This window comes from Zingiber officinale, chromosome 4A (assembly GCF_018446385.1).
Source record: "Zingiber officinale cultivar Zhangliang chromosome 4A, Zo_v1.1, whole genome shotgun sequence".
Classification (NCBI taxonomy): Eukaryota; Viridiplantae; Streptophyta; class Magnoliopsida; order Zingiberales; family Zingiberaceae; genus Zingiber; species Zingiber officinale.
The window spans coordinates 30,507,777-30,651,955 of NC_055992.1; the positions used below are offsets into that span (position 1 = coordinate 30,507,777).

The 144,179-nt window shown below is 37.4% G+C and overlaps 2 protein-coding genes across 4 annotated transcripts; one reads left to right on the top strand and one right to left on the bottom strand.

Moving 5' to 3' along the window:
• Positions 1-8,704: 8,704 nt before the first annotated feature.
• LOC121969770 (dol-P-Man:Man(7)GlcNAc(2)-PP-Dol alpha-1,6-mannosyltransferase-like) lies at positions 8,705-95,527 on the top strand. 3 transcript variants are annotated; one of them, XM_042520012.1, is made up of 23 exons: positions 8,705-9,207; positions 9,289-9,400; positions 9,676-9,734; positions 15,495-15,603; positions 16,564-16,649; positions 34,029-34,070; positions 34,173-34,218; positions 35,315-35,401; positions 42,782-42,837; positions 43,807-43,924; positions 44,600-44,658; positions 45,404-45,475; positions 46,199-46,262; positions 46,373-46,476; positions 48,498-48,569; positions 50,033-50,119; positions 50,189-50,256; positions 69,988-70,056; positions 70,172-70,254; positions 86,810-86,906; positions 94,130-94,195; positions 94,935-95,028; positions 95,152-95,527. In XM_042520012.1, the coding sequence occupies exons 4-23, from the start codon at positions 15,543-15,545 to the stop codon at positions 95,230-95,232; spliced, it is 1,512 nt and encodes a 503-aa protein (XP_042375946.1). In that variant the 5' UTR covers positions 8,705-9,207; positions 9,289-9,400; positions 9,676-9,734; positions 15,495-15,542; the 3' UTR covers positions 95,233-95,527. The 3 variants fall into 3 exon arrangements, with proteins under 3 accessions (XP_042375946.1, XP_042375947.1, XP_042375948.1); XM_042520013.1 differs by lacking the exon at positions 9,676-9,734; XM_042520014.1 differs by lacking the exons at positions 8,705-9,207; positions 9,289-9,400; positions 9,676-9,734; positions 15,495-15,603 and adding an exon at positions 12,216-12,226.
• Positions 95,528-101,840: 6,313 nt separating this feature from the next.
• Positions 101,841-102,344, bottom strand: LOC121972331. Its single transcript, XM_042524012.1, has one exon. It carries the CDS (start codon positions 102,342-102,344, stop codon positions 101,841-101,843), a length of 504 nt encoding a protein of 167 aa, XP_042379946.1.
• Between the last annotated feature and the right edge of the window lie 41,835 nt (positions 102,345-144,179).

Genomic DNA, 144,179 nt, shown 5'->3' on the forward strand with positions numbered 1-144,179 from the left:
TTCAAGGATATTGTTATGTTTTGTATCAATCAATCTTGTATGGATTGTTGCGTTTTATGCCTAATTACCATTCTTGATTGGTTGTTTATATTTCTTGTGGAATCTTGCAAAGGAATTCGCTAAATTATATGACCAAGGGGCATCGTGATAGGGCTGCCCTGCTAACGGACATTTAGGGGATCACCTTGAGGGGTGAAGCAAGAACCTATAAAGAAGTAGGACTGATTGATATGCTAAATTCTATATCTTAATGTGAATTGATTAGTGATGCGTTTCTATGTCGTATGACCAAGGGGTGTCGTGATAGGGCTACCCCACTAATGGACTTCATTGGGATCATTACTCTTTGATTACTTAAGGTTTAGATGTGAGTCCTTGACCGGTGTTTTCTGTAGGAGATAACTGGTGACTTCTTATGAATACATTACAATTGAGGGCAAGGATTGTTAGATTGTATTACATTGATAAATATCACAAAGAAAACAAAACTCCTAGAACCTTTATAAAACTGAGTTTCTGCATTTAACCCTTACTTCTAATCTTTAGTTGTATCTTAGGACAAATGATCTTTTAATCGTTTGTTTAGTTAATTCGCTTTTGAGACATCTTTAGTGATTATAACCAGACCCTATGGATTCAATATTCTTTTATTACTGACGACGTAACTGTACACTTGCGGTGACGTAACACTACTCCTATGGGAATTAATATCAAGTTAGATAGTGATCAAGAAGGAAAATTAGTAGACTCATAGTAATATAGGAGTATGATTGGTAGTTTGTTATATCTAATCACTAGTAGACCGGATATATTATTTGTGGTAGGAATATGTGCAAGGTACCAATCAAGTACCAAAGTGTCTCACTTAGTAGCTGTAAAGAGAATCTTGTGATACATCAAGTGCACTCTTAATGTAGGTCTTTGGTGCCCTCAAACTCAGAATTTTGAATTAATTGGGTACAATGATTCCGATTATGTGGATTGTAAATTAGATAGAAAGAGAACTAGTGGTGAATGCCAATTTCTTGGATCTTCCCTTGTAAGTTGGAGTAGTAGAGTGGCTTTGTCCATAATCGAGGCCGAGTATGTGGCCATGGGTGGTTGTATAGCTCAATTTCTTTGGATGATGCATACCTTAGAGGATTATGAACCATATCATTCCAAAGTCAAGGTATTATGTGACAATGTAACCACCATCAATTTGACCAAATCTAGTGCATCACACTAGAAAAAAGTACATTGAGGTAAAATATCATTTCATTAGAGATCATGTGGCAAGAGGAAACATTGAATTACATTATGTTGAATCTAAATCTTGTTGGTTGCTACTCGGATTACGTGCTAGTTCTCCTGTACAAAAATTTTATACAAGTACAGAACCTTTCCTAGCTACCCATGTGTTCTTTAAAAGTTAACTTTAGATCACAAACGGAACTTAACATTATTGATCCAAGTTCAACTTATCTGTTCTTAGAGGTTAGACTTGGATTGCAAGAGGAACTTAACACTATTAATCCAAGTTCAACCCATGTTACAAAGTAGATTAAATATTAATTTCAAGGATCGACTTCCAGGTTATACATGGCAAGGCACTAGGCCTTCTTAGGTATGGGATCATCCACCACATCCTAGACAAAGTCTTTCAAAGAAATTCAATATTCAATCTTCTTATAGTAACCTTAGGTATAACCACTAAGAACAATCGAATCACATGATAAAAAAAAAAGAACACTAAATCGAAACATAAAATCAATTTCCTAAAACGATAGTCTCTTGTGTTTGGTATTTCAAGATCTAAACAAAAAAATGAACTAGTTATGATGCGTAAACAAATAACTAGTTATACCTTTTTGTAGCTTATAGACCTCTAAATCTTCTGTTGTATTCCCCTTCTTCTCTTGGATGTCGTGTGGGCGACGATCTACCAAGATGAGAAAACCACCCAAGCCTTCTCTTCTTACTTCCAAGTTTCGGCCACCAACAACCTCCAAAGGATGATGAGTTTCGGCCACCAACCAATCTCCAAGGGATGCTAGGAAACAATGTCTACTTTCTCTACTTCTTCTCCAAGCAAAATCCGGCCACAAATAATCTCTCCAACAGTTGATACCGCCGGCTACCAAAGAAGAAGAAAAGGAGAAGTGGAAGGAAGAGGGCCAACCACATCAAGGAAGAGAGGAGAGGAATAAGAGATGTGATGTTCTACATGAAGACACCTCCTCCCTCTCTTTTATATTCCTTGGTGAATCCAAAAAAGGGAATTTTAATAACAATTAAAATTTCTCTTTTTTTAAAATTTCCTATTATGATGGCTACAAAAGGAAAGTTTTAATACAAAAAATTAAAACTCCTTTTATACCTTCACATGGTCGGCCCCTACATAAATCCAAAAAAAGGAAAGTTTTAAACATAAAATTAAAACTTCCTTATTTGTTTTCGATAAGAGAAATTAAAATCTTTCTTTTAAATCCTTTTAAGGATAGCTATAAAAGAAAAGATTAAAATAAAATTTCTCTTTTAAATCCCTTCATGGTTGAATAGCATAAAAGGAAAATTTTAAGAAATTAAAATATCTCTTTTAAAAACATGTGGATGGTTAAAAAGGAAAGTTATAAAACTTAAAATCTCTCTTTCAAAAGATTTTAAAATTTTCTAACTCTCTTTTAAAACCATGGCTTCCACAAAAGGAAATATTTTAAAAAATTAAAACCCCTTTTAATTTAATGTCGTTGGCCACCTTGCTTGGGCTCCAAGCTTGGCTGGCCACACTTGATTCCATCCAAGGCTTGCCCGGCCCAAGCTTGAGCTCCAAGCTTGGCTTGGCCGGCTACATAGATGGGTAAGAAGTTGGGTTTTAGGTGGATATAAGACTTTATAAATAAGAGGCTACAACAGGGACCAAGAGGAGGAATTGGTTTTGGTCTCCCGATGAGCTTGAGCTTCCCGTGTTCGCCCTGAACACCCAACTCAAGTTCATCAATAATAACTCATACCACTAAAGAGCTATTATTACACTACCGCACAAATCCCATATTACTATATGAGCTCCTTCTTATCATAAGTGCGCTAATTTCCCTGTATTTAAGATATCGAATGTCCATTAATTAAATGAGTTACTGACAACTCACTTAATTAATATTTAGCTTCAAGAGTAGTACGACTCAACCTTATTGTCATGTCGGACTAAGTCCACCTGCACGGTTTACATGACAATCTTTATGAGCTCCTCTTGGAGACATCATCAACCTAGATCTCTAGGACACAGTTTCCTTCTATAATCAACAACACACCATATAAATGGTATTATCTCCCAACTTATCGGGTCTATTGATTTAACGAACTAAATCTCACCCATTGATAAATTAAAAAGATAAATACTAAGTGTATGTATTTGTTATTATATTAGGATTAAGAGTATGCACTTCCATAATAACATAGGTTTGTTCTTTTATGTAGTCAATATAAAAAGAAACTATCTCAAATGGTCATACTCAATATACTCATAGTATACTAGTATAATTTTATAGTCAAGATAAACTAGTACCAAATTACACTACGATTGTTCCGATGGTTTGTCCCTATCCATCTTGGTCATGAGCTACTTTTTATAATTTATAAGGAACTGATAACATGATCTTCTGTGTGTGACACCACACACCATGTTATTTACAATATAAACTAAATGGACAACTACATTTATCATAAATGCAGACATTTAACTAATGTGATTCTTATTTTAAAATAAATGTTTACAAAAAATTAGGCGTTTAGTATACATCCTAACAAATCTAACCTTGCCATTCTCTTTACCAAGCCTTTACCCGAAGCATAGTTCACCTCTCTTAGGAGATAACTTGGTATATGCTTTGTAGAATAGTGAGTTTAGCTTTATATGATCTCATAGATTAAAATTTAAGATAATACCTCAATGTATCTCACAAAGGACCTAGGAAGCTTTGCTTATGTATTTCTTCACTTAGACATCATGTGAGATATTAAGAAGATGTGTTTGGTCCATCATGTTAGTTATGATACATTACTTTGAGCCAAAATGACATCTAGAGACATTAATCTTTTATTGGACCAATCATTGGGAAGACTTGTGCAAAATTAATATGCACATAGCTCCTTAAACATGCTTGGAAATTTAAATTAGTGGCACAAAGTTCATGCATAACAAATATGAATTATGTCACATTGCATGTGAATTGGGTTGAGATGTATAAATACCATGTAAACAAATGCAAGGAATGTATTATGGTTTAGTGTAAGTGGATATATCAAAAGGAAACCAAAACTAGGACTTGCATCCAGGTTAAATTGAATCACTGAGCTAGTGTGTGATTTTTTTTTTTTTGTCAATCTTGGGATCCAGGACATATATATTTTTAAATACTTTTTTCCCAAATAGACACTGATTAAACAAACCTCTCCACAAAATTTAAAAATGTTTTGAGGTCTATAGAGTTATTGGTACATTTTTGAAATTGGTTCAGAATGTAGAATTGGGCTGATATAGGGTACCAGTCGACTGGTACAGATACCAGTTGACTCGAAATAGTGATTTTTGTAAACAAAATACCTCTGTGTGATATTTTTACTGTAGCAATTGACTGATGTATCCATCAGTCGACTGTTAATCGTGTCTTTATAAAATCCCACATGACAGGTAGACCGATTGAAACCCTAATTTCAATCGCCGCTTGCCATCGTACGCCCTCTGTAGCCTCTCCTCAACACCTCCGACCACCTTAAACCTTTTTAACCCCTCATATCTACTTCCCATTCTCTTCTTTGCCAAGTTTTGCTACCCAAAATCATTGGCACAGGAGGCATTCTAAGTTTAGGGGCTTTGGTCAAAATCACATCACCTTCTTCTTTAACCTTCCAATTTGAGGAAAATGGAACAAAGGTAATGATTTCTTAACTCAATCTGTCATTCTCTCTATGATTTATAACTAACTTTTACTTTTGTGCATGTCTACCTTGCTATTCCTCCTGATTGGGTTCATTTTGGTACATGTGCATTGCATTTGCATGACTAGGGTTCGGCAAAAGTGTAGGGATGAAGAGGAAACTTCCCGATAGTCCACTCTAGTTCCTTCGGTGGTCCGGTTCTGTTCTGAGGCAGAATGACAACGATTTTGCGAATACCGATTTTTTTATGATGAATGCTCGGTATCTCAACAGATTGTATTTTGCCAAGATAATCCCTGACATAATGGATATCATCATGCATTTTGGGTTAGATAAGTTAATTCATTGCATGCATACAGTTATTTTAGATCTGTGCAGGGAGTTCTATAATAACTTGCATCCCAGTAGCAGTGATGGTCAGGCATGGATAACTCGTGTTGGAGGGATCGACATTGAGTTCACTCCTACAATTCTCAAGTCATTCTTAGGATGTGGAGGATCGGATAACACATTTACATGCTTTCTAATATTGTTGAGCCTTTTACTGCATCATTTTCTCATATGTCAGTCGAGCTGATACATCAACATTATTTCAATGCTCATAGGGCTCCACTAAAGTGCATCTTTGATGCTATGTGTATGTCAGCCCACAACAACATCCTCTATAAAGTTGTCATTGCATGTATCTTACCTATTGTCACTACAGGGCAAGCCAAGATAAGGCTGCCCCATCTCGTCATGATGTATGCCTTAGAGTAAAAGGTCGATATCGACATAGCTCTACAGGTCTGTGAGTTCAATTTGTATTTTCCAGCCCGATATAGAGGAAGTTATACATGTCATTTTACCATGTCTTGACCTTATTTATTTATTTTTTTTTTTGCATCTAAAGGTATATATGTCACTAGGGATCAACAACATTAGTTATCCAAATATTATGATCAGATCAGGTCCCGACAGCTATCTCTAGTAGGGATCGAGAGATGCCAGGATGTGATGGTCTAGCGCGATTAGGCTATAGTGGACTTTGACAATGAGGACGAGGTGGATGTTCCAACTCCAACACCAACTCCAGTACCAGCTCCTACACCCATGACCTTAGAGGATCAGATGACTCATCTGGAGGAGATGATCCGTTAGAGGTTTCAGGAGATTTAGGGCTTTCAACAGGATTGGGTCACCTCTCAACGACATCAACTAAAGATGTATGAGATGACGGAGCGTTGAGATTTGACATACCAGGCTCCTCCTCCTCCTAATGATGATGTTTAGGCATGGTGCCTAGCTCTTCGTTGGTGTCGAGAGATTTTTGGCTCAAACATGTTCTCTCTCCATGCATCTTGAACACCATAGATGCTCTTGTAGTATCTTGTATTTCATGGTTATGTCTCCTTATGACTTTACACAAGCCTATGCTTATGTATGACTTATATGCTTATTAGTGCTTGTGTATGACTTTTATATTTATGTCTATTTCATGGTGTGTGCAATGTCTATAAATTATAAGTTTGTGTATTTGCTTCGTGCTTTCATGTATGCTTACATCTCTAACCTACACGACACATTATTGTTGACAAACTGGTACTAATTGACTGGTATAGGTACCAGTCGACTAGTATACTATGTGTTTGATCCAGGCATTGCATTTCTCTAAATTATTACCTCTAATCTTTCTTACTGACTATAGTTTATTATGGCATGTTATTGTGCCCCCCTTGCATTTAGAGAGTATTTTGGATTAAGGGGGAACTTGGGTTCTTAACATTATTAAACTTTTTACACTTGCATTAAGGGGGAGTTTTGGATTATGTTTCCTTATTTTTGATGTATATCAAAAGGCGAGAAATGGATAGGTTAAGTTAGAACTTTCATTTTAAAAATTTGAGTTCTATGATCATGATCTTTATATGTATTCATTATGCCTATGCTTTTTGATTATTGCATATTTTAAGACCTAACTTAAATAATTTGTCAAACATCAAAAAAGAGGAGATTATTAGTATAATCTTACTCGAGACATTATTTACTTTTGATGTTTGGTTAAATGAATTTAAGTTAGGTAATGTTAGTGATCTAATATAAATGTTGAGTAAGTAAAAAAAGGAAAGCCTAGGTATGAAGACTTGGCAAGCAAAGTCCAAGAAGATAGTCTTGGCGGATGAAGTCCCGGAGCATGACTCTTGGCAGTGAAGTCCTGGAGGTACGATCTCTTGGCAAGAGAAGATTTAGCATGACAAAGTCGAAGGAAGCACTTGAAGGCAAGCATAGAAATAAGGAGCCATGGGCACGGAAGCATCCTAAGGGCACAAGGCTAATAGAAGATGCTTGAAGGCAAGCACAGGGATAAGGAGCCATGGGCACAGAAGCATCTTAAGGGCACAAGGCTAATGGAAGATGCTTGAAGGTAGAAGTCTAGGCTAAGGGAACAATTCACATATGAAAGGTTAATTGTTGTATTCTCATATTATGAAGAATCAGTCAACTGGTACTTTTATCAGTTGAATGATGTTCGATCAAAAATGAACAGAGAGTTGCGGTCAGTTACCAGTCGAGGTGTACTTACTAGTCCACTAGTAAGTGATCGTTACATGGTGGAGACCGAAAATCTCATCAAATCTTAAGTGTCATTGAAGCCTATCAGTCGATTGATGTATATACTAGTTGACTGATGTCGGGAAAAATATAAAAGCTATTCTTGGAGCTTGACGAACTGTTGGTACCCTAAGGTAGTTTTGATGTGATCAAACAAGTTAAGTTATGACATGTTGTGTTTAACCTTATGTCTAAGTGTATGGGAACTTAGGAGCACAAGGCATAGAGCAAAAGACGCAGTGAGCGAGAAGGACGACACGGAAGAGAGCCGACCGGCTCAGTGCGTCTAAGGGACGAGGTGCTGCGGAAGAGTACGCGGGCAAACAAGAAGGAGGCGCACGACATTTTCGAGGGACGAGAAGCCAGAGCGGAAGCTTGCTCGAGGAGAAGACCGGAAGTTGGATTCGAGTGAGCCCTATTCTAGATGGCTGAAATCACCCAAGCGAGCGGAGCTGGAGCAGAAGACCTGGACCGAAGCAAGCGGAGTCAAAGCTAGAGGTCCAAAGAAAAAGTCAATAAAATGTCGACTTTCCCCTTCGGGGTGTCTCGAACCATTCCGACATTCGAAATAGTCCGAGGCACCAGGAACCATTCTGGGTGCTCGGAACCTAAGTTTTATCAAAATCGATGTGGCTTTTGACTGACGCCTCAGGGATAAGGTTTTATCCCATTCCAGGCACCTGGAATTCTTCTAGACACCCTAAGCAGGACTATATAAGCAGCCTTGCTCCCAGAAGCTCAGAACAAGGAGAAATACAAAGAAACAACACTTGTGTGCTTAGTTTCTGTTTAGCCTTTTTTTCTGTGTGTTCCATTGCTGTAAAGAGGATTCTCTGTGTAAAATACCATAACCAAATAATAATAAAATAATAAAATTTAAATGGACGAATAATCTTTACGGAATTTTTAGAAAATTTTTATTTTTCAGAGTTTGTATGACGAGTTTGCGGGGATAAATTAATAGGCTTGAAAAAGTCTATTTAAAATATCTAATTAAGGTAGGAATCAATTAAGGAATTACTTAGGTTTAAATTTAATCAAAACCTCAAGGGTACGTTTGGTACGCACATTTTTTATTTTCATTTTCTGGAAAACGTGCATTTTTTGAAAAATGATGTTTGATTTACGTTTTTCGTGCCCTAAGTTTCCTTTTAATTTTTTTTTTTCCTTATCTTCCCTTTCTCTTCTTATTTCCATCCGAGCTTCCCAGCTTCCTCAGCCGACTTTCTTCCTCTTCTCCTCTGCCTTTCCTCCCCGTTGAGTATCGCGTCGACGCCGACACCTACAGACCACGACCGGTCACCGCAGCCGACCTTCGTCTCTGCCCAAGCTGTTCTCGACGCCGAGTTCTCCTTCCACGAGCTTGCGCCGACCTCCCCTGCAGCTGATCCTTCTTCTTCTCCACCATCGGCAAACCCTCTGTTTTCTCCTCTGCCATAGCGCCACTGCCGATCACCGCGGATCCACAATTGGTCATCGCCATCTTGAAGCCGGCTCTATCTTGATCGCGTGAGGCCAACTAGGCGTTGCCGCAATCGCCTCTCTGATCCATCGGTTTCACGCCTCTGCGTCGCCTGCTCCTCTCCTTGTCATCATCGACGGCCACCCAACTTTGCTCTGGCAGCCGACCATTGTTGGCCACCGTGGACCATCATCTAGTTCACCGCCGGCAGCCCCTCCCTATTCTGATCATCCACGGTGAGGTTTCACAGCTACGCCTATAATCTCTGCTGCAAGCTTTCTGTCTCCATTGAAACTGAAATGAGTCGTCCATATCAGCTTGTTGCTGGAATCTCGCTGTGAGAAGATAGTCGACCACTCCTGCTCACTATCATTGCTGTTGTGTACCACTACTAGGGATCCATCGTTGGAGAGGCAAGGGCCGAATAGGGTAAGCTTTGATTTTGGTTATCTGGATTGTATAAACCTAATTGTTGCTATAAGTGGAGTAAAGATCTGGATTAACCTTTAGATGTGGTTGACTGTTGGTAAGGGTGTTAGGTTTATATGGATGTGTATCAGATTTCTTTTAAGGTTAGAATCTATGTAGTTGGTTAATTAGTGATCATACTTCGACTAGGGGTTACACTAAATAGGGTTGGGAATCTTATTCAGCTATTTGGTATATATGTAATTAGCTAAATAAATTTATATTGACTGCTGCAGGACTTTGATTTGAGACGAGCATCTCGACGTAGGATTTCTAGATTCGATTTTCTATTGAGGCGGGTACTTCTGACTTATCTCTTGATATAGTCATTTTAGATATGCATAATAGTTTATTTCTAGTAGTAATGATTATGTTTGCATCTGTTTTGATGCCACTATCTGGTTCTTGTTATCTATCTATATTCCTATTTCCGGGCGTTCGGAACCCAAACTTTATCGCCATCGACGTGGACTTTGATCGACGCGTTGGGGATAGATTTCTATCCCACTCTAGGCACCTGGAACGCTTCCAGGCGCCTCATTCAAGGTTATAAATATAGCCTTGGTCCAGAAGCTAAAAAACAACAAGCAATTTAATATACAACACTTGTGTGTTGTTCCTATTTAGCTTAGCCTCTCATTTTCTGTACTTGAATGATGTAAGAGGTTTCTCCACTTGAAGGAGATATTTATTGCGCTTCAACTTCCTTGGATTAACAACCTCCCCAGTTGTAACCAAGTAAAATCTGTGAGCCTTGTCTTTTTAGTTTATTTCTTTATTTTATTTATGCAAGTGTTACTTTAAGTCCGAGAAGAGTATTTTTGTTTTATTTGTGTAGAAATATTCAATCTCCCTTCTAGCCGGCCACCAACGGACCCCAACATGGTCAATCTTGAGTGCTTGAACTTCTCACCTACTCACTTCCAAGTATTCGATCAACCTTGACTTAGATTCTCTCACCAACTTGGTTAACCTTGATCAACTCCCTTTAAATATATTGCTCAAACAAACATCAAAATTATGTAAGCTGATTGCACGAATAATTTTTCTCTTTTTTATGTTTGACAATAAATTTAAGTTAGACTAATTACTTAATCTAACTTTTCAGATTATGCCAAAATTAAAAGAATTTGGGTTTTTAACATAAAGTCTTATTCTTCCCCTTTAACATACATCAAAAAGAAGTTTATCTATTTTTTCGATTCCTAAGGATCTCCTTTGGTATTACACCAACAATGATAAATAATTTTTTAGTCAAAAATATATCCCTTTCTATATTCATAAAATAACATTTATGGATTATATTACAAAATATCTCTTTTCTAAAATAAGTCATTTTGAAAGAACCTTCCAAAATTTTCAAAAGTATCTATTTCTAAGGTATTTCAAAACCTTTTTTAAATTCATTTACAAAGTTATTAAAAAAAATTCCAAGATATTCAAAAATATTTTTAATTTTTTATTTAAAAACTATTTGCAAAAGTTTTATATATTTTTATTGAAAAACTATTTGCAAAATATTATTTGTTAAACATAGTTTTGAAGATGAAGGGGAGTTTGGCGCAACGATAAATTTATTGTTTTGTGACCAAAAGGTCACGGATTCAAATCTTAGAAACATGTTGCAAAAAGTAGGGTAAGGCTGCATATAATAGATCCTTCTCTGAAACCCCGTATGGCGGGAGCTTTGTGCACCATACTACCTTTTTTTTTATAGTTTTGAAGATAGTTACTAAAAATATTTCGAAACCTTTATTAAAGAAATTTTTAAAGAGATTTTTTAAAAACATCGATTTGAAAATATTCTTCCCTTTTTAAAACAAATAAAAGTTGAACATATCAAAACCTTTTGAAATATTTTGATAATAAAAATTCTAAAATCGAATTTCTAAATTTATATTAATATTTAGTTTTGAAAACCCATTTTTTTTTAAACTTAGTTGAACAAATAATGTATGCAAATTATGATGTGTGTATGATCCACTAGCGGAACTCCATTTTAATACGATTGCATATTTTTAATTGAATATTTCACTGAACTTGTATGCACTAATAATTATGCTTAAAGTAAATACCTACCTTACATTCAATCCCAAATGTTTTAGTATATTTGACTGAATGCTAACTGAGGCTGCAAGCTAACTTATTTTTTTTTTCAATTTTGAATATTTGAAAACTGATTTTTAAAATTTTTAAAATTCAAATTTAGATTTTTATCATTTTAAAATTTATTTTTAAAATTCAAATTCTGATTTTTGGAAATTGAAATTTGTTTTTCTCAATTTTTGAAAAATATATTTTAAAATTTCTAGATTTTGAAAAATATTTTTCTGAATTTTGATTTTTTTTGTTTTTTAAATTTGAATTATTAATCAGATTTAAATTAATTAATTAAAAGTTATTTTGATTAATTAAATTATTAATTAAATCTGAATTAATCCACGGTCTGAATGTGCGCTTCTAATCTCCTTGCCGTCGCTGCAGCAGCCGTCACGGATATCGTCATTGTTGCTAGTGGAAGATTCTCAAGTCAATCGGGGGAATAGGCCGAGTTTGTTCACTTCGCTCAGTTACCTCTAATTTTTCCAATTTTGTCCAACTCGGTCGATCCGTACCGGGTTTGTCCGAGTTTGCCTCCATTCGTCCTGGACGAACTTTATTGCTTTGAATTGTCGCAGTGATCTAAATCATAGAGAAGAGCAGGCGACAAATCTGGTGACCTACTGATGGCGACTAAGGATCCCTCTCCTTTTAACGTGAGGTTCTCCTGATTTCTTCAAGAATTTGGTGAGAATCCTTCCTGAATTCTTTGATCATCTTGCGTTCCATGTTTAATCCGTCTATTTCTTAGCAAACCATTAGAATCCTCTCCGGTAGGGTCTAATCCTTCTCACTTTTCGCCATCCTTCAATCTTATTTTTCCCTAGCAAATCTCTTCATTGGCGCCTCAGTCAATGAAAAACATTACATATTTGAAAAACATTTTAAAAGGAGCGGAATATGCGCTTCCAATCTCCTTGCCGTTGCTGCAGCAACCGTCGCGGATATCATCATTGCCGCTAGTGGAAGATTCTCAAGTCAATCGGGGGAATAGGCCGAGTTTGTTCACTTCGCTCAGTTACCTCTAATTTTGCCAATTTTGTCCAACTCGGCCGATCCGTACCAGGTTTGTCTGAGTTTGCCTCCATTCGTCCTGGACGAACTTTATTGCACTAGCATATCTCTTCATTGGCGCCTCAGTCAATGAAAAAACATTGCATATTTGAAAAACATTTTAAAAGGAGCGGAATGCGCGCTTCCAATCTCCTTGCCGTCGCTGTAGCAGCCGTCGCGGATATCGTCATTGCCGCTAGTGGAAGATTCTCAAGTCAATCGGGGGAATAGATCGAGTTTGTTCACTTCGCTTAGTTACCTCTAATTTTGCCAATTTTGTCCAACTCGGCCGATCTGTACCGGGTTTGTCCGAGTTTGCCTCCATTCTCCGGTAGGGTCTAATCCTTCTCACTTTTCGCCATCCTTCAGTCTTATTTTTCCCTAGCATATCTCTTCATTGGCGCCTCAGTCAATGAAAAACATTGCATATTTAAAAAACATTTTAAAAGGAGCGGAATGTGCGCTTCCTTCCAATCTCCTTGCCGTTGCTGCAGCAGCCGTCGCAGATATCGTCATTGCCGCTAGTGGAAGATTCTCAAGTCAATTGGGGGAATAGGCCGAGTTTGTTCACTTCGCTCAGTTACCTCTAATTTTGCCAATTTTGTCCAACTCGGCCGATCCGTACCGGGTTTGTCCGAGTTTGCCTCCATTCGTCTGGACGAACTTTATTGCTTTGAATTGTCGTAGTGATCTAAATCATAGAGAAGAGCAGGTGACAAATCTGGTGACCTACTGATGGCGACTAAGGATCCTGCTCCTTTTAACATGAGGTTCTCCAGATTTTTTCAAGAATTTGGTGAGAATCCTTCCTGAATTCTTTGATCATCCTGCCTTCCATGTTTAATCCGTCTATTTCTTAGCAAACCATTGGAATCCTCTCCGGTAGGGTCTAATCCTTCTCACTTTTCGCCATCCTTCAGTCTTATTTTTCCCTAGCATATCTCTTAATTGTTCTAGGCTTTACTAAACTAAATTTGTAACGACCCGGCCCTTTGGCCTCTTGGGCGGCCCTTGTGGCAGTGACGACCCATTTGGCGACCTCTCATGTCGTCGACCGACGACCCTTGGCCGTGCCGTTACTCACTAGGACTTTCCACCCCTGGCCAGTGGATTTTTGCCTCCCCCAGGATTCGAACTCTAGACCTCCAGGCTTAAGTACTAGAGTTTATGAATCCTGGTAACCAAGTGAGTTCGTTGGTTGCGAGCGTATACATAACTCGTTCGGTAATGAAATCTCGGCAAAATCTGGCAAAATCTGACCGGGCATAAAAACGCTCACATTCATTAAATCTCGTGAACATAGCCAGTTAGGAGTGAGGCCAAAGGGCCGGTCGTTACAATAAATTTTACTTTGTAACGACCCGACCCTCTTGGCCCGTTTGGCGACCCTCGGGTCGTCGGCCGTCGACCACTTATGTCGTCGGCCCGTTTAGCGACCTCTCGTCGACCCTTGGTATGTCGTTACTCACTGGACTTTCCACCTAGCGGTGGATTTTGCCTCCCCGGATTCGTAAGCTCTGTACTTAAGCACGGAGGTGCAGAGTTCGAATCACGGGGAGGCAAATCCGCCGCGGTGGAAAGTCTGGTGAACGACGGCCAAGGGTCGTCGAGAGGTCGAAACGGGCAATCGACGGCGACGACCGAGGGTCGCCAAATGGCCGCCATAATGGGCGAGGGCGGGTCGTTCTGATAAAATGCTATTATCAACGATCCGCCTTTAGCCTCTTGGGCGGCCTTGTGGCGACCTCTTGGTAACCTTATGTCGTGCCCGTTTGGCGACCTCTCGTGTCGTCGACCGCGACCCTTGGCCGTCTTGAGTTACTCACTAGGACTTTCCTCCACGGCGATTGGTTTTGCCTCCCGAGTTCGAACTCTGGTTGGTTACGGGATCGTAAACTACAGTTCACTTGGTTGCAGGATTCGTAAACTCTAGTACTTGGGGAGGTCAGGTTGAATCACGGGAGAAAAATCCGGCGGAAGAAAGTCTGATAACGACGCGGCAATCGTCGATCGACACGAGAGATCGCCAAATCGGGCCGACTGACATAAAAAGGCCGCCAGCAATCGTCTGATAAAGCGCCTTTATTAACGACCGGCCCTCTTGGCCCGTTTGGCGGACCGTTTGGCCCTCGGTTCGTCGACCGTCGGCCCTTATGTCGTCGGCCCATTTGGCGCCCTCTCATGTCGTCGACCGACGACCCTTGGCCGTGTCGTTACTCACTAGGACTTTCCACCCTTGGCAGTGGATTTTTGCCTCCCCAGGATTCGAACTCTAGACCTCCAGGCTTAAGTACTAGAGTTTATGAATCCTGGTAACCAAGTGAGAAGAGTTCGAATCCTGGGGGAGGCAAAAATCCACTGCCAGGGGTGGAAAGTCCTAGTGAGTAACGGCACGGCCAAGGGTCGTCGGTCGACGACATGAGAGGTCGCCAAATGGGCCGACGACATAAGGACCGACGGTCGACGACCCGAGGGTCGCCAAATGGGCCAAGAGGGCCGGGTCGTTACAAAATTAGTGCCAATATCATGTTCATAATTTACCTCAACCTCAAGTCCATTGGGAAAAACATTTTATAGATACTTCATATGAATATGAGTTTAGAGTTCAGCAACTTGTTTTTAATTTTTTTCTTCGAAAATTTAATGCATACAAATTATGATGTGTGTATGATCCACCAGCAGAACTCCATTTTAATACGATTGCATATTTTTAATTGAATATTTCACTAAACTTGTATGCACTAATAATTCCGCTTAAAGTAAATACCTACCTTACATTCAATCCCAAATGTTTTAGTATATTTGACTGAGTGCTAACTGAGGCTGCAAGCTAACTTATTTTTTTTTTTTTTTCAATTTTGAATATTTGAAAACTGATTTTTATTGCTTTGAATTGTTGCAGTGATCTAAATCATAGTGAAGAGCAGGCGACAAATTTGGTGACCTACTGATGGCGACTAAGGATCCTGCTCCTTTTAACGTGAGGTTCTCCAGATTTCTTCAAGAATTTGGTGAGAATCCTTCCTGAATTCTTTGATCATCCTGCCTTCCATGTTTAATCCGTCTATTTCTTAGCAAACCATTGGAATCCTCTCCGGTAGGGTCTAATCCTTCTCACTTTTCGCCATCCTTCAGTCTTATTTTTCCCTAGCATATCTCTTCATTGTTCTAGGCTTTACTAAACTAAATTAGTGCCGATATCATGTTCATAATTTACCTCAACCTCAAGTCCATTGGGAAAAACATTTTATAGAAACTTCATATGAATATGAGTTTAGAGTTCAGCAACTTGTTTTTAATTTTTTTCTTTGAAAGTTTAATGCATGCAAATTATGATGTGTGTATGATCCACCCGCGGAACTTCATTTTAATACGATTGCATATTTTTAATTGAATATTTCACTGAACTTGTATGCACTAATAATTATGCTTAAAGTAAATACCTACCTTACATTCAATCCTAAATGTTTTAGTATATTTGACTGAATGCTAACTGAGGCTGCAAGCTAACTTATTGTTGGTTTATAAATGGACTGTTTCATTAGCATTGTTTTTTTTTCATGTATTGTAATCTTATAATTCATTTGTTATACTAGTGAACATTAATGCGGGAAGATTAGTTGTCCTCATGTTCAACTTGTTTGTTAATTAAACATGTAATTTTTAAAGCTTTCATCTTTTTGTCTCTTTCTAACCAAAGTACTGAGCTTGTTTGCAAAACATTTGATTGATTCATGCCTTAGTTTTGATTTGCCTTTTCTATCTCTAAAATTGCCTAAGCATGTGACAAATGAAGGTGTTGTCATCTTCAAAGACCTCAATTTATCCTTCTAAAAAGGCCATGAGGAATTGAGGTCATCTCAAGCCTTTTTGAATTGACAGTTCCTATCCTTGGTCTTTGTTGGGATAAAAGAACCTTAACATTATGCTTGAAAATTTAAGCAATCACTAAGTATGGATGACACTTGTAGGCTGGGATTTAATTCTTGGATCCATTGCTACTCTTTACTTGATTATGGTGCCCTACACGAAGGTTGAAGAGAGCTTCAATGTCCAGGTTTGACTTCTTAACCCATCCTGCAATGGTCGAATTCATGGTTACATATGCTCCTTGTCATGACTTGCTTGAGGGAGAGAAGTAAGCTCCTATTTGGCTATTTCCTTGATCCAATAAACTCAAACTGCAGACTTCAATTCGTTTGTTACATTAGGTAGCTTCCAATGTTTCTAGTTGAATCCTATTTTCTTCTTGCAATATGATAGCAGAAGCCCATGGTATTTGCAAGGTGACCTCAGGTATTTATTGGTGCTTATAATGCTGAAATTTAGTCACAAGGCTGGTTGCTTATGTTTATCATTGTATAATCACATATGAAGAAACTGCATTTTCTAATCACCTTGTGTCTTATTAAAATAATTTTCAGAGAGGAGAGATCCTTGTTAATTATTTTACTTGTATAAAGAGTAACAAGTGGAGTAAAATTACGAGGGAAGTAGAGCATATGTACAAAGATGAATTAAACATTGACAGAACATCTCACTATTGACATAAATCAAAGATAAGAGATGACTTGGCTGGGCCATTGTGTGGACTACCACTTGCACTTCCGGATTTACCCTGGTGGCCTGTGGGTAGTGAATTCCAGGATTAATCAGATCATAAGACCTGGATACCTGGATTACCCAAAAAAAGAAAAAAAGAAATGAGATGACACATGTTTTTGTTTTCTTTATGAAATATGGTTGTTCCTTTTGAATTAAATCACAGACAACTGCCATGGTGCATCTTGGTTGAGCAATTGTTCCATTCTATTCCTAGATCAACATAAGAGAGTGCTTAGAGAGGATGTTTGACTAATCACACTTCTTACTTTGACTTGCAGTGCAAGTAGTGGATTTTTTTTATAGGGGAAGGTAGGGGCTAATCTAAAATAAATATTGAAAATGAGTTTGATGTTGCACAACAAACAAACTTCTTACCGAGGGAACTCTCACATAAAGGGTACAAGTGGAAAATTATTATTAATTGTGTCACGCCCCGGAGGAGTCTCTGTCCGAAGAAATTTCGGCAGCATCTCCCCCGTACGGCGGACAATCTGAAACTTTTCTACATTATCATATACCTCAGCCACATGCGGCTGAAATAATAACAATAATAAAACAATCACCACGCAGTTAATATCAATTTCAGCCTCTGGCTGACATAACCACGCAGTTTAGTAGTAAACAAATAGAACAGTAATACGATGACTCGAAAACAACCCTACTCAACTACACTCGTAAAGCTCAAATTCGATTTTTTTTTTCCTACTCCACTACACTCATAAAACACAAATCCGACAAACTCACCTCTTCTGCCGTTCAGGCAGTCATGGAGTAAAACATATCCAAATCATACCAAAATCCATCAACGATAAGAATCCATACAAGATCCATAAGTAAAACATTACAAGACCAAGACATAGTCTGATAGAGAAAACTAAAATAACAACTCGTGATCAGCAGAGGACTAGCACTACGTGCAATGGGGACTAGCGACTGGAATCGACCTCGACCTGAAAATATCAACGGAGGAGGTGTGAGTCCAACACTTAGCAGTCTGGTGATATGCGTAATAAAGTAAATAACAGACAACACTAATCATGCGTATAGTCTTACGAATCGAGAAGAATAAATGTTGAAAAACAACAGGAGAAACATCTAACCAGGGACGGTATAAAGGTAACAGGGTTGTCGGCCAGGGTGTCGTAATCACATGTCATCGATCATATCGTCCGTATAAATCGCATAAATCGTGAAACCTGAACAATAAATCGTCGTGCGTATGATGCGATACGACATGTCACCCGGCCGATCGACCGTCTCACAATGGTGAGTCGAGTGGGTAAATTTGTGACAACCGCACTCGACATCACGCCACGATGGTGGCCGAGTGGACGGGATGTTGTCGGAGTATCCTACACCGAAATAATAAATGGGGAGTCTGATGCTCTCATCTCGGCACGATAGCGGGAGGAATCTCTGCTACGGTGAGTCACACTACCGTGAGCGGACCAGCGGAGCCAAACAGCAACCGACTGCCACGCTGCTACACTAAACCAGCGGAGCCAGAGCGGGCGTACGGCTACCCGCCGAGTCACGGACCAGCGGAGCCAAATGACAGAATCGCCACACACTGTCGATATACCACTAACCCGTGAGTGGTGGTGTGTGCAAAACCGGCGATGTGCTCGATAATAATGGAGCGATAATCGCACAGCATGCAATGCAAGATGATCGTGACACTAAACATGACAATATCACGAATAGCATAGCGTGCTCCATACATAAATATAAAATGTAAAGACAATGTATCGAATGGAAGGTACACAAACAGGATATGGTATCAAATAAACCTAGGTCCTGAACATAATTTGTGTCACTACCTAAAGCATGTATGATCGGGTAAATAATAACATCGGTCGTAATAAGTAAACAAACAAACGGATCGTATGGTGACCAGTGAAATAAATGGATAACACAATCGTTGCTATATATTAAACACATTATTATGCATATTAAAGTCAAAAGTACACGCCTCCGATAAGAAATGGTCGATCCGATAATCGAGATACTCGTCTCGCGTCGAGGTCCTGTATATCAAGGTCTAGTTTAGCTAATTATCATACCACGATTAGCGAACTAAATTCTAATCAATTTAAGAAGTTCTAAATTGGATCCAACTAATCCATCCAACCTGATTAATGAACCCTAATCAACACATACAATCTATTTCTTAATTCGATTCAATCTACAACACGAATCTGACTCTACTTCTTACCTCGATTCTTCTTGTTAGTTACATGTGTATGGACCCAGAATGCAATGAGAATGGGATGGTGGAATTGAGAAACCCTAATCTGTGACCGGTCAGAACCAAAAGAAAACAGGATGGTGGCACCGTAGAACCTGGGGGTCAACAAGAGTGGTCAATCGTGCTTGTCACAGTTGCAACTTGCTCCAGCAAAGGTCACTGCAACAAGGCATCACCCAGATCAGAGACATTGAAATCGGCAGCCCTAGAACAACGATTAGTAAGCCAACCTACTGACGTTACCTGAACCGGTGCCCTTCTTTCCCCCTGCCGGCAACTGGTGGACGGAAAAGGTCGGCCCGATATTGAGTCTAGGGCACGGGAGGTGACACTAAGGGCACGAGCACAGAGGAGGTCGGCGATCGGCTGGCACCGCTGTGCTGGCTTCGTGCGGGAAGAAGGCTCGGCTAGGGCACGGGGTAGCAGCCGGCGCTAGGGCTGAGGAAATCTCGGCTTGGCCGACGCTGCTCGAGTGGCTGGCGATGGGAGATCGGCGCGGCGGAGAGTGAAGTCGGCTAGGGCAGAACAGAGGGATGAAGATGAAGGTGAGGCTGGCGGTGTCTCATCGGACCAGAGGAGGGCCGACATGAGGCTGAGGAGGAGCGTCACTCGGCGGTGCTAGGGCACAGGTGACGGCTGGAGTGCCGGCGAAGAGAGGGAGTCGGCGGAGATGCTAGGCTCGGCGCTGCTCGGCGTCGGGAGAAGGAGAGAAAGTATCGTCGGGCAGAAGAAATGAAGAGAAGGGAAGAAGTAGAAGGAGGAGAGGAAAGTAACCGCCGCCGGTTAGGGCACGGCGTCGGGCGCGCAAGAGCTTCGGCAGGGGAAGAGGGAAACGACGACAAAGAGAAACTGGAGGAAAAGAAAAACAAATAAAGAAAAGAAATAAAAGAAAAAGCAAACTTTTCCTCGCTTAAATGGGTAGCCTAAACATGCTTTTCCGGGACCCGTTTTTATCCCCGTCAACTCGTCCGTACGAGTTCCGAAAAATTCCCGAAAAATTTTCAAAAATTCCGAAAAATTCCCCTTGTTATTTCCTCTATTTTCCGGTATTTTACATTCTCCCCCACTAATAAAAATTTGGTCCTCAAATTTCGTTATCTATCATGAGTAAGTACTAACAACAGATAAAGAGTATGATTCCTGAACGGTAAATTAAATCATACCTCAAGTGAAAATGATGGGGATATCGAGCTCGGATAATATCCTCGAGCTCCCAAGTAACCTCCTCGTCTGAATGATACTGCCATCCGACTTTAACCAGCCGGATAGTCTTGTTCTGCAACTTACACTCTTTCCGATCCAAAATCCGTACCGAAACCTCCTCATAAGTGACGTCAGGCTGAACGGGAACTGAAATATCTGTCAGCACATGTGTTGGGTCAGGTATATACCTCCTCAGCATAAACACATGGAATACGTCATGCACGCCTGATAGGGACGGTGGTAGTGCTAGATAGTAAGCTACCACTCCAATCCTCTCCAAGATCTGGAAAGGTCCAACATATCGCAGAGCTAGCTTGCATCTGAGGTCAAATCTCTTCACCCCTTTTGTGGGTGAAACTCGCAGAAATACATGGACAGAGAACGCTAGTGGTCTGTGTCTCGATCAACGTAACTCTTTTGGCGGTCCTGCGCCTCGACATCCTCCGTCGATGAGTGCGGACCAACTCTGCGTCGTGCTGAGCTCATGTGGTCCCAATTTGGGCCTCTGACCTCGTCGGAGGGTGGGTGTCGAGACAAGGCCTACCATACAACACTTCAACGGTGACATTTGGATAGGCGAATCTGTTGTTGTTGTGGCGAACTCTACGGTGACAAATGGTCCTCCCAGCCCCAAAATCAATACAAGACCTCGTGAAGTCCTCTAGAGTCCGAATGGTTCGCTCTGTCCATCCGTATGCGGATGGAAAGTTGTACTAAAACGAAGCGTGCCCAAGGCCTGCTGCAGACTCTGAAAAACGAGGCGTGAACCGAGGGTCTCTATCCAGAAATAATAGTCGGCGGGATATCACGTGATCGATGATCTCCGACAAAACAGATCTACCAATCGATCCGAAATCGGTCTTCCGAAGAAGTTCGCGAATTTGGTTAATCGATCAACGATTACCCAAATCGCGTCACGGCCTCGTCGTGTCAGCAAACCCACCACAAAGTCTATAGTAATGTGTTCTCATTTCCACTCGGAATAGAAATCTGCTGAAGTAATCCGGCAGGTCGATGCTCAACCTTCACTTGCTGACCGACAAGACATCTAGCTACAAAATCCATGATGTTTTCCTTCATGTCGTTCCACCAATAGAAACACCTCAAATCTTGGTACACACGGTACCGCCTGGGTGGACAGAAGCGATGAGCCTCAAGTAACTCTATAAGACCGGATGAGACTGAAGTAGCACAATCCGCCTCGGAGTATATAATACCCTCCTCGTCTCGTGTAAACTCGATTACGCTGCCGGAAGCTATCGATCGCCAATAAACTGCAAATCTTGATCAGCGGCACGGCCTCTCGTATCCTCGTCACGATCGACGGTGAGCAACCATGGTAACAAGAATACCTGCATGCGTCACGCCTCCTCAGTCTAACTCGGAGAAACCACAGACCAAGTCTATAATCGAAACTACGTGGCAAGCAAAGTCGCTTTGGACTTCTTGAGCACGATCGACAACCACATTAGCTCTTCCCGGGTGATAGCTAATGGTACAATCATAATCCTTGAAATTCCATCCATCTCCTCCGGAGGTTAAGTTCCTTAAGTAAGCAGATATTTAAGACTCTTGTAATGGGTGAGAATCTCAAATGTAACTCCGTATAAATAATGCCACAAATCTTCATGGCAAAAATAATGGCGACTAGCTCTAGATCATATCGGGTAGTTCTTCTCATGCTCCTTCAAGACGAGAAGCGTAGGAGACTACTCTATCGTCTTGCATCGAACAGCTCAAACCACGAATAGATGCGTCGGTGTAGAGGACATATCCGTCCTCTCCGGAAGGTAAAACCAAAATCGGGCCGACACTAGTCTCCACTTGACTCCTGAAGGCGGTCTCGCAATCCTCGGTCAGTGAACTTCACGCCTTTCACAGTCGCGTGTAAGTAGCATGTGATCGTGAGAAACCCTCAATGTATTTCCGGAAATTTCGAGCCAAACAAAGGAAGTTGCGAGCCTCTTCTTTAGACTCCGTCTACTCCCAACGGTAACAACCTCTATCTCCTGTGGAACCACAGTATACACCTACTGGTGACCATGTGTCTCAATCATCTTACAGAAGACAATCAAAATGCACACTACTGATCTTCACATATAGATGTTCTCGTTGAAACATCTTTAGAACTATGCGAAGATGGTGTACGTGATACACCTCAGATCAGAAATAGATCACCACATCGTCAACAAGGACAATGGAAACCAATCTAAAACATCCTAGTGATACCAAAATCATCAAGTCTCTGAAAACATCTAAGGCTCTGCAAGCCCTAATGGTAAAACCAAAATACATAATATTCGTACCACAGACGTTCCTAACCATAAGATCTCCGATAATAAGTTGGAAATCTGATCACCAACAATATAAATCACCAAAGAATAAATCCTCCAGTGTGAGAGTAACGCTCCATCACAAGAAATATCACATATGTGGGAGCAACGCGCTACCACAAACAATCCGTAATATGTGGGAGCAACGCTCCACCACAAACAATCTGAAATATGTGGAAGCAACGCTCTACCACAACAATCCAAAATATGTAAGATCAACGTTCTACCACAAACCAACAATAATATGTGGGAGCTCCGCTCCACCACAAACGATCCATAAGTGTCCAAGGCACCTAACTATCCAACTAAAGGCTGCACGAGATCACTCAACCACATATCACTGTGGCAGCCAAAGGTATAACAATCCAGCAATCAAATCAAACTCATCGTCAAATCTGTCAACATCGTAGTGAGTTGCCCACTGATAAGAAAATGGGTTGACAGGGTAATCCAACAAATGACATAATACAGACACTCCACATCCTGCATTCAACATAAGTAGAATCATCATGCGGCTACCAACAATACACTTGGCACACATGCTCACACAACATATGTATGATCGACATAATCTTCCAATTTGTACACACCACACATACTCACAACATAGGTATAATTCATCGTGATACCTCCAACAATGCATACCGAACCCGTGTGCATATATCAACATAGGTATAATCAACAACACACCTCAACAACACTCACATGACATATATACACCTATGCCAAGAGTATAATCAACGTAATACTTCCAACAAATCATAATCGACACGAGTATACACTCAGAACAATCATATAATAAATAAGATACCTCCAATACTAATCGACACATGTACCCATAAATCAGATAAATCGATAAGATACATCCAATAAAACACCGAACATATATGCGCATTTCACAACATAGTTTTAATTGACAAAATACCTCCAATAAACAATCGGATACGTATGCCTAACCACTCGGGTATAATCTACTAGAAACCCACAATAATCATCATCTGGACAAATATACGACTCAAAAAATGCAATTTAGAACGTCAATCTCATTTTTATCCTCAAAAATATCAGCCCACATAATATCAGATGAATAAGTCTCTACTCCCCATGAGAGCAAGTTAGCATTCAAAACATCAAATCATTATTTATCCACATAGTCCAATATCAGAGGAAGCAAATATCAATTTTATCATCCTGTTAACTAACCACAACTAACCAGATTTATTAAAATCTCATAGGCACACTCAACCGTAAACTCTCTAGCACCCGATTTATAATCTGATCACCAACTATAATCATCAAACATGTGAATATCATACATGACACTCACTATGTCACCATCAACGACAACCCAAATAATAGATCATCAAAATATTTATCCACTAATAGATCATCAAAACAAATATTTAGTAATAGATCATCAGACAATCACATAACATTTACTCTCATAAATCATTAGAAATCAACATATCACAATATCTGATCTCACAATATCCCTCAACATAAACCATTCTCAACAATGATCAAACATGATAACTCCCCAATGACCAATTTTCATCGTATCGGGTACCCCAATATCCAAAAGATATGAGTATAAAAACTCTACTGGCTAAGTCAACAGGAATATGTAGGTATCATCCATTACCCAGCTAACAATAGCAGAGACTGGTATGTGCCTCCATCTCCTACTAGTAGTAACAGAAGCTAAAACTACTGATGGTATGATATGAAAAAAATCTCCAGAGACTATAATCCTTGATCTCTATTAAGGTCAACCATGCTCAATGGCTAACCCATCACATGTAATATGTGTTACAACAACCTGACAGGTACTAAATAAAAAAATGCTAATACCTGTCACAAACTATAAAATTAAACATCATACCTATATGCCGTATGGAGATGTTCCATCGCTGTCCGGTCCCCAACTTCTGATCTCAAAATTCCGAACATGAAAATCACTGGAAATCCATATAAATCCGAAACGGAAATCCATAACATATACATAATGGAAAATCCGTGCAATCCAAAATAACTACCCAGTTTGACTCGCAAACTTGGGCTAACCCAAATATCCAGAACACCAAAAGCAGGTGACATAACCCGCTCTGATACCAATAAATTGGTATCAGTTAAATCTCAAAAATCCGTAATACGAAAAACAACAAGTATCGCCAAACTTGGCGCTCTGATACCAAATAAATTAGTATCAGGTTATCCCAAATATCCAAAATACGAAAACAAAGGATCGTAAAACTTAAGCTCTGATACCACTAAATTGTCACGCCCGGAGGAGTCTCTGTCCGAAGAAATTTCGGCAACATCTCCCCCTTACGGCGGGCAATCTGAAACTTTTCTACATTATCATATACCTCAGCCACATGCGGCTGAAATAATAACAATAATAAAACAATCACCACGCAGTTAATATCAATTTCAGCCTCTGGCTGACACAACCACGCAGTTTAGTAGTAAACAAATAGAACAGTAATACGATGACTCGAAAACAACCCTACTCAACTACACTCGTAAAGCTCAAATTCGATTTTTTTTTTCCTACTCCACTACACTCATAAAACACAAATCCGACAAACTCACCTCTTCTACCGTTCAGGCAGGCATGGAGTAAAACATATCCAAATCATACCAAAATCCATCAACGATAAGAATCCATACAAGATCCATAAGTAAAACATTACAAGATCAAGACATAGTCTGATAGAGAAAACTAAAATAACAACTCGTGATCAGCAGAGGACTAGCACTACGTGCAATGGGGACTAGCGACTGGAACTGCCTCAACCTGAAAATATCAACGGAGGAGGTGTGAGTCCAACACTTAGCAGGTACAACTGATATGCATAATAAAGTAAATAACAGACAACACTAATCACGTGCGATAGTCTTCGAATACGAGAAGAATAAATCAGTTGAAACAACAGGAGAAAAGCTGTATAACCAGACCAAGGTATAAAGGTAACAGGGGTTGTCACAAACCGAGGGTGTCGTAATCCTGATGCATATCAATCATACGATCCATATAAACGCAGCAAGTAAACGCAAAGAACAAAACAATAAACGATCACGTATGATGCGATACGGTCACCCCCGACGCCACACCATCTCACACAATGGTGAGTCCGAGTGGGTAGAGCGACAACCGCGCACTCGACATCACCGCTCACGATGGTGAGGTGGACGGGATCTTGTCGAGTACACACATACTCGTATCCCGAAATAATAAATGGGAGTCTAATGCTCTCATCTCCACACGATAAGGAATCTCTGTCTGCTACCACGCTGAGTCACACTACCCAGCGGACCAACGGAGCCAAACAAAGTCCAATCGCCTGCCACAATGTTGCTACACTAAACCAACGGAGCAAAACAGAGCGGAACTGTGCCACGCTGAGTCACCAGACCAACGGAGCCAAACAGCAGAACTGCCACACACCTGTCTGATATACCACTAACCCATGAGTGGTGGTGTGTACAGATACATGTAACCGGCGATGTGCTCAATAATAATGGAGCAGACAATCGCACAGCATGCAATCATGCAAGATGATGCATGACACTAAACATGACAATATCACGAATAGCATAGCATGCTCCATACATAAATATAAAATGTGTACCACAAGACAATGTATCAAATGGAAGGTACACAAACAGATATGGTATCAAATAAACCCTAGGTCCTGAACATAATGTATCATATGGTTGGGTCACTACCTAAAGCATGTATGATCAGGTAAATAATAACATGCAGTGCATAATAAGTAAACAAACAAACAGATCATGTAGTGACCAACTGAAATAAATGGATAACACAATCATTGCTATATGTTAAACACATTATTATGCATATTAAAAGACATAAGTCAAAGTACCCGCCTCCAATAAGAAATGGTCCAATCCGATAATCGAGATACTCGTCTCGCGTCAAGGTCCTGTATATCAAACACAAGGTCTAGTTTAGCTAATTCTATCATACCACAATTAGCCAAACTAAATTCTAATCCAATTTAAGAAGTTCTAAATTGGATCCAACTAATCCATCCAACACAATTAATGAACCCTAATCAACACATAACAATCTATTTCTTAATTCCAATTCAATCTACAACACGAATACAACTCTCTACTTCTTACCTCAATTCTTCTTCAGCCGTTCTGTAATGGCAACAGACCCAATCAGCAATGGGATGGCTGGAATTGAGGAAACCCCAATCTGCAACCCGGTCAGAACCAAAAGAAAACAGGATGGTGGCACCGTAGAACCTGGGGGTCAACAAGAGTGGTCAATCGTGCTTGTCACAGTTGCAACTGCTCCAGCAAAGGTCACTGCAACAAGGCATCACCCAGATCAGAGACATTGAAATCGGCAGCCCTAGAACAACGATTAGTAAGCCAACCTACTGACGTTACCTGAACCGGTGCCCTTCTTTCCCCCTGCCGGCAATTGGTGAATGGAAAAGGTCGGCCCGATATTGAGTCTAGGGCACGGGAGGTGACACTAAGGGCACGAGCACAGAGGAGGTCGGCGATCGGCTGGCACCGCTGTGCTGGCTTCGTGCGGGAAGAAGGCTCGGCTAGGGCACGGGGTAGCAGCCGGCGCTAGGGCTGAGGAAATCTCGGCTTGACCGGCGCTGCTCGAGTGGCTGGCGATGGGAGATCGGCGCGGCGGAGAGTGAAGTCGGCTAGGGCAGAACAGAGGGAAGAAGATGAAGGTGAGGCCGGCGGTGTCTCATCGGACCAGAGGAGGGCCGACACGAGGCTGAGGAGGAGCGGCACCTGGCGGTGCTAGGGCACAGGTGACGGCTGGAGTGCCGGCGAAGAGAGGGAGTCGGCGGAGATGCTAGGCTGGGCGCTGCTCGACGTCGGGAGAAGGAGAGAAAGTATCGTCGGGCAGAAGAAATGAAGAGAAGGGAAGAAGTAGAAGGAGGAGAGGAAAGTAACCGCCGCCTGTTAGGGCACGGCGTCGGGCGCGCAAGAGCTTCGGCAGAGGAAGAGGGAAACGGCGACAAAGAGAAACCGGAGGAAAAGAAAAACAAATAAAGAAAAGAAATAAAAGAAAAGGCAAACTTTTCCTCGCTTAAATGGGTAGTCTAAACAGACTTTTCTGGACCCCGTTTTTATGAACCTTATAAAATTCAAATCTAATGCACATCGTAAATTGAAAGAGTTGTTCTTGTCCTCATTTGCCTTAAACACTTTTCTAAATTTCCTTCTAAAAGATTCATGTTCGCTTCTATATCCTTTCTAAATTATAAAGAAAATTGGGTATAATGTATATGTTATTATGTTGTTAGGCATCCTACTAATTTGAACATAGTTTAATTTTCCTATAGGTCATGTTTGCAAAGTGGCACACTCTCATTTGTGTCACAACCTCTTATCTAATCAAGAACATTGTACTTTATAGACTTCTAGACAATGACATCTCTAGACGAAAGCACTCATAGGTGCTTAATCGCTTAGTTTGTTGGGAAGGAAGGACTTTATATATTTGAAGATGCTTGAGGATCACCAAGTATGAGCTTGGCTTGCACTCAAGCTACTCGAAGAAATAGAACACAATCTACCCAATCCAGCTAATGAGGTACCTCCACTTCAAACCTATGTGTGGCACCTCCAAACTTGGTTTAGATAATTCCAACTCCTCACTTGACGGAATTGAGTTATTCTTGGTAAGAATACTAGTGTCAAGAAGGGAAAGAGTGACACTGAAAACAAAATAAAATTACAGAAATAAGTTGGAGAATAATCACCATTGACATATCTTAAATTGAAGGAAACAATTGAAGAATATTTAGAGGTTGACACATATTTAGTTTAATTTTAAATAACTATGTGGATTAATCTAAAAGAATCAAAACAAAAGTATAATTGAATGTCTAAGCAAATTTAAAAACTCATGAATGTGTTTTAATCCAAATTAGACCCAAGGGAAATGTTGATCCACTTTTTAATCTAAGACAAGTTAAATTATTTGCTCTAACCTTTTTGAAGACATTGAGCAATTTGGGAAAGCCCCTATCTTGTTAGGCCCCTCTATTGGTAGTGCTCCAACTTATAGGCATCACCATTCAAGCAAACCCATTGGATTTGTCATCCAATGAGTAGCAGTGTTGTAAATGGCAGTAGGCGGGGGCAGTCAGTGGCCGCGTACCGCCTCTGTTGCCTAGGCATTTCCTCAGCTGCCTAGGCATCGCCTCGACCATTACTTTTTTTTTTTTACTATTTTTTATACATAATATTATAGATAATTATTATTCTTTTTAATATTTATGTTTAATAAAATATATTAATTAAAAATTTAATCTAAATATTTAAAAATAATATATATATATATAATGGGATAATTTTATTAGGTTTTAATTAAGTTTATTTAAATTATTCCAATCATAGCTAAGAGTTGATTAAGATTATTAACCTAAAGTTATTTAATTAAACCTTAAGTTACAACTTACCCACATACTTGGTTTCAATTGGACGACGAGTCCAACACATCGACGTGTTCGGTCCATTCACTGGACATGAGCAAAGCCTGTGGCCTGTCGTCGAGCTCGAGCAATGCTTCTGGGCCTATCTCTAGGCTCAGATGATGTGTCCAGGCTCATGTGGTGCATACGAGCGCGTTGTGGTGGCGCAACGGCGGTGGCAGTTCTAGGTACGACGATGACGGAAAGAGGTGAGTTATCGCCTAAAGTACTACCTTAGCCTAAGGCAGTGTGGTTGATGCCCACCTCCCGCTTAGGCCGATGCCTAGGTGGCTATCTCGGCCGCTATTTAGAACACTGATGAGTAGAGATGAATATACACACCTTTAAGAAAATAAAAACTCTTTAAGTTTAATTGTTATACTAAGGGTTATGTGGCATCAAAGTGCTCACATAAAGGCTTAGCCTTAGAAGATGAACATAATCTTAAGGACAAAGTATCGTACTTTTTGACTCTAAGTAGTGACAAAGAAATTGCCCCACTTGACGAGCACTATGAAAATGTGGAAATTGAAAAACATAGGACTTAATGTAGTGCGTTGCATTCAAGGTTTAAAATTTTGAGTTATGCCCAAGTTTTGATTTATAACCGGAGCAATACAATTTCGATATCATATTGTGCCGTGTTGATAGTTTCGATACTTCTAAAATATAAATATTGATTGTTATAGACATGGAAGGATTAAGTAGGTTTAAACTAGATTTAATTTTGATCAATTTAAAATTAAATTAAATTAAATTTATATATACTAATTTAATTCATAATAGTGTATTTTATAAGGTTAAAAATTATATATATATATCTATTTAGCTTGTGAATAGATGGAGGGAAAAAATTAACCATCTTTTAAGAGTTTTTTGTTTTTCTTATTTATCTTATGAGCGATGAAGGAGGGAAAAAAATAATTATCCTTAAAGAGGTAAAGAGATTTTTTGTCTCTTTGTTTGCCCTTTGAACAAATGAAGGAAAAAAAAATTAATGTTCTGGGAGGAAAAAATTAACGGAGGCAACAAAATTGAGAGATGCAAAGGAATAGAATAGGAAAAAAATCACTGTTTAAAAATAATAAAGAGTGAAAATGAAAATAATTAAAATATTTTGTAGAGCTCGTAGCACCCTACGAGTTCATGAAGTCACCGCGAGGTCCATGGTTTCCTTCGCGACTTCGTGAGGCCATGTGAGGTCATGAAGGATCTCAATTACTTTTGGGATTTTGCAGAGGATACCTCGATGTGGCAAAGGGTCGCAGTTGCCTCTATGACCTCGCGAGGCCACTGCAAGCCTCGTGAACTTATGCCGTGCCTGTAGGTTGGTGGGATGGTAAATTTCGCTTGTGTTAACAAGCATGACTCAAAATCGTATACCATGGTTTAAATTTCATATCATGCTGGACAAAATGGGTGAAATTTGTCATTCAACCCGTCCCTCAATAATGGAAACACAGGTCGTGGTAGGGTCACGAGGCATCACGATCCCACGATGATCTCTGTGGGATTGCGGAGCCTGCCTTGTTCCACGGAGATGGCCGCGGGGTTAGGGGGTGAAATGAATCGAGTTGGTTTGCGAGCTTTTCGAGCCGACTTGAAAAATATTCGATTCGTATTCGAAATTATTGAATTCGAGCCGAACTCGAACATGCTCGATAATTTTTTTTAGCCGAATTCAAAGTTTCAAACTCATAATATTTTGTTCAATTGTTTACGAGCCACTTGCGAACCGAACTCGAATCAAATTTTAATTATTTTTACATAATTTTAACTTAAATATATTCAAATTAAGGTTCGAATAATTTGAATCGAATTCGAACTCAAATATCAATATTTTCATATTATTCTGCTTGATTTGATTAGTTTGCACCCGTTGTGGGGTGCCACGACCCCGATTTTTTTTTATTTTTGTTTTCAATATTTAGGTTAAAATTTTTATTTTTTATTAATATAGTTTATATTAAAAAATATCAAAACCATATCATCATGACATGATACAGTATTGAAACCGTATCGTTCTAGTTATAAATTGAAATTTTGACATATGTCAAAATTTTAAACCATAATTGCATCCTTTTCATGCCCATGTTTGATGACATATAGAAACACACTAATACCTTCCACACATGCAAAATAAAGGTGGTAAGTTGTGTAAAATCGTGATAGACTACAGGAGTTGCATGAATGCATTTTTCATATGGTCCTTTTATAGGATTCAAGCCACCCTTGAGCTATACCTAAGCCCCTACAATGTGGTATGGATAAATGAGAGCTTTTCACTTACATAAATATGTTTGGTTCATATAAAGATGGCTCCATGTGAGGGTAAAATATGAATGATGTTCTTCCTATGATTGTGACCCATGTGATCCTTGGTAAATCCCTTCGTTACTCTCTTTGAATTTAGAAAACACATACATTTTTAAGTACATGACCAAAGTATCCGAATATACCTTGCTAAGCCTAGTGAGCTTGAGTCTAGACCTAAGCCAACAGCCAAACCGACCAACCCTCAAAACAGCGCCTTCATCTTCTCACAGCCTCAATTTAAAAAAGGAAATGAGTTAGGACTCTTGCTAGCATCACTAGCCCAAAACCTCACAGTTGACCCTAGAGATTAACCAATAGGCCTGCCCTCTAAAGCTAGATAGATATTAGATAAGTTCTAGGATATAACTAGTGAAGAATTACGCAACAAACTCCCATCTATGCAAATGATTGACCACACCATTGATATGGTCCCACATCATAATTGCCAAACCCACCACATTGTCGTGTGAATCCCCTAGAACATGTTGAATTGAATGAGCAAGATGAAGGACTCTTATAGAAAGGCTTTAAGGGACGGTTCCTATCGTATTGGGTGGGGGGGGGGGGGGGGTGACACTTTTCAATTTGTTCACTGTTGTCTGCAATTTGAGTTAGTATAATAGAAATAGATATATATAAATAACTCAAACACAATCACACCATAAACAATTTTACGTGGTTTGGAACCCTTAGTTCCTACTCTATGGTTTATGATCCTGATTCGTTAGCTGGAACACTCTCGGAATCCTGCTACTTTTCTCTTTTTTGGAATCCTTATGGAGATGGAGAAAAGTTACAACAATGACAAACAAATAGAATACAAGAACAATATAAATTTTTATTAGTCAACTGTAACTCTGAATTCAAACAAACCTCGAATTTGATTGCTAATGTATATGCTTGTAGAAGCTAATATGATCTGAACCAAATCAATTGACATTCCCATTTTTTTTATGTCATATAATATCAAGACAGAGGAACTACTAATTGATTAGGAAATTAAGAATAGCTGAAAATTTTCTTTAAGCTACCTCTGTTCAAAGAGCTGTCATCTGTCACAATCATTGCAAAGTAACCTGAAAATTTTTACTACACCTTAACAATGCTTTAGGAAAATGTCTTTGTTTTTAGGATGTAGGTCATTTTCAGATTGTGCTATAACAGATTGTTTTTTGGTATGCTCTCTCATAGATGGACTCCATGCCAACTGCATTGTTTTGGGAGATACTCTAATTTCCCAGAAGAACAAGAAGACAGTTGCACTTGCCTGGTCAAGTGCATAGGTGAAGTATAGGGCTCATTTAGATCAAACTAATAATGTCTTAGTTGAGACATAGTCACTTAAAACAACTGAAGATGCACTATGACAATTTGGTTGACATGCACATAATCTTTATTTCATGAGAAAACAAAAAAATATAAACATTGATAGCTACTTCATTAGAGATAGTGCAATTTAATTATTTCATTTGTGAGCTTCATTGATCTGTTAGCAGATTTTCTAACAAAATCTTTTGGACGTTTTAGAATTGAATATTTCCATAGTAAGGTGTGTCTTTGTAATATTTTTAAATCAACTTGAGGGAAGTGTTTAGATCTAACTGCAAGTACCATATATTTTAGGTGTAAATTTTGATGTTGCAATAATGAATATATGTATAGATAGAGAGGGCTACTTCTTGGGTATCATTAGGATTTAAAATATCGTTACGATGCTAGGTGAAATGGTCATTTCGATAACTTACCAAAACGTGATGCTACTTGGCACATACAATCTTTTGATGTGCCATTGTGTCAATCATATCAATGAGTATTATTTTATCACAATATTTTACACCTCTGGACATGCAACAATAAGGTGAAGGTGAGTTAATATAATGTTATTTTTTTTAGCTTGTCCCCATATATGAAACAAAATTTGAATTTAAGTATATAATTGTGTTTTTTTTTCCTCATCTCTTTTCCACCTTTCTCCTTCAATTTGCTATTGGCACCATACATCAGAACGTTGGCACAATTCTGAAACAATTTCATTTCAGTCAAAAATCGAAACTCCGGCACAATTTGAGATTTTTCAATCTTGGATATCATACTCGATTGACTTCTTCATTGGCCAAATCTTTGTTTATACAGTTATATATCATTTTTAGAATTCTCAAATAATACTTCTGTTAATTATATGTTCTGATTTACATTTCTCTGTTGCTTGATCCGGATGGTGATGATCTTCTCCCTCTCTTTATTAGGCAATGCATGATTTTCTTCATCACCATCATCATATACCGAAGGTAGTGTGTCTATTTTCTCATTTTTTTGGTCATTTTTGTACATTTTGCATTTATGAAATATCTTTTCCATACTGGATTAAACTTTATGTACTGTTTTTGAAGTATGATCATTTGGAGTTCCCTGGTGCTGTACCACGTACTTTTATTGGTAAGTCCTGGAAACTCAAAAATAATTTGTTGTTGTCTCAATAGACAATCCTATATCATTTTTCTAATGTTACGCTTTGAATAACAGCTGTTACTTGTTTTAGATGTTCGTGCTGTTTAAGTTGAATTTCTATATCACAACTAAGTTGTTGATGGTCCAAATACCTTAGTCGGTTGTCTCATTGGGTTATGCCATTTAATGCTAGCCAACATTGTTTGTGTTCTTGTAGTTTAATAGAAGCAGCTGCTGCTGTTCCCTTTTAAATTTTAGGTTTACCAAATTCACTAGTTCTAGCTCTGTGTTCCGGACTTGCATGAAATTATTCCATAACATTTTAAGTGCTTATGCAGTTTCATGAATATACTGAAACATTCCAAATAATGCATATTTAAGTTGTTTCATGGAATACTGGACATTCCAAATGCATATGCCGTTTCATGGAATACCCCATGGGAAAATTATTAGGTTGTCATTTTCTTTGATTCTTCCTTTGTCAACTATATTGTTATAAATGTTTTGTCTGGACAACTTAGAGTTCTCAGAAATGTTTACAACCTAACAGGATAGGTTGTGCGTCATTTTGTACTTTTTGATCTATTTAGTGAATAGTAAATCCAATTATTTGCTTCGTTGCTATTGGTAGTGGTGTTCTTGTTCTTCTTTCCATAGATTTATCTTTCTGGGCTTCTCTTTATTGACAGTGAATTGGTGCCTGATTTATTATCTATAAGACAACCTTATGAATAAAAATACGTGATTGTTCTGCTATCTGTCAGAATTTATTGTTTTATTAACAGAAAAATGAAGTTTTTTTAGACAAAAAATGACTTTTTTATACCATATTATTGTGGTCTGTCTAACTCTAAAATCTTCTAAAATTATTATAGATTTCAGTCTCCAGACTATTCTCTACTGAAACTCAAAATATTTGTTTGCGACTAGCTGAAACTCCTAATATTGCAGCTAACCAAGACCTATATGCTTTATGACTAGTGCATTCTGTTTCTTAATGATTGGCATGTGCAACTGATGGATAACTTCTGCTGACATATTTCTAGCATTAATAATGTCAATATTATTTGTCTCTATCATTCAGGTGCCCTGATTGTGTCGGTTTTAGCATCACCAGTGGTGGTCCTGATGCATTCCATTCATCTGTCAAAAGCATATGGTCTGTTAGCAGGTACTTAATCTCTTGAACATTCAAGTTCTGTAGCTTGTCCAATTTTCAGTCATTTTTTTGAAACTGTGAAGTTTGCTGCAAAAGATATTTGCAATTGGGCCGTGAAATATAGGTAGCTACCTTTACAGCACGGTCCAATACCTGTTGTCACACTTTTGGACCCAACTCCCTTTGTCCTTGTCCTTGAATAAGGGAAAAACAAAAGAAATTATAGTTATGAAAGTGTTTTTCTTTGTTTACCCAAAGTCAAGATTGGTTTATCGATTTTGTAGAAATTTTTTGGGCAATTTTATTTTCCAAAATTAGGCATAATGCAATTTCCTTCTATGGAATCAAAATAAATGATACACATGTCTTCTCTTATGAACTTGAGTGAAGTCATGGCCCAGATTGATGCTTGTTGGTGAGCAACATTGGATCTTAAGAGGCAAGTGGGGTGCACAACAAACAACAAACATGGTACATGATGACCAACAAGCAAGGTATGGGGTTACTAAAGGGTGGATCTCAGCAGATCGGTGGGGTCAATTAGATGGAGGAGCTTAGGTGTGCGAAGGTTGGAGTTTAGCAATGGACGCAAATAGGGGCTCAACGGTGAAACACAAGTGGAGGGAGCCTGATGGCAAGGGTGGAAACGGGTGGGCTGGTTCTTGAACATTGGTGGTCTAAATAAAAAAACGATGAGCAACTAGGGATCTGAGATGAGCAAGGAAGATTGGGTGAACTTATTATTTGATGTCTCCTCTTCTTTCTCTCTTTGAAGATAGGGTAAATGAAGATTAAGGAGTTCATTTCCTTTCCTTTCCCTTCCTTTCTTATCTTTTCATTTCTTTAACCCTCCTAACTCCCACTACAGAGTAAACACAGCATTACCATGATAAACACTTACTAGTAGACATTTATAAGTGATGGCTCCTTCTTGAAGTACTTAGTCTATCAGAAAGGACCCCAAATATATGTAGTGTTGAACTTTACTAGATTGCTCTCTACATGTTTGTTGAGATTCAATCTCATAAGCTAGAGCTATCTTCTTGAAAGGCACCTATTGATAGTGCACTTCACACTTATGCTTTGCGTCAAAGAGCTTGATATAGATTGCCTTATTTCTTATTCGACAAATTTAGAGATTTTCTTGGTGCAATAATGGATATCTCAGTAGATATTTTTATTGTTTTGAATAGTATCTTAAGCGGTTAGGTAGTTGACAAAATCGTCAGGATTGATTCCCATATTTACAATTTTTTTAAAAAAATTTTATGGTTTAAAAGATTGTTATAAACTTATTATTATCTTTTACTTGGTATTATAAATGATATAAAATTAGCTACATAGTAGAATAATTAATTTTTTTATAAGGGGCTTATAACCACTTGAACAATCCTTTTTACAATTTTAATTTCTCTGCATGAGGTTCATGATTCTTGTTTTGGACACAAAAACTTGGTTGCCATAGTGAAGGTAAAATAATGCGCTATAGCTTGGGTATGAAAATATATTTCTTGTTAATGCTTATCTGAAGAAGGAATTAGGGGTCGAAGTTCAATTAGATATATAATTTTGAACTCTAGTTTCAAATAGTGATTGTTATTGGTTGGCATTGATATATATACCATTCAAGTCAACAACTGCCATTGATATTGATACCATGTTGCGAGGGTAAATGTTGTCGTGCTGCTTCTATCATAAATATTAATAAAACGAATTTGGTAGGTATTAATTTATGATAAATAGAATGAATTTATTTTAATATTATTTTAATGTTGATTGCCTATACACCCCAACTACTGCCTAAGTATTATGCAATTGGCTGCCTACCACTTAAAACTACAATTTTAAAACCTTGGTCGGTGCTATTTTTAGCTTTTGCCTCTTTAGTTTGACCAACTTTGACAAGATTGTAATTGATAATTTTTTGAATGTGTGTGTGTACAACATGTCAATTAAGATTAATATAGGCAAGATTTGAGGATGCATATGTGGATGCTTTTTTGGAAAAAAATAGATGAAATGTGATTCCCATACTAAAAAGGAGTATTAAGGGAATAATTGCGATTTTAAAAAATCCTATAAAGATGGTATGTGGGCGATCAATTAGCCTCGTATGTTCTCTATTTTTCTTTAAAAAATAGTGTTGTAAATAGCGGCAGGTGGTGGCGGGGCAGCCGCTGACGGTCTTGGAAGCCTAGGCGGTTGAATATTTTTTACTATTTTTTATACATAATATTATAAATAGTCATTATTCTTTATGTAATATATGTAATTAAATGATGTGTATGCATAAATAAGCTTCATACAATATAATATAATTTATATAAATGGCATAAATAAATATATAAATGCAACTAACTAGATAACTAATAAAAATTCGTCACATATTAATACTAAAAAAGTAATATCATTACTTTTACCAAAAGCTCAATTTTAAAATTCAAAGTTTCAATCCAACGTGGAAACAAGCCAATAATGACTAGACTAAACATAACTAATCTTCTAAATCATCTACACATGCAACTATCAACTACATCCATAATCCTCTCATCATCGGACTCAAAATCAACATCTTCGTTCTCCTCCTTTGATGTTTCTAAGTCCTCTTCAAATTTTTTAATGGGAATGTTCCTTGCACTCCTCCTTGGTTGTAGCACTTCATCCACTCTTGAGGCCTCCACCACCATTCTCCAAGTCCCGAACCCTGTTAACCTCATCTTCATCACCACCATCAACAAGCCAATCTTGAGCTTCACTAGCTTGAGAGGAGAGAAGTAAATCTCTGCCCATTTCTCATTTACTCTTCTTCTTCATAAGATTGACATTGAATTTGATATATCAAGATTATTCAATCTTGATATCTTGAGCCTATTCTTCTTTTTAATATGTATCTAAACAATTAGAAAATTATTAAAAACTAATAAAAATAAAGGATATATAACATAATTTATAAAGTACTATATACCCTTTCAAATTGACTCTAATTTCTTTCACATCCTGATGAACTATTTGTCAAATAGAGAAATCTCGTCATTTTTTTTTTTTGTAAGTTTTGAGTGTCACTACCATAATTGGACCACTATCTAACTTTAAAAAGTAAAGAGAAAAATAAAAAACCAAAAAATAGGTAAAAGAGACATGTATGTTAGTGAATAGAAATAAAAGTAAGAGATGTACCCGTATTAAAGTCATGGTACACATCCACCTTTTCATTTGCTGCAACCGCTATTTTTCTTCTAAAATTTCCGAATTTACTCTTATAATTCAACAATTCATCATTAGAAATAGTGGATTGCATGTCCTCGTCGGTGGAAAAGATTCTCTTAACACAATTCAAGAACTTATTCATAACTTTGGTGTCATTTTGTATGCTTGGATCTTTGAAGTAAAAAAATCGAATTCAACAAGTAAGCAACATAATGCAAAGAACTATCAAGTCTACCCTTGGACTTCTCATCAATAATCTTTAGAGGTCACATTTTCTTCTTTTTTGAAAGCCTTTCTAATCTCTTCTTTGGCTTGTTTAAGTGCACCTAATAAAAAGGCCCCATTGAGGTGTAAAACTTTCACTAAAGAGGTGAAAACATTCAAAGCCAAAGAAACACCATTCTAAAAAGAGATACTTGTTATCGTCGCCTCAGCCGCTTTCTCCTTCACACTACTTAATTTTGTTCTGCTCCACTCCTCGAATATAAACATAAATCTCAATTGATCTTTTTCGCTTTTGAGACTTTCTAAGGTAAAAAAAGAAGTAGCAAATATAGTCACCTCTTACCTTACAATATCTCTCTTCTTGGTATATTCCATCATAATAGCTAAAGTTCTATGATGTGCATAGATGAATATTGCTAAGGTTTTTACTTTCTCAAGCATTTCGCTAAACTTGGGTAACTTTCCAATTGCTTCAAGCATGAGGTTGATTGTATGAGTCGCACAAGAGGTCCAAAAAAAAATTTGATATTGTGTAACCTTCAACAACTCTGCCGCCGCTATATTGTTTGTGGCATTGTCTGTCACTACTTAAATAACATGTTGAGGGCCAATTTCGTTGATGTATTGTTCTACAAGCTAAGCCTTGGTGTGTGCCTCCATGGATTCTTCAATAGAATTAAGGAATGAAGTGCCTAGTTTGTAATTAACACAAATTCATAATGCCTCTTTTGCGATTCATCCATGTATCGATATTAGACATCCATTTTTCATCCACTCTTCTTCATGCTTTTTTATAGATAATTTGGTAATCTCAATTTCTTGCGTCAAAAGTGGCTCTCTTAGAAGATATTGACTTGGAGGTTTGTAACTCAGGCTGAATTAGGCAACCGTCTCTATAAATTGTCTAAAACTTGATTGTTTTGCATGAAATGGAATCCCTGCCTCATAAATCCATCTTGCTGGTACTCATGCACATCATTTGTAAACCTTAATTTCAATGCATTATTTATGATTTGTTGTCTTGCCTTTGTTGGATCAATTGTAGATGTCCACTTATCAATAGGCTCGAGGTGCTTTGACTTCTTTTTAGAAGAATCTCCCTCCACTTAACAATCATCATCCTCTACATCAACAACTATATTTACTTCCGCCCTCTCTTATTTTAGTTCTTCCACCCTTCCTCGCTTCTTATTCTTGCTATTTTCATGATAAGCTCTTACTTTTTTTTTTTGTCTTCATCGAATGCTTTAGCACATGCTTCAGCTTATACTACAATACCGACAATATGATACTTTATCTGATAAACTCCTCCCTTAATAAGCCTCTTACACAATTTGCATGTGATATAATCTTTTTTTTTTTTGCAATACAACACCCCGTAATCCCAAACAATATCACTAGATTTTCGTATTATTGCCATCTCTGGTTGTTTCTCATTTTCTGCCATTAATCTTTAATAATTAAATAAAAAATCAAAAACTGTAACAAGAACTTACTAGAAATATATAAAAGCTAACCTATTGTGCTAGTGGCGATGGCGCGACGGTGGTGGGGGAGGGTTTAGTAGGAAGGAGGTGAGTTGTAGGTGACTTAGTCGGTTGGTGGAGTTATTTTTGTTTTGGAAGGGAGAAAAAGTGTATTAATATATCTAGGGTTTTTAAATTTTGTTGACTTTGACCCCCTCACCTACTATCTTGACCGCCTCTCCAGCTTCGCCTCGTCTTTGACCGCCTAGAGCACCGCCTAATGCAAAGGCGGTGCGATTGATGTCCACCTCCCACCTAAGCGGCCGTTTCGGCTACCATTTAAAAAATTGTTAAAAAATAATATTAGTTATGTTTTGACATACAATTATCATATGGGTTATGTAAAATGCATATGTTGGAGCATATTAGTCAACTTTTTTGTTTAAAAAAATGGGTTCACATCTACTATACAACACATCAAATTTATGAGTTTAACTAATCAATATAAATACTATTTACATATAATTTTTAATATATAATATAAATTTTAAATATTCTTGAAATACAAATAGCACATTTAGAATTACAAGAATAAGTTTAAGTTGTGAGAATTTGAATTCACTATACATCTATATAAATATGACATAAGCAATATCCATAACTCATCAAATCTCCAATTTTGTAACAATTTAAAGTTGAAGACCCATCGTCATGACATGCAAATTCTCGAACTAAATGTCTCTGCAATAACTTCAAGTGATTAAGACTATTTTATTAAGAACAATAATAATAAAATAAATTTTGAATTTATATCTTGCTCTAGCTGCTATAAAATTTAATAAGCACCAAACATCTCATGAGAAAGAAATATGAATTTACCAATTAACACCTGAAATATAAAATCGAGCATTTATAGCAATAAAATATTGATAAAAAAATCTTTTTAATTAATAGACACTAATATTTAAAAAAGAAAAAAAACCAAAACTATATTGGCATGACATAATATGCTATCAAAATTGTATCATTGCGGCCCACCATCAAAACTTCATTACGGCTCCATATTTTAAACCTTGATGTCACCTTTTGGCTTCACTTTGTTATTGATTTGGAAAATCTTCCATGTTCGGTATATATATAATTATGAATATATGTTCACTGCTAACTGGTTGTTTAATAGTTATTACCAACGTTTGAAATGTCGTTTCGTGCCGCCCGGCACGAACGGTTTTTACCGTCTCGGCGGCGCCGGAGGAGACGCGGGATGCCTCCGTCGGCGCCAGAGGAGACGCGGGACGCCTCTAGCGGCGTCCCGCGACACCTTCGGCACCGAAGGCGTCGTGCGCGACGCCTTCTACAGCGCCGAAGGCGTCGCACACGATGGCTTTTGCTGCGCCGGAATCGTCCGGCAGGTTCGCCGGACGCTTCCGGCGCCGCTGAACGCCCCTCGCGGGATCGCGGCGTGATCATCGCGGCACGATCTCGCGTACTGCCGCGAGTTTTTTTTTTCTTTCTGTTTTTAATAATTATTTATTTTATTTAATTAATTTAAAGAATTCCCAAGGAGGATGTGCGAAGGATGTGTGATATTTCTAGGAGCCTTTTATAAATCCTAATTAAATTATCCTAATAAAATATATAAAAAATATATTTAAAATTAAGATAAATTAAATAAATTTTATTAATTAATATTCTGAAAAAATAATATTTTAAATTTCATTTAAAAATTTTAAAAAATATATAATAATTCTTATTTATATTCTAATATATTTTTTATTATTTTAAATTTCATTTAAATTTTCAAAAAAATTCTAAAATTTTTTAAAAAATTCTAAATTTTTTTAAAAAATTCTAATAAATTATATTTATATTCTGATATTTTTTTAAAAAAATTTTTACTTGATATTTTTTACTATTTAAAATATATATTATTTAATTAATAATTAATTAAATGAATAAATAGTTAATTTATATAATTATTATTAATATAAAGTAATATCTTGTATTAATTTATATACTTATTATTATTATTATAAATATTTCCATTTTAATTTGAATTATTAATATATCAATTCTATTTTAATTATTTTTTCTAATAATATTAAATTATTCAATAATTGAGAACTTATAATAAATCAATATACAACTTATTTTTATATATACAATAAACATATTTATCTTATAATTACTATAGATAAATAAAAAATACCGAAACTGTATCGGCACAGCACGATACGATACCGAAACCGTATCGTTCCGGTCTGAGACCGAAACCTCGGCACGGGTCGAAATTTTAAACCTTGGTTATTACCTTGAAAATTCTCTTATATTGCCAGGTACACATCAACTGCTACTTAATATTTACCGTGTGGTATAATAATCTGATTCCTTTCTGTGCCTTTATATATTCAAGATTTTTCTTGGCTATTCATTCTGATGAAGCTTCATGGTATAGCTGCTTTTAAAATGTTGATTTTTTTCCTTTCATTTTTAGTTCGCTTCATGTTGGGCTTCATTGTTCTGTTAGCTCTGCGCCTTTTTCGAATACAGGTAGTACTGATCTTTTATACTTGAATCTACATTTCAAAGTTGGAGAGAATATTTTACTATCTACATTTGATTCTTTTTGGATGATTGTTAACAATTTTTCTCATCAATTTCCATTTTAGAGTTGCACCAAGTGACATTGTAGTTAACTATTTTAGATAGGAGTTGAGCAACATAACCATTATATGAATTATAGGTTTTAATCTCCAATTTGGGTGTTGATTGTTCCATGCATCTTGAAAGAATTAGTTTTTTTTTTTTCAAAAATTTAGCATGCTAATCAGAATTTTCTTTAGAAAACTTGAATCCTTCTTCAATCTTTTCAATCATTCATATTTTGTTTGATTTAGGTTTTTACAATGGGTTACTAATTATAGTTCAAGATATGGCATACATTCATGAGATTATTAAGTAAAGACACTGCCTAATATAAATTTGTGAGGTTTTCCTACTTTATACTTTTCAAATTTCCAAAAAAGGTTGGATGTTTTTTCTTGGTTATTACTTGTGTGAGCTCATTGTTGGGAATAGAAGCCCTAAAAGCTATAGGGAAGTAGCGAATGCAGTAACATGGTGAAGGAGTTTTATAGTTAATTGTTCTCTGTGATTTAGGGATAGAAGGATAAATTTTTAATACTAGTTGGTGGCTCAATAAAGTTTCCACATGTTTCTCTTTAGAGGAAAGAAAAATAAGTTTGGGTAGAGAACAACTATAGCTTTTGCATATTTATACCAATGTATTGTGTGTCATTCCTTGACTACTATAGTTTCTTGTGAAAGGTTTTACTTGAGCTCCAGAAGGAATCTAAGTGTAACCAATGATTATTTATTGGAAAGTTTCTTTTCTATTAGACATTGGGATAATTACATATTTCTATTTAATGAAAGACATCTTTCTCCTTTTATGATGTTCACACAAAAGTTTGTTATTTTTTCAGTAAGTTCAATATGGCATTTCCACTCTTTTTACAGGTGAGGAAGAAATTTGGATATCATGTTGAGGGATTCTTTGCCGCATTAACAGCTATACAATTCCACTTGTTATTCTACTCTACACGCCCTCTTCCTAACATACTATCCTTTGGTTTAGGTGCTCACTATTTCCCTCTATATTCTAAAGCTTCTTGCAAAAATGTCTTGCTGAATTTTGTTGCTACTATGAAATAAGTATTCGTTGCACCTGCTCCCTAATTTTAGCTCCCTAATTATTGGACATGAAAACACTTTTGAGATATGTGCTTAATTTTATTTGATTTTGCTTTGTATGACGATGAGAGGAAATCTCAGACATATGAAAGGAAATTGTTGGTCAACAACTTGCACTCTTACGTCTATCTGAAACATAGATAATAAAATTGCATTAGTACTGTTAAGTTCTCCATGCAGTAAAAGATTTGCTTGTTTATCTTTTATCTAAGAGAAAGTTCTCCTGTAATGTTAGGTGATAGATAGGCTTGGCTAAGAAAATATTGCTGATTTTTAGTTTGATCAATGCAATAGGTCATGTAGAGAATTACTTGGAATGCATACTTACTAAAAATTATGCTAAGCCTTTTTCTCGAGGAGCAAGGAATGAAACCCACCTAAGCATCAAAAATTGAATTTGAAGCTAAAATCTTGTGCAACAGAATCAAGCCCTTACCAATTTATTTTGCAAGTTTCAACATGTTCAATATTTTGGTACTTCCAATGCGATCACCAGTAACCACCACTTGTTGCAGCAGACTAACTGAATATCTTCTAACATTGATTGTTGCTGGTACAGTTAACTTGGCATATTCTTTCTGGTTTGAAGGAAACCCACGTGCTACACTCCAGTATCTGGTATTTTTCTTTGACCCGTTTTCCCTGGATTTTTTTTGATTTAATTGTTTCTGGCCTTTCTTCTTTATGTACATATAAAGATGGATAGGTCTAATCTGTTTAATGGAGGTTTCTAAACATTGCTTGTAGCTAGTTCTATCCTGATTCTCATCTCAATGCATGTGCAAAGAAAAATGTTTGATAATTATGTTTTGCCTAATCATATACTTTCGGATGCATCCGGAGTTAATTTTTCATATTGGGATCTTTTCAGCAGCATAAGGCTTATCATTTCTGTATTCATGCAATTCTCTGGAATCTGGAACTATTTCATCCACTTTGACTTTGTTAGCTGAGTTCTTTATTATTTCTATGTGCTTTCTCAGTGGGTGTCTTTTGTAAAAACTAAGGTTTTCCTATAATTTTGTTATGCGCCATGTATTATCTGAAAGCATGCTTAGTAACTTGTAAGCTGAATTTCTCTCAGCACGTATGCTTAGTAACTTTATTATGAGAAAAGATTGAGCTGATTACTATTAGTCTTCCTGATCTCTTTCAATTTAATCTCATTATTGTGATTCTTTTTTTACTGTCCACATTCAACCAAAAACCACAATGGTGTCTCATTCGGCTTTTGTTTTTTTCTTCATTGTTCTACTTATGGTGAAACCTGGATAATATGATTTCAGCAATAAGCAGCTATTTCTAGAGCATTTTTTTTCGTAAACCTCGTCGAAAACTTTGTAATTGTTTTCTCATCTTTCAGACTTGTGCAACAGTAATATTTAGATGCGATACTGTTCTGCTCTTTGGGCCGATTGGAATTGAACTTTTGCTGGTATGTTTCTTGGTTTATACATATTTTCTTAATAAATACTAAAATCAAATTGAAGTGCTTACCTCTGTACCTTTTACATTTTAAGTATTCTCAGTCAATCATGTGATACAAATTGCTTGCTGTTTTACTTTGGATAGCTAGATATTATGGTATTACAGGGTTTTTAATGTTATATCTGCTAAAGAGTCTGAGACCTGTACTTTTAACAATTTCAATGTTAAGGCAAATAATGTATTAGTTAAATTGGACTATCTGACCATCAGTTACTATATGGTGTTTTACCTGGTTTGATTCTAGCTAGCTTAAAATTTGAAAGTAATTCATTTAGAGCTAATTTCTAGTTATGCAATAAGTTGAATTGATTTAATGTAGGAGGAACATTGGTTGCTTGGTTGTGTTAATAATCAATGTACCCCTACGAGAACATTTGTGGAAGATGGTTATTTGTGTGATATTATTGGATTTGTGCTCATATCTATACTTGGATTTGTGAAGTTGGAGGTGAAAAGATGCTGTATTAGATAAAAATCATCTCTAAACTTATCAGCATGTACAATGATGTTGATATTAATTTTGATCCTTTTACGCATTTTTGTTTTTTTTTTCTTTTTATGATCTTCTTAGGGTGTTGTTAGTCATTTTTGAAAAAATATTGTATATATAAAATGCATACATCTTCCAAGCCAAAGTTTCATGTTTCTTTGTTACATTTTTTGGTGGCAGAACAAATCCATCTCCATTTTCGAGGCAATTAAGTGTTGCATATTGACAGCCTTTTTAAGCATAGGCAAGTTGTATTTATGATGATAATTTTTATAAAGAATTCTATGTTAGGAAAAAATTATTTCTTTTCATTGTTTTTTGGTATGTTTCACCAGTTTCATTATATCCATTCAGGGGGCACTGTACTGCTTGATTCAATCATGTGGCAAAGAATTTTGTGGCCAGAGCTGGAGGTTTTTTGGTTTAATACTATCCTAAACCGAAGTTCAGAATGGGGTGTATCCTTACTATTGTTCAACAAGATGTGTATGTTAAAAACTGCACTATGCATGGTTCTTGAGCCTTTGTATTCTTTAATTCTGCACTAACAATGAGTAAGAAGCATAATTCTGTAAATCTTAGAGTTAATACATGAATCTAGTATAGTGTTGATGATTATTCTTAAATTTATTATAAGTTATCATATCTAGCACAACATTAGTAATTCTGCACTAACAAAGTCTTCATTTATAGTCTCTCTTCCTCTATTCATGTCCGTATTTGTCATGGTCTCACATCACTGATGATATTTATTAGATCCCAAGTGCGTGTTTATACCATTTTAAATGTATTTGTCAAGTTTTTCCCTTAATGGCGTAATCTGGACTTTATATTTAGCACATCCACCTTAACATCTTCATTCATGCGATTCTCATTTTATGCTCACATTAATTTCATAGCCTAACAGTTAGCTCCATATAACATAGTAGGTCTAACCACTATTTTGTGAAACTTCCCTTTAAGCATTAGAGATACCTTACAAAATTACAAAGAACACTTGATGTTCTCCTCCATTTCGATAGTTCATTTCTATCAACCCTCCCCTCCATCCTTTTGCAAAACTTCAATACTTAAAACTCTTAGTCATAGATAATTCGCCATCTCCTAACTTAAAAATTACTTGCTATGTCTAATACTAGTAAACTTATTCCATATATTCCTTTACTTCCAATATTTCTTGCTAATGTTCGAGCTTAGTATTGTATACTTAATGTGTCTCATCAATCAAAATAATATTAACTGCAAATAACATGCACGTAACATGTCTTAGATATATTTAATTAATTATCCATAACTAGTGTAATCGGTATAAACTTAGAGCTGATTGGGTCACATTAGAAGCAGCAAGAGAAATATGTTAGCTATGTATCCCCTTTTTCTCTCTTAAATTTGAGATTGGACCTAGAATAATGCTTTCATTGCGTTCACATAGGTGGCATGGAGGTAATGCTATAGAGCAAGACACTTAAGGGAGGTGACCAAGGTGGACATCAAGTTTGGGTCATCACCTCACAGAATGCATGGTGGGAGGTGGAGACGAATTTACAGGCAATGAAGCCACCTCCATAGAAGTATCATGGGAATCTTTTTGGCAGGAGGAAGTGCATTAGGGTAGTAGATTCACTTGAGAGGATATTTTGGAAGAGGATGAGTGTATCAGAGTGGTTGTTGATGAGCAGAGTGATTGGGATAAAGGGATGGATAGTGTCATAGTGGAGCTGTTGAGGCGTTTGATGATTTTGAGGGAAAGACTAGTACTTAAGTTGAAGAGAGTGATGAGGCTTCTGACAAAACTGTTAACAACTATTGTGTTGTATGTTGGTTCCCTTAGTTGGAGTACAGGGGTTGAGCAACCTGTGGGATGGATTGTCAAAGACAAATGAGGGATGATGGGCAAACAGGTTGGATCCCTTAAAATGCTCTAGATGTCTACTGTACAGTGATTCGAGTTGATATAGTGCCATGTAGGTGCCACATCATCTTTTTGATGGATGCTATTTTTTTTTAATACAAAACGCTAACATTGTGCTTGAATTGGTAAGTTTAAAAAGTTGCATTGAATTTCAAAATAACCCTACAGTAGATTTCTTGAATTAACCTTTTAATCATAATTAAAGGATGTTTATATAGTGAATCATGGCAGTAAGTTGTATTGTCTCACCTATTTTTTTCTTTTCTTTTTTGTGAGTCTTATATATCATGACTAACTTGACTATGGATTTAAGGAATCAATACATCATCAAATTCATTCCTGTCAGGATACAAGTCCAGGAGTGCACTGTCTGTTTCTTATTTGATTTGGTGTAGTGTAATTCTTGTAATTTTTTTCATAGAGATTAGCATAAAAGAGAAGGAATTGAGAGACTAGTTGCAAACCACAAAAACTTGAGGTATTAATATAGTAGAAACTGATAATGCATAAGATCTTTCATAACATATGACAATATGGATTTTGCTTCCTTTGATATCGTTGATCTAGACTCAATCATTTCATTGGTATTTCACTTCAGCACTTCCTCGTTCTCTGCTTGTAGCATATCCTCTTTGTTTGGTGAGTTATATTTGATGCTACACATTCAGTTGTTTTTTTAATCCTTCTTTATTTGTTTTATTTATTTTTCTTGGATTGTTGCCTACACTATTTATGCCTATATTTCATGTCACAATTTCTTTTGCCCATTTTTCATGTCTCATCAGTATTTTATCTTAGACTTGGTTGTTGTTGTATCAGTATTACCTTAGGCTAAAAGTAACTGCTCTGTATATAGCCTACTTGTGTGAGCCTCAGATGAAGAAACACTTTGATGTATCAATCTTTCAGCTGGTATTTCTGGTTTGGAAAAAATATTCTGATACTTCTCAGTTATATGTTGTATAAGATGCAAACTAGTTCTTTCATTCATAAAATTGTAGGTCTATATTGTTTCTTTACAGACAATATCTCCTGTGTACATTTGCCACATCTTTTGTGTACATCTGTCACACCCCAACACAAGCCATGGCCTGAAGAGACACCATTTACCTATATATGAACAACATATACACCACATTAATAACATAACAAATAGCTTAGTCAACAACTGAACTGAAAGGACTTCATTCCTTAGTAAAAGTCTATTTCCCTTACTCTGTACACACCCTCTTCTGTTAATTTATTTTCAGCGGTGAAACCAACCGTCTACTGCTTTCTTAACCTCGTCGTCCCAATCCATAATGGGTGCTGACCTGCATGGGAAACCATGCATGGGCCATCTATATTTTTTTTTTCCTTTTTTTTTTTTTTGAGATTTAGCTGGTTAGGTGTGTTGGGCTCCATAAAATGCAAGCTTAAGACATTAGAAATTATATCTGTGTCTGCAAGCTTAAGACATTTGAAATTATATCTGCGTATGCAAGCTTAAGACATTATAAACGCCGCTATATCTGCGTATGCAAGCTTAAGACATTAGAAATGCCGCTATATCTGTGTATGCAATTTAAATCCTAGCATTACAACAAAAACCCATGAATCTGAAGCCATAATTGATATTGTTGTCAATCTATCTGATTTCACAAGAAATAGTTGTTTTTCTTCAAGTATGTTTTATTTCATCTGTAGCTGCAATGCAATCAGAATGCTGATTAAAACTCTCAAATTTCTACTGGTATATGACACTCATAATTGGAAGATGCCTGGAGTGATATACCACTTGTTGTAGTTTTTTACTAAATTGAAGTTAATTCTTTGAAATAACTCCTGTTCTTACAATGTGAATATGCCTTAAGAAATGTGGTTCAAGTAATGTGATGAAGTTTGGAACAGTCTAGCTTCCTCAATGCTCTACTTGACCTCAAGTTGGGCATGCAGTTCATCATGCTTCATTTAATCATGTCTGAACATGTTCAATAGCATCGGATAATCAAAAACATTAACAAGAATATAAAACATTAAAAGTCTGTTTGAGTTTCCTTCATGTTTGAAACAATTAAATTCTCTTGCAAGGTTAAGCAATCAGTGTGATTTGGTTGTTACAGGTAGGAATGCTGCTTGACCGGAGGATTTTGCCTTACATAATTCCTGTCTTCTCGTTTATTTTACTTTACTCAAAACTTCCACACAAGGTATGGCCAACCAAATTCTTGCTGGCATTCTTGTAGTGACTTGGTATCTTATCCAGTCAAATTTGACAGGAGCTTCGTTTTATAATTGGTGCCATTCCCATATTCAATGTATCTGCAGCAATTACAGCAAGCAGAGTGTATGGCAAACTTACCTTCTAATTTTATTTGCAACGAAGTTGATTCTACAGTAGACAGTATCTGAAATTTTCATGGTTGCAAAATTTTATGTTACTTGTGTAATTTTTTGGAGATAAATAGAAGTATTATTCCTTATGATATAGGTTCTTACAGATATATATCAATTTAAATGGTTTTAGATTGCATGATTCACGTACTGTTCTTGCTTCTTGTTTTTCTCAATTCCATAGATTTAGATTTCACTTTGTATTGGTCAATACATGCAATAGGTTATCATGTATTGAAACTGAAATTCAATGATCATGCATGAAAACTACAAGTTTTGCTAGTTCCACCCACCACAAACTTTCATTTTGATCTTTTGTAATTCATACTACAAACTTTGATTTCAGCATATACCAAGCTAATGAACTTAAATTAAACCCTATCAAACTCAATTTAAGTCATTTAAACCAAGGTTTAAAGTCTCATTTTAAATTGGGGATTTTGTCCTTGGATGGAATGAAACAATATCATGTCATTTTGCTCTTACTGACATATGGTGCCAATGGCACCAATGATGAAGAGGAGGAAAAGGTGGAAATACTTCCCTTGTTGGTGATGTTGGAGTGAGCTACATACAACATGGATAAAATCTTGATATCTCCAATCACCTTGCTTGACATCATTGATGATGAAAACCTCGTGGTACTTTAAACTATCCACCTCAGATTGCGATTGATTAAACCCAAAATCTTCTTGCATTCTCTCATCCTTGGTGGAAATAGGGGTTCAACTACCACAAGTCATGGGCGAAGGATTATGAGAAATCTTAAGGACTACGAATCGTGAACCAAGCTTGCATATCAAAGATAACAACCCTTTGCTCGCTATTATTTATTGTATACTTGTGTTGGTGTTGTTCCACGTCTTAGTGTAAGAGTGAAATAAAAGTCTTAGTTATGCATTTTGGCACAACATGAGATCAATCCCCGGTTTATACCCAAATTAAATTTTATGTAAATTGAATTCCAAATTACTATCCAATTAAAATTAATTAAAAGCTTAGATCAAAGACAATAACTCAGCACTATAAATGGTAACCAATGTTGAAGAGGAACAAATTTTAGGAATAATTTGATATTGATGCATCTTCAATTAAAGGAAATAAATAAATTGGAGAATATTTTAAGATTAATGCGTCTTCAATTTAATTTTAGATAGGATTTTTATTATTAGGTAAATTTCTGAATTATTTTAAAATTAGGGTTGTCACATTTTTAATATGATTAATTAGGATAATTGTATTCCTAATTATGGTCTAGTGTTTTCCTAATATAGGTTATTTCTTAGTTTTTTTTAGGGTTTAGAGATGTGTTATAAAACAAGTCCAGAGGCATAATTATAATCTTTCAATCAATAATAATTTTTTATTTGCTTTTCTCTAAGTTTCTTTGTGTGAGGTTTGCTTGCTTGTTTGTTCATTATGCCACATCAAGTGGTATCAAAGTCAAAATTTTATGGTTTAATTTGATACTTCTTTGTCCCTACTACTTTTGCATCCATCGATTGTATGCTAAACTTATCCACCTTTGTTATGACTCCTAATAAAACCAATAGCCAATGCTGCTCCCTCACCTAATGACCTCGTCATCGCCAAGGCCCTTTTAATGACTACAATGGGTCACTTTTCTGCGAGTGGTAGTCGTGCAAGGCAACGGAGCGGTTGGTAGTAGGCGACAACAGTGACGGTGTGCGACAGTGGCGGCGTGTGCAGTGGTTTTGTGAGGGAAGGTTAGGGTTTTGAATGAAAAATGAAGGAAAATAGGGGAGGAGGAGAAAAGGTGGTTTTGTATATTTAATGGCCATTTTGCAAAAAAGGTCTTATTCTTTCTAGAAATTGCAAATAAGCCCTTTGGAAGTTTCAATAATATAACAAAACAACATGTGTTTATGCATTTTTAAGATTTCATTTATGACAATTTTTTATTTTGGAAATCCATGCAGGTGTTACAGGTGGAGAGTTTATAAAAGATATAACCCTCATCTTTAGTGTCCACCACAACAACCAGATGTTGCACAAATTGTGTTATATTATTGCACGTGTCAAACAACAGAGACAATTAGACAAAACACAAGTCTTTATAGGCCAGTACTATTTTCCTATGAGTCGTGGAGAGACATTAGTATGAACTTCGTCTTATTTTTAGTTTTTTACCCTACACCAACCAAAATCATGACCCTATTTAGTGATTGTAGACTATTTTCAAACATGACAGATTTTATTCTATATAATATTGCTAACAATGGCTTACAAATAGCCAATTTCGTGATGAAAATTGTTAGGCTACATAAGTTATTAATGTCTATAGTTTCGGATAGAAACATAAAATGATCATTGTTTTTGGAAAAGTTATTTGAAAATCCAAGTTAAATTTTTATTTGTTTTTAATCTATCAACTGTTGGACAGATTGAGGTTGTAAACAACAAGTAGGGAAATTACTAAGATGTTTAGTCTGTAGAAAGCTACGTATTTAAATTTAATATTTCTGCATACTAATAATTTGGTAAATTAATGTATGTATTTTAGACGATTTAAAATTGTGTATGGGTCAAAAACTTATAAAACTACTAATTTGATTCTCTTACCTACTATTTCACATTCATCTAAATCAATTGAGAGGATTTACTAAGGGTATTAGAGAGAGTTATACCAATGTTAGGAGAAAAATCACATCGAGTAATGCAACTTACAAAATTAGCTGATGCACATCTTAAACTTAAGAAGTACAATATAGGGGACTATGTTCTTATCTGCATTTACCTTGAATGCTCTTTTAGCAACTCCAAAATTTTCATTCTCGTTCTTCTAGTCCTTTTTAAACTGTGAGAAAGGGTTGAGTCTAATGTATATTAGTTGCTTGCTAATATGAATATTGTGGGATCAATATGCGCGGTTAGAGGGGTGAATAATACGTTTTCTTTTTGTTTCGTTTTCATAGATCTCGTGCTTGTCTGAAAGTGTTAATACACAAAAGAAATATAAAATAAAAAACACAGACAAATAAGCACAAACCCTTTTAAATGATTTAGCAGGTTTAAGTTCCTACTCTACAACCTATGATCCTTTGACGAGTCAACCTCAGTAACATTGTTATCTTTCTCCTTTTTGGATTCCTTTCAGAGACAGAAACTTCTTACAATAGTCATATTGTTACAACACAACACAAGTATGAAATAGATACAAGCTATAACAATATAATGAAGTAAATGAAATGATTACAAAGAGAACTTGATCACTTGGGTTGCTTTGGATTGCTCTCTCTAAAGCCTTGAAATATAAGAACACTCGTCATGGTACCTCAAATAGATCTCCAAGACTCTTAGGTGAAATCTTCACAAAACCCCTTTTATAGGGTTTTTGTTCGTGACTTGAATCTGCTAATTAGTCGACTAATAGCGTTCTTTTTATCTCCTAACTATTTATTATTTTTTAATGAATCCAATCAATCTCTAACTTAAATACATAGTCAAATATATTTCCTACAATCCGAATTGAATTATCCCATTAAATATATAAAAATTATTTAAATTCTAAAAAATCTTAATAAAATTTTATATATTCCTAAAATCCTTCGTTGCGGCCGTTGTGCCATGATAACCTCCGTAGGTCACGAAGCTGTGATTTTTTTTAGTTTTTTCATTTAGTTAATTTTTTAATAAAAAATTAGTTTTTTATCTTTTATTTTTAAAATATGTATTTTTACAAATAAACTATTATTAATAATAGTTATAAAATATTAAAAATTATTTCAAAATTTTTAAATAATTTTAAAATTAAATATAAATTTAAAATAATCTAAAAATAAAAAAATATAATTTTTAAACATTTCAAATAAATTTTTTAAAATTAAAAATTTACACATACATTCAAAAAAATAATTTAAATTAAGATTTATTTTTAGCCTTTCAAATGATTTTATGATTTTAAATTTAGTTTCGAATTTTAAGAAATAGTTATTTTTTAAAATAATTTTTATAAAAATTTAATAGGTATTATCTTATGAGAAAATATTGAAATATAAATTCAACATCTTAAAAGATAAAGTATATTTAATAATCCAATACTAATAAAATTAATATATATTTATATTTAAAATTTAAAAAAAATTCCAAAACTATATTAGCAGGCACGATACGATACCAAAATCATATCGTTCTGATCCGGGACCAAAACCTCGGCATAGGTCGAGATTTTAAACCTTGATCCTGACTTATCTCAATTTCTTCTTTACTTAGTATCCTCAACCTATTAGAACTTTCCAGGACTGTAGTGCCTAAAATCCGGTTCACGTGAATTTGATTAAATTGAGTTTTAATTTTTATTATAATGTATCATAAATATGCTTATTAGATATAAAGCACTAAGGCAAGATTTCAAACTTTATTTTTCTAGACTATATGGATCATACTACGCTTAATTTGATGCTATGATTATGGATTTATGATGTCGCATATTTTCTACTAATTTGGTAAGGTTTGACGAAGTTTTAACAACCCCTTTCTTCTTCTTTTGGTTCAAAATTTGTATTGCTGGAAGGGGTTGAGGGCTGAGAGGGGGTGTTGATATGTCAAGGAAAAAGGGGTAGGTGTCAAGGGGGGAAGGTTTTGTTGTTTTGATGGAAGTTTTATCGACTTTTGGGTTGTAATTTTGATGATGGAAAATTCAAAAATCTGTTGCTACCTCGGGGACACTGGAAGGGGTTTTGCTATGTTGAGGAAAAAGGGGCTAGTGTCAATGTGGGGTTGCGATGTTTTGACGGAAGTTCTATCGACTAAAATCTGCAGTTGCCTTAGGGATGCTAGAAGGGTTGAGAGGCAGAGAGGGAGTGTTACCAGGTCGAGGAATAAGGGGCTGGAGTCAAGGGATGGAAGGAGGGTGGATGGCTGAGTCGGGGTGAAGAAGGGTGAAAGAAAAAAGAATCGGGTTGGGGGGGTGGGGGGTATGGGGGTTGGGAAGGTGCGTAAGAGCGTGTGGCAGTGGTCCCTAAAACAACATTCGTATTTGTAGTATTTTTGTTTAATATTCATGTCTAAGCACCTTTAATTCTTTTATCATAACTTTTAGTAAGGTTTTGAATGAATGAATGAAAATTTAACCGTATATTTTAGCATGCAAAGTAAATTATCTTATTTTTTATATTTGTTAAGCATGAAAAGTAAGCTATTTTGTTGGATGTGACAATGTGACCAGTAAAGGAGTCTGACTTAGAGGATACTGAAATTCTTTATAAATCAGAGGAACAGGGGTTGTGGGATCCGACTTAGAGGATATAGGTGATATCGATGAACACTACCAAACCTAGTACTAGGGTAAAAGTTTGACTAAACGAACAGAGGTTGAGGAAAAAGGAGCTACATTCAATGTTATGAACTCACTTGAATGTTTTGATGATGAAAGATAATGTTTGATGTTAATATATTAAAGTTGATGTTCAATGGGACTAAATGTCAGCAAGGTTTAGATTTTTTTTTTTAAGGTTCAAAGTATTTTCATAAAAATATATATGTATAAGCATGTGAATGTATGTTGATTTCTTGCTATAAAATATTTAAACTTGTTGAGTCTTTAGACTCACTATATCCATATGGTGTAGTTAATGAGGAGACGGATGAGTCTTGATGGATGAGCTAGCTCGTATCAGACAATGCACACTTGATGGCTATGTCATTTTCTTTTTAGTTTAAGTTAATCTCTGCGTTGGGATATTGAGTTTGTCACTTTTTCTTCTCCTAAGTCGATGATGTAATTGTTAGTCAGATATCTTAGAGTCTTTGTTTGGGGTGGTTGCACTTTCGAGTCTTAAGGTGTTAAGTCATATGGTTGATTCTAATTTACAGGCAAGACTTTGTTTTACTGCTTTCTAGTTGAACATTGCTTTTGAGATGCACGACAATCAATTTGATTCATCCAACCTTATTTATTTATCATTGATTCAGCTTGGTATGGGAAGAAGGGTTTGTACGACTTGTTTTGAAAGATGTAAGGGGAAAAGTTTAGGGTCGTTTTAGTTGGTATCGGAGCATGGTCCTGATTAAGGGTTGTGCCCACTACCAATTGCGAGAAGCTCAAGAAGTCAAGCCAAAAGTTCAAATAAATTTCTTTTTTATGTTTAAATGTTTACATTGAGGAATTTAAGAATCTAATTGATACACCTTATATCTTAAAAATACATGTGGTTTATGTGCTTATTTTGGGCTGTGTACAGAGATGCCTCCTAGACAATACACAAGGAGGAACAGGGGGTATGGGGAGGAGAGGCATAAGGAGGCCCATCCTCCTCTGCCTCCATTGCCACCGTCGTCTGACATTGAGGATTGAGTGCTATAGGAGATGGCTCAGTTGTTGGAACAACACGTTGAGACTGCTCGCAGAGTCAAGCCTGATGCGGTGTATGAGCATTTTAGGAAAATGGATCCGAAGGATTTTACGGGAACAACTGACCCACTAGTTGCCAAGGGATGGATTTGATCTATAGAGGTGATATTCAAATTCATGGCCCTTGGTGAAGTTGATAGAGTGAGGTGTGCTACTTATTCACTGAACGAGGATGCATTATATGGTGGGAAGGAGCAGAGCTATCCATTGATATGAATACTTTGTCGTGGGATGAGTTCAGGGATGTGCTCTACGTCAAGTATTTCATTGCATATGTATGCTCTCGGATGATATGGGAGTTTATGAACTTGAGGCAGGGAGACTTATCGGTGGTTGAGTATGTGAGGAAATTTGATCGAGGGTGCCATTTCATGCCCCTAATTGCTAAGGATGCGGTAGAGAAATTGAGGCACTTTATGGATGGATTACTACCAACTATTCACCGTGAGTTATGATGGTGGACCCTACGGAGTACTCTATTGCAATTTCTAGGGCCTTTCGAGCTAAGCAGGCTCTGAAGGACATTACTTTTGAGATGTAGAGGAAGAGGCCACCACCGGTGCAAACTACAACAAGGGGGAAAAAACCATTCAGATAGGCATAAAGGCCTCAGGAGCAGCAACCTCACAAGCATGCCACCCCTAACACTGAAGAAAAACCCTTATGGAGTGGCAGTGTTGGCATTATGGTACATGTATGTGGGGATCAAACAAGTGTTCTAAATGCAGAGTTGCTGGACACATATCCAAAGATTGCCCACAGTTGAAGCAGCCGTTTCACGGTGAATATGTGTAATGCATGCTGAAGAGACAGACCCAGACACGACACTCATTACAGGTATACTTACTCGTCAACATTAATTTAGTAGAGATGAAAATTTTGCATTATTATTACTTGAACCTTTAAAATTTTGAACCTACTTTAAAATCATGAGGAAAATTGCGTGTGATCAATGACCTAGGTGCAGGAAAAATCTTCATAGTAGGGGTAGCCACTAAGACATTATTGGATTTAGGGACCTTTGTGAAACGTAGGAGCATTCAACAGTTAAACTTGCTATATGATATACTGTGACCGTCTCGTCAAGGGAAGCACTCTGGTCTTCCAGCATGACTAGAGAGCTTGAGCTTGACTTATACGATCATCCAATTTATACCGATCTTATCGTATTACTACCACCAGAGTTTGATGTTATACTCGGAATGGATTGTTTGCCAGAGAATGGGGTATTGATTGACTACTAGCAGAGGTCAGTGTTGATCAAACCAAAAGGAAGAGAGTAGTTCCGATTCGAGGCATTGAGATGCTTGGCTTTGCCTAGAGTGATATAGGGCAAGGAAACTTATTCTTAAAGGTTGTTAGGCTTTCTTAGCCAGTTTGATTCCAAACTGTCATTGGAGGAGGTAGAGGTGGTTAGGGAGTTTCTTAGTGTTTTCCCTAACGACGTTACTAGCATTCCGCCCTAGAGGGAGGTGGGGTTTTTTATTGACCTTACGCCAGGTATGGTGCCAAATCCTAAGGCACTGTATAAATTAACACCCTAAAGATGGAGTTGAAGGAACAAATTTAGGAGTTGTTAGAGAAGGACTTCATTCGCTCTAGTTTCTCCTCGTGGGGTGCACCACTACTGTTTGTCAAGAAGGACGATGGTAGGCGGCTTTGTATTAATTATCGAGAGTTGAACAGAGTCACAATGAAAAATAAGTACCCACTCCCGAGGATCGAAGACCTATTTGATCAATTACAGGGAGCCGCAGTATTCTCAAAAATAAATCTTTGATCAAGGTATTATCAGCTGAAGGTGAAAGAAGCAGATGTGCATAAGACAACTTCAGAACTTGGTATGAGCATTATGAGTTCCTAGTGATGCCATTCGGGTTGATAAATACTCTGACGGTCTTCATGGATCTCATGAACCACATATTTTAGTAGCATCTCTATTAGTTTATCATTGTCTTCATAGATGACATACTAATCTATTCTAGAGATAGAGAGGATCACATATTTGAGGACAACATTGCAGATTCTGCAAGATCGGAAACCATTTGCAAAGTTGTGAGTTTTGGCTAGAGAGGGTAGCATTCCTGGGCTACATCATTTCGAGGGAAGGGGTAGAAGTTGATCCATCGAAGGTAGAGGTCATGAAAGAATGGATAATGCCTAGGAATGCATCCGAGATTCGCAATTTCTTGGGCTTAGCTGGCTATTATTGAAAATTCATCAAGGGATTTTCGAGCATTGTAGTACCATTGACAGCATTGACGAAAAATAATTCTAGGTATTGTGGGGAGCAGACTGTCAGAGGAGCGTTGATGAATTAAAGCAAGCGCTTACAAACACACTAGTGTTAGCTATGCCCTCAGGCTTCATGCTGTTTACCGACGCTTCAAAGCATGGTTTGGGCACAGTTTTAATGTGCATGAGAGAGTTATTGCCTATCAGTCCAGACAGTTGAAGTTACATGAGAAGAACTACCCGACTCATGACCTAGAGTTAGCAGCAGTAATTTTTGCCTTAAAAATCTAGAGACACTACTTGTATGGCGAGAAGAGCAAGATATCCACCAATCACAAGAGTCTTAAGTACTTCACACAGGAAGAGCTGAACATAAGGCAAAGGCGTTGGTTAGAACTTGTAAAGGATTATGATTGCTAGATTAGCTATCATTCGAGAAAAGCTAATGTCATTGTGGGTGCCTTAAGTCGAAAGACGGTCTTTATAGCACAAATGGTAGTACAAAAAGCTCTACAAATAGAAGTTCAAAGGTTTGAACTGGAGATTTATGCCAGGGGCAGCACTCCGTGATTGTCCACTTTGACAATGCATTCTACTTTGAGAGACCGTATTCAAGATGAGTAGACCTCCGATGAATAACTGCAGAAGTGGAGGCAGCAAGACAAGTTAAGGGACGTGCGCTTTACATGATTGAGGAAGGTATCATCAAGTTCAGAGGTCGTCTTTGGGTACTAGGATCGAACACCTTGCGAGCCGATGTGATGGCTGAGACCCATTCCACCCTGTATTCCATTTATCCAGGGAGTACCAAGATGTACCGATGTGATGGCTGCTTCCTCTTTGATCACTTTAAAAATAGGGTACTTTAAAATGCTACTTGGAAAGTCTAAACTAAAGAGTCTAAGGGAACATTCCAGAAAAAGATTGGATCTATAAAGTTTAAAAAACTATGAAAAAATTTGCTTACAAAAATTGAATAGAAAGAAATGACTCTCGAGATAATTTCTAAATTCAAAAGTATGAAAAAAAAACATAGAGTAATAATCCGACTTTGTTTTTTGAAAAAATTCCTTTAACAGAGAATATGATATACTTTCAAGAAAAAATAAATTTTGCTCAAAAAAATTTAACATTCAGAAAAAATTGAAAATTTTCCTACATATAAATGATAAAGTTATCTTTCTCGGAAAAATTATCTTCTACTTAATTTCTAACAAAAATTTTGACAAACAATTGAAAGCATTAGTTAACAATTAAATGCTTCATAGTTAGTAATTAAACATTTATTTCAGTAATTGGCTTCCAAGTTGTCGTGAGACACTAAGCCTTCTTAGTTATTGGAACAACAACTACTTCTAGACAATGTCTTTTAATGAAAGTAAATATTTACTTTTCTCTATGAGAGCCCAAAAAAAACAATTAATCTAAATATGATTTTGAACCCAAAAATGATTCTTTCCTAAAGGATTAATAAAAAAATTCTTAGGAATATATTTCTGTGATATTTTCTTAATTTGACCCTTATAGTATTTAAAATGCCAATTTAAGGCATTATATCTTCTAACATTTTGAATATGTGAGCATGCACAATCTTTCAAATATTCTATTTCTATTTTTAATTTTTAATTTTTCATTTTTATTTTGTCGAGATCTTCTGATCGACAAGATATAGTGAAGGATCGAAAAGAATTTAGATATCTTCACAATGATATGATATTGTCCACTTTGGAGATATCTTTTTCTTAGGCCTTATACCAATGGAGATATCTTTTTTTTATAAACTCATGATCTTTCCCATGTGTTTTTAATGTGGGACTATGTTTGCAATCTTACAACCCCAACAATCCCCCCTTCAAATAAAAGACCACAAAATCCTCCTCAAGTATCGGGTCACTTTTGACCTACTCAGGGCCTTCCCTCAAGCATCGGGTCACTCTTGACCTGCTCAAGACCTCCCCTTAAGTATCAGGTCACTCTTGACCTGCTCAAGGTCTCCGTTACTTCATTCAAGGTTTCATCCACATGGTTCGATCTTGGATCATGACTCTGGCTCGTGCTTCTTCCGGCGGTTAGTCTGGTGAAGAGCGACCTCGCTCTGATACCAATTGAAGAATCGAAAAGAATTTAGATATCTCCACAATGATATGATATTGTCCACTTTAGGGTTAAGCCCTTATGGTTTTGCTCTTCGGCTCTACCCAAAAGGCCTTATACCAATGGAGATATCTTTTTCTTATAAACCCATGATCCTTCCTATGTGTTTACAATGTGGGACTATTTTTGCAACCTTGCAACCCCAACATATAGCTAAAGTTAATTTTAACTCTTTATTTTCTTTTTCTAACTTACAGCAATTTTTCGATAATATTTTTACGAACTAAAATAACTTGTCAGAAGAAAGAGATCGTACCTGACTTTCCTTGTCGATCTCATAATCTGAAACTCCCCTTAAAGTGCTGCTTTCTTCCGATATCACTCCCCCTTCATCGATGCTCTCGATGCTCATTTCGGACGAGTTTGCTTCGTCTTTGTTTCCTTGGTGACTTGCCACTAGCGCAGGTCTGGCGAGGGCTTCTATCTCTGATTCGGACGACGTTTTGTCCCACGTTACCTTAGACACATCTACTAATGATGTCCATTCAGTAGTCCTAGGAAATGCGTTAAGCTCGTATCTTAGCAAATCTCGGTTGCTTACCTTTTCTTCGAGATTCGTTAGTCCAGTGATGAGTTCCTTTATTCTTGAGTGAAGGTGTGCAACGGTTTCTCCTTCTAATTTGATGTTGCTGATCTGGTTTCTGAGCAGATCCCGTCTCGCGAGTTTTGCCTCAGAGGTTCCTTCGTGTAGAAATTTCTCCCAGAGTTCCTTGATAGACTCGTAGGCTCCTATCCGGTTGATTTCTTGTGGGGGTAAGATGTTTAGCAGATGAAACTCTGCTTTGCCGTTTGCCATGAAGTCGGCTTACTCTTTTGTCCATTGATATTCTTCTTTACCCTCAGGTGCTACAAAACCAAATTTCATTATTAAAAGTAAATCGAAATGTCTTAAAGAATACCTCTATCTTTTTCTTCCAGCTCGCGAATTCCCCCTCGAACTTCGGTGGGTTGATGCTTGGTTCGATTATCTCTTGTGCTTCATTTGACGGTTAGTCCTCCTTAAACTGTTAGGCTATGATACCATTTGTTGGTCCCTTGACGACCGGCTAAAGGGGGTGAATAGCCTGCATAAAAAAAACAAACAAAATTCCTTCTCAAACTTTACAACTTTATTACTCTAACACTTACATAAAAAAATAAAAGACTGAAAAAGAAGAGGTGTAAAATGGTTACTTGGTTTGCAATCAGGGGATTGTTAATCCAAGGAAGTTGAAATTCACTAAACAATCTCCTTCCGGTGGAGAAGCCTCTTACAACAGTTGAAACACTCAATTACAGAACAAAACTAAAGAGGAATCAATTACAAGTATTGTTCTGACTTTCTGGGACCAGGGCTGTATTTATAGCCCTGGTCGGGGCACCTGGAGAGGATAAATTTTTATCCCTGTCGCAATGGGACGCGTCACGACGCGTTTGGATAGTTTTTATGGTCCATGCGCCTAAACCAATTTTGGGCGCCTAGACCAGTTTTGAGCGCCCGGACCGTGCTGAACTCGCATTCGTGATGATGCCGAAACAAGGCGCCCCCGGGCTGTCCCGAGGTCAAGGCGCCCGGACCGAAAAGTTAACATTTTGTTGACTTTTCGGTCCCTGTCTTTCGCTCGGGTTCCGCTCGCATTTGTTTAGGTCTTCCACTCTGGTTCCACTTGCTTGGGCGATTTTAGCCATCTGGAATAGAACTCATCCAAACCCATTTTCTTCGAGTAACCTTCCGCTTTGACTTCTCGTCCCTCGAAAATACCGCGCGCCTCCTCATCCACCCGTGTACTCTTTCGCAGCACCTAGTATCTCGGATGCACCGAGCCCGTCACCTCCAATCACCCACGACCTGTTAGGACTTTCCACTCAGGTGCCTAATATCCAATTTAGGCGGTCCTCAAGCTATTAGGACTTCCATCACTAATATCAGTTGGGCTTCACCTACCATATTTTTAGTCAATCTTTTTTCACTTGGACTTTTCCATAATTAAGTATCCCGTCAATTTTAACCTTCTTGACATATAGCTTAACCATTATTGAACAAACATTACAGATGATCTAAACATGGTCAATTTGACCATTGGTCGATTGCACCAACAAACATTAGTCTAACTTTCAATATTGACTACATAATATCATATATTTCAGGACATTTAAGCCAACTTTCAATGTTGAGAACTTATTATGGTTTAAGGTACTATGTCGGTCGACATGGACAAAATTTATCATTCTGCTCACCGATGGGCATCAGCATAGTTTCGAAACTTGGAGTTGCAACCTCGTGGAGGCTTCACAAGATCACAGAGGAAGTCACAACTGGAATGCCCCTAAATCTACTATTGAATAGGTAATTTTTTTACACCTTAAAATATCTGTATGTCTCAAAAGGAAAGCTCTCAAAACTCATGCATCATTTCCAAAATTTATTAAAGTGATCCATTAAGTTTTCAAAACAGTGTGCCACTAGCAAATGTCAAACACTTATCATAAAGGTTTAGAATTTATTCTCCTAAAAGAGAACAAACCAATTAGCTAATGCGGAAGAGTGAACTAGAAGGTCTTTGGGTTGTATTGTCATCGTCTCGAGCCTGTTCACCGGTCAAAGTCGCCTATCCCCTTTTTTATCTCGACACCAACAACAATCAATATTGTGAGTCTAAAGACCTAGCACATTCAAACCATGATATGCAATAATTAACCCTTGTAACCATGTGTTCTAAAGGTAGACATATGTTAAAACAATTCTAAACTTAACCTCTCACGTAGCATAGTTATAAATATGGTTTTATCATTCTATCTAGTTTCGTAACAATTTGCATGACATAAACATAAACACTTTGTTAAGCAACATATATCTGGTCTTTTATACTAAAATAAATCATGCTAACCTCAAACCTAAACTCAAACATTTGTATAACATAAACATGAATATGGATTTTCATATAGAACATATGTTAAACAGTTTTAACCTTAACTACTTGCATAAACATAAACATAAGTATGATTTTTTTTTCATAAAAGAAATATATGTTAAATAATTTTAGCCTGAACTATTTGCATAGCATAAATATAAACATGGTTTTATTATGTTAAATATCAACATAGAATAATCTCTTACTTCAGCTTCATGAACCTCCAAACTATCTTAAATTAACATTCAATTTTTAACCTTCGTTATATTTTATTTTTACTTGTAAGTTTCATAAATTACATGAATATAGATCATCAAGTGTAGTTATTTTATACCTTAACCCCAGATCGTTTGGCCAAACGTTTATCATAGTATTAGGTTGGTAAGGTTCATCAGACCCTTTTTAAGCCAGATTCCGAAACCCCTCTACTTTGGTAAGGTTCACCAGATCCTTCTTAAGCCGGATTTCCATACCCCTCTTGTTTTGGTAAGATTCACTGGACCCTTCTTAAGCTGGATTCCCAAATCTCTTTTGCTTTGATAAGGTTCACCGGACCCTTCTTAAACTAGATTTCTAGACTTCTTTTATTTTGGTAAGGTTTACCGAACTCTTCTTAAGCTGGATTCCTTACCCATTCCCTTCGTTTTGGTAAGAATTCCGGTAACTTGTAAGCCGGACTCCTTACCCGTTTCCTAATCTTAATTCTATTCTTAACGATTTATTTAGCCAATCTAATCCATTAGTTCATCATCTTATTAATCCATTAATTAAATCAACCCATTAAGTGGTAACTCATATGACTAAATAATAAATCCAAATATTAATTAATCATATACCATTAATTATTCTATTGTCTATCTTATCGGTAGTGATTAACTATCAAGATCAAAAATCAATATGTAACCTTATCTTATTACTTAATCAATTACGAATTCAATAAACTAATTAGCAATAATCAGGTGGTTAACAATTAAAGAAATCAATAAACATATTAGAAATAATCAGGTGGTTAGCAGTTAAATCGATGATAATTAAAAGGCGAGAACCTAACCCCTTTCCCATTCCATTAATCGCTCTTAGTTCATAATTAAATTGATTACTAACCTGGTTAGCTCAACAATTATTCAATTAAGATGATTATCTAATTACATCAAATAAATTAGTGAGCTAGTTATTCAAACGGATCAAAGTAACAATCAATTAATTTCATGTCTCCTAATTACTACTATTGTTCATGGATTTAAATCATATTTTAATGAATCCTAATCACTTATTGACCAATCTATGTTTAAATCGAATGCAACTTGCCATATAGTTAATTTAATCAATCAAGTATTATTAAATTAATCCATCATACATGGATTAATTAACTAAAATCAACAAATTAAATCCTATTTAACTTATAAATTACAGAACACTAGATAATTAATCACTCCTTGAATTATTAATCTACCAATCAATTAATTCATTTATACTTTAATTAATCTTCTTAAATCAACTAATCGATCAAATTATTAATGAATTAATTAGCATATTAATTAATCTATCAATTAACTCATTATTCAATCTATTGATTAATTAGTTTAATCTATTAACAAAGTAATTTGATAATTAATCAACCAATAGCATTCTTAATTAGCTCTTAATTAACTTCATCGAATATTCTACTAATCATTCAATCTTTTCATGAATTAATCCCATTAATTAATCGTTAATTAAATCAATTTTCCTAACTTAATCATCAATTGCTTGATTGTTTAAATATCAATTAAAAATCCTAATTAAACCAAAAAAACAATGCGTCGACCATCAAACATACGTAATATGATCCATATAGTGCAATATACAAATGTTAGAAAACTTGCGACATATATCAAAATATTAAACTACGATCCTTGTGGTGCAATAAATATCAAAACCCATAAAAACCTTGCGTACATATTAATTATTTACTTAACCACATCCATGCACACATGACATTTTATCATAAGACCCATAACATGTACACACATAAATTCCGAACCCTATAGTAATTGTTTACAAGTTCATAAACACACATGGCATATTATCATAAAATCCATCACATATATATTCATAAATTCCGAACTAACTAACATATTACTAAGAACATGATTGAATTCATAGCATACTAACCCATACAAACAGAAATTTACTAACATGCTAAGTTATCAAAGAAAACATGGCTGATTTCATAGCATACTAAAACATATAACTGAAACTAACATACACACTAAATTACCATAACATGGTTGAGTTTATAGTATCCAAACATATAGAATTAAAACTAACATAACATACTATTATCTTAAGTATGGTTGAGTTTATAGCATAAAAAAACATAGAACCGAAACTAACATAACATAGATAGCCTTTGATTCCTTGCTACTGAACTTCTCTTCTCCTCCCCTTAGGGCTTGCACCGACAGGACTCAAGGCTAGGGTGGTGGAAATTCTAGCTTTCTCCACCCAAATCCACCAAGTCTACACCCAATAATTGAATGGTTCAACAACAAATATTAGATCATATAAATTTATATACATATTCAGATTTTATGTAATATTTGAATGGTTCAATGACAAATATTAGATCATATAAATTTATATACCTTTTTGAATTTTATTTAATATTTGAATGGTTCAACAATAAATCTGAGATCATATAAATTTATATATACATATTCAGATTTCATATACCTCAAACAAATTTTATTCATAATTCGGATATGTATAAAATTTATACATATTTGGAATTAAATGCTTAGTCATCAAATATTTATATAAATTTTATACACCTTCGGATTTAGGGAGTTATATAAATTTTATACACCTATCACTAATTATTAAATTATATAAATTTTATACACATTCAGAATTTATTCTAAAATTTCCTAAACATAGGTGGCTTGAGATTGAAATCACATAATCCTTAATTATTGTTAATAAACCTACATTATTCAAATTAGATGTTGTAACTTACTTCAATCATGCATGGAGTTAGCAGGGATTGGTTTCGAACACTACAATAACCTCACAATGTCACTGCTTTAATGGACTTGTTTTATTTTTTATATTTTATTTTTCCTATTTTCATTTTTATTTTTCTATGCCTTTCCCTCTTTTTGTCATTATTTTCCACCCTCCAGTGTTGTTAGTTTTTTTTCATATTTTTTCTCCATCATTAATTTTTTTCTCCTCATTAGTTCATAAGGCTAAAAAAATCTTTTAAACTCTTTAAAGAGGTCTTTAAGATAGAGGAAACAAAATATTAGAAAAATAAAAAAATAAATATAATATAATTTATAACCTTATAAAAATTTAGTGAATTTCAACTAATTTTAAATTAGCTTTTACTCGATAAGTATTAAACATTTCATGAGATAATATTAAAATTAAACTTAACATTTTAACATCTTAAATATAACTCAATAATAGGCATTTATAATAATTAAATATTAATAAAAATATTTTTAAATTAATATACTTATATTTTAAAAATATTGAAACCATAACAGCATGACACGACATGATATCAAAATCATATCATTGTGGTCATAAATCAAAATTTCAGCACGACTTTAAACTATTGAACTTTCCAAATTTAGAAACCTTTGAGGCTTTCTCTTTGTTTTTATACGTTACATTTCCATAGTGCATGCTCTTGTGCTCCCATTTATGACATTTCCTATTATTAGTTTTAGTATATTATAGATATGGCCAAACACTCCTATCTTTAGATGGAAGCTCTAATAATTATCTACTATGTTGGGAAGGACTTTTGTAGATGATCAATGGCTTGCCTCTTAACTTCTTGAAGAAATAGAGCAACAGTCACTAATGTAGTTAGAGAGGCTCCTCCACTTTGCACCTATGTGTAGTGCCGAACTTGATTTGGGTTGCCCACCCAATAATGTTGACTACCTTCTTAGTGGGGAAGAATAATGTTGAAAATAAAATAAAATAAAATAGAATAATAATTTGAGATCGACATATCTTCAATTAAAGGAAACAAATGAAAGAATATTTCATGGTTGGTGCATGTTCAACGTAATTTAAAAAGAGATTTTATCATTCAGTAAATTATCAAAGTATTATGAAGACATGGAATACCCAAATAGGACCATCTCAAAAAAGGTCACAAGTTATCCAAAGGAAACATCACCCGCCAAGCTATCCAAAGGCTCGACCGTGAGGTGGAAACCATCCTAGCCGATCAAGTTTCCAAAGGAAACATCACCCGCCAAGCTAACAATATCTTAGAAAGTGGAAAGGATTGCCAAATAGGGAAGCCAGTTGGAAACTGGCCAAGGAACTTTGCCAATTGAAGGACCAAATTTATCTATTCCACAAGGGCAACAGATAGGGACGTTGCAAACATAGGTGGGGGAGGACGTCACAACCTGTGATCTCTAGAATGTTCTAGAGTGTTCCAAGCTACATCTCCATCATTCTAGAATTTTCAACAATACCCTTTTCTCTAATCTTGTAGAATATTCTAGGTCCCTTTTTATAATTATCCTGGAAACAACCTCTTGCAAAAAGCAGAGTAAAACTGCGTACAATGGATCCTTCCCCGGGACCCCGCATGGTTGGAGCTTTGTGCACCGGGCTGTCTTTTTTTTATAGAATATTCTAGATAAGTGTAGTAATAGAGTATCAAGAATTCTCCACTGGAGGTCGTCCACACAGATTCTCCATTGATTAAGTAGTTGCTTTAGATATGGGACCTTGTCCTGTTGGCAGCTGAGACACTAGAGGCTGCTAGATGCTGAAGATTGGTTTACTCGGGATGATGGAGTTGCTCATGCTTATGATTTCTTTAGGCACCCTAGCCCTAAGAAACCATACGTCCAGATAGTGTGGAAGACATATATTCAGTCGAGCCATGGAGTCACATTTTGGATGTTGGCATAGCGACATCTTCCCACTAGAGATAGACGGGAATACTTGGAGGATCGGCAGTGCACCTTAGAGTCTCAAGAGCATCTTTTCTTTGGATGCCCCCTATTACAGAACTTTGGAGGAGGATTAGAGAATGACTTCATATGCGACAGGAGATGTCTATGTATAAGCGGATGATGCGAGTCTTTGGGAGATACTACCGAGGGAGTAGGGTGTCAACAAAGGCGTGTCACCTGGCCTTGTATTCAATGATTCATTATGTTTGGTGAGAAAGGAATAGTAGTTTCTTTGGAGAGTGACAGTTAGATATTGGGAAGATTTTCAGGAGTGTACAAACTGTGTAGCGGGATTTGGGAGTATACTTTGATCTAACGTTGAGTTAGACATAAGTTCTTCACAGGGACTAGTGGTTTGATTAGGGTGAGTGTCTAATGACTTTCCATTAGCTATATGGGACAGTTGATGTTGGTGATTGGGCTTGCCTAATCCAATTTGTATCCCTTTTTCTTTGGATATAATATATTTTTATTTATTTAGAAAAAGAATGTTCTAAAGACTTAATCCCTACTGTAGGATTTCTTAGATCTTAAACATTCATTCTTCAGTTGAGTTCTCTAAATCGGCAAACCCTCTTTGTTTGTTGATCACCTAAGTTTGTATCCAAGTATCTACATATTTTAAAGCATGAAGCAATACCTTTTCCTCCCAAGCTTTTCTGAGTCCTTTGCTGGTTTGAGTTAGGCTTACTTAGTGTAATGCAAAGAAGAATGTCTAAGTGTGGTTCTGTGCTAGCATCTAAAGAATTCAGCGCGTGACAGCAAGCTCACTACTTTTAACTTTTGAGTTAGAAAATGGAGAACATGGTCAACATAACTTGCTTGTCTTTCCCTAATATGGGCAAATGAATATGCCTTTGATTAAATATCATCATGTGTTAGCTTTTTAGTATACAACCAACAGTTGGATTATCATCAAACCTTCCATGCTTCAGTTCAAAAAGAAAAACTATGTTCCTTTCTTTGGTTCTAAATGCTTAAGGAATGTTGGCACACCCACATATGCTGTTGTGAAGATGTTCATCATTGTTCTTATCTTTTTCATAATATGTCAGGTATATCAATAGGAAGAAGGATGGCTGGAGGTGGCTATACATAATATTATTTGGATCTTTACTCATCAGGTTGAATTTCACTGTTAAATATAGTGAATTTGGATCATCTTTTTTATGCTGCAGTGTGGTTACTTGTTAGAAAATAGTAGATGCTTTCTTTAATCTTATAATGTGATTGTTTTAGTCTAGGATGTTCTTTCATGATGTTCCTTGCATCCTATAACAACTACCCTGGTGCTTATGCTTTGAAGGCTCTGCATCAATCAGGTAATAGTATTAGCAATCTGTGTTCCTTGTTATCTCTTTTTGATGACACATCTAATTGTTATCAGTTTCTGAGTTGTTTATTTAAAATTCTAGATGCTTTTTTATACTATTTTCTAGCTATGAAAGATTGTGTTTATGTTGGATGCATGGTATCACGAGTATTAGGTGGATTGTCATCCTTTTCAATTTAGAAAATTCATTGCATTTGATTGAATAATAGTCTAAGTTGTTACATAATCGATGCTAAAAGAATGTAATGAGAACACAGAGTCAATAGATATTTGTTTAGTTAGTTTGTCAAATATAATTTTGTGAATAATACGTAAGCATGTCTTTAAAGACAATCTTATCCGACTCATGAGTAAATGGTATCAAAATAGAACTAGGTTCATTAAACAAAATTGCGATTGAAATATAGGCAATTGATTGACATTTAATCAAGTTGGGTTGAATGTGCAAAACTCGATAGATTTTACAATCTTTTTGTTGAAACTAGTTTGACTTCTTGTCTCTTTAATTCTAGCTTAAATAGTCAAGCCTTTCCATTGCTTGAGATTTGTTAAGAGCTTAGGTTGAATAATCAACCTTACCATTGTTGGTGATTCACCTTTAGTAAGCTCAAGTGTTTCATTTATATCGCCCTCGTAGATTTGGTGCAATGGTAAAGCACTTAGGGAAACAAATAAGAGGATGAAGTTCGAATTCCAATAGGGATGGATATTCTAGAGGTCGACCTCCAAGTGTGCATAAGTTGTGCATTGGATTTATCCGATAGGCAAACTAGAGGGAAGTCTATCTATCTCCAAAATTAATCGAGTAGTTTGAACACCTAGATCATGGTGTGCAAAATCACAATCCAGATTGTAGGATCATACGATCCTGCGGTCCGGTTACACTAAATCGATCCGGATTGATTGGATTAGAATCGACAATGGATTGTTCAAATCGTACAACATCATATGGAATCAGTTGATCTTATGTTACAAAAGATCCGGATGCGACACCGAAACCAATTCCTCGTCGGTGCCTCGGCGAGCAACAACAGAGGAGGTGACTCATGATTGCGCGATCGTGCTCGAGGAGGTGGCGTCGGTAGTTGTTCTCCAACTGCTCGATGGGGAAGATAGGGTAGCAACAACTGAGGAGATGTGTGGCGGCGCGAGCATGCTTAAGGAGGTAGCGTCGGCTGTGAGGAGACGCCGACGGCGGTTGTTCTTCTACTGCCCTATGGGGAAGAGGGGAGCAATGTCCTTGGGTGCAACAGGGGGGCAAGTGCCTTAAACGGGCGAGGGGATAAGAGGGGAGGGGAGGGGAAGGGAAGAGAGAGGAGAGTAGAGCAGGGGCACAGGGAAGTTAGGTTTTTAATTAAATTTTATTTAATTATTTCGATCAATTTCTAACTTAAATGGGATAATTCAGAGAGGATTTCTCAAAGCCTAATCGGATTATCCTTTCAATATATAAATTTATTTTAAAATTATAAAAAAATATTTATTGTATATATTTTTAACTTATTATTATTATTATTATTATTATTATTATTATTATTAATTTGATTTAATTTATTTAAAATAAATTTTAATCAAATGTTAAATTCATTGTCTTTATTAATCAATTTGATCATCCTATCAAATACTAAATTAAATTTTAAAAGTTTTTAATAGGATCATACAATTCTGATCGATCCGATTCTAATCCCAAATTGAATCTACATAGGATCGTGATCCTACAAACAATGATCTAGATTATTAAAAAAAAAGTGTTTCATCTATATATATATTTTTTTGCAATGTGAAGCCAAAGAGGTTACAACTTAAATGAGAAAATGAGAGAAAATACACCTTTCTTGGTCATCAATATCCTCCATTCTATAAATTAGAATTGGATATAATTGAGGTCATAATAAAACCCTATCATACAGAATACTAATTGTTAGATAATAGATTTTATACTAATAAATATGATTTTTTATTTTTTATATATATGATTGGAATTCATTGATTCCATTTTAATAAATTTTATTTATTACTTATTAGTAATAACAAACATTGGTATTACTAACTTGATAATAATAAGATCTATTGATAGCATCATATTTGGAGACTTGTAAGTTTTAATTGTATGAAATCTGGTTAACATACGTGTATTTATTGTTGGTGCTTTATGGTGCAATAGAGGGGGAGGGGATAAATAACATGCATGCAAATTAAAAATTAACTTTCTCTTGCTGTGATCTCAGTAAAGACACAAAACTCAGTAACAATGGAAATAATATAAAAACACACAAGCATATATCACAATGATTTAACGTGGTTCAGTACTAGGATCCTACTCCACGTCCTATTATCCTTTAGTTGGATCACTCATGGAATACTACTCTTCGATAAAATACTAAAGGTGGAGAAACCTTTACAAGATTCTTATAGCTTGAGAGTCATACAATAGAGTTTTATGGATTTAGAAAGGAAGCTCAATGAGAACAATAGTAAACATTATAATAGTCTCTTTGTTTTACTTCTATTCATGGCCTGTGGTCTTCTTTATCAAGCCTCCTTCATATAGTGAAATCTTATGCTCTGTTTACTTGGGAGGATGGATTTAAAAACTAAGGATAGTTTTTCATAAGAAAAGTTTCCCACTTATTACTTCGTGAGGAAGGATTGATTTCTCTTCATTTCCGCTGTTTACTTGTTATTAAATAATGGACGGATGAATTCCTAAATTCATCCACAGATCATTTTTATGCATTTTTTTCATCCGCCTAAAATCGGGCGGAACAACTTTCTCTTCCCCCCTTCCTCACGAAGAGGCATCGCGACTACGCTGTGGCACCAAACAAGGTCATTATAAGGTTCTTCATCTTGAGATTCTTGAGGCTCTCTCGCACTCGCCACCGTTACCGTAGCGTCACCGTCATCTCGGGGAGATGGCTTTAGAGCACTCAAAAGCTACAAAATCTACAGGAGCAAACAATTCGAGACGAAGCGAGTCTCGTCCTTATCTGAGTATCTGCTGCTAGGGAATCACCACCCATGTCGGCGTACGAAGAACGCAACAGCAACAACGGTGAGCACGCTGAGAGAGAGGAGTGGGAGAAGAACTACGACGGTCGCAACGACTCTGGAGCGATGTTGAGAACAAGGCGCAAAGAGTGAACCAGGGACGGTGGGGTGGGAGGCGGTGGAGGGGAGTAGGAGGTGAAGAAAGGGGTGGTGGGAATTGGGTAGGTTGGCAAGCCAGAAGAGGGCTCAGCCAGAGAGATGGGAAAGAAAGGGACGTGGGATGCCCTCCGGTTGCTAGAGGCGACTGGAGTTGACATCGCCGGCGGTGGTGGGAAGAGCAAAGAAAGGTAAGAGGCTAAGTTTGAGCAGAGGGTCTATCCACCTCTAGCACCATGCTAGTGTTGGTGTCAATGAAGCCGAGAAGCTTGTACAACCACTTGTCTCACGTCTTTACCTTTTTCTTTTCTTTCTCTCTTTCCCTCTTCCTTTCTGCAGGCTTTCCATGAGATCCCTTTCTCTCCCCTTCTTTCTCTTGTCTTTTCTCTTCCTTCACTCGAAGAATTTTTTTTCCCACAGCGATTCCTTTCCGTCAATCCGTACCTCAAAGGAAACATAGCATTAACGTAATGGTGTTGAGTCGATTGTTGCATCACCATTAGCTAATTGATACAATCATTTCTTGTTGCACATACTTGATTCCTGCATGACTACTTCATCTAGGGATTATCATTTGACTACTTATCAACGATCAATTGACTGGAACATTTGTTTCTCATGGCTTATGAAACGAGTGCTTCATCCTTGTTATCAGTCGATTGGTACAATTGTTTCTTACTCCACATGATGATTCCTGCGCCAATTGCATTATCCAAGGTCATCAAATATTGTTTGATTGGTACAATTATTTCTTACAACTCGTGACTGACAACTCATAACTTTTTGTTGCAAATTCTTTGGATAACACTTACATTCATCACAAATCATTAGTCCAATCAACAACTTATAGACAATTAATTGATTGCGCCAATAGAAATAAACATTACCTTAACGCGACTGGTAATTTAACTCCATTTCATCTAATGGCCATGTGTGCCGAAATTGAGTTCTACACATGCCCGAGTACAAGTTTATTCAATCCTCAACTCACAAGCAACTGCCTTTTACCACAAGACCTTCTCCCGTCAAGCTTCTCATCTCTCAGATGTATGAGCCCTCCGATTCCCTTTCCGTGTTATCCTTCTTACTTCGCTTATATAGTCTAGTAATTCTGAAACATCCTAGAACCCCTTTTTCATACCTTTCACCAAACATGTAATATCCGCATTTAAGCGATTTGAATTAAATAATGCAACTCCAAATATTATGCATTACGAATTGATACAACATAATACCAAAAATAAATTTATGTTTGAACATCATAATAGTAAATAATTCTTTAAGAGAGCAGAAAGTGCAACCAACTAGTGAAAGGAACTTAAACTGACTATCAATCACATAACTTGACACCGACATTAGGACCCAACATCCTAATGCATGTAGAAACTTAGACAAATAAAAGAGGCTCCCGGGTGTGCACTGCTAGGTACAAGAAAGCCCATCCGTCAAGTCCTTCTATCTCCTCATTACTTGCACCATATGGATCTAGTAAGTCTAAAGACAGCAAATTCAACCATTTATAGAAATAATATCCATTCGTATTTAAGAGAAATATTCTTTTTTATATATATATAATTTACCATGTAAGAAATAGAAAATAATGACATTAGTGTCATGAATTTCCTTATAAATTACAAAAATTCAGTTCACATACTTCAACCTTTGATCGTTTGACCAAACTTTTATCTAGTACTAGGTTAGTAAGGTTCACCGGACCCTTCTTAAATCAGATTTCCAAATCCCTTGCTTCAGTAAGGTTCACCGGAACTTTCTTAAGCCGGATTCTCAAACCACTTTTATTTTGGTAAGGTTAATCATTCTTAAGCCAGATTCCTAAACCTCTTTTGTTTTAGTAAGATTCATCGGACCCTTCTTAAACCGGATTCCTCTACCATTCACATTGTCACATACAAATCACATTGATTCCTCTACCATTCACATTGTCACATACAAATCACATTATTAAAAATAAGACATTATTACATTTCATGTATAGGAAGACATTTCTAAATAAATAAAATGATTTGCTTGCATACTAAAACAAATGGTCAACTTGTGTGCATCAACATCCTACTAACAATTATGATAACATGCTAAAATAAACAGTCAATTTGCATGCATTAACATTCTACTAGCAATTATGATAATAGAGTTCGACGTGTCAATAGTTGGGAGGTAAATAAAAATAAAAATGCCGAGAAAAGGATCCTGCCCACATGCCCTTCCATCCACCCTTTTCCGGTCACTATACCTCACCTCGCAAGCCCCCTCTCCGAACCCCTTCCTTCTTCACCCAACTAGCCTAGAAAGAAAAACCAAAATCCCCGCCGCTGGTCCTTATTCCCTCTCTCGAACAGCCCCTACAAGACAACAACAACTTCGAGCCCCTCTAGCATCCAGATTTTTTGACCAAAATCGGTAAAACTGCGTCAAATCTTCACAACCAATTCCAAAATTAAATAGAACACATCAAAATACCATACTATGATCCATATGGTGCAGTAAATGAAAAAACAACGAAAGGGAACCTTGCCTTGGTGTTTTGCGTATGGAAGATAACCAACGAGACATAGAGAAAACATGACCTTAAGCGTTCCTACGAGGTTCTTCCTCTATCTCCTCCAAAGTTACTAGGGTTTGGATGGGGTGTGGGGAGGCCGACCGCTTAAAGGGTGAGGAAAGGGGGAAAAAAAATATAAGGCATGTATTTAAAAGGGTAAGCCGGGTTGGGTTGCTAGCAAATCGGACCCGAGTTTGTTAACCAATTACCATATTAATTACTTAAACCCATAACTCGATTTATTTAAGTGAATCAATTTTTTTTATTTACACCACAATTCCCCCTAAATGGATTTCATCCTCAATTTTTTTTTACTTACCAAACAACTCCGAGTAACGACTCTTCATGTCCGACTCGATCTCCCATGTAGCCTCCTCATCAGAGTGATTCAACCATTTTATTTTGACCATCTTTATCGTCCTCCTCCACAGCTTCCTCTCATGTTTGTCTAAAATCTGCACCAGCTTCTCCTTGTAGGCCAGATCTAGTGTAAGCTTCAACGACTCATAGTTCAGGACATGTGAAGGATTTAGCATGTACTTCCTCAGCATTGATACGTGGAACACATTGTGCACCCCTGCAATATTAGGCGGTAAGACCACTCTGTGTCTAGGATCTTAAAAGGTCCAATAAATTTGGGACAAGCTTGCCTCTCATCCCAAATCGCATAACAACCTACATGGGTGCTATTTGTATAAAAACATGGTCACTAACTATGAACTCGAGATCTCTTCTTCTCTTGTCATCATAACTCTTCTGTTGACTCTGTGCAGTCTTCATCTGGTCTTGGATTCTGATTACTAAATCTGCAGTATGCTGAACAATCTCAGGCCCCATCTCAGCTCTGTCTCCAACTTCATCCCAATGAATAGGTGATCTGCATTTCCTTCCATAAAGTGCCTCATAAGGAGTCATTCCTATAGACGACTGATAACTGTTGTTATAGGTGAACTTTGCCAAATGGAGGTTTTGTTCTCAACTTCTCGGGAAGTTAATCACACAAGCTCGCAGCAAATCCTCTAAGATCTGTATCACTCATTTTGGCTGACTATCTGTCTAAGGATGAAAAGCTGTACTAAACAATAACTTGATCCCCATAGCAACATGTAGATTCTTCCTGAAGGATGAAGTAAATCTTAGGTTTCTGTCCGATCCTATAGAAACTGGGATTTCGTGCAGTTTAACTATCTCTCAAATGTACAGCTCCGCGTACTGCATCATTGTAAAAATCATCTTCACTAGTAGAAAGTGTGCTAATTTACTGAGACGATCAATGATTACCTAAATAGCATTGAAACCCTTTACTGCCATCGGTAAACCCACAACCAAATTTATTGTAATGTTCTCCCACTTCTACTCGGGAATAGGAAGTGGTCTAAGCATCCTTGCTGGTATCTGGTGTTCCACCTTCACCTATTGACAAGTCAGACATTCTGATACAAAACGTGTGGTATCTGATTTCATACCTGGCCACCAATATAGTAGTTGCAAGTCCTTATATATCTTTGTACTCCCTAAATGTATAGAATAAGGAGAGTTATGCACCTTGGTCAACATTTCAACTCTAAGAGAATCAACACTCGGAACCCAAAGTCGGCCTCTGCATTTGACGATTCCATCCTCAATTGAATATAACCTTCAGCCCTTAGACTCATCCCTCTGTCTCTACTTCTGTAACTGCTCATCTATTGACTGTCCTTCATAGATGTGGTCCCTCAAGGTAGCCGGTAAGAGTGGATAAGTTAGGAGCCTCGCCTCTAGCATACATCTCAAGATCAAACCTCCTAATCATAATTTGAAGAGGTCCCTGCACTAATAATTGGGCCATGACTATTGTCTTCTTACTCAAATCGTCTGCAACTACATTAGCTTTCCTAGGGTGATAGTTAATATCACAATCGTAGTCCTTCACAAGCTCTAGCCATCATCTTTATCTCATATTCATCTCCTTCTAGGTGAAGATATACTTAAGACTCTTGTGATCGGTATAGATTTTGTACTTTTCACCATATAAGTAATGTCTCTAAATCTTCAGGGCAAAAACAACTGTTGCTAGCTCAAAGTCATGAGTCAGATAATTCTTCTCATGCACCTTTAATTACCTAGATGCATATGCAATAACTCGATCATACTGCATCAATACTGCGCCCAAACCCAGCTTCGATGCATCATTGTACAACACATTCTCCCTACCCTAATGACATAGCTAAAACTAGTGATGTGGTAAGTGCTTGCTTTAATTGCCCAAACAGATCCCCATATAAACTTGGCATTCTTCTTTTTCAGAGCTGTCAAGGGCATTACATTGAAGGAAAAACCCTTGATGAATTTGCGATAATAGCCAACTAAGCCTAAGAAACTGTGTATCTTAGTTGCATTTTTTGGCATTGACTATTCCCCGACGGCCTCGACCTTAGTCGGATCAACATCTACTCCTTCCCTCGAAATGATGTGGCCTATGAATGCCACCTTCTCCATCCAGAATTCGCACTTGCTGAACCTTGCAAACAATTTTCGATCCTGCAGTATTTGTAGCGCTGTCCTCAAGTACTGCCTGTGCTTCTCTCTACTCTTCGAGTAGATCAGGATATCATCTATGAATACAATAATAAACTGATCAAGATACGACTGAAATATGCGATTAATGAGATCTATATAGATCGATGGGGCATTTGTCAATCCGAATGACATTACCCAAAACTCATAATGCCCGTAATGAGTCCTGAAAGCTGTCTAATGCACATCTGCTTCGTTTACCCTCAACTGATGATATCCCAATCGAAGATTGATCTTCGAGCATACTGAAGCTCCGTGTAACTGATCAAATAAATCCTCGATCCTTGGCAATGGCTATTTGTTCTTTACTGTCACTCTGTTCAATTCTCAATAATCGATACAGAGTCTCAGGTTTCCGTCTTTCTTCTTTATAAAAAGCACCTGTGCACCCCATGGGGAGAAACTAGGGCGAATAAATCCCTTATCTAGCAACTTTTGAAGTTGATCTTTCAGTTCTTTTATTTTTGCAGGTGCTAGGTGATACGGTGTCTTAGAGATCGGGCATTATACCAGACATCAACTCAATGGAAAATTTCACTTCTCTCAAGTGGAATGTCGGAAATATTATCAAGAAATGCACCAGGAAAGACTCTGACCACATCCACTTCTTCAATTGACTAGCTAGCCTATCCGGAACTAAAATGATGCTGGCTAGAAATCCCTGGCAACCTTTACGCAAAAGCTCCCTTGTACAAATACAAGAGATCATGTGCAACATCCATCTATTCCAAATTGCTTCAAAGATAAATGATTCCCCGCTGGGTGGTTGGATAAATACTGACCTCTGCCGAAAATCAATCAAAGCTCCATAACCAATCCATGCCCAAAATAATATCTAACTCCGGCATTGGCAACACAATGAGGTCTGCTTGTACAATATTCTTCTACAATCAGAGCTCCATATTTTTCACTAAATCGATAGATAACATTACTTCTCCCAAGGACATTGTAACTCTAAATCCCAATTCCATACTCTCAGGTAAGATTCCCAACCGCTTCATAAGGGATTCAGATATAAACTAGTGTGTAGTTCCAGAATCTAGCAAGGCATAAGTGGCTACGTCTGCTATAAATATCCTACCTGTGATATCAATACCATCATATTCCACACAAAAGTTTCTATCCTACTTCATCAAATTCTTGAAAAATTCTCCCTTCAAATTGTGAGCCTAATTCGGGGCAAACAGATCAATAAAATGTAATCCTAAGCAATCATAAGTTTCAAATCTTACTCCCTAAACATTCTAAGTTTTGAAATATGCAACCTAACCACCCATCAATTCAAGTTTACCTCAACAATAATCCTAGAATTTGAACTTAGCATTCCAAATAATATGACAATATAAAATGCTGAATTTAACTAAAATACCTGTGAAAAGCGTAGTGCCCAGCTCTGCGTGCTCGGTATGCATTGCAAAAACTCAACCAGTCACGGGTTGTCTTAGCTTCGGGCACTCAGTGTTGGACCCCATGGTTATTTTGATGTGATCAACCAAGTTAGGTTAGGTTCTGTTTGTTATTTGATCCTGTGTCTAAGTGTGCAGGAGTTTAGGAGCGCAAGAAGTCGAGCGGAAGACGCAGCTAGCGAGAAGGACGGCACGGGAAGGGAGCCGACGGGCTCGGTGCGTCCGAAAGACGAAAGAGCTGCGGAAGAGTACACTGATGGACGAGAAGAACGTGTGCAATGTTCGAGGGACGAGAAGCCTGGACGAAAGCCTGCTTAAGAAGGTCAGAAGTTGAGTTCGGGTGGGCCCTATTCCGGATGACCGAGATCACCCAAGCAAGCGGAGCCGGAGTAGAAGACCCTGACTAAGGCGAGCTGAACCGGAGCAGAAGGTCCGAACCAAAAAGTCAACATGGTTGACTTTGAGGTCTTGGCACCTGGATAAATTTCGGGCGCCCAGAAGTTGACTTTTATCCAGATCGATGTCAAACCGCGATTCGTGCAAAAGGGATAAAATCTTATACCCTTCCCAGCGCCTCGAACCCTTCCAGGCGCCCCGACCAAGGCTATAAATATAGTCTTAGTTCAGAAGCTTTAATCATCTCTTGATTCAACTCTTGTATCAACTTCCTAGCAACATTTGAGCTTCTAGTGTGTAAAAGGCTTCTCCGCTTTCAGAGAAGGAGATTCGTAGTGCGCTTTTTCAACCGCCTTGGATTAACAACCTTCGTGGTTGTAACCAAGTCAAATTGCTGTGACTCTTCTCTTACTTTTATTTCTGTTAGTTTATTTTTTTAATTGTTGCTATTTTTGAGTTGAAAGAACGAGGAGGGTAATTTTTATTTGCAGGCAATTCACCCCTCCCCTCTTGCCTGCTCCACTGCGCCAACACTCAGTAGCTTTGTGCCCGTCTTCCCCACATTTGAAGCACTTACTCGATCCCCACAGACACTTACTCAAGTGATGATGGTTGCATTCTTTGTACAAAAGTTTGTCACTTGATTTCGGGGCATTTGACTTTGGAGGTTTTAGTTTCCTTGAGGTCTTTGCGGTCCTGCAAACGACTTCTTGTTCTGCTGCTGGGATGCTGCCTCTTTCTCTTCATCTCAAAATTGATATCCTTTAGGGCCTGCTTTGCTCGGAAGGCCTTGGTAATAGTAGGTACTCTATCAAGTTCGCCATCAGAACATTGCGGCAAATAGTAGGCCGTAAATTGTCCAAGAAGTGTCTCATCTTTTCCTCTGCATCATTAGCAATTAGAGGCACAAAGTGACATCGCTTGTCAAACTTCCGGACGTACTCTGTAACAGATAAGTCTTCTGTCAGAGGCTCATGAACTCCCTCTTCACAATTGACCGCACATCTGCTGTGAAGTACTTCTCGTAGAATGTTTTCTCAAACCCCTCCCAAGTCAGGGTGTTCAGGTCGACTGACTTCTCTGCTCCTTCCCACCACAAAGTGGCATCATCCTTAAGCAAATAGGTAGTACAACGCACCCTATCTGCATCTGTCGTATCCATAAACTTGAATATTACCTCCAAAGATCTAATCCATCCCTCCGCCATGAACGGATCTGTAGTGCCAGATAAATCCTTGGAGTTCATCCTCTTGAATCACTCATAAACTACTTTTGGTCGAACTCTACGAGCAGTTACGACGTGCTGCTTTAATATTTTCTCCATACCTTCTAGCATGCGAGTACTAGCGTCCGTATGTGGAGGCAGAGGTGGTGGCACATCCTATCTCCCCTCCAGCGGGGGTTGGGGAGGTGGTGCCTCCTCATGCCTCCCCTCCTCATACTCTCTATTCCTACTTACGTACCGCTTAGGTGGCATCACTGAAAAAAAAAAACAAACTCATAATCCGCAGTTATAATTTAACGGTCATATCACCTAAATTCTTTCGTTTACTGAACCTTAACTTGCATACTTTGAGGCTTGACTTCTTGAGCTTCCCGTAACCAACAGTGGCACAACCCTTAATCAGGAACTTCGCTTTGATACCAAATGAAACATCCTAGAACCCTTTTTTCATACCTTTCATCAAACATGTAGTACCCACATTTTAGTGATTCGAATTAAACAACCCAACTCCAAAGATTATGCATTACATACTGGTACAACATGATACCAAAAATAAATTTATGTTTGAACACCATAATAGTAAATAATTCTTCAAGAGAGCAGAAAGTGCAACCAACTAGCGAAAGGAACTTAAACCGACTATCAATCACATAACTCGACACTGACATCAAGGTTTAAAATTTCGACCCGTGTTGAGGTTTCGGTCTCAGACTGGAACGATACGGTTTCGGTATCGTATCGTACCGTGCCGATACAGTTTCGGTAATTTTTTTTTTTATCTATAGTAATTATAAGATAAATATGTTTATGGTGTATATAAAAACAAGTTGTATATTGATTTATTATAAGTTTTCAATTATTGAATAATTTAATATTGCAAGAAAAAATAATTAAAAATACTTTTATTTAAATAGAATTGATATATCAATAATTTAAATTAAAATGGAAGTATCTATAACAGCAACAATAATAATAATAATAATAATAATAATAATAATAATATAAATTAATACAAGATATTACTTTATATTAATAATAATTATATAAATTAACTATTTATTCATTTAATTAATTATTAATTAAATAATACATATTTTAAATAGTAAAAAATATCAAGTAAAATTTTTTTAAAAATATCAGAATATAAATATAATTTATTAGAATTTAAAAAAATTAGAATTTTTAAAATTTTTTTAGAATTTTTAAGGATTTTTTTTAAATATAAATGAAATTTAAAATAATAAAAATATATTAGAATATAAATAAGAATTATTATATTTTTTAAAAATTTTAAATGAAATTTAAAACATTATTTTTTTCAGAATATTAATTAATTAAATTTATTAAATTTATTTTAATTTTAAATATATTTTTTATATATTTTATTAGGATAATTTAATTAGGGTTTATAAAAGCCTCTTTGAAATATCACACATCCTCTGTAGGAATTGTTTAATTTAATTAAATAAATAAAATAAATAATTAGTAAAAAAAGAAAAAAAAACTGCGATCTCGCCGCGAGATCGTCACGATCATCGCGGGCGATCCCACGGGGGGCGTCTGGCGGCGCCAGAAGTGTCGTCGGACGCCTCCGGCGACGCCGGCAGTGTCGCTGGAAGCTTTCGGCGACGCCGAAGGCTCGCGCGCGACGCCTTTGGTACCGAAAGCGTCGCGGGACGCCATCGGAGGCGTCCCGCGTCTCCTCCGATGCTGACGGAGGCATCCCGCGTCTCCTCTGGCGCCGCCGAGACGGGGATGCCTCCCGTGCCGATTTCGGCCGCTCGGCGGAAAGGTAAAAACCGTCCGTGTCGGGCGGCACGAAACGACATTTCATACACTGACTGACATTAGGACCTAACATCCTAATATAGGTAGAAACTTAGACAAATAAAAGAGGCTCTCGGGTGTGCATTGCCAAGTACAAGAAAACTCATCCGTCAAGTCCTTCTGTCTCCTTATTTCCTGCACCATATGGATCTAGTGAATCTAAAGGCACAACAAATTCAACCATTTATAGAAATAACATCCGTTCACATTTAAAAGAAATATTCTTTTCTTTTTTTATATAATTTACCATGTAAGAAACGGAAAGCAATGACATTAGTTTCATGAATTTTCTCATAAATTACAAGAATTCAATTCATCAGATGTAGTTACTTTATACTTCAACCTCTCGTTTGGCCAAACTTTTATCCTAGTACTAGGTTGGTAAGGTTCACCGGACCCTTCTTAAGCCGGATTCCTAAACCCCTTTACTTCGGTAAGGTTCACCAGACCCTTCTTAAGCTGGATTCCCAAACCTCTTTTGTTTTGTTAAGGTTCACCGGACCCTTAAGTCAGATTCCCAAACCTCTTTTGTTTTGGTAAGATTCATCGATCCTTCTGAAGTTGGATTCCTCTACCCGTTACATTGTCACATACTAATCACATTATTAAAAACAAGACATTATTATTTTTTATGATAGAAAAACATTTCTAAATAAATAAAATGATTTGCTTGCATGCTAAAACAAATGGTTAACTTGGGTGCATCAACATCCTACTAACAATTATGATAATATGCTAAAACAAACCTTCAACTTGCGTGCATCAACATTCTACTAGCAATTATGATAATAGAGTTCGAGGTGCTAATAGATGGGAGGTAAATAAAAATAAAAATGCCAAGAAAATGATCTTGCCCCCTGCCCTCCCATCTATCCTTCTCCGGTCACTATACCTCACCTCGCAACCCCCCTTTCCGGCCCCCTTCTTTCTTCACCCGAACAACCCAGAAAGAAAAACCCAAATTCTCGCCACCGGTCCTTCTTCCATCACCCGAATAGTCGCTACAAGATAGCAGCAACTTCGAGCCCCTTTAGCATCCAAATTTTTCAACCAAAATCGGCAAAACTTTATCAAATCTTCACAATCAATTCCAAAATTAAATGCAACACATCAAAATATCATATCCATATGGTGCATTAAAAGCAAAAACAATGAAAGGGAACCTTGCCTTGGTGTTTTGTGTACGAAAGATAACTAGAGAGACGTAGGGAAAACACGACCTTAAGCGTTTTGACAAGGTTCTTCCTTTATCTCCTCCAAAGTTTCTAGGGTTCGGATGGGGGGTGTGGTTAGGCTGACGGCTTCAAGGATTAAGGGAGAGGGAAAAAAATATAAGACATGCATTTAAAAGGGTAAGTCGGGTCGGGTTGTTAGCAATTCGGGGCAAGTTCGTTAACCTATTAACATTTTAAATACTTAAACCTATAACTCTTGATTTATCTAAGTGAACCGGATTTTTTTTTTTACACTACAAATTCTTTTGCTAAGTTTCTCTCCCTCGAATGTACCGAACTCTCTAGCTCATTTCCTTTGTCATTCTTCTTGTTCCACTTACATAGTGCATCTGCAGTTCTTCCGCTAAGCTTCATGTTCCTCATATGTGCTAGCCCTTTGACTCCTTTTTCATGCTGTCCTTCTTGCTCTACTTACATAATCTACTTTCCTAGCATAACTAACTCTGATGCTCTTAGTCTTGCGATCCCTCAAGTATCTCATATGACCTTTCTTTGATCTTCCACCAACCTTAAGCCATCGAATACTCCATGTGTGTATACTTAAGTCCTGTACACTTAGATACACAAATAAAAAACAACGCAAGACCTAACTTAAACCCCTTGCCCAAATATCAGAGCTCGTGGTCGCATAGGAACTAAAAGTTCCATCATTTATAGCCTTAGTTGTTTAACTAATTTTATCTAAATCTATGCACCAAACTAGGTATGTTTTGGACTTGGCCATAGATTTATTGATTGGTAACAATTTTTATGAGTTAAACATCTCATTTCTCAATACTGTTATTGATCTTCATGGATAAATGTCACTATAGCACCATGATGATATGGTTTCCAATTAGACTAGGACAAGGAACTAATGGGACAAGAAGATTTACTTCCTGCGACTCATCCTTCAATTCTATTTGCCGAGCATAAGGGACAGATGAAATGTTATTAAAGAGAGGTTAGAGCAAGAGGGAAAACACCAACTTAAACACCAATAATAAGAAAAAGGAGTGCAAATTGAGTTTTTTTATGTGGGTTGACACAATCCTCTACAGTGTTTGTTATTATCAGTTTTGCCTTTTAGTTTGGTCTGACCAAGACTACATCAGATCATTTAGTATCTCACTTTGCCTCTCAGCCTTGAGCATATATTCTTCTTATTTCATGTTGATGATATTATCATTGCTAGTGATGACATTGCTAGAATTATAAGATTGAAAGCATACCTTTATTAACACTTACAAACTAAGAATTTAAGCAATCTAAAGCATTTCATATCACAAAGAGAGTAAGCACATGATATAATTGGGAAAGTTATATTGTTAGGGGTTAGACCTATTAACATTTCCACGGATACTAATGCCAAACTAACAAACTAATTATTGCACAGGATGAATTACCATCTAATCCAAGTATCAAAGGTTGGATGGTAGATTAAACTATCTCACTGTCACTTTACCTTGACATCTCATTTTTAGTGTGATTAGTCAAATATTTGAGACTTCATTGTCCAGATGACAATTCTAAAGATTATTTTGTATCTCAAGGAAGTCCTAGAAAAGGATCGTCTATGTCGTATTCATTGTCAACTTCAGGTTATAGGATATTCACATGTAGACTGAGCAAATTCTCCTATAGATCAGTGATGCATATGAGGCTATTATGCTCTTCTGAGACTAGATCAAGTGTAGAGGTAGAATACTAGGCTATGTTCTAGTCACTTGTGAGATTATCTAGATTAAGCAATTGATGATATAATTGAGTAGCGGTTAAATTGACCCGATAAAATTATATTGTGATAAATTGCATATCATTCACATTGCCTTCAAAAGTGAAATCTAAAGAGATTATTACCTCATTTTATAGTTCTATTGATAAATTGGCAAATTTGTTCACTCGGCAACTATAAGATCCCCTAATTTCTATAACAAGTTTAGAACTTTTTCAGTATGTTTAAATCAGTTTGAGAGGAGGGATTGTTCAGGATACAATATGCATATAGGTAGAAGATAAAAGTGGCAATCTATGATCATTGGAACAACATAAAATTTCCCCATTTTCTATGTGGGTAATGCCAAATGAAGGTACAAAAGCAATTCTACATGTACATGTGAACATTAAGAAAGAACTTGCTGCTTGATTATAAGATGCACACATTTGATATTTTCCTTTGGGTGGTGCATATTAACTAAAGTCTGTTTTCACAGACATATCTGATGAAACGAAAGAAAAGTTTGTTCACATTGATGCCTTCACAGCCATGAATGGTGTTTCTCGCTTTTGGGAAAATGAATATCCATGGAGGTATGTTATTCAGCCATTTCAGTTTTCACATTATTCTTTATTTAAGAAATTTATTTATTTTCCTTTTGGGTTCCTTCTTGTATCATAGGGCATTTGGGAATTAGAAAAGAAAATAAATTTGAACATTCATTTTCTTTCCTTTTTCCTTCTGAAATTGTCCCAACAGATTGTCTATAGAAATTAACATAATTAAAAAACTTTTTTTAACTACCTATTGTGGCAAGCCAAGAAATGTACAATAAATGTATAGGTATATAAAATTTGAACTTCTACACTTGCATTAAATTCAACACTTGTTCAACTCATTGTTTTGTAATTTAATGAGTTTATTTCTGTTATGAGGTTTACATTACTAAGAAATTGCTTTGTCTACATTTTTTATGTTGATCAAGTTTGTAAATAGTGCCTTTTGATTTTCTATCACAAATGAAACAACTTTTCCATAACCAACGGCTCATTTTTTTTAAGAGAAGAAATAAGGTTGGGTAAAAACAAAAAGGCTCCTTTTATTTTAAATCCTCAAAAGAGCGCCCCCTATTTTGGTTCAAAGAGCCCATCACCTCTAATGCATCCATCACACCCTTATTTATCTCAGGATTTTATTGAATATAAACAAATTTTTACTGATGAAGGCAATTGATTATCGTAATTATGATGAACATGTAAGTGGATGTTCACATGTCAAACTTTTAACTACTCATAGGTATAATTAAGAAAGTTTTTATCTTATTTATCCGTGATGATCTACTCCTTTGCAGGAGTGATACAACACCAGTCGTCACACTGCCCACCTACTTATAGGAGTTTGGATCCACAAGACTTCATCTTAATAGATTGAAGTAACGTATTTGGAGTTGATGAGATGACACGCAGGCGACTGCTTTCTATCATGGGCTTTCAGGAGGTTACATGCCCTTTAGATATCTCGAGATTCCATTGGCTGCTACGCGTCTTTGGATCTCATATTATAACCTCCTTGATTCTCTGGTTTGACGGATGAATGCTTGGCTGCAGAAATCACTATCATAAGCTGGCAAGGCGCAACTTATTACATTAGTGCTTCAAGGAGTGGAGTGCGTCTAGTTATCTATTCTACTAATACCCTGGGTATCATTGATCGCATTTATAGCATTTGCAGGTCTTTCATGTGGACTTTTAAACACTCACTAGTGTCATGGGCAGATATGTGTAGACCCGATGAAGGTGGCTTGGGGTTTCAAGACTTGCATGCATGGAATTTAGCCATCTTGGCTAAAGTACTATGGCGGATACAAGCTAAATAGGATGCACTTTGGATAAAGTGGATCCACCATACTTACTTGAGGCGTGCAGTTGTATAGACTTGGGAAGCAACCCACACAGATTCCCCTCTAATCAAGTGTGTGTTGCAAATATGGAATCTTATATTATCGGTTGTTGGATTACCGGAGGTTGCTAGACAGAGGCTCACAGATTGGTTTGCTAGGGATGACGTTGTGGTTCAAGCATATGACTTTTTTAGGCATCCTAGTCCTAAGAAGTCATAGGTCTAAACAGTGTGGAAGACCTATGTATAGCCAAGTCGTGCAATTGTCCTCTAGATGTTGGAATAGAGGCGTCTTTCCATTAGAGACCAAAAGAAGTACATGGAGGATCAACAGTACACATTCTGTAGATATGTGCTAGAGACACAGGAGCATCTATTCTTTGAATGCCCCTCTATAGCAAAGTAATGGAGGCGGATCATAGACTGACTTCACATGTGACAAGAGATGTCCATATACTAGTAGATGATGCGAGTTTTGGAGAGTATTGCCGTGGGAGTAGGATGTTGATACAGGCCTGCCATCTTGTTTTGTCTTCTATGATATATTATGTATGCAGAGCTAGAAATAATAGTTTCTTTGGTGAGGAACAATAGATAGAAAATTTTAAGGAGTGTGCATATTCATGTATATCGGTCTTTGGGAGTATACTCGGATTTGACACTATGTCGGACATAAGTAGCTCCTAAAGGCCCATTCTTGTACTCCTGATTTGTGCTATATTATTTTACTTATCAAAAAAAAGTTTTTACCTTAAATTAGCAAAAGTGAACAATTTCATCCTTGCTTAATTAAGGTGTGAATATTATCTTGAAACTTGTCTAGTGTTAAAAGAGAAACCGAATGTTTTTTAGTTCAAATTAGTAAGGATGAATGAAAATGTAAACTTAGATAAATGATGATAAAAGGAGGTTTAGTGAATATATAAATATGATAGGGCACTCCTTTGATAATGACCAAAATGGGGGCACCATTTGATGATTTTAAAATAGGGCCCTTTTGATTTTTTTTCCACTAAAGGTTTGGTATGTTTTACCTTCAATCTTACAAGTTATAACTTGTAGAAATATGTTGGTTTCGTAATCTTATAGTTCTATCCTATGAGGTAAACAGATTAATGCTAACCCTTTAAGATGTCGATAACATTGTCTTTTCTGTGTTGTTTCATAACATATTTTTATCAATCAAGTTTTTGGGCTTCAGTTTGGAAAATATTTATATCTTTACTCTAAAGTGGAGTTAGCAGTCTCAAATGTGATAAACTCCTCATTTTGTGTAAATACTAGGTCAGAAATTTTATGCCTAGGATGCTTCAGGGCCAATTTTTGAACTAAAGAATTTTTAATTTTTTGAAATGAAAAATAAATATTTATGTTTAGCACAAAAAATAAGCATCAAAGAATTTTTAGAAATTTTTTCTCTAATTCCTCCAATTTTGAAGAACTAATAATTATTTTTAAAATAATTCTTTGTTTAAAAAACTAGACACGAGTTTGGCATGATAAAATTGTCTTTTGATCTTTTGATTATTTTTTTATTTTATAATTAGTGTTGTGTAATACGAACTAATTATAAGTACACAATTATATTACAAAAAGTTGTACTTGTATTAAGAAAATAATAATTATCCTAATAATTTTAGTTATTTTAACTCTTCCATTTGATTGTTGTACTTATTTTAAGAGAAAATACTAATTATTCTAGTAACTTTAGTTATTTTAACTCTTCCATTTAAATCATGATTTAAAATCTTAACCTGTGTTGAGGTTTCAGTCTCGAACTGGAACGATGCGAATTCCATACTGTATCGTACAGAGTCGATATGGTTTTAATATTTTTTAAATATTAAATATATAAATTAAAAAATAAAAAATCTAAATATTAAAATATTAAAATTACAAAAATATGAGATTTTATATGATAAATAAATAAACGGCAATTTACCAATTAGCGCACATAAAGTTTTAAATTTACTAAAAGGCGTATGTTACTTTACTATTTATCAAAGGGCACATCTTTTAAAGTGCAATTCCAGTTTTACCCTCTTGACAATATAACTTTTTCTACTGTTTTCTTTTCTCTACCATTTTTCTCTCTCTTCTCTTTTTTACAGGCATGCAGAATATATGAATAACATTACATAAGATTTAGTTAATTTTTTAATAACATTTTAATACATTTGAAGAAGCCAAAATAAACAATGGATAACATATTTGAACTCCTTGCAATCTCGGAAATCCATTGGAACCGAAATGAGTGTAATCGAACTCTCTAGGTCGGTTTCGGTCAAAATCCACTGATGGACCTAGAGAGCTCTGATTGTACCTATTTCAGTTTCTATGAATTTTGATGTTTCAAGGAGTTCAAATATGGTATCCATTAGTTATTTCAGCTTTTTAGAGTTGTTAACATGTAACAAGGAAAAATCATCAAAAAGACCTACGTTAGGCCTGATATAGAATCATATCATGCACAACGTGGGCCTAATATGAAAACATATCAGGCCTAACGTGGGCCTGATTGATATGGAATGATTTCATACCCACGTTGGTTCTGATATGATTCCATATCAGGCCCAACATGGACTTTTTTGATAGTTCTTCCATTTTATATGTTAACATCTATGAAAAGTCAAAATAAATAATAGATACCATATTTGAACTCCTTGCAACCTTAGAAATCCATAGGAACTGAAATGGGTGCAATCAGAGCTCTCTAGGTCTATTAGTGGATTTCGGTCAAAACTATTGATGGATCTAGAGAGTTCCGATTGCATTTACTTTAGTTCCTATGGATTTCTGAAGTTGTAAGGAGTTCAAATATAGTATCCATTATTTATTTCGGCTTTTCAGAGTTGTTAACATGTAACAAGGAAGAATCGTCAAAAAGACCCACGTTGATATCATTCTATATCAAGCCCACGTTGGGCCTGATATGATTTCATATCAGGCCTAAGGTGGGCCTTTTTGACGATTCTTCCATTTTACATGTTAACATCTATGAAAAGTCGAAATAAATAATGGATAGCATATTTGAACTCCTTGCAACATCATAAATCTATAGAAATTGAAATAGGTGCAATAAGAGCTCTCTAGGTCCATCAGAGGTTTTGATCAAAATCCACTGATAGACCTAGAGCTCTGATTGTACTCATTTCAGTTCTTATGGATTTCTGAGGTTGCAAGGAGTTCAAATATGCTATCTATTATTTATTTTAACTTTTCAGAGATTTTAAAATGTAATAAACAAGAATTGTTAAAAATATTCATATTGAGCTTGATATGGAAATGATATCAGGTCCATATTCATATCAGGACCATGTTGGGCAATATAGTTTTCTATTGCCATGCATGAAAAAAATAAAGATAAATAGAACGTACATGCTTGCCGACAATTGCTCCAAATTGACTTCCTCGAGGACGACTATGGAAATATTGCTTAGACTCCTCTCTAGAAACCTTTTCAACAGTTCCTTCAATTTTCACCTGTAAATATGATAAACAACTTGTGAAATGAATCCAACCAGATGAAGTGTCTCCTTTTCAATAAATTTTTTTTTCCTGCAAAACATTATATTTTCAAGCTACATATAGATGTAATTACATCTATATGTTTATGCTACTTGAATTTATAGTTGACTGAGGAAAGTATGTTTATGCTCTAATTCTGTAGTAACTAAATACCAACTTCAAAAAGCAAGAATCACATCAACAAAAGTAATGGCTAAAAAAATCCCTTCTCCATAGCAATATAGTGGAGTCTATCTTATGTAATTACATTTGAAAGTCACGTGGGTCTGATATTTAATATCAGGTCCAATGTGGGCTTGATATGAATTAGTTTGTATTTTAGCTGGCTTTTTTAATAATATTTCAACATTTGGAGACGTCGAAATATGTAATGGACAGTATCGTTGGACTCATTGCAATCTTAGAAATCTATAGGGACTGAAATGGGTACAATTGGAGCTCTCTAAGTCCATTAATGGGGGTTTGACTGAAACTGATGGACTTAGAGAGCTCCGATTGCACCCATTTCAGTTCCTATGGATTTCTAAGGTTGCAAGGAGTTCAAATATGGTATCCATTATTTATTTAGACTTTTCATAGTTGTTAACATGTAAAATGGAAGAATCATCAAAAAAGCTCATGTTGGGCCCGATATGGAATTATATCAGGCCCAACATGGGTCTGATATCATTCTATATCAATCAGACCCACTTTGGGTCTGATATGATTTCATATCAGGCCCCGTTTGACTTGATAAGATTCCCATATCATGCCTAACGTGAGCCTTTTTGACGATTCTTCCTTGTTACATGTTAACAACTCTGAAAAGCTGAAATAACTAATGGATACCATATTTGAACTCCTTGAAACCTCAAAAATCCATAGGAATTGAAATGCGTGCAATCGGAGATCTCTAGGTCCATTAGTGGATTTTGACCAAAACTCACTCATGGACCTAGAGACCTCTGATTACAGTCATTTAAGTTCCAATGGATTTATGAGATTGCAAGGAGTTTAAATATGCTATCCATTATTTATTTTGGTTTCTTCAAATGTATTAAAATGTTATTAAAAATTTGACTAAATTTATGTAATGTTATTCATATGTTATGCATGCCTATAAAAAATAGGAGAGAGAAGAGAGAGAAAAATGGTAGAGAAGAAAAACGGTAGAAAAAGTCAGATTGTTAAGAGGGTAAAATAGGAATTACATTTGAAAAGGTGCTCCCTTTGGTAAATAGTAAAGTAACATACATTTTTTAGTAAATTTAAAACTTTAGGTGCATTGTTTGGTAAATTGCCGATAAATAAAATAATCTATTATATATTTTAAAATTAAAATTATATGTATATATATATATATATATTAAATTAATGGAATAGTTTTATTAGAGTTTGATTAAGCCTATTTATATTATCAAGTTTATTAAGATTATTAACAATTAAATTATGCATCGTCCTTACGCGTTGTTGTGTCCCCACCCACTTGTGGTAGCCAATGTGACACGAAGAGGTCTTGCGGGCTTGTAGCAGTGTCCCCAAGCGCCCATGGAGTTCGACGTGACCCACAATGGTTGTGTAGGCTTGCGGTGGTGTTTTTCCGAGACCACGGAGTTTGCGAAGTTCACCATGGTCTTGTGGCATCCTAGTGCGCTCACGGAGTTTGTGGAGTTCGTCACAGGCTCGCGGTGGGTTTGTCGTGACCTCGCAGGCCCGCAACGCTTCCGCGATCCCGCGGCGGCTCGTGATGCTTTCGCGACCCGCGGGGATGCACGATGTTGGCCACGATTCCGATGCAAGGAAGGCGGGCGGGCAGAACAATAAATTTCTCTCATTTCGTCCCGCACAGAATGAATTTTAAATCATGCATTTGATTGTTGTACTTGTATTAAGAGAAAATACTAATTATAAAATAACTCTTCCATTTGATTGTTTTTTATTTATTCAGTTGTCATTATCTATAGCAAAAAAATAAAAAAGAATGCATAGTTAATGAAAATAAAGATTAAATTATATCAAATATAGTTTTTTATCCACAAACGTGATGATGCAACACATTGCTTTGTCTCCATCCAAATAATTCCATGTTTTTCATTTGTTTTTAAATTTCATTTTATCTACCAAACCTGTTTTTAAATTTTTATGATAAAAAAATTGAAATACAATTTTTTTTTCAATTAATATGATTTTTTTAAAAAAAATCTTCCCCCAAGTAGAGCCTTAGTGATTATATATTTCAACTCCCTTTGTTGGTAAAGACTTGTTTTAACTAATTACAACTACGAGATTATTCTTTCGTTACATTGTCTTTTAAAGTTGCTTAACAATTGATAAAAATGTCAGTCTATGTATTGTCGCTCTTCGAATTGTTTTTGTTTGAATTTCTTAAGGTTATCATTCTTTGCATTAGATACTCTAAAGAGGAAGGAATTTCTTTGGATGAATATGGTGGCAGAAATTTCACCTACTTGTTGAAGTGAGTTCTAACTCTAGTTCTTTTAGTTTTCATAATTTTTCTGTGCCGTATTATTGGATTTTTTGTCCACTCTATTTGTTTGATCATTATTTATTTTCCCCTACAGGTCTAAAAGAATATGAATACAATAGAAAAGACTTGTGGTAGTTTCTATGTCCTTTTCATCAGTGTATTGTTGGTGGAAATTAGTTTTTTACCTATATGTTATTAACCAACAGAAATATTACCACTAGGTCCCCGTACTATTGCTACTCATGTTTAAGTTCACAGTATAATCTCTCAAGTTGGTTCAAATTGATAAATGTCGCTTAGGTTCCTTTTCATCTATATCACTTTGTAATCTCTTGGAAACTGTCACTCATTCTCACAAACATTAGAAGCATACTGAGTGTTCAGTTTGAGGCAGAGTAAAAAAAGATACACGAAAACATATGGAGATTGTCATCGGTTCCAAAATCTCTCTTGTCAGCCATAGTTGAACCTTCAACTCTTAGAAGATGAATACAATTTTTGTGTCTTCATCCTTCTGAAGCTGTATTTGTCAGTTTGTCTTTTTCATTGTGCTGTTATTTAGTGTCTACTTAGGGTATATATAAAATTTTTTAGTGTCTGATAATATGTTTCACTTATAGAGTGTATACATATAATTGTTGTCTTACAATTAATATGCAACAGTTTATTAACCACTTCAGATAATAATAAAGCATATTTATTTATTTATTTATTTTTATTCCTTCAGCGAGCATTTTCACATTGATGGATACAAGTGCTTGATTAGTGTAAGTGGATTTTCCAAAGTTCATTGTCGGGTCGGCTTTCCACCATTTCTCTTGGTAAGGATTTCAGTATTTCATTGCTTTTGTGAGAATATACCTTGTTTACCAACTAAGCATGTACTTGTATTCCCAATGATACCTTTAGAGTTTATCTGTTTTAAATTGATGACTCAATTGCAGTTGAAGGAGCCCAAAATATTTGTTCATGGAAACATGAGAGATCAGGAAATCCATCTATTTAATTGGCCAGGTTGCTCCTGATTCCACCTTGCTAACATCAACAAGAACAGGCAAAATACTGCTGCTCTGTTTTGCCAATAGGATTTTCACTTTGTTGAATTGAGATTATTAAGCCAATTGAGTTTAAGTTATGAGCCATAGAGTCATTGTAGTCGTAAAACTATTTTGATCGTCTACTAAGATGGCCATAATTGTTGGGTGTTTCATGTTTGAATACAAAATGAAACTATCTGACAAGAGGTAACGCATAACTATTTAATTGTGGATCATTTGTAGCTGATGTACTCTTGTTATTGATTAATATTTTTTTTTTTTTTGAAGGAATGTCTATCAATTTCTCAGGCAATATTCTATGGTTTAGAGCAGTTTTCATAAAACATAAATAACCTGGCCAATAACAAATGAATATAAAACGATAAATAAATAACCTAACTGTAATTACTTAAGATGAATAATGATCTGTTTGGAGCTACATATTAGTTATTATGAAAATTGTAAAATCACAAATTCTTAACAACTAACAATATGTGTGAAAGTAGTATGTGAATAAGTAATTGAAGACTAATGTAATAGGCGGGTAAAGGGTACGTGAGATGAGAAAAATTAAAACGAATGTTGCAGCATGTAATAGGATAGTGAAAGATGAGTTGAGGCAATCGAAATAATAATATCAAATGAACCACTTGTATCTTACAGATTTAATACAAGGACCTTTGTAATTTATGCAGCTAGGGTACGTTCCTCTTTGAAGCACGTATGCAATCTCTTCAGTACCAACAGGTGTTTTACTTTCCTCTTTGCCGCTACTTGGCACAGTTACAACCTCTTCACTAACTAGCAGCCTACATGTGTCTTGGTTTCCTCAAATAAGCTTGAGTGCTATCTCTTCCTCTTCACTCACTAGCATCCTACATGTGTTTTGGTTTCGTCAAGTAAGGATGAGTGCTACCTCTCCACTCATTGGCATCCTTCATGTGTTTTCGTTTCCTCAAGGATGAGTGCTATCTCTTCACTCACTATCACTACCAGTGTTGTATTGTGTCCAACAACAAATATGTCATTATTGTGTATACTAGTGTTGGTATCTTCATTATTAACATATCATTATGAAATGGTGCAATGACTTCTAGGGATGGGGGAAAAAAGATTTTTTTATTTGGTTCATAAAATACATTAAATTTAATGTGGTTCATTCTTGATCGTTATGCTCATCTATAATGTGTTAATACATAGTGGAAAGAATAGAACCAAAATACAAGGTAAATACATGCCTAACACACCAATTTAATGTGGTTCGGAAGACCCTATTTCCAATCCATAACCTTCTGTCCTAGTGAAATCACCACTAGCTCTTTCCTTGCCGAATACCTTTCGGAGGTGGAGAAATCTCATACAACAACCATTATTTACAAAGCAACACAAAAACAAAACAAAGATAGAAGAACAATGTAAATGAAATGTTTTACAACAAAGAATCTTTACTTTGATCGTTGTTGGTTACTTTAGAATGTGTATTGTGGTTTGGAAATGCATCAACACTATCATCTAAAACCCCCAAGAATTGACACTTTCAATCTTCCTTGAAACCCTCTTTTATAGGTTTGTTGTTGGGTTGATTTTCGTCTATCAATCGAGTACAATTTCACATCAATTTACTGATCCACTGTAGATTTGAACATTACTCTGAATTGTCAGCTCAATGACTCCACTAACCTTAGTATCAATAAATTAATCAACCCTATCAGTAGATTATTACCCAATTAGTTGAATCTCACAGTCAAGATCTAAACTTCTATTCACTTGAACATAACATCAGGCGATTGTTTTACTTCATGAATCGATTGTTAATGATGAGTTGAGTTGAATAGTCAAGTTCCAAACTCTACAGTAACATCAGTTTATTGCTCGTTTAAAATAGTCGATTAATAACCCTTGATATGCGCCCTTCCCGGTGGAACTCGACTGGCCAGTCGATTCCAATTCTTTACAGTAACATCAGTTGACTTCTAACCCTGGTAGTCAATTGATCACGTTTGAAATCTCCATAAATCCTCTCAAACCTTCAATTCGGGTTTTAACCGTTATTGGTCGATTACTACTACCTAACAGTCAACTGATAACTTTGCTTCAACCTTTCCAAGACTAAATCTTGTCTTGCCTGGTATACAGTTGATCCCAATCTACTAGGACTTCTTTTGCCCAACATTGGATCAACCTTAACCTCCTGAGATTTTCAATTTCTTAGCATCCAAGTGTCCTTGACCTATTAAGACTTTTTCAATGCCAAGCATGTGATTTTCCTTAACATGTTTGCACTTTCACACTCACTTAACATTTGGTCCATCATAACCTATTATGACTTTCAGTGACATGCCGAAATTTGCTAAAATTTGTTAATCATGAACTAGTCTCTTTTATTTTACTACACAAACTTCTTTTACCGTCAAGCTAATGCATTTAAAATATAGAAATAACAATACATGTATATTTTTTACATTGCTTAATAACTACTACATTACAGGGTTAGCTTAAAGCATATGCTTAGGGCCCCAAATTTATTGGGCCCCAATATTTTTAATATTTTAATTGTAGTTTTGTTTATTTTTTTTTTAAAGAATAGTCATTTCAATTTTTAATAAAAAGATATTAGTGTTGTCCACTTTTATTCAATTATTGGTACCGAATAATTTATAATATCAAATTATTTCATAGATGTTTTGTAATTATTATTTTTAATTATATATATGCTATAAGTCCTAATTAATTTTCCTTTTCAATATCTCTCAAAATTCCTAGCCGTCGATAATCAGATAAAGACCTAATTAAATTTGAATATGCTATAGCTCTAGAGGTATAGTTGTCCGATAGAATGGACGGTACCTCTTAGTGAAATATATGATACAACATGATATAAGTCCATAACAAGGACCTAAAAGCATAATGGAAGATATAAAACATAGCCACAACACAAATAGAGGGATTTACACAATCTACTCACAACATGAAAACTAAAAGTGATTATGTGTCAGCACGACTTAACACCACAAATATCACAACCGAATACAAATACACAACAAGACTAAAATCCACAAACAAAACCAAATGCAAATACAAATACAAAGCAACAAGACATACTATGGAAAAAACGATCTCAAGTGTGATGTGGGACTGACAGCTAGGACTTCGAAGCAACACGACATATCCTCTGCCTGCTAAACTAAAAATAAAAGGAAAAGCAAGAAGTAATGAGTACAAAATATTGAGCGGGTATAAGACAAATAGTGCATGATCAAATATAGTATAAAAAGATTAAAGGAAATACAATCTCAGGGAGCATAGTTACTATATAAGTAAGAGAATCAGTTTAATTACCTACTAACCCAAAAGCATAATCAATAATATAATACCCACTAACTTGCTCATTCAGGTAAATTGTGAGTACATACAGTTCATCCCAACCTACACGAATAAATACATGACAGACATATAGCAAGCATATAACAAACACTGACTGCAGGAGAAACTCTCTGCCACAGATGGTCCTGTGGGCAGTTAGAGTAAGTAAATAGTCGCTATCCTATAGGTTAGGAGGGAATAGTCTGGTGCTCACCACCCGCAAGACTATAGATCCTGACCTGTATCCTTGGTTGGCACATCCCGACTTGTATGCTTTGGTCCTGTGTTCTGTGCCGCAAGGCTATAAATCCTGACTTGTATCCTTGGTTGGCACATCTCGACCTATACGCTTTGGTCCCTGTGTTCTGTGCCGCAAGGCTATAAATCCTGACATGTATCCTTAGTTGGCACATCCCGACCTATACGCTTTGGTCCAGGTATCCTGTGCCTCAAGGTTATAAATCCTGACCTGTATCCTTGGCTGGCACATCCCGACCTGTACGCTTTGGTCCCACTTATCCTGCGTCACCCGACTATAAATCCTGACCTGTATCCCTGGCTCCGAGTTCCTACTCGACGCGTAAGTCTAACCTCGGAATGCCACCTGTGCCCGACTCAGACCATCTTGTGCTCGGGCCCTTTGAACTCCACGTAGGTCGGACTTTTGACCTCCATGTAGACCAAACTTTTGACCACTACGTAGGCCTGACTTCTGACTGTCACGTGGGTTTTGACTTTTGACCACCGCGTAAGCTTGACTTTTGACCATCCCATAAACTTGACTTCTGACCACGTCATCTCTCTGATCTCACAATCATACACCGTATCATATATCAATTGGCATTTAAAGACTCTTTAAGTATAGAGCAAAGTAACCTATGAAGCAACCATCACTTTGTGGTTTTTGGTATATGATAACTTTCATCGATGACTTCTCAAGGTACGTATGGATATATTTGATGAAGAAGAAATCAAAAGCACTAAGTTTAGAGAGTTCAAGAAACAGTTGGAGACAAGCAAGAGCATGCTGCATGCTGCATGCTGCATGCTAAAAATGTTCCACCTTAATTTTGGCCAAAATAGATGAAGACAGCTGCCCATGTGACTAATAAATGCATCATTAGCATTTGTTTCGCCATTCGAGAAGTCGCGGAAGATTAAACCTACTGTAAGTCACTTTCGAGTATTTGGTTATATGTATTAATTTTTCATACTAAATCATTTACGTAGCAACTTTGATACGAAAGCATAAGATGTATTATTGGTCTCCTTGGGATGGTTATCATGGGATCTAAGGATTAAATCCCGGCTAATAGCCGGGAGTCTATCCTTTTTCATATGTTATTCAACTGTTTAAAATTAGTAAATGTCCATGATTTATCTCTTCCATATTGATCTAGGAATAAACTAACGGAGGTGATGAAAATGAACGAATCATCTTTTCCCACCGTAAGATTATTGTGGGGTAAGATAATCAAGGATGTTGAAAGTGTTATGACCCTACAATAGGAAAATGTTACATCCCGAACCGTCGTGATATTTGATAAATATTTATCATGGTGTTCTCCTCAGACGGAAGCCTTACCTGATTCAAAGGCAATTGAGGTGAAATTACAAGAGAAACTTATATAAGATAAAGTAATTAAAGAAATCATTCAAGAAGCAGAACTAGAACCCAAAATAATACAACAACCGAGAACGAAACCACAATCCAGAATAAAACAACAATTCATAACATAACCAACCCAGAATGATTCTAGAAGCTAGGAATCAAAATCACAAGAATTAGAAACCAGAAACAAAGCCTAGAATCTAGGACCTAGAAGTCAAAAACTTAAAAACCAAAAATCAGAACCTAGAATCTAAAATCCAGAATCAAATCAGGACCCAAAAATTAGAAAACAAAACTAGACTAGATAGATAGACCAAATAGACAGATAAAAGATTAAAAAAAAAAGGACTGAGAAAGCTATGTATGCAAATTTTGCACTCATTAAGGAAGATAAAGTAAAAGGATATTGTACATTTGGAGAGGCATTCTCAAGTAAATAATGGAAGTTGAAGATTGAGTTACAAACATATTAACTAAAGGACTTAATGATGCAAAGTTCGAAGACTTCAAAAGACAATCTGACATGACAAACAAACATGGTGGCAAACAAACATACACTAAGAGAGAGTAGTCAATGAGGGAAGTATTGAAGAATCACTGCCTCTCTATCTCCTTTTTAGGATAAATTTTAGAAAAGGTTAATTAAAATTTTTATTGGATAAATTAAGGATAATTATAATTTTATTAGGATAAATTTTAGAAATGATCAGTTAGAATTTTTATTGGATAAATTAAAAAGGTTGTTTAGTCTTCTTAAGAAAATCTATTTGGATTGAGACTGAGTCACTACCGTAGGATCTCATGCAGTGAGAGTACAGAGTATGAGTTATAACCAGAGTTTTGAGTGATTGCAAGTATGATTGAATATTTTTGTACTAATTTATAATTGCTATAATAAAAGTTCCTCTTTCAATCTCCTTCTATTCAACGCCAAGTGTTTTCTATCTAACCCATTTGAACTTCATGTCAACCAAGTGCTCGATCACCCATGAATCATATGGATTTTTCATCTGCAAACTCTTGTTGAACTTGTATTTAGTCTATATTAACTTACTTAGATTTCTTCTACGGTTAAATATCTAGTCAATTTTAACCTACTTAACATAATCAATAAATATATATTATTTAAACATCTAAATACAACTCTTATCAATCTAGGTACTGCGCCAACAGACACAATAGATAGAACAACCCATAAAGCTCCAAATGGCACCATATGTTTGCAGGTTGGTAGCCACATTGGCAACCTCAAGATGTCATTCGTGTAACCTCTCAAGTTAAGAAACATTCATTCTATAAAACCTTTTAATTATTAAGAAATACATTTATAAGCAACCTCTAGAAGCAAGATCTCTCTACTCTACTCTACTCTATCCAAATCAGTAGAAACCCAAAAACAACCTGAGCATCTCCTCGCCTCTCTCTTGAACATTCTCTCCTCTTTTCGTGAGATTTGAGGGGTGAAAGGTTTAGTAATTTGAAAACTTTAGAGTGTTTTCATTTCACGGAGGAGGTTAATTATTATATTTTTTTAAAGATGTGTTTTCATTCAATTGTGGGCATCGTAGCGAGACAATATGATAATTCAACTCGATGCTCAACTTGACAAATTCCTTTCTAGTCAATCTGCAGCCTCCGAAGCGGAGCTCTTCACGGAGGGCGAGGATGTCGCTGAACTCATTCTCGTCCGACAAGGCGACGACACCTTAACGCCATTAGAATTATTCTTATAATCCTTCCGCTTCAAGGACGGCACATGGAAGCATCCGGGCGGAACCCAAGTCGCCTGCAATTGCGCTATTGAAGGCTGCGCTTTGGCAGCCTGCCGTGACGGCGAGTGCAAGGAAGAGCGGTGGAAGAAGGTGTCAATTTCTTTATGCCAAAAAAATGACGACCGACCGATGGAAGGAGATGAGGTACCGATGAGATTATTGGAGGTGGAGTCGGACAGAGAGCGCGACTTAGAGAGGGAGACGGAGGCCATGCACATGCAGGGTGGTGGAATGAGGTTCTCCGGCGGCGAGTTGCCGGAAGAATTGCTATGAACGGTTGATTTGGGAAGTCCGGGTTTGATCTCCCACTTGAAGGGGATGCTTCCGGGTGTCTTGAAGGGATACTCGTCCATTGCACTCTAGCTAGCTACCGGCTGTCTTCTCTATATTCCAATCTCTCCTTTTAAAAGCAAGCATCATATCATATCAACTTGCGAGGGAATCAGGGATGGATGAGGTAGCTTCTAAATAATATAATACGGCGAGATTGATGGTCGCTGATTGAAGAAATATTGTCTCAAATTTCTAATATGCTGACTTTTCTTGTTAAAAACAAATAAATTATAGTGGCTGATTGATATTTGGTATGGAGGAGCATACTCCTTGTCTTCCAAATAGAAATAGAGGAACATGCCCATGTTTGCTATTTAAAATGTTTTCAAATATTTCTTTTATTATTCAAGGCGTTGTGTCAATTTATGAATTGATTACGATGATGTTAAAATCTGCAACCGACATGGACGCTGTCGCCTGTCACAGGTAGTGGTGTAGAAGTCTACCAACCAGGTAAAATCTTGTTTTCTCAGTGTGATTTAAACGGCTGATTGTGCAAAGTCTACCAACCAGGTAAATGCCAACGTGGGGCTATTATTTGACCTGTATAATGCGGTTTGACTCACGGGCACGGGAATAAACGTCTGGGTGAAGTTTTTCAGTGAGATCCTTTTGATATTTTAGTCACTAATTAAATTTGTAATAAAAAGTAAAATATAGAAGCTAAAGAGATTAGCTCCGGCAAAAATTCAACCTCTCTTAGCATGCTAATATACCTAGTGTTTATAGGTATATACTAAGAGAAATCTATGAAGATTGTAGTGCGATCTTCAAAAAAAAAATAGGGATTGTTCAACCATTAAGACATTAATTCAAACTGCTACCTCATAAAATTATCCTTATATTTATCATACTTTTATGAAATGAGGACTAACTTCTTATCTTATACGAATACGAAGAGGTTTCATCCTAGGGCAATAGTGTGGCAAAACACCTTCTCAATTTATTAGGTATTTAAAGATCGAGTTTTAGTTTTGATGAATTAACGGATAAATTTATCTTAATAGATGGTTAATCTAAAAATATTGGACTGATGTGTTGGGGATCGTATGACCGACTAGAAAAGGGATTGAATAGACGTTGATCCCAAGTTAATCACTTCTTACGTATTTGTTAATGTACAGCAGAAAACAAACAAATACAAATACAAATATAAATATAAAACCTAAAGGCAAGACAAGAAAGCAAACCAAGATATATAATCGTTTACGTGGTTCAGAGATAACTTGCTCCTACTCTACGACTGTCCGTAAGGTGGACGATCCCTCAATCCTTTGGTGGATTAGCTTCCAACAAACTCCAGCTATCTCAAGTCTCCTTGTGGGTGGAGAAACCTCATCACAACTCCAACTAAGATCTCTTGGACAAAAAGAAAACCTTGAGCACTTAGTGATTACTAATTAGGATTAATCATCACTAATTTTGTCTCTTTGGCCAACCATCTCAAGCTCCATTTTATAGAGCTTGGGAGTCCCCTCGGGGCGGTGCGATGGTTAAGGCATGAGGTGTTGCCACATGAGGTCTTGGGGTTGAAACTCGGCGTGATCGAGCATAACCTCCCCCATGTCTTGGCCATTTGCACTAATGGCTAGTAGCCGCCCGTGATTTACCTCCTCCGTGTTGGCCTAGGGACGGGTTGGCGGGGGCGCTGGGAGCGAGCGAATCGCCTTTTTGCCACATTTTATAGAGCTTGGAAAGAAACAACTTTGATGTTTTTACCATTACCAGTCAATTGGTCCTTGTACCAGTTGACTGGTGCTAGCCAACAGCTCTTTACCAGTTGACTGGTCCTGGCACCAATCGACTAGTCTCTGTCCCAGCCAACTGGTCCCAGTACCAGTTGACTTGTAAAACCCTAAACTTAAGGTTTCCCTTCCCAAGTACATTTCTCTCGCACTCGGACCCTCACGACTCACTTGACTCTTCTTCGCATCTTTGACCTCTTGCCTTCAAACCTATTTCCTTTGGCTCTCGTCCCACGGATGCATTCAAGCTCGCGGCTCGTGCCCAATGTCATCCTTCATGTATGCCTCGAAGTCGCTTCCCTTGGCCCTTATCCTTGTTACCTTATCCACAGTCCCTTGGATGCTCCATCCTTTACCGGACCCCAAGCCATTAAGCTGAGTCATATGTGTATTCTGCAAACCTGCATACTCATATACACATATCAAATACAATAGTGAACCTAACTTAAACCATTTGCCCAAACATCAAAACACATGGTCGCACGGACCATTGGGATTGCTTCAACAATCTCTCCCTTTTTTATATTTGAAAATACGTTTAAGTTATGAAAAATATAATAGTAAAATAATATGCTAATAACAAATGGACTTACGTTGTCAAGGCTATATACTTGGACTTACACCGCCGAATAGACTTACGTTACCAAGGCTACACATTTGGACTTACACCGCCGAGAAATAGATGCAAACATCCATTAGAACCTATCCCAAGGCTCTCCCTACACCTAAGCTCCCCATTGAGCTAGGAATTTTACCATAGGGATATTTAAGAACCTATCACAAGACCCCCCTACAAAAAGACACTTAAGGTTTTCCCAACTAAACCTTACTTCTCCCCCTTTACCTAATATAAAAAAGATTCCAACAATATCCCAATTATTGAAATTTGATTATATAAACTGACCCTAAACTCATGTATTCATCCCCTAAGGATCTCATATACCTATACGTGTTGACCCAGTCAAAATCAGTGCTGAAAATAGTTTTAGAGTGGTATCAATCGACTATACCAAATACCAGTCGACTAGCCTCATCGACACAACCTCACAGAAGCATTCCGTGGTCGAAACACACTGTTACTAGTCGACTGGTATCCTAATTTCAGCCTAATCAGCATTTCTGACCCAATTTTAGAAATGCACAAATAATTCCACAGACATCCAAAAATCTCAAATTTTGTAGAGAGATCTGTTTTACACGTGTCTACTTAGAAAAAATATATTCAAAAATATATCTATCACTAATCCCAAGATTGACACAAAACCTAAAACTATGTAAATGGTTCAATCGAACCTTGACCTAAAGTCCTAGTTTTGACTTCCTCTTGATGTATTTGCCCGTAATAAACCACAATGGATCCCTAGCATTGGTTTAAAGGGCATCCATACATCCAACACCAATTTTCATGCCCTATGACCCCAATCTCATATTTCTTGCATGACAACTCAACCCAATTATACCATTTTCCTAAGTTTGAGACTCAAATCCATCTCTAAACTATTTGGCACATACTTTGTACCTTCTATGTAACAACCCACCCTTCTTACTACTACTCTCTAAGGGCGGCCGTTACCTAACTACTACTCTACTTACTAGTGTCACTGACGCTATTATTAGCATCAGTTAGATTTATCACGGTCCAGAGGGATTCCTACCGAAAAATTTCGGCAGAGTCTCCCCTGTACCGGTGACCAAATCCATAATACAAAAGATATATACGCAGCCACAGGCAGCTGGAACACATTTTTCACAACCACGCAGTTATAAAACAACAGAAAAAGAAAGAACTACTCTAGCAAAAACAACCAACTACATCACTCCACAAATAATGAAAGTGACTAATTACATATGCGGAAATAAACTCAACTACAATCCCAAATTTAACATAACATTAGAGGAAAACTAAAAGCAGAGTCTTGACAATTTTTGCCAACTAATTCTGGATCTCTCCACAGTCCAGTCATCACACACCTTCATCACCACCACCACCCTGTCGTCTCCCTTCATATCTTAGCTTTTCCTTTATCTGCAGTAGGAGGAAAGAAAACAAAACTATAAGCAAAAACGCTTAGTAAGTACAAATTTATCTCACAAAAACTCGAAGTGCATAAAAGTAATGCAATAATACGGAAACTGAAATGCTAAAGAAAAGCTGCATGTACTCATGGTATACAGAAATAAAACTGAATACTAAACATGCTCACTAACTGATAGGAAAATAAGGAAACTACTACTGTAGGCTTAGAATTAAAGAACTAAACTTTTATTGATTCTAAGCATAAAACTTGTTTCATTTTCTTATATCCTTATCCTAGAAATTAATCTTTTAATTTCTCTTTCACTTTCTTCTTCTTGTTCTTCTTTTCTTTTCTTTTCTTTTCTTCTTTGGGCCCAGGCTTAGTACCATCTTTATTTTGCGCGCTCTCTAATAGTGACTGAGGTAGCGAGCCTCTAGTCCTATGAGGTAAAGACCTTGGTCTTACCAGGGCCAAGACCTTGGAATTGGTCGCCTGGATTTGTTTAACAACAACCTTGGAAGTCGGGTACTAGCCTCTTACTTTAGTTTACTTGTTATCTCTTTTTAACTAGACCTTGGTCTTTTTCTTTTTACTCAGTTTTCTCATAATCCTTAATTAGAGTTTATTGGAATCTTTTAGATATACCCAACAAGTGTAGGATTACAATTAACTAAGCATGCTATAAAAATAATACAAGGGAAACAAATCTAAACTCTCTCTAAGCATGTTATAAAACAAAGCAACAGAAAAGCAAATATGAACTTTCTAAACATGCTGTAAAACAAAGGCAAAGAAAGCACATCTGAACTTACTAATCATGCTATAGAATAGAGCAAAAGAGAGTAACTTTGAGCTTTCTAAACATGCTATAAAATAGGGCAAAATAAACTAACTCTGAACTATTATAACAAGGTTATTCTCGCCCTTAAAACAGTAACAAATAATCTATCCAAACTTACTAGTATACTAAGTTGTGCATGCTCATTTAGTGGCAAGGAAAACTAAACCGTGCAGGGCTGTTCATGCTATGCGAATACTGATCATACTAGTATTACTGTTAGAATAACTCAGAATTCCTTCTAAAAGCATTCTAACACGTAGTTAGCAATTAAGAGCAGTACCCAACAACCTTTCTTCATGTGTTCTAATACATAACGAGCAATGAATGAGCAATTCTCAAAAACATTGTTTCCTAATGCATTCTCTCTAAATTATTTAACATCAACCGAAATGGACAAATCTGCACATGCACAGGGACGAATCCTCTAAGCAGGCTACCACAGCAACACAAAGCAGCAAGTAAATTTCAGAAATTTCCAGCAGATCCTAGGGTTTCAAAGGGCAACCGAATGCAAGAAAGGTGGAACTAAGCCCTAGCAACCCCAATTCAGCATGTGCCAAGAGAAGGATGAAAACTAAACTCCTAACATCCACCATACAGCATGTTTCGAAAATCGTCAAGAAACACAGATCCGGAAGCTACTCCTACCACAGGTGAGTAGTACTTACCCTTGATTGCTAGGACTTACAACCGAGAAGAGGAAGGAGGTCTAGGGTTCAGATGAGCACAAATCTCGGCGCTTCTTCTGTGTCCGCGGGCTCTCTTCGACGGGAGGAACTCGGATCCGCAAGGTTCGCCAGAAGAAGCCTTCGCCGGCCGCTGGAGAGAAGCTCCAAAGTTGCTGCGCTTCCGCACGAGACCAGCGACGCCGACGCACGAAGAGGAAGAAGAGAATTAGGGTTCGGGGAAAGAAATTAACCCTTTATAACCTTGGTTTAATTCGATTCCAACTATGGCTTATATATATTTTATTCCCTACTTAGTTAACAAAGCCCGTGTAGCTCAGCTGGTTGGGTCGTGTCTGGTTGGGTCAGTCCGACCCGAGGTCGTGGGTTCGAGCTTCGGTTTTGATGAATTTTTTACCAACTTTCTTTCGTTTTGTAAAAATATCAAACGATCTCCAAAAATTACGTAAAAATACTCTAAAAATTCCTAAAAATCTCTAGAATATTTTAAAAGTATTTCCAAATATTTTTATGGACTTTTAAAACTCGAAATAGGGAAAATTGGGTCGTTACAATCCCCGATACCTTATAAAAAGTTCATCCTCGAACTTAGAATAGCTCTGGATACTTCTGTCTCATACTGTCCTCCCGCTCCCAAGTGATTTCCTCGTGCTTCTGGTTTTGCCAGATGACCTTCACTAGTGGTACTTCTTTGTTTCTCAATCTCTTGACTGCTTTGTCCACTATCTGTGTAGGTCTGCTCTCATAACTAAGATTCTCTTCGATTTGCACTGACTGAGGTTGAATCACTTGGCTTGGGTCATGGAGACACTTCTTTAGCATGGAGACATGAAATACATTGTGTATTGCTGACATGTCTTGTGGTAAGTTCAGCCTGTAAGCTACTTTCCCAATCCTCTCTATGATCAGGTAAGGTCTTACATAGCGAGGACTTAATTTGCCCTTCTTGCCAAATCTCATCACTCCCTTCATAGGAGCGACCTTGAGGAAGACTGAATCTCCTACTTGGAATTCCAATGGCCTACGGCGTGTGTCAGCATAACTCTTCTGTCTGCTCTGGGCAGTCTCAATTCTCTGTATGATTTTCTGGATCGCCTGAGTGGTCTCGTCTATCAGCTATGTCCGAATGCCCAGCTCTACTTCCATCTCTTTTCTCTCTCCTACTTCTTGCCAGCATATGGGTGATCTGCATTTCCTACCATATAGTGCCTCATAAGGTGCCATCTTGATGGTGGCCTGATAGCTATTGTTGTAGGCGAATTCAGCTAAGCACAAATACTTGCACCAACTTCCTTTGAAATCCAGCGCACAAGCTCTGAGCATATCTTCTAAAATTTGATTCACTCGCTCTGTCTGTCCATCAGTCTGTGGATGGAAAGCTGTGCTGAACTTGAGTTTGGTGCCTAGTGCATTCTGAACGCACTCCCAAAAGTGTGAAGTGAAGCGCCCATCTCTATCAGAAATGATAGATTTAGGAACTCCATGAAGTCTGAATACCTCTTTAACATATAGCTGGGCCAACTGTTCTATAGAGTGGGACACCTTGATGGCTAGGAAGTGAGCAGACTTAGTCAATCGGTCTACCATTACCCATATCGCATTATATCCATTGGTGGTTCTTGGAAGACCTGTTATGAAGTCCATGGATATATCTTCCCATTTCCATTCTGGTATTGGAAGAGGCTGAAGAACTCCTCCTGGTCTCTGGTGTTCTGCTTTGACCCTCTGACATGTCAAGCAGGTACTGACATATTTAGCAACGTCTCTTTTGAGTCCTGACCACCAGAACCTCTGTTTCACATCTTGGTACATCTTGGAAGAACCAGGATGCATGGAGTATGGTGTGCTGTGAGCTTCTTCTAAGATCTTCTTCCTCAGTTCTTCATCATGGGGCACGCAAATGAGACTCCCCTGATAAAGAATTCCGCTGTCTGTTACTCGAAACTCTGATTTGTCTTCTTTCTGTAACCCTTGCTTGATTTTCTGGATGTCTGGATCTTCACTTTGCTTTCTCTGTATCTCCTCAAGCAATGTGGACTCTAAGGTCAATGCAGAGAGTTGCCCTTCAATAATTTCAAGTCCAAAATCCGACAACTCCTTCTGTAGTGGCAGGGCTAATGATGACCAAGACATCAGGGATGCACTGGATTTTCTGCTGAGTGCATCTGCCACTTTGTTAGCTTTGCATGGGTGGTAGAGGATTTCACAGTCGTAATCTTTGACCAACTCCAGCCACCTGCGCTGTCTCATGTTTAAGTCCTTCTGAGTGAAGAAGTACTTAAGACTCTGATGATCTGTGAAGATTCTACACTGAACTCCATACAAATAATGTCACCAGAGTTTAAGTGCAAAAACCACAGCTGCTAGCTCAAGATCATGAGTAGGGTAGTTCTTCTCATAATCTTTGAGTTGTCTGGAAGCATAAGCTATGACTTTTCCTTCTTGCATGAGTACAGCTCCTAAGCCCATCTTGGAAGCATCACTGTAGATGTCGAAACTCTTGTCACTCTGTGGAATAGTCAGAATGGGAGCACTGATCAATCTCTTCTTTAGCTCTTGGAAACTCTGCTCACATTTATCGGACCATTCGAATCTCTTGTTCTTTCTGGTGAGGGTTGTTAGTGGAGAGGCTATCCTGGAAAAGTCCTCCACGAACTTCCTGTAGTACCCAACTAAACCAAGGAAGCTTCTGATCTCTCTGACGTTCTTGGGTCTACTCCAGTTGTTGACCGCTTCCACTTTGGCTGGATCCACTTGAATACCTTCTTTAGAAATAATGTGACCTAACAACGCCACCTGATTTAACCAGAACTCGCACTTTGAGAATTTAGCATAAAGCTGCTTTTGCTGCAGAGTCTGCAGTACCATCCTCAAGTGCGTGTCATGCTCCTCTGGGGTCCTTGAATAGACCAGAATGTCGTCAATGAATACGATGACAAATTTGTCAAGATATTCTCTGAACACTCTGTTCATTAAGTCCATGAAGACCGCAGGTGCATTAGTCACTCCAAAAGGCATGACCACAAACTCGTAGTGTCCATATATGGTCCTGAACGCCGTTCTGGGTATATCTCTTTCTTTCACCTTCAGCTGATGGTACCTAGAGCGCAGGTCTATCTTTGAGAACACTGTTGCTCCTCTTAACTGATCAAATAAGTCATCGATCCTGGGAAGGGGGTACTTGTTCTTGATTGTCACTTGATTCAAAGCTCTATAGTCTATGCACATCCGCATTGATCCATCTTTCTTCTTGACAAACAACACAGGAGCTCCCCAAGGTGAGTGACTGGGGCGAATGAAGCTTTTGTCAAGTAACTCCTGTAGTTGTTCTTGTAACTCCTTCAGCTCTGCTAGAGACATGCGATACGGAGCTTTTGAAATTGGACTGGTTCCAGGAACCAATTCAATCTCAAATTCCACCTCTCTGTTGGGAGGTAGTCCAGATAGCTCTTCTGGAAATACTTCTGGATACTCGCATACTACCCGGACCTCCTCCTGCTTGAGTCCCTTCTGCTCTTCTGCCTTTACTATGTATGCAAGAAAACCTGCACACCCTTTAGCTAACATCTGGTGAGCTGCTAGAGATGAGAGAAATTTCTGGGTCTTCTTCCTTGGCACTCCTATAAACTCAAAAGTTGGTTCACCTTCTGGACTAAAAATCACCTTCGTTCTGCGGCAGTCCACTGACGCACTGTACTTGCTGAGGAAATCCATACCAAAAATGATATCGAAATCCTGCATGGCGAGAACTATCAGATTTACATATAGCTCTCGGTCTGCAATTCTGACCAGTACGGCTCGGAGCCACTGATTGGATTCCATGACTTCCCCAGAAGGTAGGGTCGTCAGGAACTTGGAGTTTGTACTCTCTGTAGGCACCTGTAAACTACTGGCAAAAGGTATCGATACAAAAGAATGGGTCGCCCCAGTGTCAAATAATACAGTAGCTATGTGCTGGAAAATAACTACTTGACCTGTTACGACCGTGGAGGCACTAGCAGCTTCTTCTTTGGTGAGGGAGAATACTCTAGCACCATCAAAGGCTGGAACTGGTGGAGCTTCTAACCTTCCTTGACTGATATAGGGTCCCTCCAATGCTGCTTCCATGTGGTGCAACTGTGCAGGCTGGCCTCCATATTGCAATGGCTGTGGCTGAGGTGCTTTGAATTTATTAGGACATTCCTTAGCCATGTGTCCTTCCCGACCACGGAGTAACATCGATCTTACCCAAAAGACAGGCTCTTGGATGTGTTCTCCACATTTGGGACAGGAGGAAACTTGGTCCGCTTGTTCTTGATCCTCCTTCATCTACCTCCGATGTTCCACCGCTTCCTTTACCTTTGCTTTTCGATTCATTTACTTGATTGTGATTTCGGCTTCTCGTCTTGTCCTCTGTCTTCACCGGCTTTTGTTGCTCGTTGTGCCTTGATGTTATTCGGTAGTGTTCAAGCAATTAATGCTCTCTTGATCAACTCTTCACCGATCAGGGTCGATGAGCTCCACTCACATTCGGTGCTATCTGGGGTCTCGATTCGAGCATCGGCGACTCACTCCTTCTCTGTACTTACTAGCTCTGGGCAGAGACGAGCTAGTCTGTTGAACTTCTTGGCTGCTTCCTCCACTGACAGGTCACCTTGTTTGAACTCTATAAACTCCTCGTAGTGCATGTTGGTGATCTGCAGGTGGAAGAACTCTTCATAAAACTCTGACTGAAAATCAGCCCAGCTCATCTGATCAGCCGCTCTCTTGGTCTTTATCCTCTCCCACCACATACGAGCATCTCCAGACAGGCAGAAAGAGGCACACTTGACCTTCTCGACTTCTGGCCAGTCAAGAAGCTCCATAGTGCTCTCCAGTGTTTTAAACCAAGCTTGGGCATCCCAGGGCTCAGTCGTGCCTGAGAAGCTCTCGGGTTTCAGCTTCAGCCACTGTATAAGATAAGCTTCTGGTCTCTGAGGTGCTGTGACGGCTCCCAAGGCAGCTGGTGGAGTCTCAGTTACCACTGGATTCTCTGCAGTGACAGCTGGAGGAGGGGGAGGAACTGCTTGCTGGTTTGCCATCAGATTGGCAATCACTTGCTGTTGCTCTGCTACTTGTCTCTGGAGCTGAGCAACCACTTCAGAAAGATTGGGCTCAATTGCTCTGGGAACTTCGTTCTCTTGAGCTTGGTCCTCAGCACGAACGGTATGGGGACGTCCTCTTCTTGCCATCTAGTTATGCAAGGAAAAAGACTTGATATTTTCTCTATCCTTTCTAACATACACATTTGTACAGGAATAAAGAAATCAGCAAAAACTCTTATCTGACTTAAGCACTTATAAGCAATTACTTTATACTGCAATTAGTAATAAAGGAAAGCAATAAAGAAAGAAATTAAATACTTTCTTACTTGAAGACGACAAGGATGATGCTGATGTGTGTGTGTGATGCTGGAGAATGGAACACTGCTCTGATACCAACTGTCACAACCCACCCTTCTTACTACTACTCTCTAAGGGCGAACGTTACCTAACTACTACTCTACTTACTAGTGTCACTGACGCTATTATTAGCATCAGTTAGATTTATCACGGTCCAGAGGGATTCCTACCGAAAAATTTTGGCAGAGTCTCCCCTGTACTGGTGACCAAATCCATAATACAAAAGATATATACGCAGCCACAAGCGGCTGGAACACATTTTTCACAACCACGCAGTTATAAAACAACAGAAAAAGAAAGAACTACTCTAGCAAAAACAACCAACTACATTACTCCACAAATAATGAAAGTGGCTAATTACATATGTAGAAATAAACTCAACTACAATCCCAAATTTAACATAACATTAGAGGAAAACTAAAAGCAGAGTCTTGACAATTTTTGCCAACTAATTCTGGATCTCTCCACAGTCCAGTCATCACACACCTTCATCACCACCACCACCCTGTCGTCTCCCTTCATATCTTAGCTTTTCCTTTATCTGCAGTAGGAGGAAAGAAAACAAAACTATAAGCGAAAACGCTTAGTAAGTACTAATCTATCTCACAAAAACTCGAAGTGCATAAAAGTAATGCAATAATACGGAAACTGAAATGCTAAAGAAAAGCTGCATGTACTCATGGTATACAGAAATAAAACTGAATACTAAACATGCTCACTAACTGACAGGAAAATAAGGAAACTACTACTGTAGGCTTAGAATTAAAGAACTAAACTATTATTGATTCTAAGCATAAAACTTGTTTCATTTTCTTATATCCTTATCCTAGAAATTAATCTTTTAATTTCTCTTTCACTTTCTTCTTCTTGTTCTTCTTACTTTTCTTTTCTTTTCTTTTCTTTTCTTCTTTGGGCCCAGGCTTAGTACCATCTTTATTTTGCGCGCTCTCTAATAGTGACTGAGGTAGCGAGCCTCTAGTCCTATGAGGTAAAGACCTTGGTCTTACCAGGGCCAAGACCTTGGAATTGGTCACCTGGATTTGTTTAACGACAACCTTGGAAGTCGGGTACTAGCCTCTTACTTTAGTTTACTTGTTATCTCTTTTTAACTAGACCTTGGTCTTTTTCTTTTTACTCAGTTTTCTCATAATCCTTAATTAGAGTTTATTGGAATCCTTTAGATATACCCAACAAGTGTAGGATTACAATTAACTAAGCATGCTATAAAAACAATACAAGGGAAACAAATCTAAACTCTCTCTAAGCATGTTATAAAACAAAGAAACAGAAAAGCAAATCTGAACTTTCTAAACATGCTGTAAAACAAAGGAAAAGAAAGCACATCTGAACTTACTAATCATGCTATAGAATAGAGCAAAAGAGAGTAACTTTGAGCTTTCTAAACATGCTATAAAATAGGGCAAAATAAACTAACTCTGAACTGTTATAACAAGGTTATTCTCGCCCTTAAAACAGTAACAAATAATCTATCCAAACTTACTAGTATACTAAGTTGTGCATGCTCATTTAGTGGCAAGGAAAACTAAACCGTGCAGGGCTGTTCATGCTATGCGAATATTGATCATACTCGTATTACTGTTAGAATAACTCAGAATTCCTTCTAAAAGCATTCTAACACGTAGTTAGCAATTAAGAGTAGTACCCAACAACCTTTCTTCATGTGTTCTAATACATAACGAGCAATGAATGAGCAATTCTCAAAAACATTGTTTCCTAATGCATTCTCTCTAAATTATTTAACATCAACCGAAATGGACAAATCTGCACATGCACAGGGACGAATCCTCTAAGCAGGCTACCACAACAACACAAAGCAGCAAGTAAATTTCGGAAATTTCCAGCAGATCCTAGGGTTTCAAAGGGCAACCGAATGCAAGAAAGGTGGAACTAAGCCCTAGCAACCCCAATTCAGCATGTGCCAAGAGAAGGATGAAAACTAAGCTCCTAACATCCACCATACAGCATGTTTCGAAAATCATAAAGAAACACAGATCCGGAAGCTACTCCTACCATAGGTGAGTAGTACTTACCCTTGATTGCTAGGACTTACAACCGAGAAGAGGAAAGAGGTTTAGGGTTCGGATGAGCTCAAATCTCGGCGCTTCTTCTGTGTCCGCGGGCTCTCTTCGACGGGAGGAACTCGGATCCGCAAGGTTCGCCGGAAGAAGCCTTCGCCGGCCGCCGGAGAGAAGCTCCAAAGTTGCTGCGTTTCCGCCCGAGACCAGCGACGCCGACGCACGAAGAGGAAGAAGAGAATTAGGGTTCGGGGAAAGAAATTAACCCTTTATAACCTTGGTTTAATTCGATTCCAACCAATCCTAAAGACTCTTTGAGCTCCCCCTAGAGCTCTTAGCCTTAGTCACCTCCCTAGGTGACTCATCCACAATTGCTAGGCCACATCGGTGGACCTTGGGTGTGTAGGGATCTAGCGCATTAAACACGCTTAAGCGTAGCGAAAAATTAACTAGATCCTCTTCAGAAGATCCATACGAAGGAGAAAACAATCATATACTAAGTTTTACATGAGAGGTATACCTTTGTTGTGTGCCCTTCATAATCCCGACAGCAATCTTTTCTTTGGATCCAGATCTTAGCGCGTTCAAGTGTCCGCGCCTCTATGGTATCCACACGAACATATCTTTCGTTCGTTGCATGAACGAAGCTTTCGGAGAAGAACCATTCTCTTGTACTAGCAAGAAGAATGGTTCGGCCAAGGAGGAAGATTCGACCATGGAAGGAAGAGGAAGAAGAGGGAGATGAAGAGTCATCATTCTCTTCACTTATCAACACTTATGAAAAAATCATTACAAAAGGCTATTTATATTCATCCCATGAATATCAAGGGTCTTTTGTCTCTTTGTATTCCTTTTAATGGGTTGGATTTATTATATTGGATTAATCATTAATCCAACAACCCAATAAGTCTAACCCATTGAGTCTAACTCATTAATCCAATGTGTCTAATTCGGATTGGACTCAATCCAATGAGTGGGTTCATTTGAGTCTAACTCAATGAGTAACCCAAAATGCCTAATCATCTCATGATTGACTCTTAGGGCTAATTACTAACAATCTTCCATTAGCACTAGTGTCAATCACCACTAAGATGACACAAACACTTTGGATTTACCCATTATTCTTAATATCCTTAGTATTTTAGTCAAACTAAAATACCCATCTACAAACTAATATGTTCTTTGTGTGTGCCCCTATAGGCTCTCGTAACAGAGGCAATGTATCCAAATCAATATTCGCGATACATAAACAATGAGTGACATCTAGCAATGCATTATTGCTACCCAAGTGACGAGAAAGTCGAGACCCGACCTAACCTGTCCGTGGCTATTATCTTATATGACTCAGTCCCTCTATCCTTGATATCTAGATTGATCAATGAGGCATAGACCATGTTATTCTCTTATCAATATTTGTGTTTCTTGATCTCTAAGTAGACACACTAAATAAATAAGCTCAATATCTCATATTGACTCATCTGAGTATGGTCATGCATTCTTGTGTCCTACTAATCAAGAGGCCCACAGATATCGCTTCCATCATATGGAAGGGATATATCTCATCTACATCACTCACATCCCTCCGCATAATTTATTGCATACCCAATGATCGATTTTATAGTCCACCCTGTTATGGGTGATGTTTGACGATACCAAAGTACATAACTCCTTATGTAGGGAACCGTAGTGACTTCAGGTCTAAGGACTATTCATACTAATAGTCACATGAGAATGTTTATGACACTCATATAACGATCCATGAAACATCTCATGGCGGGTCAATTCAGCACATATTCTCCAATATATATTCATGTGTCAACCTGATATCTCATATCCATGACTTGTGAGATTAAGTCATCCGTTGACCTACATGCTAGTCTTAACGCATTAATATTATCCTTGTATATTAATGCACGACTATGAATAGTTTAGAGTAGCGTTCTCTACAATATCTCACTATTAATTCAACCAATTGATATATTGTAGATTAGAACCTTCTACTCTAGGACATTATTATACTTATTCATTCGGCACTGAACTGAAGTAAATATAATAGCCATAACCTTTGCCTTCTAATGAAATAACAAAATATGATACAAAATTTCTTAAGTCAATCAACTCTTGATTGTCTCTTAGGGCTTACACTAACAATCTCCTTATATTACTAGTGTCAATCACTGAAATATCTAATATCCATTGACCTAGTGTGGTCATCATGCTTCCTCGGTGTCAAAGCCTTGGTCAAAGAATCCATAATGTTAGCATTTCTTGGTTCTCTGCATATCATCATATCTCATATATCGATGATCCCTCGAATCATTGTAGTATCCAACACCCAAGACCACCATTTAAGTAAAATGCATGCCCTAACTGCGATCTAGAATCGTCCTTGACAATTTAAAAGCTTGCACCACTGTAACCCTTTACAGCAACAGTTGTAACCCTTTACAACAAACTCTTCATCGCCTCCAAAGATCAAGAAATAATCTTGAGTTCTTCTCAAGTACTTAAGAATATTTTTGACTGTTGTCCAATGACTTTCACCTGGATCTTACTGGTATCTTCTCGTCATGCTTAACGTATACGAGGCATCTGGACGAGTACAAAACATGACGTACATGATAGACCCTATAGCAGATGCATAAGGAATCTGATTCATGCAGTACTATTCTTCCTTAGAAGAAGGGCATTGAGTCTTTGAAAGACTCACACTATGTGACATCGGTAGAAATCCCTTCTTGGAATTCTGCATGGCAAAACGTTTAAGCACCTTGTCAATAAATATGTACTCTGGCTTAGAACAAGTCATCTCCAGGATCTATCTCTATAGATCTTGATGCCTAAAAAATAGGATGCTTCACCTAAGTCCTTCATTGAGAAACAATTCCCAAGCCAAATCTTCACTGACTGAAGAGTAGGGATATCGTTTCCAATGAGAAGTATGTCATCTACATACAATATGAGAAAAATGACTGTGCTCCCACTAACCTGACATCTCTTAGCATACTACTATACCTAGGCTCCGTTTGGTATGCAAGATAGGATTATATTTTTAAAAAAAATTTAATCAAGCGTTTGGTAGAGTTGATTGTGGGTAGGATTATGGATGATTAGGGGTAGGATTCATAATACCTTAGCCTCAAGAGGGATTATTTATCCTACCTTTAATTTTATCCTAATCAACCCAAACCTATCCTATCATGTATACCAAACAGAACCCTAGTGTTTATAGGTATATATTAAGAGAAATTGTAGTGTGATCTTCAAAAAATTAGGGATTGTTCAACCATTAAGACATTAATTCAAACCGCTACCTCATAAAATTATCCTTATATTTATCATACCTTTTATTTTCATGATAATGAGGACTATCTTCTTATCTTGATACAAATACGAAGAGATTTCATCCTAAGTCAATAGTGTGGGTAGAGCACCGTCTCAATTTATTAAGTATTTAATGATTGAGTTTTAGTTTTGGTGAATTAACGGATAAATTTCTCTTAATGGATGGTTAACCTAAAAATATTGGACCGATGTGTTGGGAATCGTATGGCCGGTTAGAAGGGGGGTTGAATAGACGTTGACTCCAAGTTGATCGCTTCCTACGTATTCGTTAGTGCACAACAGTAAACAAACAAATATGAATACAAATACAAATATGAAACCTAAAGGCAAGACAAGAAAGTAAACCAAGATACATAATCGTTTACATGGTTCGGAGATAAGTTGCTCCTACTCCACGGCTGTCTATAAGGTGGATGATCCCTCAATCCTTCGATGGATTAGCCTCCGGCAAACTCCAGCTATCTCAAGTCTCCTTGTGGGTGGAGAAACCTTACCACAACTCCAACTAAGATATCTTGGACAAAAAGAAAACCTTGAGCACTTAGTGATTACTAATTAGGGTTAACCATCACTAATTTCGTCTCTTTGGCCAGTCATCTCAAGCTCCATTTTATAGAGCTTTGAAAGAAACAACTTTGTTGTTTTACCATTACCAGTCATTTGGTCCTTGCATCAGTCGATTGGTGCTTGGCCAACGGCTTTTTACCAGTCGACTGGTCCTGGAACCAGTCGACTGGTCCCTGCCCCAGTTGACTGGTCCCAGTACTAGTCGATTGGTAAAACCCTAAGCTTAAGGTTTCGCTTTCCAAGTACATTTCTCTCTCACTCAGACCGTCACTACTCACTTGACTCCTCTTTACAGCTTTGGCCTCTTGCTTTCAAGCCTACTTCGTTGGTTCTTGTTCCTCGGATGCATTCAAGCTCGCGGCTCATCCCCAATGTCATCCTTCGTGTATGCCTCGAAGTCGCTTCTCTCAGCCCTTATCCTTGTTGTCTTGTCCACAACCCCTCAGATGCTCCATCCTTTATCAGACCCCAAGCCATTAAGCTGAGTCATATGTGTATCCTGCAAATCTGCACACTCATATACACATATCAAATACAAGGGTGAACCTAACTTAAACTCTTTATCCAAACATCAAAATATATGGTCGCACAAACCATTAGGATTGCTCCAACAATCTTCCCCTTTTTGATGTTTGGAAATACGTTTAAGTTAGGGAAAATATAATAGTAAAACAATATGCTAATAATAAATAGACTTACGTTGCCAAGGCTACATACTTGTGTTAGTGCGGGAAGTATCCGACGATCGAACCCAAGTTTTGATAATGGCAAAGGAATTCAAAGTTAAGTTGTTTTGTTATCTAACATGTGTGAATGAGGTTTTTCAGGAAAGACCTAACTGCGGTTAGCAGGTGGAAAACCCTAGGGGGTGGTAACCCTAGGTCCTACGGGGTGGTAACCCTAGGTCCTACGGGGTGGTAACCCTAGGTGGAGAGAACCCTAAGGGGGGTAACCTTAGATCCTAGGGGGAGGTAACCCTAGGTGGCGAAAAACCCTAGGGGGTGGTAACCCAAGGTCCTAGGGGGTGGTAACCCTAGGCGAAAAGTCCAGTCGATCTGGAGGACCGAACTGGCATTAGGTATGCTCTCCTGAGTGGAGTAGGTGATGACGCATTCCCCGGAAGAGGGAACAATAGGCGTCGGTTCGACCTAGAATTTTCGGTCAAAAATCCGAAATTAGAACGAACATTCCGTGACTGTCAAACTTTCTTATTATTATGATTATTGGGTGTGCTAACTTTGTTTTGCAGGATATGTGATTGGTTTGTGGACTAATATGTTTTACAGGAACAAAGGAGCAAGATTAGCCTCAGATGAACAATGCCCGAGGCACCCTCATGGAGCTTGAGGCGCCTCAGGTGCAACGCTGGAAGCTATATTGGAGGTGCCCTCATGGAGGCTTGAGGCACCTCGGACGGTAGGTTGGAGGCGCCTTCAAGGCTTGTGGAGGTGCCTTCAAAAGGATCAGCGAGGACTTCTTCAGCGTTTATCTGCGCAGCTGACTCGGCTCGTTGGAGGCGCCCTCAAGGGGCTTTGAGGCGCCTTCAACAGCCTTTATATGGGGTATTCGACTAGCAGCTCATATCATCAATTCCAAAGAGATTCATCCTTCGTGTACTGCTCAAGAAATGACCCGGCTAAGCTACGACAAGTCCCCGACGACCCGGAGCTTTGAAATTTCCATTTTGTTGTCGGTATAGCTTTTATTGCACTTATTGTAATATTCAATTGTACTCTTTTGTGCTATATTAGTTATTGCACAAAGTAAACGCTCAAGGAGCGTGGGCCTTGGAGTAGGAGTCGCCCAAGGCTCCGAACCAAATAAATCTTTGTGTCTTTGTGTCTTGATTTTATTTCTTATTCCGCTGCTTTACTCTTGTCGATTTTTGAATCTAAAACGCGTGAAAGCCATGAGCGTTATTCACCCCCCCCCCCTTCTAGCGCTTCTCGATCCAACAATTGGTATCAAAGCGGGGGCGCTTCGACTTGGTGCAACCACCAGTCAAGCACTTTTTCATGCTATTTTTCAAGTTTTTGGATTCGATCGGAATTGGTATTCTTGTCGTCTTCCGATCTAGTTTTTCATAATCAGATTCTTCTCTTGAAGTAGGTGCAACACCACTCGAGATCGTATTTCATTTCTATTTTTAAACCGCACTGCTAATCCAGGATCAAGTCCTGGGACTCGTTTTCTGTTCATTTTTTTGTGCAAGATCTTTAATGGCTCTCTAAGAAGGATATAGCACCGCCTGCCCACTGCTCTTCACTGGAGACGACTTCGATTACTGGAAGGGTCGGATGGAGACGTATCTTCAGACTCACTTTGAAGTCTGGATAATCGTCAAAATCGGGCTGGAATTACCAACTGACGGCGCCGGTAAGCCACTACCTTGCGAGAAATGGGATTCAACCCTAATCAAGAAGGTAGAAGCTAATGAAAAGCAACCTGCACCCTCCAGTGTGGCCTGACAAAGGAGGAACTCAACATAGTAGGACATTTCTCAAGTGCAAAGGAGCTATGGCAAAAGCTGATCGAATTACATGAGGGTACATCAGACACAAAGGTAAGTAAGAGAGACCTTATTTTAAATAAACTGTATAACATTAAATTGCAAGAAAATGAAACAGCAAGCCAACTACACGCCCGCATATAAGACCTATTGAACGGACTCCACGCAATCGGTTAAAGGGTGGAGAACAGGGACATTATAAGGTATGCACTCAACGCCTTTCCTAGGAATACCCTGTGGGCATCCATGGTAGATGCTTACAAAGTATCCAAGGATCTCTCATCAATAAAGTTAGATGAACTTTTTTCTGAGTTTGAATTGCATGAGCAGACTAATGCATGCCCAGTCGAGAAGGGTGTAGCTTTGGTTGCAGGTACAAGCAGAAGGCGCAGAACCGAACTAGAATCAGAAGAAGAACTGGATTTGGATGACGACGACGACGAGCTCACGACCGAACTTGTCAACTTGGTGAGGAAGCTCTACAGAAAGAAGAAGGGCTTCAACAAGAAGGATGTTAGAAAGGTGATCCAATCCAAGGAGGCCCAACCAAAGGTGAAGTTCGAGGTGACATGCTACGAATGCAACCAAAAGGGGCACATCAAGGCCAACTGTCCGAACCAGAAAGACGCGAAGAAACCCAGAAGGAAGAAGACCCTGAAAGCAACTTGGGATGAGTCTTCTTCGAAAGAGTCCGACAGTGAAGAACTCGAACAAACGAGTTTCCTCGCAATGACGGCGCAGGACCAAATCAACGAATCCGGAAGCGAGGACGAATCAGAAGCTGAGTCCGAGAGAAGCCACAGATCCATATCCATTTCCGAAAGGCCGAACCCCTCTGTAAGTACATTTCGGTTGTATAATTTAATAAATTATTTAATGCGTAAACTAGCTAAGTCTAATGTTTGGATCAAGTCACTTCTAAAGGAAGTAACATCCCTTAAAGAAGTGACTTAACTACGAATCCTTGACAGATTCAGTTCAGACTGGAACCTTAAATCAAGTCCAAAAGCTTAAGGAAGAGAATTCCAGCCTAAAAAGTCAAGTCAAAGATTTGAAGGTTATATTGGAACGGTTTACACTAGGTTCCAAGAATCTTGACATGATTCTTGGGAATCAGAAAGCCGTGTACAATCGATCCGAAATAGGATTTAGAACCAAAAAGAAATATTGGTCTTATTTATCGCTTGTTAACAAACCGAATGAAAAGATAGTCCAAGTATGGGTACCTAAGTCCAACTTGGTCAATATTGGGTCCCCAAGGATCAAGTACATTACCTTGATAGACCATATCGAGGCTATGATCCAGGGGAGCCAATAGAAAAACTATCTAAAAAAATAGATAAAAATTGTTTAATGCTTGTTTATTTCCTTTTTTTAATAAGCATGTTCAGATTAGGATACTTTAAGGACCTAGGCGTAATTTACACTTGTTTAGTTAAACCTAGGAGTTTCAAAAGGGAAATTAAACATATATTTTCTTTGAAATGCTCTGTCTAGAAGTGGTGGATGATCCCATACCCAAGAAGGCCTAGTGTCTCGCCACAGCCTGTGAGCCAATCTTCAAAATATGTATTTAATTAACCAATTGAAAAATCTAAGTTTAACTCAAATATAAATTAATCCTTAGAAATAATCCAAATCAAAGATAACCATCTCACAAAACTATTTAAGATTCATAGAATCGGGTGAAATGGATCTAGGTTGAACTTAGTAAATTTTAACTAAATAAACTTAATTAACTTAATCAAATCAATCAACATTTAAAAATCTTTTAAAACTTATTTAAAAAATCTTTTAAAAATTTATTTTAAAAATCTTTTAAAAGCTTATTTAAAAAATCTTTTAAAACTCATTTAAAAATCTTTTAAAAGCTTATTTAAAAAATCTTTTAAAAACTTATTTAAAAAAAATCTTTTAAAAAATTATTTAAAAAATCTTTTAAAAATATTTTTAAAACTTATTTTAAAAAATCTTTTTAAACTTATTTAAAAAATCTTTAAAAACTTATTTAAAAAAATCTTTTAAAAACTTATTTAAAAAATCTTTTAAAAATTTATTTTAAAAAAAATCGTTTAAAAAAATTTTTTAATCAAACCTCAGGCGCCGCCCACACAAGGGAGGCACCCTCGAGAAAGGCGGGAAAACTCCCGCCGATCCATCTTAGGGCACCTCGGATAATCTCCGAGGCGCCTCAAACAACACCTCCAAGTCGCCTTCAAGCTTATTGAAGGCGTCCTCAACATCAACTTTTTGCCATGAATAGAACGGATTTTGTTCGCCTTCTTCTCATGATTTCCACTCAAATCCACGGCGATTTCTCCCTTCCAAGGTGCCTTCAACCCAAGTTTCCCTCACCTAAACCTAACAATGCCTCCTAGGTATACCCTAATACATTCTAAATCATTTTATACATGTGTGTTGTGCTTGTCTTGCTATTTTATGTGTATTTGGTTAAAATTAGGAAAAGACGCAATGTTGTGTCCACTTCGGGCACTGCCCCCTCTGTCAATGCTAGATTCCCCACAGAGCAGCATAGGCTTAGTTTCATTGAGCATTCATACTCTGTAATTAAATGTAGGTATTTAAGTAGGCCATTTTTCACTAGTTATTGTCAGCCCATCATTCAGATGATAGAGCACTATCAGCTTGATAGATTGGTTTACTGCAGTAATGCAGTAAACCAAGATTTGTGTGCCCAGTTTTACAACAACCTTGAGAGGGTTGATGATCTGTCCTATTCCACCAGAGTTGGTGGAAAGGATTTTCTATTTACCCCTACCATGATACGCACCAGTTTAGGTCTTAGAGAGTCAGCATGCCCCTTTTTATGTTATCCCAATAGGGATCTGCCTTTTGATGAGCCCTACTCTCACATCACTTTAGGTGTTGGACGGCTTGCGTACACTACAGACCGAGTTCACTACTTTCTGAGAGGAAATTCATCAAGCGTTGCATATACCCGAGCAGCCTCCATCACCTCCTCCTCCAGCTGACGACCCTCCGATTTGATCCTCTTTCATACTTGCATTGTACCTATTAGACCTATACTTACTTCATGTATGGATGACTATCATTTGACTTGTTGTTATGCTTAGTAGATTAGCACTTATTTCTACTAAGTTCTTCCTTCAGCTTATTTTTTTCTTGGTTTTAAAACCCTAGGAAATTTTTTTTTCAAAATTCTAACTTTTGTTAGTTTTTTCAAAAATCTGGTTTAGCTTAGGATTTTACCTCCTAGAAATCATGTACCCCTAGTTTCAGCCAGAGTATCTCACAAGCACACTAGGATTAACTTGCTTGTATTTGAAAATACTTAGAATGGTGTGAGATGCATAGGGTATTGCCTGGACTTCAGTATGCTTATATCTGTGCATCGACATAAGTCTGGGTTATAAATATCTAACTTACATTAATCAAGTTAAGTTTTCGAGACTTAGACAAATATAACAGGATCACTAACTTAACTTGACTAACCAAGTGAAAACTGTTGCCCTCTAGGTAAACAACTAGTAGCTAATGGTTAGACATGTGGCTAAGAAAATTAAGTATTCAGTTTTGTTTTTTTACTCATGCTTGGACTATAGGACTTTTTGAATGTTTTTTTGTGAGGGTGACCTTAGCTAAAATTATTTCAAGTGGTGGTAAAATTTAAGCTAAAGTTAAATCAACTTCAACCCTAAAAGAGTTATTTTCTAGAAGTTTATTTTAAACTTTAAAGTTTTATCATCAATTTTCACAGACCTTTTAACTAAGTTACTTTTCAAATCAAAACTTTCCCTTAGCTAAATTTATTTTGAAAATTAATTTTTCCTACAAGAAAATTTCCTATTTAAAGCTAAGTGTGGTAGTTCCTATCAAACTCCCTTCTTTAAAAACTAAGTATTTTTCAAAAAGTTTTTCAAAATTAGCTAAGTACTTTTCAAAAAAGTTTTCAAATTTGGCTAAGTACTTCAAATTTGGCTAAGTATTTTTCAAAAGCCTTTTTCAATTTTAACTAAATATTTTGCAAAAGCCTTTCAAAATTTATCTAAGTACTTTTCAAAAAGACCCTTGAGTTCACTTAGCTAAAAGTATTACAAGAAAATTTATTCTAAAAAGCTAAGTGGTTATCAAAGTGTTTCTAATTCTCTCAAAAAGAAGTTATTCTTAGCTAAGGCCATTGATCACTTTCCTAATTTTTCTATACTGTCTTGCTTATTTTGATATATGGCAAAGGAAGAGAGTATGAGAAAATTCAAAATAAAATTTTAAAAGGAACTTTTATTAAGGGAGAGTTTTTATTAAGGGGGAGCTTTGTATTAAATTTATGCTTGTGCTATTTTTTCAGTTATGCTTGCACTGTTATCTTTACAGCACTTCTTTATTGTGACTTTTTGCTTAACTTTGAATTTTAGTTGTCATAATCAAAAAGAAGGAGATTGTTGGTGCGGGAAGCATCCGACGATCGAACCCAAGTTTTGATAATGGCAAAAGAATTCAAAGTTAAGTTGTTTTGTTATCTAACATGTGTGAATGAGGTTTTTCAGGAAAGACCTAACTGCGATTAGGCAGGTGGAAAACCCTAGGGGGTGGTAATCCTAGGTGAAAGAAAACCCTAGGGGGTGGAAAGCCTAGGTCCTAGGGGGTGGTAACCCTAGGTGAAGGAAATCCTAAGGGGGTAACCTTAGGTCCTAGGAGGAGGTAACCCTAGGTGGCGAAAAATCCTAGGGATGTTAGTTAGAGCCCTAGAGCCAATCATTTGATGATTGTATGGACTCAGTGTATCATATTCTTGTATATTAATAAAGGCATTTGTTTGGTTATTATACTTATTTGTATTAGTGCCAAATAGACTAAGTATAATAGCGTCCTAGAGTAGAAGGTTCTTACCTATATCAATCGATTAGTTGAATCGATAGTGAGATGATATAGGGAACACTACACTAAATCATTCCTAGTCGAGTATTAACATTCAGGGACAATGTTAATGCAATAAGACTAGCATGTAGGTCAGCTCGATGACTTGATCTCATAAGTCATGGATATAGAGATATCAAGCTGACACATGGGTATACATTGGAGAATGTATACTGAATGATCCGCCATGAGAAAGTATCATGGATCGTTATATGAGTGTCATATACTTTCTCATGTGGCTATTAGTATGACTATTAGTCCTTAGACCTGAAGTCACCATGGATCCCTACATAAGGAGTTATGTACTTTGGTTTCGTCAAACGTCACTCGTAACTGGGTGGACTATAAAAGCGATTACTGGGTATATAACGAATTATGTAGAGGGATGTGAGTAATGTAGATGGGATCTATCCCTCCCATATGACGGGAGCGACATCGGTATTCTTGATAGAGTGAGACCACTAAGTGCATGGCCATGCCCAAATGAGTCAACATTAGATGTTGAACCAAGAGGATTAGATTCATTTGATGAATCAAATTGGATTAAGAGTAATCATAATTGGGCTAACTTGAGTTCGACTCAAGTTGATTCATGTGTTCAATGAGTCTAATTTAGATTTTGACTCATTGAATTAATTTAATTTAATGAATTAGATTCATTATATTAAGTTGCCTCGAATCGAATGGTTAGATTAGATCAACCATGGTAGAGATTGGGTCAAGTTTGACTTGACTTGAGAAGGAAGACCAAAGGTCAATTTTGACTTGACCTTTTGCCACCTCATTGGTGAGTTGGCATTAGGTGGACCAATAATGATGTTCCACATCATCATGGGTGCCACCTCATGGAAGTTACAAAGCCATTTTCATAATAACTTCACATTAATTGCATTTAATGGGGAGTTACACAATGAAGAGTGGCCGGCCACTTTGGTTTGAATTGTGAATTTATTTTTCCATTCAAGTGGTGTAACTCCTTCTTCTTCCTTGTGTTCTCACCTTGCTCTCCCTCCTCTTCCGTGTCGTGACCTATCAAGGTGCTAGAACACCTTTGTTTAGGTTTTCTCCATCAAGAATTGTTCGTGTGGATACTTCTAGAGGACCGACGCTTGACGGTCTAGAGATCCGACAACTCCTTGGACGAGCGGGAACGCGAAAGGGCACGCTTCAAGGTATATTCTTAACACATAGATCTAGGAGTAGATCTAAAAGGTTTTTCAAATTCGTACTCGTATTTATTTTTGGTTTTCCTTGCACGGATCCGTTGGCCTTGGGTGATTCGGGGTTTCAGCGATGCGAAAAGCGGTTTTTCACGGCCCGAAAAACCCAACAAGGGAGTGGTAACCCTAGGTGAAAAGTCCAGTCAGTCTGGAAGATCGGACTGGCATCAGGTTTGCTCTCCTGAGTAAAGTAGGTGAGGACGTGTTCCCTAGAAGAGGGAACAGTAGACGTCAGTTCGACCTAGGGTTTTCGATCAGAAATTCGAAGTCAGAACCGGACAGTCCGTGACTATCAAACTTTCTTATTATTATGATTATTGTGTGTGCTAATTTTGTTTTGTAGGATATATGGTTGGTTTGTGGACTAACATGTTTGCAGGGATATAGGAGCAAGATTAGCCTCGGATGAACAGTACCCAAGACACCCTCATGGAGCTTGAGGCACCTCGGATGCAAGGCAGAAGCAGCGCTGGAAGCTACATTGGAGGTGCCCTCATGGAGGCTTGAGACACCTCAAACGGTAGGTTGGAGGTGCCTTCAAGGCTTATGAAGGTGCCTTCAAAAGGATCATCGAGGACTTCTTTAGCGTTTATCCGCGCGGCTGACTCAGCTCGTTGGAGGCACCCTCAAGGGGCTTTGAAGCGCCTCCAATAGCCTTTATATAGGGTATTCGACTAGCATCTCATATCATCAATTCTAAAGTGATTCATCCTTCGTGTGTTGCTCAAGAAACAACCCGGCTAAGCTATGACAAGTCCCCGACGACCCGGAGCTTCGAAATTTTCATTTTGTTGTCGGTATAGCTTTTATTGCACTTATTGTAATATTCAATTGTACTCTTTTGCGCTATATTAGTTGTTGCCGAAAGTAAATACTCAAGGAGCGTGGGCCTTGAAGTAGGAGTCGCCCAAGGCTCCGAACCAAGTAAATCTTGGTGTCTTTGTGTCTTATTTTTATTTCTTATTCCGTTGCTTTACTCTTGTCGATTTTTGAATCTGAAACGCGTGAAAGCCACGAGCGTTATTCCCCCCCCCCCCCCCCCCCTTCTAGCGCTTCTCGATCCAAAAACTTGGACTTACACCATTGAGAAATGGATGCAAACATGCATTAGAACCTATCCCAAGGCTCTCCTTACACCTAAGCTCTCCATTGAGCTAGGAATTTTACCATAGGGATATTTAAGAACTTATCACAAGGTCCCCCTACAAAAAGACACTTAAGGTTTTCCCAACTAAACCTTACTTCTCCCCCTTTGCCTAATATAAAAAAGCTTCCAATAATATCCCAATTATTGAAATTTGATTATATAAACTGACCCTAAACTCATGTATTCATCCCCCAAGGATCTCATATACCTATACGAGTTGACCCAGTCAAAATCAGTGCTGAAAATAGTTTTAGACTGGTATCAATCGACTGTACCAAACACCAGTCGACTGGCCTCTTTGACACAACCTCACAGAAGCATTCTGTGGTTGAAACACACTATTATCGGTCGACTAGTAACTGCATCATTCGACTGGTATCCTAATTTCAGCCCAATAGCATTTCTGACCCGATTTCAGAAATGCACCAATAATTCCACAAATATCCAAAAATCTCAAATTTTGTGGAGAGGTCTATTTTACCCGTGTCTACTTGGGAAAAATATATTCAAAAATATATCTATCACCAATCCCAAGATTGATACAAAACCCAAAACTATTTAAATGGTTCAATCAAACCTTGACCTAAAGTCTTAATTTTGGCTTCCTTTTGATGTATTTACCCATACTAAACCACAATGCATTCCTAGCATTGGTTTAAATGGCATCCATACATCCAACACCAATTTTCATGTCCTATGACCTCAATCTCATATTTCTTGCATGACAACTCAACCCAATTATACCATTTTCCTAAGCTTGATATTCAAGTCCATCTTTAAACTATTTGGCACATACTTTGGACCATCTAGTATCCCAAACCACTTGGGATCCATTTACCATAGGTCCCAAAGACTCTTTGAGCTCCCCTAGAGCTCTTAGCCATAGTCACCTCCCTAGGTGACTCATCCACAATTACTAGGCCACATCGGCGGACCTCAAGTGACACTTGGCCTATAAACTTAACATTTTTAACCTTAGACACCTTATCCTTGATTAAATTATCCTTACCTTTAAATGTCTTCCCCTTGTCATTTCCTGACTTCTCCTTGCTATAGTCATATGCAACCCTTGCATAAGACTTTCCCTTAACATTGGAGACATTAGATCGGTATCCTAAACCCGATCTATCATTGTTGGGTCTTTGACTACCCAAGACCATACTTAAACCCTTAGATCCAATATTGAATCTATCTAGATTTTTCTCTAAACTATCAAGTGTTGCCTTCAAAGCTTGATTTTTCCTTTCTAGGTTCCTAAACCTAAAGTCAACATGTCCACCTTGGACATTCCTAGACCTACCCTTTCTAGGCATGTGTCTCCCCTTCTTGGGATTAATGCCTTGGTTCTCAATTACCTTCTTCCCCTTAGGTAATGAGAATTTAACATGTCTTGGTTTATCATGAATTGGTCTCCTAGAATTATGATCTACATTTACCCTATTCCTATCATGATATTTAAATCTAAAATTTTGTATGGGTAAATAATGATAATTATTCCTAGCATGTATGGGAAAGCAAGAATTTGAATTACAATTCAAGTTAAGATATACCTCCCTTACCCTTGAAGCTCCCCGTCGACTTGAGCTTCTCTTTTTCTCCCATTTCTTCAAATATGCTAGCTTCTTGATGTCCCTCTTCTTAGGGCATTTGGTGTGGTAGTTGTTAGCTAGAGCCCTAAAGCCAATCATTTGATAATTGTATTTTAGACTTGTTGTATCATATTCTATATAAATAAAGGCATTTGGTTTTTGGTTATTATACTTACTTGTATTGGTGCCAAATAAACTAAGTATAATAACGTCCTAGAGTAGAAGGTTCTTACCTATATCAATCGATTGGATGAGTCGATAGTGAGATGATATAGGGAACACTACTCTAAATCATTCCTAGTTGAGTATTAACATTCAGGGACAATGTTAATGCAATAAGACTAGCATGTAGGTCAACTCGATGACTTGATCTCACAAGTCATGGATATAGAGATATCAAGTTGACACATGGGTATGCATTAGAGAATGTATACTGAATGACCCGCCATGAGAAAGTATCATGGATCGTTATATGAGTGTCATATACTTTCTCATGTGACTATTAGTATGACTACTAGTCCTTAGACCTGAAGTCACCATGGATCCCTACATAAGGAGTTATGTACTTTGGTTTCATCAAACGTCACCCGTAACTGGGTGGACTATAAAGGCGATTACTGGGTATGTAACGAATTATGCAGAGGGATGTGAGTGATGTAGATGGGATCTATCCCTCCTATATGACGGGAGTGACATCGATATTCTTGATAGAGTGAGACCACGAAGTGCATGGCCATGCCCAAATGAGTCAATATAGGATATTGAGCTCATTTGATTTAGTGAGTCTACTTGGAGTTCAAGATTTAGATTGGTCAGAGGATGACACGGTCTATGCCTCACATTGACCAATCTAGATGTCTAGGATAGAAGGACACTTGTCATATATTGTGAGATGTCACAATTAGTAGTCACAAGGTGATGTCGGATCTCGACATTCTTGTAACTTGGGTAGTAATGATGTATTACTAGATACCGCTCATTACTTATGCTTCTAAATGAGTTTAGGGGCATTGCCAACGTTACAAGAACCTATTGGGTCACACACAAAGAACAAGTGGATGGAGATTAGGTTCATATGATGAACCAAAAAAGGATTAGATTCATTTGATGAATCAAATTGGATTAAGAGTAATCCTAATTGGGCTAATTGAGTTGGACTCAATTTGATTCATGTGTTCAATGAGTCTAATTTAGATTATGACTCATTGAATCAATTTAATTAAATGAATTAGATTCATTATATTAAATTGGTTTGAATCAAATGGTTGGATTAGACCAACCATTAGAGAGATTAAGTCAAGTTTGACTTGACTTGAGAGGAAGAGTAAGAGTCAAGTTTGACTTGACCCTTTTGCCACATCATTAGTGAGTTGGTAAGATGTGGACCAATCATAAAGTGCCACATCATCAAGAGAATGCCACCTAATGGAAGTTACATTCTCTCCTTTGCTTTAATGTGGCCGGCCACATTAATGAAGGGGTTACACTTGGTGTGGCCGGCCACTAAGGGAGTAAAGAAAATTGATTTTCATTCAAGGTGAGAATTGATTCCATCTTCTCCAAGCTCTCTTCCTCACGCTCTCCCTCTCCTCTTCTCTTGACCGAAAGTTTTCAAGCAAGAAAGAAGGAGAATGTGTTTGAGTTTCATGAAGAAAAGGTAGAGTGATTGTCACATAGAATTCTCTTATCTATCTTTTCTTTTCCCAAATCCTACCCGAGAGCCCTAGAAAGTGCTAGCACACTTGGGGTACTCTCTTCTCCATCCTTGAGTGTTAGAGAACACCTCTTGTTCGTGTGGATATCACTAGAGAGTTGTCTACGTTGACAACTTCGAGATTCGGTGTACCGTTGGACGAGCGGGATTTGCGAGGGCACGCTTCAAAGGTATAAATGTTTTTCCTTTGTAGATCTACTGTAGATCGTAGTTTGAAACTCGTATTCGTGTTTTCGAAATTTTTCTTCGCACGAGATCCAATGGCTAGGGTGATTCGGGGTTTTCGCGGCCCGAAAAATCCAACAGTGGTATCAGAGCCACGTGCGAAGTAAGTACGAGTTTAGATTCGTATTTTTATGAAAAATATAAATCTTTAAACTTTCTGTAAATTCATGTTTTTTATGATTTTATGGGTATTTTTCTCGTAGAAGCGATGCACAAGTGTTTCGGCACTTGTAGGCTTCGACTACCGAGAAGAATTTTCCAAAACGGTAATGTTTCGACCCAAAATCTTTTGGGACAGCGGGCTAAGGCACTCTTGGATCGCTTAGGAGCAACTCGCGATGGTTAGATCGCGGGTAGCGGTACTTCCCCTAACCCCGCAAGGGGATTTGCTCTGCGATTGTGCGAAATCGCTAATCGGGACCGCCGGGAAAAATTTACTCATAAAAAATCTGTAAAATTATGAAAAATTACAGAAAATTATGAAAAATATATAATTTTGAATTATATATTATTTTTGTGATAGTCATGGCCCAAAGACCCAATTCGATTGGACAATTGTGTTGTAATTCATAATACGGCCTGCGTGCCGTGATGTGATGTGCGTGTTGTACTTTTATTTTTTTCCTCGCGACCTGCGCGTCGTGCCTTTCTTTTATTCTGGTTGTAAATTAGATTTAGACTCGAATGTAACTCGAGTTTCAAAATTGTAATGTACAAAAATTGGAGCTGTGGAAGGTCCACTCGAGACGGAGTTACGAGGAAGGCGCGAGCAACACAAGGTGGTCAAAAGGAAGGCGCTTGAGAAGTTGACCTTAGGTTGACCATCCGATCTTCTCATTGGCTTGAGAAGATCATAGTAGGGCCATGAATAATCATAAAATTTAATTAATTACTTATATGTATGTGATGCATGTTTAATTAAGTAGTTAATTAGTGCCTAGCGATTAGATTAGATCTAAATCGTGCACATGATGCACCCTTCGATTAGATTGGATCTATCGAGTATATAATACGCATCATCGTTTAGATTAGATCTAAAACGCGTCAACTCGTAATGTCTATCATGTCGTGATACCTACCACTTCCTCGATCATATGCTGTTGTTGAATCTGCCAAAGCAGAGCGACACATACTATCTTGGTAGGGTATGGAGGGACAATCTTGGTCCCGCCTATCAACGCATGGGTGAATACAAACTCAATCAGATTGAGTATTCCTAGTTTACTCGGTTGAATCGAGTACAACTATAAGCATTCTTCCAACAGTTGGAAAGATAGGTCAAAATCACATATATATTAACTCTCGGGCGTATTAGCCAAAGCTAACTCGAGTTTTAATATAAATACGGATATTGATCCTATAAACAAGAGTTGCATAGAGATGTAATTGGTAATCGTTACCTACCGATCATACTAAGTCTTGGGCGTATTAGCCAAAGCTAACTCAAGGGTTAGTATGATGTGGATCTTGTCCCACATGAATTATAGAATTCAATGGGAGCATCATTTAGTTAAAGGCCTAATTAAATGATTAAGAATATGATACTTATTTCTGCATTTATTTCTGTTGTAGAATTGCCATGACGTCAAACACGAACATCTTCTCTCTGCGTTCTGTCCTTAAGAAGGACAAACTCAATGGAGCAAATTTCCTGGACTGGTACAGGAACGTAAACTGTACGTTCTGGAGCAGCCCATTCCGGAGGCTCCTCCTGCCACTGCCACGCGAGCAGACCGAGATGCTTACAAGAAGCATCAAGATGACGCATTAGATGTGTCCTGTCTTATGCTCGCGACCATGAACTCTGAGCTTCAGAAGCAACATGAGTTGATGGACGCTTACGATATGGTTGAACATCTTTGTCACCTATATCAAGGACAAGCAAGGCACTGGAAGAGGAACTCCAAAGAATACCTGGAAGATCTTAAGAAGAAGAGAAATAAGATTCTACTTCAGGTATACATGTTATAAAAGTCAACCTCTATATTTCTTCATCGTGGGTATTAGATACCGGATGTGCTTCGCACATTTGTACTAATGTACAAGCGCTGAGGAATAGTAGGGCATTGACGAAGGGTGAGATAGACCTACGAGTAGGCAATGGAGCACGGGTTGCTGCTATTGCTGTAGGAACTTACCATCTATCTCTGCCCTCTGGGCTTGTACTAGAATTAGATGATTGTTATTATGTGCCTGCCTTGACTAAGAACATAATTTTAGTTTCTTGTTTGGACAAGAAAGGATTTTCGTTTACAATAAAGAACAAATGTTGTTCTATCTATTTAAACGATATGTTCTATAGTAGTGCACCTCTGATGAACGGACTCTATATTCTAGACCTTGAGAGCCCTATCTATAACATAAATACCAAGAGGTTCAAGTCAAATGACCTGAACCAAACCTATATCTGGCACTGTCGCTTAGGTCATATAAATGACAAGCGCTTATCCCAGCTCCATAAGGATGGTTTGCTGGACTCATTTGATTTTGAATCATATGAGATATGTGAGTCATGCCTACGAGGCAAGATGACCAAGACTCCCTTTAGTGGGTACAACGAAAGAGCGACTGATTTGTTAGGACTCATACATAGTGATGTATGTGGCCCTTTCAATGTCGCTGCTAGAGGAGGTTATAGGTACTTCATCACATTTACTGATGACTTCAGTAGATATGGTTATGTGTACTTGATGACAAATAAGTCAGAATCCTTTGAAAAGTTCAAAGAATTCAAGAATGAAGTACAGAACCAGCTTGGCAAGAGTATTAAGATACTTCGATCAGATCGAGGTGGAGAATACCTTAGCCATGAGTTTCGTGACTACCTAGCTGAGTGTGGGATTCTATCCCAACTCACTCCTCCTGGAACACCACAGTGGAATGGTGAATCCGAAAGGAGGAATCGTACCCTATTAGATATGGTACGATTCATGATGAGTCACACAGATCTTCCGACATACCTTTGGGGCTATGCTCTAGACACGGCAGCTTTTATACTCAACCGAGTTCCATCAAAGGCCGTGATAAAGACACCATATAGGATATGGACTGGGAGAGATGCCCAGGTGTCTTTCATGAGGATTTGGGGTTGTGAGGCTTACGTTAGACATCAAGTCTCAGACAAATTAGGACTCAAATCCGACAAGTGCTATTTCATTGGATATCCCAAGGAAACTAAGGGATATTATTTCTACATTCCCAGTCAGCACAAGGTAGTTGTGGCAAAGACTGTGGTCTTTCTAGAAAGGGACTTTGTTTCTAGAAAGACTAGTGGGAGCGCGTTCGATCTTGAAGAAGTTCAAGATGCGAACAATAGCACTGATGCCTCGATGGAAATTGAACTGGAACCACAAAGTGTTGTGGATGATGTTGTTCCACAAAGAGTTGAGGAACAACAACCAGTTCAAGTAGACATACCTCTTCGCAGGTCTGATAGAGTACGTCGTCAGCCTGAGAGATACTAATTTCTCTTGTCTGCCCATGATGACGTTGTGCTCATAGAGGATGAGCCTACCACCTATCAGGAAGCTGTGATGAGACCAGATTCCGAGAAATGGCTAGAGGCCATGAGATCCGAAATGGAATCCATGTACACCAACCAAGTATGGACTTTGGTTGATCCACCTGAAGGGGTAAAACCCATTGGGTGTAAGTGGGTCTTTAAGAGAAAGACTGTCATGGATGGACTTATCTATAAGGGTCGCTTGGTAGCTAAAGGTTTCAAGCAGATTCATGGTATTGACTATGATGAAACCTTTTCTCCAGTAGCGATGTTTAAATCCATTCGGATCATGTTTGCTATTGCAGCCTACCATGACTATGAGATATGGCAGATGGATGTCAAAACCGCGTTTCTGAATGGAAACCTACTCGAGGATGTGTACATGACACAACCTGAGGGTTTTGTAGATCCACAGCATACTAGCAGAGTATGCAAGCTGCATAGGTCCATATATAGACTAAAGTAAGCTTCTCGGAGCTGGAATCTTCGATTCGATGATGCGATCAAACAGTTTGGTTTCATCAAGAACGAAGATGAGCCTTGTGTCTACAAGAAGGTTGTAGGGGACATAGTTGTCTTCCTCATATTGTATGTGGATGATATACTACTCATTGGGAAGGACATCCCTATGCTTCAGTCTGTCAAGACTTGGCTAGGGAGTTGCTTCTCAATGAAGGACTTAGGTGAGGCATCCCGCATTCTAGGGATACAGATCTATAGAGATAGATCTAAGAGATTGCTTGGCCTAAGTCAGAGTATATATATTGACAAGTTACTCCTTCGGTTTGCCATGCAGAACTCCAAGAAGGGATTTCTGCCGATGTCACATGGCGTGAGTCTTTCGAAGACTCAAGGTCCCTCTTCTAGAAAGGAGAGAGACCGCATGGATCAGATCCCTTATGCCTCAGCCATAGGATCTATCATGTACGCCATGCTATGTACTCGACCTGATGTCCCGTATGCTTTGAGCATGACGAGCAGATACCAGTCAGATCCAGGTGAAAGTTACTGGATAGCGGTCAAGAATATTCTTAAGTACTTGAGAAGGACTAAAGAATATTTCTTGATATATGGAGGCAGTGATGAGCTAGCTGTAAAGGGTTATAGTGATGCTAGCTTCCAGACCGACCAGGATGACTATAGATCGCAGTCGGGGTTCGTGTTTTCCATTAATGGTGGTGCTGTGAGCTGGAAGAGTTCGAAGCAGGATATAGTAGCTGATTCTATAACAGAAGCCGAGTACATTGCTGCATCAGAGGCAGCAAAGGAGGCATTTTGGATTCGCAAGTTCATCACTGAACTTGGGGTGGTTCCTAGCATTGCTGACCCTATTAAGCTCTATTGTGACAACAATGGAGCTATAGCACAGGCGAAGGAACCTCGCTCACACCAGCGGACCAAACACATACTACGGCGCTTCCATCTCATTCGAGAGATCATCGAGAGAGGAGATGTGAAGATTTGCAGAGTACCTACAGAGGCTAACATCGCAGATCCCTTGACCAAGGCTTTGGCACAGAGGAAGCATGATGGTCACACTAGGTCATTTGGGCTTAGAGCCTATACTGATTGGCACTAGTGCTAGTGGGAGATTGTTAGCTAGAGCCCTAGAGCCAATCATTTGATGATTGTATTTTGGACTTGTTGTATCATATTCTATATAAATAAAGGCATTTGGTTTTTGGTTATTATACTTACTTGTATTGGTGCCAAATAAACTAAGTATAATAACGTCTTAGAGTAGAAGGTTCTTACCTATATCAATCGATTGGATGAGTCGATAGTGAGATGATATAGGGAACACTACTCTAAATCATTCTTAGTCGAGTATTAACATTCAGGGACAATGTTAATGCAATAAGACTAGCATGTAGGTCAACTCGATGACTTGATCTCACAAGTCATGGATATAGAGATATCAAGTTGACACATGGGTATGCATTAGAGAATGTACACTGAATGACCCACCATGAGAAAGTATCATGGATCGTTATATGAGTGTCATATACTTTCTCATGTGACTATTAGTATGACTACTAGTCCTTAGACCTGAAGTCACCATGGATCTCTACATAAGGAGTTATGTACTTTGGTTTCGTCAAACGTCACCCGTAACTGGGTGGACTATAAAGGCGATTACTGGATATGTAACGAATTATGCAGAGGGATGTGAGTGATGTAGATGGGATCTATCCCTCCTATATGACGGGAGAGACATCAGTATTCTTGATAGAGTGAGACCACGAAGTGCATGGCCATGCCCAAATGAGTCAATATAGGATATTGAGCTCATTTGATTTAGTGAGTCTACTTGGAGTTCAAGATTTAGATTGGTCAGAGGATGACACGGTCTATGCCTCACATTGACCAATCTAGATGTCTAGGATAGAAGGACACTTGTCATATATTGTGAGATGTCACAATTAGTAGTCACAAGGTGATGTCGGATCTCGACATTCTTGTAACTTGGGTAGTAATGATGTATTACTAGATACCGCTCATTACTTATGCTTCTAAATGAGTTTAGGGGCATTGCCAACGTTACAAGAACCTATTGGGTCACACACAAAGAACAAGTGGATGGAGATTAGGTTCATATGATGAACCAAAAAAGGATTAGATTCATTTGATGAATCAAATTGGATTAAGAGTAATCCTAATTGGGCTAATTGAGTTGGACTCAATTTGATTCATGTGTTCAATGAGTCTAATTTAGATTATGACTCATTGAATCAATTTAATTAAATGAATTAGATTCATTATATTAAATTGGTTTGAATCAAATGGTTGGATTAGATCAACCATTAGAGAGATTAAGTCAAGTTTGACTTGACTTGAGAGGAAGAGTAAGAGTCAAGTTTGACTTGACCCTTTTGCCACATCATTAGTGAGTTGGTAAGATGTGGACCAATCATAAAGTGCCACATCATCAAGAGAATGCCACCTAATAGAAGTTACATTCTCTCCTTTGCTTTAATGTGGCCGGCCACATTAATGAAGGGGGTTACACTTGGTGTGGCCGGCCACTAAGGGAGTAAAGAAAATTGATTTTCATTCAAGGTGAGAATTGATTCCATCTTCTCCAAGATCTCTTCCTCAAGCTCTCCCTCTCCTCTTCTCTTGACCGAAAGTTTTCAAGCAAGAAAGAAGGAGAATGTGTTTGAGTTTCATGAAGAAAAGGTAGAGTGATTGTCACATAGAATTCTCTTATCTATCTTTTCTTTTCCCAAATCCTACCCGAGAGCCTTAGAAAGTGCTAGCACGCTTGGGGTACTCTCTTCTCCATCCTTGAGTGTTAGAGAACACCTCTTGTTCGTGTGGATATCACTAGAGAGTTGTCTACGTTGACAACTTCGAGATCCGGTGTACCGTTGGACGAGCGGGATTTGCGAGGGCACGCTTCAAAGGTATAAATGTTTTTCCTTTGTAGATCTACTGTAGATCGTAGTTTGAAACTCGTATTCATGTTTTCAAAATTTTTCTTCGCACGAGATACAATGGCTAGGGTCATTCGGAGTTTCCGCGACGCGAAAATGCGGTTTTCGCGGCCCGAAAAACCCAACAGTAGTGACCCTTCTCCCCACACATGAAGCATCTAATGTGCATTCTCCTCTTTTGGGCTTCTTCATTTATATAACCCATGTTAGTATTCAAAATAACTTGATTGGGTTTAGGAGTTACCTTTTTCTTATCCATTGGACACCTACTCTTATAGTGTCCCTTCTCATTGCACCCGAAGCAAGTGATGTGATCCTTTGACTTCACTTCGATGGAGATGCTCACTGGTTGACTTCCAAGACTTCTTCTTCTTCTTCTTCACTTGTCTTGGATTTTTCTTCAACCTTTGAGGATGTCTCCTCATCCACACTTGTGGATGGCATTTCCTCATCCTCCTTCTCCTCGAAAGTTGAACACACGTCACCTCCCGGTTGCTCCTCCTCTACTTGAGCCAATTCATCCTTTTCTTCAAATTTTTCTTCCTCTTGTGTAGGCAAAGGTTCTTCCCATAGAACCTTCTTTATCTTGCTCCATAAATTATGGGTGTTCTCATATTCACCTACACTACTTATTACGTTAGAAGGTAAAATATCTATCAAAATCAATATTACCTTTGAATTTATTTTTGATCGTGAAGTTTGCTCCTTCGTCCAATAGCATGGTCGGAGTTTCTTCCCTTTCTTGTATCTTGGGACTTCAAACGGCTCCTTAACCACCATCATGGTGTCCCAATCCGTTTCAAAAAAGTCCTCCATCTTCATCATCCAATAGGTGATGTCCCATAAGCCTCCTTCAAACTTCGGAGGTGCTATCAAGTCGGCCATCTTCTCATAGTTGCTCTTCTCGACGGTTAGTACGGTGAAGTCCCAAGCTCCATTTTATAGTGCTTGGGAAGAAACGACCTTGCTATTTTTACCATTACCAGTCAATTGGTCCTTACACCAATAGATCGGTGCCTGGCCAACGGCTCTCCAACGACTCTTTACCAGTCGACTGGTCCTTGCACCAGTCGACTAATCCCTACTGTTCGAGCACAGAAACTCTGTGCTCTGCCCCAGTCGACTGGTCCTAGTACTAGTTGATTGGCAAAACCCTAAACCTAGGGTTTCCCTTGCCGAGTACATTTCTCACGCATTCAGACCCTCACAACTCACTTGACTCTTCTTCGTAGCTTTGACCTCTTGCCTTCAAGCCTACTTCCTTTGGCTATTATCTCTCGATGCATTCAAGCCCACGGCTTGTCCCCAATGTCATCATTCACGTATGCCTTGAAGTCGCTTCCCTCGGCTCTTGTTCTTGCTACCTTGTCCACGGTCTCTCAGATGCTCCATCCTTCATCAGACCTGAAACCATCAAGCTGAGTTATATGTGTATCGTGTAAACCTACACACTCATATGCACATATCAAATATAAGGGTAAACCTAACTTAAACCCTTTGCCCAAATATCAAAACACATGGTTGCACAAACCATTGGGATTGCTCCAACAAGATGGACCGTTCATTGTGAGCACTTTCCAATTTACCCTATTATCGATGAAAAGCTTTTGTAAAGTCGGATCAGTCATCTCAAGATTAATCAGCATAAGTTAGATACATGGTGTCAACTAAAAAAAAAATTAAAAGCACATGGGTTTGGCTTAGAAGCTCCTTCTAAGTTATCTCTTTTGTCCTTAGTTGAGTTCCTCCCCCTTGAACCTTGATTTCGATAATGTCCTCATTAGTTACACGAAAAGTATAATATGTGCTCCTTTCCCTTTCATACCATTGGTTTGGCTCCCTTTTTCTTAGATATCATTTAAGTTTTCTTCTTTATCAACTTTGGATACTTACTTTTATAGTATCTCTTCTCTTTACACTAAAAGCACATGTTATGTTTTTTATTTTATTGTAAGAAATTATTTTACCTTTAAGAGTTGGACTCTCTATGCTCATAGAGGAGACACTGGTTTCCTCCTCAATGATGAAGGATCGAAGAATGCGATAGAAGGGGGTGAATATCGCACGTTAAAAACTTTTCTTTTGCTTGTAAAACAAATCTGAATAAGTAGTGGAAATGAAAGCAACACAAATGACACAAGTTGGTTACTTGGTTCAGAGCCTAGGTCGACTCCTACTCCAAAACCCGTGATCCTTGATCGTACTATTGGGCATTTAACTAATACTCTTCTTTCTAAAAAACCTCCAGAAAGAAGTAGTGTGTTCAATATGGAGAATGTAAGATAGTAACAAACTACTATCTTTTAGAAATTAAAACAATACAAGCTTTAAAAAGGTATACATATAATATGTAGAAGATGAAGCTTGGTCGGTTCTTCTGCATGGAGCAACTTGCTTGTCAAAATGAAGTGTAGATGAGCAGAAGCTTTTCACAAGATGAACATAAGTATAGATTGTCATAATTCATTTTTTTGGCCTCGGCCCTCGAGCTCCTTTTTATAAGAATGTCAACATTCGGTCGACCGATCCTTGGGTTCAAGCGACCGAACCTGCTCCCTTCCTTCTTCGCTAAGATCCGATCTTCGGGCATTGATGACATTTAATAGTTTGGTCAATTGATCACCTTGTTCGGTCGACCGAACGGTGCACTTTCCCCGTTTGTTGAGATTCTTCATTAATGTGCCTTTAATGCGATGATCGTTTGGTCAACCAATCCTCTGGTTCGGTCGATCGATCAGTCTGGCCTCCTTCTTTGCCTTAGCTCGATCTGGTTTGTGCCACTTCTACTTGATTCAGTTGACCGATCCATGTGTTTAGTCGACCGATTAGTCACTTTACCAACTCTGCTTCGACTGCCCTATGGTTTGAATCAACTTGGTTCGGTCAATCAATCCTGGTGTTCGGTCGATCGATAAACTTCAGCTCCTGCAACACAAAGTTAGAATGAAAGTTCCTGTAAAACAGAGTTAGCACAATAATAGTAAGATGCATGAGTAGTAATTGATAGTAATACTATCTTGATCTCAACTTGGAATCCTTCCCAGCTTTTTCAATTGGATCAACGACCTATGGTTTGTTCCCTTCCAGAACATGACCTCACTGTCGCTCCTCCAATTGCTTACCTCAACCTACCTGCCGAACATGGTTCTCCAGACCTGTTTGAACTTTACCGCTTACCATTGGATTAACCACCCAGGACTTTCCCTCGATCTTTGGTCCTCCAAACCTATCGAGCTTCCCTGCCAAATATCAAATCCTCTCGACCCACTTGGTCTTTCTGCCTGGCTTCCACGATTTGCTAAGACTTTCCTGTCTAGTCGTGACTAGGGCTTTCCCGATTGAGTAAATAGCCTGCACACTCAGTCAACTTGTTAGATCACAATAAGACTTAGTTTAAACCTTTGACAACATCAAAACTTAGGTTTGATTCTGGTGCACCCTGCGCCAACAATCTCTCCCTTTTTAATGTTTGACAACCAAGGTTTACAATTAAGTTAATATATGCAAAAATAAACAAGCAGTTTTTACTTAACTCTCCTCTTGAGTTAAACAACTCCCCCTGAATTTACTATCTCTCCCCCTTTGACACACATCAAAAATAGGGGTAACTTGAACAACAAGTAACAAAATAGCTTGAAAATCTTGAATATAAAATTCCTAAAGTGATTTTGAAATCTTGATTTCTAAGGTATTCTTTAAGTATTGCACCAATAATGATGAAATACCTTTTCTCAAAAATATTCTCACTGTATTCCTAAGGTATTCCCTTACCCTTTTGAAAAACTATAATAAGATGTATTTAGGGTTTTCAAAATGATCATGATTCCAAGCTAATTTCAAAAATGATTTTAGAAATTTTAAAAAATTCACTTAGTAATTTTTTTCAAGAATATTTTTCAAAAAAATATTTCAAGACTTAAAATATTTTTTCATAACTAAGATGCTTCCAAAATAATTTTTCAACTAATTTTATAAGAGTGATTAAAAATATTTTCAAACTATTCTTATCAAATATCTTTTCAAAGAGTTTTTCAAAACATGTTTTCTAAAGTATGATTTTGAAGAAAATATTTTTAAAAGAGAATGCTTGAACTTAAAATTTTTTAAACCCTTTTTGAAGATATATTTTCAAAAATATTTCATTTTGAACCCCATTTTAAAATATGTCTTTCAATATAGTCTTTCCCCCTTAATCAGATACTCTTTTGGATATCCTTGTTACCCATAAGGAAGATATTCCTATACATATCTAAAGTCATAGTTGACTTAAAAATCTAAAGACTTATATGGTGATCAATAATTTATATATAATACATCCAATCAATCATCAATCAATTTTTTTTTAAAAAAATATATTTATAAGTTTTAATATACCTTTTGAAAAATATTGTTAATTGACTTTAGCATCTCAACGATTCTAAATTATCAAATATGATAATCCTATAGTTGTGTGAGATAACTTTATTAATTTTGAATTGTAATTTCAATTGAGTTAAAATTGAGTTTGAATTGAACTTGGATAAAGATTTATTATTTTGTGAATTAACTAAATTAATATTGTTTATTAATTTATTAATTTATGTTTAGTTTAGAAATTTTAAGGTTAATTGTTAAAGATAGTTAATTAATAAGAATAAATTTAAGGTTAATTTGATTTCTGATTACTAATTGGTTTAAGAATTAATTTTAATTACTATAGTAAATTTATATAGATTGATTTTTAGATTAATTTAATTTTACTTAAGGTTAAAGTACTTTATTTATTGATTAAAGTCAAAATTCATTAAACATTAATCATGTATATTAAGTTAAATTAGTTAAAGATTATGGTTAATTAATTAAGTTTTAAAATTATGAAGTTAAGTCAAATTATGAATTACTTGTATTAAGAGTTAAGGATTTAGAATTGTGTTTTGAGTTGATTCAGATTAGTTTTATTAATTTAAAAAATTTATAAA

Coding starts and splice junctions, on each gene's coding strand:
- LOC121969770 (XM_042520012.1), top strand. CDS start 15,543: ATGGCGACTAAGGATCCTGCTCCTTTTAACGTGAGGTTCTCCAGATTT. Junction 44,659..45,403: donor GTGCTACACTCCAGTATCTG/GTATTTTTCTTT, acceptor CTCATCTTTCAG/ACTTGTGCAACAGTAATATT. Junction 50,120..50,188: donor ACTCAAAACTTCCACACAAG/GTATGGCCAACC, acceptor CAAATTTGACAG/GAGCTTCGTTTTATAATTGG.
- LOC121972331 (XM_042524012.1), bottom strand. CDS start 102,344: ATGGACGAGTATCCCTTCAAGACACCCGGAAGCATCCCCTTCAAGTGG.